Consider the following 144,179-nt stretch of genomic DNA (forward strand, 5'->3'; position numbering starts at 1 on the left):
CCATTCAAAGGCCAGTGTTGAATACATTCGTATGTAATACCATCTAAACCCGGAGACGTTTTCTTTCGTTTATGAACAACATATTCTAATTCATCCATAGTGAATAGCGATTCTAACGTGGATGTTTCTGGATATTTCATAGAGTTTAACAATTGACAAAGATTAGTTTCAACCGTATCTGGTGTCAACTTGCGGTGAAATTCTTTTATCCAGGCTGAATTGATATCTCCTCCAAAATAATGACAAGTATTATTATTGGACATACTTCTTATTATTTTCCAAGTCACTGAAATAGAAGAATCTTTAGTTAATGTAGAACAAAATGACTTCCAAAAGTATGATTTTGATTTCTTTAGTAAACCTCTGAGTTTTTGCTGCAATTTCTTTATATCTAATAAAATGATTGATGGTAGGATTCTCCTTATAATTTATGTATGCTTTTTGTCGTTCGTTTACCCATTTCTGGCAATCCGTTGTCCACCACGGAGTCACTTTTCTTCTAGATCCAAAATTAGATACTGTTGCATTTATTTGTTCTTGTCGAATGAGAGACACCAATGTGTCATACGATACTTCTTGTTTCAACAATTTATTCTTTATTGCATTGTTTACATTTCCGGAGAATTTCTGCCATTCAACCCTTCTTGTAATATATTGACTATTGTTTTGTTCAGAGCACATAGTAAACCACGTTATATTTTTATTATGTTGAAAGGTTATCATAATTGGCATGTGATTACTGTTGTAACACTTCTCTAATACACTCCAATGGATTTTTGAAGCTATATCATTTGAGGTAATAGTTATGTCTGGAGCACTCGGCTGTTCATTAGGTCTTGAGATTATTGTAGGTGTTCCGTCGTTGAGTAATACAGCTGAGGAATCTTGCAAGTAATTATACAAATCTTTACCTGATCGATCAGTTAGAGAACAGCCCCACATAGGGTGGTGTGCATTAATGTCCCCTGCCAGCACAAATGAGGTCTTTGGTGGAAGCTGCCCAACGATATTCTGCCACACTGTAACAGGGAGGTGCACTGTGGGAGGGCAGTAAATTGATACATAAGACGTATCAGCAATCCGAACACCTGTAATCTGAATTTGACTGTTTATATTTTGAAACAAAATAATGTCATACTGTATATTTCTTTTAACACCTATAGCTGAACCACCGTATCCATCTAAACGATCATCTCTTATCCAATTGTAACCTTTAAACTTCAATGTTGAGTCAGTTTTCAACCACGTTTCTTGTATAAGAAGGACATCTGCAGAAAAATAAGATAAAATATGTTGTAAATTATGTCTATTAGGAATTAAACTTCGTATATTCCATTGTAATATTTTCAATACTTTGTCTGGCATGCTGGTTGTTGAAATAAGTATTGCAAAATACTTGTAGCAATGCAAGTCCAGTCCTGGTTAACATTCAATGTCGAAGTCCCTGCTAGGCTACATAATTGTTCTACAAATAATGAAAAATTATTTAGGAATTTTGTAGAATTTTGTTCTTGTGCCCGATTTGGCTGGATAGCTTGAGCCGCCTCTGCAAGAACAAATAGTTTATTTTGTTGGCATGTTGTCGACAAATCCGGAGCATTGTCTTTTCGAGATCCTGACAAAGAATAATCAGGGTTTGTCATTCTCTTTTTATATTCATTTTGTCCAAATGGTTTCAATGTTTGAGAAGATTTCTGGCGTTTTCCTTGAGAAGACTCAGTCTCTTCCAAATACTTTCCAGCTTTCTTTGAACTGTACAATGGCCTTTTATTAGATACACTGTATTGATCTTGTATTATATTATTATGATATGAGGTGCTACTCGAATTGTTAGATATCGAAGCATATGTAAATGGCATTACTGTCTTTTCTATTTCCTGAACATGGCCAGTAGATATCTGTTCATATCCATACATATAGTTAATTTTTGGGACTTTCTTCATAGCTTCGTTAAACGTAACATTCTGAACTGTCATAATTTTGATTATTTCCTTTTGGCGTTGTTTTTCAGGACAGTTTTTGTCAATTGCAGTGTGCTCCTGATTACAATGGAAACACTTGATCTTATTTGTGCAAGAGGACGATTCGTGATTCTCACCACAGCGTTTGCATTTTAATTTACTTTTGCAATTAGCCCTAAAGTGCCCATAATAAAAACAATTAGTGCACTGTTTAATCAAGGGAATGTACCTATCAATATCAAACTTTTTGTAAAACAGTGTGACATATTGTGGTAACGATTGCGAGTCGAATGTTACAATTATCGTTCGAGTTGGAACAGCAACTCGAGTACCATCCTCGTACTTATACTTCACAATGCGTTTTACCTTTATTACTTTGGCTGTTGATGAATTTATATTTTGCAAAATTTCATCTTCACTTATTGACTGATGTACATCTTTCATAATTCCCATTCTTCGTACTCGGTGTGATGGAACAAAACCTTCCCAATTATTCTGTAACAGTAACGGATTCGAAAGGAAATCATTTGCATAATTAGATGTCGTAAATGTAAGTCTAGCTAGATTTTTCCCAAGGCTATCTATCTCTTTCAAACCTCTAATATTTTCTTTGCTGACTATTTGGCCTAATTTTAAAATGTGAAGTTGACCAATGTTTCCTTTGCCATTTCCACCTGAGGCATCCTGATGTTTAGATTTCACAAATATTTCATACGGACCTAAATGATTACTTCTGTACTTCAATACCTGTTGCTCATAAACTTTTTTGGAACTTGATTTACTAATTTGTTGGGTGTAATCTATATTATTACACTGAGAATTCAACTTATTAACTTCTTCTACAGAAGTTATGATTTCCACGTTGCTGGAAAGTTCCATGGCACTAATGTCCGTGTCCATGTTGGATTCAGCTGGTTTTGTACCAGCAAATTTGGCTTTACGGCCTTTAGATTTTTTCATGAATTAATGTTCACATTGTCGCACATATAGAACGACACTAATATTCAAACAGTAAACTATAAAGTCTCAACTTCTAACTTAGAACACAAAATTATCTTTGCAACAAATCACTTACACAATCACATCTGTCCACCGAAAGAGTTGAGTCTATTCTCAAGATCACGGCTTCGAACCTTGTGCCAATTATCTTCAAGCAACAAATGCTGCTTTTGTGACGAATGTCTGGTTTCAGGCACCAGTTTTGCTTAACTGCAGTTCCTGTCCTCTGTCGGAAGATATTTGAACTAAGGAAAGGTTACATGGACATATTAATTACACTTCCTTGTATGATATCTCCAGGTCATGCCGAATGATTGATGAAAGATAATTTACAATTGCCGAATTGCATATAAGGACACCTATATTGCATGTACATTGGTAGCCTCGACATTCACAATAATAAAGGATGCAGATCTTACTTGTTACAGCGTCTCTTCTGTGCTTTTCTGTTGTACTGGTATGTTTATTTTTATAGTATGATCAGCAGTGTTTGAGTAACTGAATCACAGTTACAGTTAGTTGGTTAAAAAGTAACTGAGTTACAGTTAAAGTTACTTGGTTCAATAAGTAACTGAGCCACAGTTAAAAGTTACTTGGTTGAAAAAGTAACGGAGTCACAGTTAAAGTTACTTAGTTCAAAAAGTAACTGAGTCACAGTTAAAGTTAGTTGGTTCAAAAAGTATCTGAGTCACAGTTAAAGTTAATTGGTTCGAAAAGTAACCGAGTCACAGTTACAGTTAGTTGGTTCAAAAAGTATCTGAGTCACAGTTAAAGTTAATTGGTTCAAAAAGTATCTGAGTCACAGTTAAAGTTAATTGGTTCAAAAAGTAACTGAGTCAGTTAAATTTACTTGACTCAAAAAGTAACCGAGTCACAGTTACAGTTAGTTGGTTCAAAAAGTATCTGAGTCACAGTTAAAGTTAATTGGTTCAAAAAGTAACCGAGTCACAGTTAAAGTTACTTGGTTCAAAAAGCAACTGAGTTACAGTTAAATTTACGTGGTTCAAAAAATAACCGAGTTACAGTTACAGTTAGTTGGTTCAAAAAGTAACTGAGTTACAGTTACAGTTAATTGGTTTAATATGTAACTGAGCCACAGTTAAAAGTTACTTGGTTGAAAAAGTAACGAAGTCACGGTTAAATTTAATTGGTTCAAAAAGTAACCGAGTCACAATTACAGTTAGTTGGTTCAAAAAGTAACCGAGTCACAGTTAAAGTTACTTGGTTCAAAAATTAACTGAGTCACAGTTAAATTTACGTGGTTCAAACAATAACAGAGTCACAGTTACAGTTAGTTGGTTCAAAAAGTATCTGAGTCACAGTTAAAGTTAATTGGTTCAAAAAGTAACCGAGTCACAGTTACAGTTAGTTGGTTCAAAAAGTATCTGAGTCACAGTTAAAGTTAATTGGTTCAAAAAGTAACCGAGTCACAGTTAAAGTTACTTGGTTCAAAAATTAACTGAGTCACAGTTAAATTTACGTGGTTCAAACAATAACAGAGTCACAGTTACAGTTAGTTGGTTCAAAAAGTATCTGAGTCACAGTTAAAGTTAATTGGTTCAAAAAGAAACTGAGTCACAGTTAAATTCACTTGGCTCAAAAAGTAACCGAGTCACAGTTACAGCTAGTTGGTTCAAAAAGTATCTGAGTCACAGTTAAAGTTAATTGGTTCAAAAAGTAACCGAGTCACAGTTAAAGTTAGTTGGTTCAAAAAAGTATCTGAGTCACAGTTAAAGTTAATTGGTTCGAAAAGTAACCGAGTTACAGTTAGTTGGTTCAAAAAGTATCTGAGTCACAGTTAAAGTTAATTGGTTCAAAAAGTGACTGAGTCACAATTACAGTTAGTTGGTTCAAAAAGTAAGCGAGTCACAGTTAAAGTTACTTGGTTCAAAAATTAACTGAGTCACAGTTAAATTTACGTGGTTCAAGAAATAACCGAGTCACAGTTACAGTTAGTTGGTTCAAAAAGTAACTGAGTTACAGTTATTCGTCTTAAAAAGCAGTATAGTAGTTACAGTTACTGCTTCTGAAAAGTAACTGTAAGTTATATTTACAGTTACTTTCTGCTGGAAATTTTATTGCAAACAATTACACACATTCAATGATCACTTAATTGTAATGCAATAACTACAGAGTTACATGTGTTGTATTTATGTTTCGGGTACATAATGTGTATCGTATATTTATATTATTACAGCAGTTAAATGATGGAACAATGGAACAGCTTTGCTCGAATGAGTTTACTTCAAAAAATCGTTCATATGCCGGATACGGTACTTTCGATGTGGTGTTATCAGTTTCACTTGTACCTGTTACTTTCTGTTCCATTCTAACATTAACAACATCCACTCCACAAAAATCCTTTCACTTTAGCATCCAGAGACTACACATTGTTAGATACAGATCTTCCGCAACTATAATTTTTAAAGTTAAGAATTTAAGTGTCATAAAGTTAAATGTTGATAACGTTATTTCTATTGCAATTACCGCTACTTTGTACAGTAGCTAGTTAAATTTAAAATTCCTAAGAAAACTGTTACTTGTAACACCGTTACAAGTAATTAGTGTGGGATACTTCTAAACACTGATTCTCAGCTAGTATTCAATTGATATTAGACTGGCTGTCAGCTGGAAATCGTTAGTCTTTTGTTTACGAAAATTGAATGGAAAGTCTTGTCTTAGGAGGCGAATAAGCGCATGCGTCGTCTGTTGTGTCAAGTTGCACCAGACACCAGAATATTTACAACACTCTTGTCACCGTCTCAGTGTTTAGTTGGAAAAGTGACGTATTTACGCTCAAATATCTGAAATCATATTTAGGTTTGAACCATTAGAAGTATTAACTTTTGATTCACAGCTATTCATAATTTCGCTTGTTACCGCAGAGAGTTTCAATAAGGTGTTTACGGGAGTGGTAGTGACCGTTCAAGTCAAATAGCGGGTCTATGGGGACAAATGTCAAGAGCCGGTTTTAATTTTCGGGTAGGCACTCCGGCTTTTTCGTTGATGTATGAGCTTAAGCAAAGTGTACAGAACCGAACAGGCCGCTCATAAAATGTTACTTTCCGTTTGATTTTATTTAAGTCAACATGCAGTGCCCAACTGTGACCCGTCAGTGATTTTTAATGGCGCATGCACAGGCAAGGCCGATCAGCAAAGCGGATCAAATGGATACATGTCGTTGTCTGCCTGTATCGACTGACCGCGCAGCATGTCGATTTCAAACCAACTGCTAGCGGTCTATTATGATGGCTCGTGTAGCGGAGACAGGATCGAAACAAGTACACTTCGCAACATCTTATTTGACCGCCCCGAAAGAATTCTAAGTCCCGAAATCGTAAACTTAGCAACATTGCACTTCAGCTCCAGGTGAGAGTAGCCAACTTTGAGTAGGTCCTTCCACTAGACGAAAAACGCTGCGGTGATAGGTTTTCAATTTAACACTTTCCATGAACAGCTATTATAATACACAATCAAACAGAAATAATATATTGGAAAAAGAACCTTGAAGGATATTTACGATTCTGCTTGCCCCACTTGAAATTTGGGGGGTTTGAAACACTGAATAGAGTTTTTCTCCACCTGGAGGAAATTGCCATTAAGTTTGTGCAGAAAGAAGCAAATTTGTGAGGAGTTTATGCGACATTTTATTTACAATACCTTGCATAATATCGATTAATTCTCAAAAACATATATTTTACACGACTTGTCGAGAAAATGTGCTTGAAACACAGAAAGGTGGGAGTCTTCATAAACATCAACATGTTTTTAAGGGTATTACGTCATGTCGTTAACATAGAGCAGTTGGTTAGGCGCTGCTATCCTTACTTTTCATCAAGAGTGAAAGGTCGCGGGTTCAAATCCACCCTCTTCTCTTTTTTTTTTTTTTTTTTTTTTGCTGAACAGATAACGTTGATATTAGAATAATTAAAAAATGAATCCGATGCACACTTGAGGGACGTCCCTTCTGCGCATATTTCCCCTTAGAAGTTGGAGATTTCCAGGATTTAAAGTCAAAACTTTTCTTTTTAGTTATTGTTCATATGTTGTGTTAACACACACATCATGATTATTTCACAAATCACATATATGTATTCAGGATGCAAAATGTAATGTTATTTAAGTTATGTATTGTTTGTTATTCACAGACACCTAAAATATTGATTATTTGATTTCGATATACTAAAAAAAGATATACAGTTATGTTAAGTAGTGATGTAGTGCAATACTGTAACGAAGGAGAGCGTTTAATTAGTTCGAATTGCTAAGATTGGTAATTTTTTGTCCGTTCCTTCGTAATGACTGTTGTCAATCCACTCACCACCATCTTGCCATGCGTCTAAAACTAATAGTAAATCGCTAATTAACATAAATAAATTGTTATTGTGACGAAGGCCAATTCGATAAGAAACTACTAATAAGTATTTATATAGTGAGTGCCAAACAAAAATTTCAAAACCTCATAATGATCGTTAATTCCTCACTGCTTTGTATCTAAAATGTTTGTCTTCTTTGAACAGAAAGTACGAGTATCAGATATAACAAACTTTCCGCACTAACTTTGCAATATTCGAAACCACCATAACAGACTTAGCTCTATGTAACTTGATTCTGCGCATTCCACGTGGCATGTGACTTCCTCCTATCATCGAAATAACTTTCTCTTACTATTTCCTTTCCTCTCGTGAAATACAGAGACCAATGTTAACGTCTTAGCACGATGGATAAACTTTACACCCAACGATATACTCCTGAAAAAAATCCTACCTAGGTGGAGAATCGAACCTACGACCTCCCTTGTAAGAATCAAGCACGCTACCTCTTCTCCAGGTAGCTCATGTTAAAATGTGCTACCAGTTTGAAGAAACCAATTCACACATAATGTCATATCTATAATTTCTTCATGGCAATTTTCATGAGGAAACGAATTCAGATAAAATCGAGAAACGCTGAAAGGGAAAAATGATGAACATATCTATTGGCGTTTTGTCATAAGGTAGGTGTGCGCAATTTCGCCACGTTAAGCTTTGAACGACCGTTACAAATTCCTGATAAGTATGATGATAACGTCTGTACTGGAAATTGATAGTATATATGTTACGGTATGTGTGGAAAAAAAATCACGTTCATGCGCTATTAATCAGGTACTTCAAAAGACAAAAGAAAAAAACCTTGCAACTGGCGAAATTGCATACACCCTGTACACAATTTTGCCACCCACTGTAAACAGAGGGTACAGGACAAACCGCGCTACAAAACAAACATATTTTCACCCCATGAATATAATGAAAAAAGTATAGATAGTAATGACATACATAATATACAGGGTGGGCCAAAAGTCCCTTACCACCCCTTGTAAAAATCGTTTTAGTGGAAATTGATGAATAACAACCATGTGTGACCACATTAGGTCTAGGGGGAAGTCATAAGGGGGGTGCCCTTGACGGCGGCCATCTTGAAAGCCGCCATCTTGGATACAAGTCCAGTTTTGTAAATAGGAAGGTAGGCATGCGATACATGGCGAAATTGCAAGCACTTCCAATGACTACACAAATGGGGTGAAAATATGACTCTCAGTGTATACGACACAACACTACACATATCATTGTAGGCAGGAAGCGTTCGTCTTCACAATACAATACTTGCTACATAGCTTCGAACCCTCCTTCCTGGACAAAAGGACCGCACTTTGTTGCTCTCGATCTTATAACAACGCTACGTCTCGCACACACAATGGCTGCCTGTCTTTTCCGTCTAGCTCCTCCCCATCAAAATGAGACAAAACACGATCAGCGTGCGCTACCTACCTATACACTAGCACCATCTGCCGACTTAGGCCGACGTGTTGGGAAATACAGGTATCTGGCAGAATTGAAAACATGGCGAAATTGCGCACACCCACCTTATTTTGTAAATTGTGTAAAAATTCCGTGTTTTAACAAGCAATCGTTTAGTTACGAAGTATTTTGTTGTTTGTTTAAAGTAGGAACAGGAGAGCGAAAAGAAGTAATTTGAACCAGAACCCGTTTGACAAGAAACTTCAGCTCTTTTCCAAAGACTGTATGAAAAGAGAAAGGAACGTATGAAATATAAAATATGTGTGAAATTAAAACAATTGAAACCTTGAAAGATAATACTAACGAACTTCAAACTATGAAAAACATATTTTCGTGGTGGAAAACTCCAAGTCATTTTCGAAATATGAACTTGACGTTTTTCTATATTATGAAGTGGAGATATGGGACGATACGATCCCTCAGCAAGAAAATTTTAAGTAAGCTACCTCCAACATTTTCAATGGTCATAATTACTAATTAGGATCCGGAAGTTGATGAAAAATCAACTTTTTTTCTGACCCTTAAAAACAATGCTAAACCTGATATCATGTCCGTTTCCCTTCAGTTAGAGCCAGAAAACACTTTCTATTTTACATTTTTGTTTGCATTTTTCGGCCTTTTTTGGCTTTTAGTTTATTTGTCAGTATTTTTAGGTTTTTTTTTGCATTTTTACTTATTTTCTGAGGTTTATTTTTCTCCTCCCCTGTTGTTTCGTGCATTTTAAATGCATTTACTAGTAAAACTTACATATTTAGATTTCTTGACATGGTCATTTTAGCAAATTCACCATGAATCGAAAATAGGGTCAATCGAAAAGCATAATATTATTCTTAACTGAAATGTTTGGCAATGGATTAAAATACTTTGTGTGAAGATCTACTTTGAGGTTCTTTTTCTGGACACTATTATCGATTTAATCTGTAGTTTTAAAGTAAAATTAGTCACAATATTAAATGCAATTATACTCTGGTGTAGGCGAAGCAGAACTGTATTTTCGGATGCTGGCCGACTACAGTATCATAGAAGGAGATGAATTGGTTGATTTGGTATTTTAAGTCAACTTTATGCATAGTAAGGCTAATCGGGACTGGACCTACAGTTTATAGTGGGATCCGAACCGAGTGCATAAAATAACGTGAACCGTGTGGTGTAGGGGGATCGTTTGCTTATGGTATGGAAGGTCATAGGTTCAAACCTACTTCTTTGCAAAATCTTTTTCGGGAAGTAAACGGCTTTGGACGAGAATGCTTATCTACGTTTCTTGGATATTTCCGTTGATATTTATGCGATTTATGTCCAGCATTTCCGGATGCAGAAAGTTGACATGTAAGTTCTTAATATGTGTTAACTTATAACAGCTGAATGAAATTAAAAGCATTTCCTAAAATCCTGCCAATCACTGAAAGATTAAAAACATTAGTAGAAGCATTACTTGAGGCATGCACAGTGGCGACAATTATGGAGTGTGGAGGGGCAGATGACCCAGCACTATGCTAAACATTATCTACCAAGGTAAAGAAACTGTCCATGCCCTCCCCCTCCCCCACCTTGCTCCATCAGTTTTGATACCCAATCGCCGCCACTGAGCATGCATCGCATAAATATTTACAGTAATATCATATAATATTATATTACGTTATTAGAACACTTCGTACAAAGTAAATAAAAAGGAAAAAATAATAAGGAAAGGGTGGGATTTGAACCTACGATGTTTCGATCTTGACGAAAACAGTAAAAAAAAAAAAAGCGAAAGTGCTGTCATCTAACCAACTACTCCAGGAGATTGCTAACAGATAGCTCAGTAAAACACGTTAATCTCAGTTGAAGCAACATTGTGCCGGAGTTTCGAACTATTTTTCGCCAAGAACCAAGGAAAAGACACACTTTGCAGAATCGTTTGGTGTTGTGCAAGGTATCTTTACTAAACATTTCGCATAAAATCATCATAAATTTGCCTTTTTGCATTCAAATGTGACCGCAATTCTTTCCAGGTGGATGAGAACCTGTTCAGTGTTTCACAATGCACATACATTTTCCTATTTTCAAATTCAGAACGAAGAATCTTGAAATATTTTCAACATTCGTATTTCTACTTAACATTTTTTGTCTACTCATATATTTTATTACTGCTTTAGGGTATCTTTACTTTATGGAATGTGAAAGAATGAAAAAAAAATTACAAGAGCGTTTTCATTCAGGAAGAAGAAATGTTGCAAAGTTGGCTACCCTTAGTTGGCTCTGAAGCGCTATGCTGCCAAATTTACGAATTCCTGAATTTGAAATTTTTCAGGACGGTCAAATAAGATGTTGCGAAGTGTACGTTCCTACCGTTATTAATGGGTTTTCTCCTTTTCATGAAACATCTAACTAACTCTCTAGCCTTCTTAAAACCGAAGGTTCAAGGCTGCAGCAACACAGGCCTTCCATCTGTTCCTATCCCGAGCAAGATCTATATACTCGTTTTCATCCCTACCGATTTCCTTTAGGTCAATCTCAACTTTGTCCCTCCATTTTCGTCCTGGTCTTCCTACTGGTCTCTTACCATCAGGTTTCCCAACAAGAATCCTGTAAACTCTTCTTTCCTCTCGCATTCGTACCGCATGACATGCCCACCTAAGTCTTCTTGATTTAATCATTCTAATAATATCTGGATATGAATACAAATTATGTAGTTCTAAATTATGTAATCTTCTCCACTCACCTGTCTCCTCATCCCTTTTAGGCCCAAATATTTTCCTAAGGATCTTATTTTCAAATACTCTCAATTTATGCTCCTCTTTCAATGTAAGGGACCAAGTTTCGCATCCATATAATATTACAGGCAAAATTACTGTTTTGAATATTTTAACTTTTAGTTTCTTAGATATTAAACTAGAAGATAAAAAGTTAATGAAGAGAAAAGTAATTTGCATTTCCTGAATTAAGCTTGCTTTTTATTTCCTCTTTAATATAATTTTCATTTGTTAGTTTTACTTCTAAGTACTTGAATTTGGAAACTGGTTCAAACGATTTGTTATCAATAATTACAATTTGATTATTACCTAACACTTGGTTTCGGCCTGTAAGCATATATTCAGTTTCCTCTTTGCTAACTTCCAAACCTATCTCATGCAATATTTAAATAAAATTATTAACGAATATTTCTGAATGTGGACATTTTAGTGAATGTACATATGACACCCTAACGGTTCTGGTGGTGGAAGTATTGACACTTCAAAATTATATTACTAATATTTGGCCTTCACTTGCTGGACGGTCTTACTGAGAAGGGATTAATTCATTTCTAACACGACAGTAATCGGTTATCGAAAATTTATCCTCATAAAATTTGGAAGTTTACTTTTAGAAGGCACATGAAATGACATATCTACATGGTAAGAAGTAAATAATATAAATCACTGAACGATAGTATTAAGTATGTTCATTCTGTCGAAACTTTTAAATTTTGCAAAATGGATATCCCTGGATTGTTAGCTTTTTAGGTAACCTTCCTATTTGTGCCATCTATAGAGTATTTTGGCTATTACTGAAGTGGATGAAGACTTTCCGCCATTTTGATGTGCACCTTGATATGAAATTTATAAAATGGAGTTGTCTATTTCAGGGGAAGCTTGATGATGGTCTAGCCTCAGCGACCAGGGCAATTTTGGAGACGTGCGCTAAGTCAGTCTTACTCCTGGTGAGTAGAAATGAATCATGCTACCACTAAAATTTGATATTCTAAACAGACCCAGAATTAGATACAGGTCCGAGGATAACATGATCGCGAGACAATTTCAGTTTTAACTTTTAGGGCTAATTATGCGCATCGCCGTCGACAGAATTCCGGGGATCTGGATCAATCTTGATTTTGGGGCTTTGTCTGTAGTTCCTGTAGTATTCTAATTATAAGAACATCCCTTAGCAACGGGAATTTCAATTTGCAAACATGATAGTTAACTTTAAACTGTGAGTGCATCAATTTTAAATTCAAGAAGTATAAATATTGTTCATTTTGATTGATCAGTGAATGGTGATGTGGTGGATAGTTCGTATGGAGAAGTACAAATTGATTTATGCCATTATATTTTATGCTTACGCAATTAGTATGGTAGTTCAGTGATTTCCGAAAAGGTCACCTCTATGTGCGCTGTAAGAACAAAGCCAATGTAAACAAAACCACGTGACTTCTGAGAAATCCTATTGGTGGTTGTTGTTCGAATGACAGCTGTGCAGGAATCTTCCAAGTAAGAATATAGTACATGTAATAAAGCCGTACTACCCGACGTAGCTGCTATATTATAGATGTGACCTTATAAACAGGGTTTCCTAAAAGAAACGCAGGATTGAATTTAGGAAAAAAAAGTTCCATATATTTATTAGTTGGCAAAGTTATTAATTACATTATATTATCGATAAGTCTTCGAATATCTACTTTCAATTCAGGAATCGTTCTTATTTTCGCAGCAGAAACTTTGGACTTAATGAATCCCCACAGGAAAAAATCGCACGGTGTGAGGTCGGACAGTTGTTTCATTTGGGGCGCTTCTCCTACCGAAAATGTCAGGTAATTTGCCCACAGTCTCCGTACTTGTAACGAATTTTAACTATCGTTATCTCTCCTCCGTAGTGTACTGCTCCACATTGACTAACAGCAACGTTTTTACTACAACACGTACCTCGCATAACGGTATAAACGAAAAGAACTAATATTCCTCCTAGAAATACTAGGAACAATACATAGGAAAGTAGTCAATCCTGCGGAAAAAAATGGTGCACAATGTAAATCCTGCGTTTCTTTTGCAACACCCTTTATTATCATGGACAAAGCAACATCAGAACTAACATATCTACAGTAAGGTCCATTTCTCAGAAATCACGATGTTGGTGTTTTAACTCCACTTTATGCACAGTAAGGCTAATCGGGACTGGACCTACAGTTTAAAGTGTGATCCGAACCACTATGTGCCTTCACCAGGTATCGAACCCGGGATCCCTTGTCTACAAGGCGACGACGCTACCAATGCGCCATCGGGTAGCGAAACGTTGTTTCGTTTATGTTAATTTGATTTATTTCACTTCGCTTTTTGTGGCACTTTTGGCTAATTTGCGAAGATGGAGATGAGTGATGACAGGATAAAATTGATGAATGTAGACTGACAAACATCCATGCCCAGCCCGGGATTCGAACCCGGGACCCCTGGTGTCGTAGCGCGATGTGCTAACCACTCCGCCACGGGGGCCGGCTTTGTTTTGTTAAAGCCGTGCTTGTGGTGCTTGGATTATTACTGTTTAGAGTAGTGTGCCATGCAATTTCAAGTTGAAATTTTCCTTACTCACAAGGAGTTTGAGTTAGTGTTTTAAGTCCACTTTATGCACAGTAAGGCTAATCGGGACTGGACCTACGGTTGAAAGAGGGATCCGAACCACTATGTGCGTCCACCGGGTATCGAACCCAGGACCCCTTGATTACAAGGCGACGACGCTACCACTGGGGAGGCCCAATACTCACAAGGAAAACAGTTTCAACTTTATTAGAAAAGTTTGCGCGTAAGTTATCTGTTTGAATGATTTTATTACATCAAGCAATTATAATACGTATGGCTTGTTTCGAGTATTTTCGAACGTGCAATATTTAGTGAAAATGCCTGAAGTTTAAAATTTACTTACGATTGAGAAGCATTTATCATTACTTTTATGCTTTTGTTCTAGACGACCTTGGTTCTCTGAAGGGAGCCTCTGTACCGGACAAGAGAAACGTTAAAGTATGTTAATTTTACCAACAAATTTCAATATTACCAAGGCGGAATCAAGTTGATTTCCAGTAAAAATGTTCCCAATGCAGACTCAAGCCAATGATTATACTTCAACGTCGAACTAGAAATTGACTCACAATAATAAATCTAATAAAGTGTGACTACTAAAACTAATAATTCAATGAACAGTAGATGCACCATAGAAAATTCCAAGAAGAATCCGTAACGTTGCACACAATTTAAATGTAAATGATCGTCTCTCTCCGTGTTATAACAACAATAACAAGTTACAATTTTCTAGACTCGAAGATTTATTGCCACACCAACAAATGTTTCCCGTGCCTGAGTGGTTAGCATAAAGCTGTACGAAACCAGATGTATCAGGTTCGAACCCTGATTAAGGCATCTGGTAATTGTGCTTGCCTCGTTATTCAATTTACAATTCATCCTCATCGTCACGAATAAAGCAAGATGTAGAAACAAACAGACAGAAATATACACAAAATTTGTGTCTTAGCAGACGTATGCAGTGGAAAGCAAAGTTTCTGACAATTTTTAAGAATATCTGATATTTTTATCTTCATAATTTTGATTAAGCGCGAAGAGGCCACGTTGGTGTTATTACAAGAATTGCCCGGAACTATACTGATAGCGTGGAGTCCTCAAAATCGGATCGGCCTGCAAACCGAATCGCCCTAAGGTTTACTGTCTCCAGCGCTGAATATATAGCGTGGTGATGTATTTTACTATTATCACTGAGTGACCCCAGACAGTAGCGGACGGGTTCGTACAGTGTTCAGTCTGTATTCATTGTGACAAAGCGATTCGAAACATACCGTTGACGTGAGCCATTGTGTGTGTTGACTGCTGTGAAATATTTATTCAGTACTTGGTTAATCTTAAAGGTAAACATTGTTGTAATATGTGTTGATGTTTGTGTGTTACAAATAGGAGGAATACTACACATATACGATGTCATTGACTTTTTCATGGTCATTGTTGCTGTAAATTGCAGTTCGTATACTAATCCTTTAAATCGGATCGTAAAAAGTAGTGCAAATCGGATCACCACAAAATAGCACAATATGTAAACAGAATGTATGAAGAGATGTTAGAAAACAGGAAAACATATAACACACACACACACACACACACACACACACACACACACTCACACACACACACAGATATATATATATATATATATATATATATATATATATATATATATATATATATATATATATATATATATACATATCATATCCTCACCAAAGAGAAAACAACAAGAGAAGAAATACACCCATGTCACATCGCCCAATAATGTGATAAAATTACGAGACCTTGCAGCAGCATCTAAAAGTCTAGAACCTCTGCTAAAATCTAAGCGGCGACAGAACATCACATTATAGAAAAAGAGAGACGGCATTTCTTCAACTGATAGCTCCACCAGTTCTGACGACGAATGGTTAGAGGAAAGTCAAGGTAATGACAAGTGTGGATTTTGTGAGCGGTTATACTCAGATTTAAATTACAGTTTTGTCGGCGATTGGATTTCTTGCATGCGGTGCTCAGCGTGGTACCATGAATAATGTGTTGGAGCACAAGGTAAAAATACATTCATTTGTGGGAAGTGTGTTGCGTAGGGAAAAGTGTTTTGTGTAGTGAAAGGTGTTAGTGAAGTTTTGGACAAATATGTTTGTCAGTTATATTACAGCTATTACCCTATGATCCGCTTTCAAGGACACATGATCCGGTTTGCAGTATATTTTTACCAAAAAAAATATTTTGTAGTTCCTTTAGTTTTCAATATGTAACTTTATTAATATGCAAATGTAAAAAATAGCGTTTCTGGAACATATGTAGCAATGATGTACCTGTCGGACGCTATTCAGTTCGTGTCGAAAAAATGACTACTTTCGATTTTATGTGTTTCATTTGAAAGTATTCCGATTTTGAGGACTCCACTCTATTTGTTAAATACAAATATTAACAAAAACATAAAAATAATATGTTTCATATTGTTCCTATATTTGTTTATAAACGAAACACAGACAGACACACACACACACATACATTATATGTTATATACGTATAACTAGTATCCACATTATATCGGTATGTAATGTACAAGTGTTTTCATGTCAGACAATGAATGTGCATTATTCTGAATCCTCATTCGCTACACAATTTTTTTTTCAATTAATATGGTTCTGCGTTAAATGAAACACAATACATTACAGATCAAGATCATGATTGCATTTGATAACAACATGATGTCTCAAATTTTCGAACTTGAAATTCCTTCTGTTTTCAGCTAGAATAGTCTTATATTCAGAAAACACACGTTCCACTTCGCAACATACAAGTGGACTGTATTTTAGGGCAACAAAGTCAGACACATCAAGTTCCAGATCATCCACACGTTGTCCATTTGTATGCAGAACTTTGCAAACTTTCACCATTGTTGCATACCCAATGTTCTCTTTAAATACTGCATCCAATTTCTGTACATACACAGGATCTTCAACCTGGGCGAGGGTCTCTTTAACGTCTTCTATAAGTTTGATGCTTGTTTGAAGTTGTAACCCTTTGTTTTCTAATCGACGAATGGAATCTACAGGCAAGACGTATTTGCCACATTTCATACAATCCAGGAAAAAGGAAAGAAGAAACACAGAGAAAAGATAACGAAAAGAGAAGAGAAGCGAGGATCAGAAAAATAAATACAGTAGATGCTCGGTGTTGGTTGTGGGTACAAAAATATGCACATCAACTTATTTTCATACAAATATGCTCCTGCATATGAAATATGCATTTTAGTTAAAAATCCTTAAATATGAATTTGCATAAGCAATATGCAAAATGCATAATTATCCGAGCCCTACTCATAATATTGTCAACAGTTACGTACGTAAGCTAAAATATATTACGATTCAAGTTTAGACTGGATCTGTTCTTCTTCTCTGTTTTTTCACTTTCGTCTGTTTTTAATATTCCTAATGTCTCTCTCCTGATTTTTCTTTTGTTTCTGTGCTCTTATATCTTTCTTGTAAGTATTCTTATCTTTCTCGTTCTCATTTTTTTGTAATTCTCCTGCATTGTGCACGTTTTTGTTTTCCTTTTTCAAATTTCAGCTCTCTCTGTCATTTTTCAATGTTCTTGGTTTGTTTCTCAAGGTTTGAATTATTTTATCCATTTTTAACAAATTCTCATCTCCCCTTTTTCTTTGACTTTCTCTCATGCTCGCAGCATCTATACTCTGTCCGTGGAATCTCTAGAGCAAGCGAACAAAGACAAGTCTCTTAGCAAGTATTGTCTCTAAAGGTCTCAGCCAATGAACGCGTGAGAGGGATCGCATGGAGGGCCAACGCGACTGCAGCTACCAGCCGTTCCAACTGCTTTGCTACGCCCACTCACTTTCTACCCTTCTCTACTATTATGCGCGACCTTGCTGCACAGATTCCCGAGAGACTGTGCACTTCTACAGTCTGTACCCGAAGTGTGTGGAGCAAGACCACGCATAACGGCAGAGTAGGGGATAAAGTAACTGGACGGAGCGAAAGCGTGCGCGTTGCTGCCTTCCCTGCTTTCATTGGTCGAGCCTTCTCAAGTCACTAGGACTTTTTTCCGTTCTCTTGCTGCACAGACTTCTGGAAGTCAAATTGTATGTACGTAACGAGACAATGCGGTTTCTACTCCTTCCTCTACTTCGCATCTTCCTTATACAAAATTACAAGCATGTCCTTTTTGTAAGCTCCATTTCTACTGTTCAAACAAGGAAAACTTTGAAGATGACGTGAAATTAATTTTACTTATCGAGAAACGACAACGACATGGTTCAAGAACAAACATTTCCAATTTCTGTGTTGTTCCTCGAGAAAATGGTTTCTACCAGTTGTTCTCATCCAGATATGCCCTTGCTACACATCAAGAGAGTCTGCTCATAGATGATCAAGTTCGAGCTTGATATAATCAGTTCCGTAATAGTGTTGTCCTCTAATAAGCCGTTAGCTTATTAGGTTCAGAGAGACACATGATATTAGTTGTTGACTATTGCTGCAGATGGAAACACTGATTTGATTAATTTACCTGGCTCTAGGATGTAGACTTAACTTCCACATGATCAGTCATTGGTTGTCAATAGGCCATATGATATTAAGTACTGACTCACCTTGATAACCACTTACTCCTATGAAGATAAATTATATAAGCTGGAACGAAGCAGCATTTGATAGGAAATTCTGACCACCGAGTTTTATCTTTCCATCTGCTTATGTGTCTATAATGTTTCTTATCGGCAATGGCGGCGGTTAGGGGGGCGTGGCGTGCAGTTGCCCCCAAATATTTGCCACTATGCTAAACCTTATATACAAAGGAAAGTAAACTGTCCTTGCCCTCCCAGTCTTGGCACCTTGTCGCCCCCCCCCCCAAGTTTTGGAACTCAATCGCCGCTACTGATTATCGTCACTCGCATCTTCTCAACAGTAACCAAATTTTTTGACGACACATTGCTCCAAATTTTGTAGAAATACCAAATTTATAATCGTGTTGAAGTTGATGCAAACTTATATTTACACTCCCACTAAGACCGTTACACCTTCAGTAAAACGATAACCGCGATGGTAGGGTGGTTGAGCTCAGATTTCGATATTTTTGCATATGTGGCTCAGGGGTTCACCTAGCCTCTCATCAATGGATACCTGTAGTAGATCGTTGATCCAACGATAGCCAGAGCATGGTAAAAATGTTTATTATCCGATAGTTCATCCGGGACAGGACCTACAGTTTAAATTAATGTCATAACCACTGTGAAATGTGCACTCAACAGAAATCGAATCCAAAAACATATTACCTCCAACGTGGCTGAGAGCTGGAATGTATGGAGCCTTACTTCTACAGCACCCTATTTGCCTTTGAGACACCGTTCAATACAGGGGGTAATTTAAACCTTTTCCATTTAAAATGAAAATTAATTTTTGTTTCTCTATTGGTGCTTTAAGGGTGCCTAGGGCGTCACTCGAATAATGAGTACAAATGTATGCCGTAAACAGAGCTTCAACTGCCTCAATTTGGATCCGAGTCTCTGAATTGTTTATTGGGTAGATGTATGCCTGGTTGTTTACAAGGAAAGATTAGTAATATTCTTTCCAATAACTATAAGTAAAAATTTGTATCGTCTGTGAGAAACAGAGGAACGTAACTCCAAAAATGTGGTTTTCAGTTTTGCTTCAATAAACTACTCTGAAGAGGGGTCCCAGGTTCGACTCCCGGCTTGCGCATGGGTGTTCTTTGTGAATGTTCCCTTCATCAATTTAATCATATCATCACTCATCCTCATCCTTAGCAGAAAAGCGATGTTAAAAGACTAAAATCAGGCTTCTTGCTTCTGCAGATGAAAGGAGGGAAGATTGACATCCCAACGGCCAAAGCGCTGATCGCTCAAACAACTCAAGATGAAGACGTAAGGAAAGGAATGCAACATATTATAGACACATGTGGTCCTATAAGTAAGTACCGTAAAGTGGGGCGACTTCGGACATGCGAGGTGACTTCGGACACGTGCATGAGCAAAACATTCCATTGTCAGACGTAGGCCTCCACCGATGGGAAATAATCTGAGCTAAACTTCTTACAATTTCATTATAATGGGTTCAAGGTCAAATATCTTGTGATCAGCGGAGAAATAACACATTATTGTAGCCAGTCGGCTTGTCAACTTTGCCTTGGCTCCTGCAAAACCTCTATGTGCAGACGTGTGTGTTTGATATTTGCACCTTATGAGTAACGAAACACTATCTTAATTTGTATAATTACTTGAAGCATACTTTGTGGGATTATAACCGTGTATCGTTTCTATTTTAGGTCCGTTTGTAGTGAATTTCAGTGTATTGTGAGGTGACTTCGGACATGCCAGGACAATAAGTTAGGAGGCCGTTCCTACCAAAACTATTTGATCGGCAGCAAGTTTTAAAGAGGGTTCCAGATTTCAGTCCCGGTCTCACAGAAAATGAGAATGAACAACGCTGGACTGATACATTTGTCGAAATGCTTCGAGATATTCGAAGTGACAAGGCTCCAGAGTCCCAGAGAAGAGAAACACGTATCAATATCGAACCCTGGAAAAGTGTTACGTGTAGCTTCCAGTCCTCATCACAACAGGATTAAGAGATACCAGACACTAGAGAATTGTCGTCAGCAGAGGAATCGTCTGAAACCAGTGATTCTGATGACACCGAGTGCCTTCATTGCGGAAGACTGTGGTCAACAAGCAAGAACGGAGAAGATTGGGTCCAATGCCATAGTTGCAAGAGAGGGCACATGACAAGTGTGCCAAATTTTACTAAGAAGCAGTATTAATGTGCTCAGTGTATGAAAAAAGTAAATTAAAAAGATGTCCAATTGTAATAGTTGTACTTTTTCTGTTTGAATAATTTTATGTAAACATTGATGTACATTTAAGTACTACAGTGTGTGTTAAGATGCAAGTAAGTGTAGTTCATGTAAAAATACACTGTTCAAAACATTGCTTATTTAAAAAAATCGTAAAATAGATCCGAAGACACCTCATACATTTAGCATACATCGGACTCTATGAAAACACAATGTGTCCGAAACACATTGAGTGGTGACTTTTGATTATTTTTTTTTTATTTGATTTAGTTTATTTTACTTCGCGTTTTGTGCCTCTTGGCTAATTTGCGAAGATGGGGATGAGTGATGAAATGATGAAATTGAGGAATGGACATTCACAAACAACCAAGTCCGACCGGGATTCGAACCCGGGACCCTTGGCGTCGCAGCGCGATGTGCTAACCACTCGGCCACAGGGTCGGGCACATTGAGTGGTGACTTCGGACAAAATAAACGTTTATTTTTTAAATATATTTTTGTGTGTAATATAGGTTTAACACTTCGTGATTGTTTCTAAAACTCTAATACATATTATTATTACATTTTGTGCAGTATAATTGTGAATATTACCGTACAAAACGTTCAAAAACTGTCCGAAGTTACCCCACTTTACGGTACATAAAACTATGAGTTAATATTTTTTAAATATTTTTGCGATTTATCTGTATAAATATCCTTTATTATAAGTGAAGAAATCATTCGAGTACTAACAATTTAGAAGGAAAAATGTACCATCACGCGTCAGAATTTGTAGTGTAACAACTTCACACAGAATAGTGATAGAAACTTTGTTTTTGCACCAAATTCAAGAGAATCGATTGCCAAGATATATATTAAGAAATATTGGAGAAAATTAGATTTTTTCATTATCTATTTTTAAGTTTTAGCTTAAATAACTCAATACTTATAAAGTAATATATTTATTTGAATGACAACTTTTTCTTGAGAAAATTCTGCTTACAGTCATGTCGATACCTGCTCTAGATATAAATTAAATTTTCAGAAGTTGTATTATAAGTAGCACTAATATGTATTTTCTCTTGATACAGTTGGAGCGATTGAGTGTGAAACAGCTTACGAATTTCTCTAGTGTACTATGAAAATGAACAAAAACTTGAATGTAAGTTGTTAATATTTATTAGGTCTATATATTCCATAAGTTTGCTTCCTAAAATAGGATCTTCCAAATTATTGACATTTTCGAATTATTATTTTAATGCACTGAAACATTTATTTCTAAGATAAAGATAAACTTGTCTATAACGGTAAATCTTAATATATTTTTCAACAAAGATAACAGAAAAACGAATTTCGTACTGGTTAGATCAGTGTTTCTCAACCGCCGGACCGCGAGACTTCAATTTGTCATTTTAGTTTGCCCAGCAATTTTCATTAACAAATATTTTATAGTGGAAACATTCTGATGAACTGGAATTGTTGATCTTCAAAATGCAACATGCCAATGCAAATCAGCATTTACGAAATTATTTTATGGATGTTGACCTGAGGAAGTTATAAGATCCAGTGGTTGACAAATAATTCAAACCGGATGTCAACAAGCCTATACATATACCTAATCGAACTAATGTATACAGCAGCTGTCAAGTTGTAAAGCAACGTGCGACGTAACACTCGTATGAATTGTGTATCAGAAACGCACAAAGAAAAAACCTGCACATACTTTTGAAAATGACAAGAAATGCCCAAAAGATGCCATCTACTAATGTAATACACACATCCACACACGTCCGCCACTTTACACTAACTTTTTATACATTGAACATTAATATACATATTATGCAAACTACGTATTATACAAACTCGTATTAAAACTGGCTTCTAAACCAGAATTTAAGTAAAGAGTGGCTTAAACAGCGTTGCTTGAAGAAAACTGCTTGCCGGGCAGAACAAGTGTTGCTACACGAAGGGAAATTTCCGTTGGTGCAGGGAAATCTAGATCAAATTTTAGGTAAAGGGTGGGGCAAAAAGAAGGTAACCGAAACATGGAAATGAGATATAACTTACCTTTTTTTTGCACCACCCTGTATAATGGGAGATTTTATGAAAAATATAGAAATTGCCGGAAACTTTGAAGTGGTCGGGCTTCTGTTTTTGTTTCACTTACATGCCTGCATTAGTGTTTTGTTTATAGTACCTCTAATTAATCTAGATGAGATGTATAATAAATAAGAATTCTTGCAGTAAATCGGGTCTAATTTTCAGAATACACCACTGCTCGGATGCATACATAAAGGCTTGTTTTCGAAAGAACGTAGCATTATAACGAGATCTTACCGAGCAAAGCGTTGCAAAGGTTAGGTATTGAACTTGCCCTCCACGCGCTGTGAAACTGTCCGTATTCAAGATTTTATTGGAAGAAGGGCCTGCCCCGTCTGAAACTCTATTCTGCCTTCTATTTGGATGTATTTATCCTTTATTGGGCCTATTTATTTTTCATTCTAGAAACATTCACGTGACATCACTTGTCAACCAATAACCGTTCACTACATCACTGTAAATATTGTATGGCAATTAATGCGAGGACCTATCTATTGAAAAAGTTTGTGTACACTGTGCGCAAGCAGTGTTTAAATAACAAAATGATCAACGACGGACGATTTATATCATCCGCGTTTTTGTTTGTATTTCGTTATTTAAAGTCGCGGATTTAAAATTGTAAACAAAATCTCAATTATCTTTCATCTGCTATCGGGTATGGAAACATAAGTAATTTAAACAGCATAAAAATTTTAGGTTTATTGTTTTTCTTGTTTTGTTTGTTCATATTTCGTGTAACTTATACGGCGTTTCAGACTGCAAAAGTGGTGTCTGTTTTTCGATTTTCTACATTGCATTTTTCTTCATATAGATGACCCAAAATAAGAATTGAGAAGCATTGATACGCATGTTTTTTAAATGACATTTCTCTACACTAAAATCAGCAATTGTTCTTTCATCAAGCTTTTAAATCTTAAAATAATACATTAGGCCTACTATTTGTTTTTATGAAATTGCATATCGTTGAAAGTTGTGCCAACAAAATTGTGGTTAACCCTTAAAAGCACAATATCGGCCCGTGAGGCCTGGTATTTTAAGAAACGTAATATTTTATATTTCGTATTCTTATAGAACATTTAAAGTTTCTGACATATTCAACTACGTAGATATTCGTTCACACTTCGAAGCCATTTTACAATATATTATTTGATTTTGTATATTCAGCTGTCTAATGTTCACCCTAAAAGCAGAATGGTTAGGGTAAAATGTACATATAAATAATATACACACAATGAAATAATAATTTAAAATTGTAAAGGGGTGACAATATATTCAGTTGAAGATTCAGAAAATTTTAATGTTCCACGAGAATATGAAACGTGTTATAGCTCTTTAGCATAACTGGCTTCATAGCCCCCTCATTATGTTTTAAGCGACACAATATTAATTAATCATTAACATGTTAAATATATAGTTTAATATCTTTATCAGGAGAAATAAAGACACAACCCAAAGGAACCATTCTAATGGATTTTAATGAAAACACGTTAGTGTTTTTTATAGTTTATTCAGTAATTGTCAACATGTGCTGTACAGATGTACACATCAAGGCTGTGGTCTGTTAAAACTCTGCCAGGGCACTAATTCCGAACTGAGTTCATGGAGCTCATGTTTGCTCTTGCTGCAAGAGACACACATACACAAAATTAATGTACTTTCAGGTTGAAACGTGTGAAAAGTAATGAAACACGGTTCCCTTATGATATTAAAACAGTTGCTTTAACAACTTGAAAACTTGCTTGACATTATCTTATAATTTTTAATAAAACACTCACAATGCTGACCAAGGCAGAATTTATTGTCAAATAAGCACAGTATAAACGTGACGTTTCAAGCTTATAGCAAGGTCTCTTTCAGACTGAACCAAATTCATTTTTCATTTCAATTAAATTTGAGCTTTGCCATCTACAAATATCTATATGGACCACCTTAGTTCGGCTTCCAACTCAGCTCACCTGAAAATGCAATAAGTAAACCTGATTTTATTATGCAACAGCAATATAATTGCTAATGGTTTCAAAGATAATCTAATTTAAAAATTAACATATCATCGTGTAACGTCATTAGTTTTCAAGAACTGTTAAGCTGTAAACTACCTGTTCAATTCCATATGCAAGGTGAATAAATATGAATACAAGAACTGATATAATATACGAAAAATGAAGGCTTACCTGTACTTATTACTGCTGCTTGTTCTGAAAAGGACAGAGAGAATAAATTAGTACAATAATAAGCCCAACATTCTAATTTTCATACTTTCTAAAATCGAAAATTGATCATAATGTGCATAAAATCTAAACTATGCACCACGTACCTGAACACATAGTGGTAAGAAAGAATTAATGATAGTAGTAATGATAGGGATATGTATAGTCATGCACATGTATAAATCGAACATTATATAAAGGGATGATATAAAAGTATAATTGATACAGACTGAAGGAAGAGTGTAACCATTATCATGTATTTCAATTTAGAATTTGTCAGTTTAACAGCTTCCTATTTGTATTTGCGACTATGAGAATGAGTGATGAGTATGGAATTGATGAAAGGATATTCACAAAGAACACGCATATCCAAGCTAGGACTTGACAACAGTTTTCCAATTTTTGTTCAAGATTGCACAAAGCAAATTCATAATCGTGAAATCAATTAGCCTGATTAAGGGAGAACAACTAAAGCTGAAACGTCACGGTTGAAGTCTAAATTTTGGCTTATATATTCTTCTGGAACGTGCCGATGTTAGTTTCCTAAGGTAGAGTTTTAAACTCTCGAACGATTTGTCATTTGTGTTGGGAGACGATGACAGAATTTTACGTAATGTTCTTAGTTTTTTAAGAAGTGTGGGCCTTTTACACTGTTTATGAGGAACTTTGTAGACTATCTTTGCCTTTTCTAATGTGTTGCTTGTCCTGTGCAAATCCTTTCACAACTTCCACTTTAACCTTTATCAAGGTGCTCTTTACACCCCTTTTTAATTTTAAGATAAGGGTTTTAGATAAATGGATATTTCCTCACATACTCAGAAGGGTGCAAAATGGTCATATGTGCCGAAGTACCCAAAAACTTTAACACAATCAGTAATTAGTTTGATTCCATTTTAGTGAGACTGGCACACAATACGCAACATAAACATGAATTGTTTAGGTATATCGACTGTAAAGCAAGGATGAAATCATTTTAGAGTTAGAAAAATATATATACTATTATACTGTGCATTCATTGTTTGGTTTTTTCTACCCCCTTCATTAATCGTAACGGTGAAGAGGAATGGTGAATTGATAAAACAAAATGTGTGGTCCATGCCTTATACAGAAATCGAACTTAAGCGCTTTGGGAACACAGCCACTGATGCTGATGAATAAATATCCAAGCATAAATTCTGCAGAAATTATGCAGAAAAACAGATGGTAAATAGTAAAAAATAAAATAGGATAGGGTGGTACATTTTCGATATAGGTACTGTTTCTATCACCCGTTCTAAAAAGTAGAATATTTTGCTTCCTGTTACTGGCAACGCTGATTTGAGGAGTGAGGGTTGTTGCGTGGGGTGTCAGGTGTGTTGTGCAGAAACATCGAGAAATTCTACGGAAAACCACTAGAACCAGACGTAATTTTGTATGGCAAGGTGAGTACGTTGTAGATAGAATTGGTGCTTTGTATATAAACGTCTGCCTGTTATTTTGCGTGCCCCGTTTTTATACTTGAACGTAGGACAGCGAAGTTCAGGTCAAACGTGGACAAGCATGTGGTGGCTGTAGCATGTGACATGTGTAACCATCTGATGAGAGATGAGGGAACTACAGAAATATTTGTTTCCATGCACAAAGTGGTACATATTCGATCGGCGGAAATGGTACAATTTCGATCAGCTTGGTATACAGTTGGAGTTCCATTACCGTAACGCGTGCAACACATTACTTCACAAAGTATGGAAGTAATGCTAGAAAGAGAATGAAAACATCTTCTACTCATTTAACAAGCAACAAAAACTTGTGCAAAACTGCAACCAATAGGCCGACTAAAAAGAGACTGTTCCCACCGACAGAGAAACAAAAGAGCAGAGAGACTTCGTCAGCACGGAGAAATAACGATGATGTGTGTGCATTTTGTAATATAAGTTATTGCAGTGTTGCCTCAGAATCTAAAGAAGACTGGATACGGTGTCAGAGCTGCAATCGTTGGCATCACGAGTAGTGTGTTGGCGCTAAAGGAAAGAAGCAATTCACCTGCGGCAAATGCCTGTAATGGCTGTAGACACAACGGACTTCCTTTCATGATAGTAACAGCAAATTAAGGAACACACGTCAATAAATCCTTGTGACTTTTTCATGTTAAAGATAGACCTATCTATAAATATTACGTAAAGATCTTCCTCTGTTTAAAATCTTTCTGCTTTGTATATTTTTAAACCATAGTACAAACATAAAATATTGTAATGTAGCAAAAAATTAAAAACTTATCTCCCTAATATAATATCCGAGTAGTACTTAAAAGGTAGCCTAATATTAAGAGAACGGAAAAAATACTTTAGGCATAGCTATACATACTTTTCCTATATTATGAATCATGTAACAATGAGTAGTCAAACAGAGTTATTAAACTAACAGAACATGCAGTTTGTTTTTATTTTGCTCCAGTAGGCCTACGCCATAGAAGTTGCACTTGTAGTATATATTAAGGATACTCTTTCGTCACTAAATGTTGATCCAAATTGTACCGCACGGTGATCCGATTTGTACCTACCCAGGTACAATTCTGATCAAATTTTATCCGACCGAAATTTCGTTCTGTTGTCTACAGTAGCAGAACTAAAAATGTCATGTTATGCGAGTGTCTTTAGTAAAAGTTTAGCATTTCATTGGCACAAAAACTGTAATTTTGCTGCCTATATTTTTCAAGTTATATTGAATTTAATTTCTTGTGATTGAAAATGTACCACCTTATCCTATGCTCTCTTTAGAAAGTCTGAAATGTAGCCTTGCAGTATGCAAGAATTCTCACCTACTACAACACAAGCCTTTTCTTGCTTTTGTTTTATTCATAATTTTAAAAATGCGTTTCAAAATCACTTGAAATCTGTGTACATTTTTCTTGCATATCGTAGAACCATAAGTTAATATCGCAAAAAACGTACCATGCCTGTATGTTTCATGAAACATTCCTTCATCTGGTAACACTGTTCGCAATCGTTGGCTGAAAATGAAAATAATTTTATCTTACTTCCAAAACAAAGCATTAAAGGAGACAACATGATAATCTCCAAAATTAGTCATTATACGTGATAAATAACTTTCGATGACAACATGAAACTTCACTAGCACTTTATTTACAATAATACTGGACAGAGTATTTAAAATTATAAAATAACGCGGGGTACTACTTTAGATTTGTATATCTGTTACATCTAATGTAACGTATCTGTTATAAATGATAAACATTTTTGATAGATGAACTCACATTTAATATGAAACGTTACATTTATTATTATTAGATGCAGTGGGATTAATTTACAAAAAAATAATATTATGTTTAAATGAAAATAAACTATTTGTGACATTATAAAACAAAAGAAATATATATTTATCAGCATTATAACTCAAGCTAAATTATCAATATAGAACTCTTTAAATTTTTTAATTTCAAGATGCACATTCCTTATTTACCTGGTAAGTTACCACACTCTGCAACTGCCTTCTCGAATTTGTTCTTTATTGTGTTACTTTTCAGTGCCTTTTGGAAGGTTTGTTCTGTTCCTTGACGATTGAAACTCCCGTCCTTTATCTTTAAAAAAAATAGAAGAAAATGTTCACATGATGCATTTGTATTCCCAAAGTTCGTGGCCGAGGACGATCCAAGTAGAACGTAGTTACGTTCACAGAACTTCTCTGCCTTTTAAGCGATTATGATATCTGAGAAACTAATATAGTCTGATTACCAACCAACCAACCGAACCAGCCGAATTTAACCCAGATTTTTCTTTCTCGTTTCTTTCTTAAACTATAATCTTACACTCCCTTCTTTATTCTCATTACTAAACATTCTGCAAACTTCTCTCACTGATTCTTGACAGTTCTCCAAATTTCCATTATCGAACATACTAAAGTACCCGATACTTCCCAGGAAATCCCTCCCTACCTCTTTCCTTCCTGATGATGTCCCGGGTACCAACCGTCGTACCGATGTTCATCCCAGTCCGACCAACTCTTGCTGGTCTCCCGAAATTCTCCCTGCATCAAGCACCGCTCGATCTTTCATATCCCTTCCTAGTATTAATACTTACATCTCAAAGCCAGTAATACTCTCACTATTCAAACATAACATACTAGAACATAGACCCTGCTTAACATTCAAAGAATCGTGTTAATGTCCATCCCTCATCTCATTCATCAACACTAATGCACACGACACACAATAAAACTTATCCTAACAAAACATTACCCACCTAATTACATACTTATGTAATTTCGTATCTGTGTTCATAAATAATATTAATGTTAAACACTAACACATATTTACTTCCTAGTATTACTAAGCTTTATCTTAATCTTCTTACCTTGTAGAATGACGTAAAACCAACTTTGTTCAGGAAAAAAAATGGTTCTTCACACTGGGGCATTCATGTCAATGTCACAGTGAATTATTGTAATGAAAAATGTAAAATTAAGGATGAATCAAAGAAAAGCGGGGGAATCCGTAAAAATTCGCGGAACTGACAACCTGGGTTAATTTTCAGGTACCAGGGCATAAGCGCATACCTCCGAAAGTAGTTTGACTTTTTTTTTTTGATCCATCCGTATACATAAAAATAATAATCTTTCTATGTAACCATATCTTGTATACTGTTTAGGAAAAATAAAATTCTTGTCTCTGTTTAAAAAAAAGTCTGATTACATTTCTTAACTTCTGACTACATTTCATGTGTTCCCATTATATTTCATAGGTTCAGATTACATTTTACTAGTTCTGTCTACATTTTATAGGCTCTGGTTAAATTTAATAGGTTCTAATTACATTACATAGGGTATAACTACATTTCATAACTTCTGACTGCATTTGAAGGCCTCGGGTGTAAAACATGGTAAGTGACATTTTGGCCATTTCTGAGTTCATTAAGAAAAAGGCTTTTAGAAGCTATACTGTAGATAAATTGTTTTCGTGTTGTGTTCACCAATTTCACAAGGCTTCACTGAGTTCAATGCAAATTGTATGACATGGCAATTTCACTCGAAAATTGAAGGATGGCACATTTTACTTCGTAGTTCCAAAATGACCAAAATGTCACTTACCATGTTCTGACTACATTTCATAAGTTTTTACTACAATTTACGAACCTACGCTTTTCAGTTTTTTGAAAAGTGGAATATTGCAAGTACAGGCGCGGACATTTCTGGGTTATAATGAGTCAAGTTGAAAGCCTATGGAATTTTTCCAACCCAGGAATGACCGTGTATTACATAGAATTGGGATTTTTAAGAAGTCAATAAATTTGGTGACATGCATATGCGGATATGCAGATGATACAGAATGACACAATAGATCAGAAAACAGCCCGTATTCAGCCCAGAGGCGTCCAACGAGCAAAATAAAAAAAATCTTGCTCGCTTCCCTAGTATTACAACCGTTTATGCCAGAACAGATATTACATACAATTTTTTATTTATTATGTAGTATTCAAGGAGTGCAGGAAAGTTTGGAAACTCGAAAACGGCCAAACTCGGGAAATTTGTGTAAGGCATTTTGAAAGTATATAATACAGTTGCATTAAAGGACATAAACCATTATCAGTATTTATTAATAACACTTATTCGTGGTGTTATATTTAAAGCAAATATACATAAGTTTTACAATAATATTTTGTACTTACCATATTGAATTTCTCCATCATACACTTAACAAGGCACTGAAAGAAGAAGAATGATACATATTACAAATAAATAGTGTAAATTGTTCGCTAATTCAAAATAACTTCTATGTACTTCCAGTTACTTTCTATCGGATGTAATTATTTTTATTTTTCTTACTTGGTGTCATATTTCTGCAATCTTTGGCTAATGGCTGGAATCAGGATGAGTGATGGTTAATGAAAACGGCACAGGCCGGGATTCGAACCTGGGAACTTCAGCGGCGAGATAGCGAATCGACTACTCAACATCAAGCTTTTACGTACATGAATCTTCTCCAAAGTAGTAGCCGGTCCCGAGGCGGAGTGGTTAGCACATCGCGCTACAAGGCCAGTGGTCCCGAGTCCGAATATCGGCCTGGGCATGGATGTTTGTGAATGTCCATTCATCAATTTCATTACTCATCCCCATCTTCGCAAATTAGCCAAAAGTGGTACACTTTGTAGATGGCAGTTGATAACTTGAAACAATGGGATGCATCTCTACACTGAATTCTTCTCTTGCGATATTATTTTCAAGAGCATATTATGAGTTTTGGAAATCATATTACATAGCAGCTATACATTTTGTCAAATACGAAGGTCGATGGTGTAGCATGCGCAGTAGTCTCGTGACTGCGACAGCCAATCCGCGTCAGTGATATTCAAGCAGGAACTCTGGCAACTTTGGTAGTTTGTCTCTCAGTGTTTCTCACTCTGTACGGCCAGCAACCATAATATGTGGCAACATTTAATGTTATTTTCGCATATATACACTAGCGGCAGAAAGTTTAGACTCACCTATGAAATGTATTGTTTAAATGAAAATAAAATGCTATTAGATGAAACCAACCATCATATTTGAACTTGTATGGGTATGTTACACACCAACTTACACATAACACTGTATAGAAAAGACCAATTTTTCACAAAAATTTAAAAATATTAAAAAAAGGCATCAAAATGCATTTTCATCACACTGCCTGTTCGTCAATGTGTCCTCCCTTCATTTGATGATAGCTTTACATATGCGTGGCATTCTTGCTGCGAATTTTTCTAATGTCTCTGTTTTCATACCTTCCCAGGCTTCCAGTATACACTGCCACAGCTCCTCCACAGAGCTTGGGGTCCTTGCTTTTGCCTTCCTGTCAAGTTCCTCCCACAATAGCTCAATTGGATGACAAATCAGGTGATTGGGAAGGCCAAATCATTGACTGCAATGCTTCTTCGGCTTCCTTTCCTGCGACATATTGCTTATACACTTTTGATGTGTGTTTAGGGTCATTATCCTGTTGTAGAACAAATCCTCGACCAATTAATCTTGTCCCGCATGGTATAGCATTGCGTGAAAGAATACGATGATACTGTTTCTGTCCCAGTGTTCCTTGCACTCTCACTAAATCACCAACCATATTGTTACCATAACATTCCCATATCATGACACTTCCTCCTCCATGTTTCACTGTTGGAATAATACAAGCTTCCAGAACTCATTATCCAGGGCGGCGACGAACGTATTGGCGGCGGTTAGAACCAAATTTTTCATATTTTGATTCATCCGTCCAAAGTACTTGCTTCCATTGTTCGATGGTCCAGTTAGCATGATCTTTGGCACACTTCAGCCTTTTACGCTTGTGTACGGCTTTCAACAATGGTTTACGAACTGCTACTCGACCAAATAATCCAGCCGCACGCAGACGACTTTTCACTGTTGTGACAGACACTGGTTGCTCTCTTGTTTTATTTATTTCTGCGCATATGTCCACTGCCGAACGCCTTCTGTCACGCTTACTGAGGATGACAATGTGGTTGTCCTCGACGATAGACGTCTTCCTTCGACGCCCACAGCGTGGCCGATCCTCATGACTGCCAGTTTCCTCTCTTCGTACAACTGCTCTACGGACACAGCATTCGGAAATGTGTAATTGTTTTGCTATTTGTCTGTTTGACCGTCCAATTTCCTTATATGCACATGCCTTGGCCCTAATTTCTTGGCTTATATTAGCCTTCTGTTGCCGGTAAATGCGAACTTGTTCCCGCCTTTACGTCCAATTGGTCACTAATACTTCACAAGGTTCAAATACACATAGCACGACAATAGCAGGTACTGTAGGTTAAAATTACACACAATCACTTCTGGTATAAGTACCACTGACCCCACAATAACTCGTCAGTAGGCTGATGCAACCAATCACAATCAGTAATATCATTGCAACGTTGATGATAGCGAGAATGTATTAAAAGACAGTGAGAACTTGTTAAGAGCATACCGATAACAGAGGAAAAAGTTTATATTGGGTTGGCGCGAATGAAATGTCCGCTTTGACGTCTGGTAGGAAACTCACCTCAACAACACAACACAGGGACTGACTGAGGTCACGGGTCTAACGTCGTAAACTCTCTATACGTCCAGCAAAGAGGCTGGAGCACCCAGACAGTCAGGAGGCAATGTGTTGCTGAACAGGGTCGTCTGAAAGTGCACCATGCAGAACACACAATTGCGAGTGATTTGTCTTTACGAATTCAAACTGGGACATTCTGCTCAGCAAGCCGCCAAAAACACTGACAGTGCATTTGGGTCACGAATGGCAATTGAACGCACCATTCACAGCTGGTTTGTCAAATTTCGTTCCGGTGACACAGCATTGCAAAATGAACCCAGTGGCCATCGACCAACATCATGTTCGGATGAGCTCCTCAGGAACGCCGTGGAAGCGGACCCTCGGAAAAGTGTTCGTGCCATTGCAGACGAGTTAGGCATACACCATACCACTGTCGTTCGGCGGCTCCGTGCGATCGGTAAAGCGAAAAAGTTGGACTCATGGGTACCACATGATTTGACACCGGTCAACAAGACTCGCTGTCTGGAGGTGTGCAGTTCTCTGAGAGTAAGGAATAACCGGGATGGTTTCCTGCATCGGATTGTCACTTCAGATGAAAAATGGATCTGCTATGACAATCGTAAACGATTAGGACAATTATTGGATCGTGATCAACGTCCAGGGCGGTTTCCGAAACCACCTCTCCACCCACGGAAAGTGTTGTTGCTGGTATGGTGGTCTATGGTGGGTGTGATCCATCATGTCTTTCTCAGGCGAGGTGAAACCATCAATGCAGATCGTTACAGTGCTGAACTCCATGAAATGCACCGCAAACTTCGTCGCAAGCATCCAGCAATGGTCCACATACATGGTGTCCTCATGTTGCACGACAATGCTCGCCCACATGTCGCACAAAGGACGGTGCAGGCTCTCCATGAGTTGCAATATGAAACCCTTCCTCATCCAGCATATTCTCCCGACCTCTCTTCCATTGACTACCATCTCTTCCGGCATCTCGATCACTTCCTGACAGGGAAGACCTTCGCTGATGATCGGACGGTGCAACATGCCGTTGAGGAGTTCTTTGCGTCGCAGTCTCCAGACTTCTTTCGCGATGGAATCCAATTGTTGGCTGAGCGATGACAAAAGTGTGTGGGTGCAGACGGCGACTATTTTGATTAACCAGGTATTGTAGTTTTGATTTTTTTGGCCTTTGGCAATGACGCACCTGGGCCGGACATTTCATTCGCACCAACCCAATAGAAGAAGACTGCACACTGATATTACATAAACATCATTCGATAATTAGATTAAAATTTCCAAGACATATCAAAACAGCTTTAAAAACAATGTATAAATATCAATAGTGAAATTCCAGCTGTATATATATATGTCCCAAACTTTTCATTTCCGGCGCCCTCAGTGTTTCAAGATTTTTCCGCTGCTCCTAAGTCAGAATATAGGCCTATCTTACGCTTGCAACGCTCGTTAGTGTGGTTAGGTTGCTAGCTTTAAGTTAAAAAATGAACACATATTTCAAATTTAGAAACATTTTACATGTAAAAGGTAGCAAATAAGCACATATTTGGAATAAGTGTCATTTTAGTAAAACTACTGGAACATTTCGCGGCGTTTCTGTAAGCCAGCCAAGGCGCACACTTTGGGAACCACTTATATATATATATATATATATACGAGGGTCGTTCAAGTCAATCGGGGACTTTCTTTTTTTTTTTTTTAAATAGAAGAACAAATTTCAAAGTGTGGTAACTGGATTTATTTTTCCACATAACCTCCTGCTACAGTTATACACTTATCCCAGCGTTTAACTAACGACTGGAATGTTTCGGCATAGAAAGATTTATCATTACGGCGGAACCATTGTAGGACAGCATTCTTCACTTCATCATCAGTGTTGAAATGTTTTCCTCTAAGGAATTCCTCCAGGGGTCCAAACAGGTGAAAATCACTTGGCGCTAAGTCAGGACTATAGGGGTGTGTGGTAATATCTCCCAGCCGATTTCCTGGAATGTTTGGAATGTACGTTGAGCGGTATGCTGTCGTGCATTGTCTTGCAAAAAGAGAACACCCTTTGTGATGAAACCCGGACGTTTCTTCCGTAAACTCTTATGCACATCACGCAGAACACTGCAGTAATACTCACTGTTGATAGTATAGTATTGATACTTGCAATTTCACGACAGGTTATGCGACGATTGTCCAGGATCAGCTGCTCCACGCGCTGAATATTCCCAGGAATGACTGGCGTGGGCTGTGATCCACCACGACCGGGATCGTCAGTAATAACGATACGGCCATCTTTGAAACGCTTACACCATTCAAATGTCTTACTGCGACAGAGTGTCTCATCACCGTACTGAGCTGAAGTCTTCTGTAAATTTCAGCAGGTTTTCTGTCCTCGTTCACTAAAAAACTTCATCACAACACGCTGTTCCATGTAGACGTCCACACTGTTGTCCGCCATCTTGAATAACGGTCTATGCAGAAGCGCGGCAAGTAAGCGCCGCCTACCAGTAACAGCACACAGTTGCCAGTTACTACTGCATACAAAACTTCCAGCCTAGGCGTCTATTTAAACCTGGAAAAAAATAAGTCCCCGATTGACTTGAACGCATAAAAAAAAACACATATTTACGTTCCTCACTTACCTTTACTGGTTCGGCAACTTCCCCACCTTCTTTAGCGGTTTTAATTTGTTCTGAAAAAGAAAAAAAATAGAATACATTTGTTACAGAACTCTCTTCTGAGATATACTCTGTCCCGGACACCTCTGAAGCTATAGCGAACGAAAGCATGTTTCTGTGCGAGTGGTAACTCGAGAGGGCTCGATCAATGAACGCGTGAGGGGAAACGGGATTGTGTGGAGGGGGAAAGGGACTGCAGTTACCACCTTATGCAACAGTGTGCTGTGCTTCTCCCACTCGCTTTTTACTCTTCTCTGACGTTATGCGCTGTCTTGCTACTGACGCCGGGATGTGGCGGTAGACCAAGAACAAAAAATAATCTCTTAATTTTTTTTTCTTGACGCTACGGTGGTTTATAATTTTGATACGGTATTTAAAACATTTTCAAATGCTAATTTGGAAGATTAGTAAAACACAATCTTAAATCATGAATATCGTGGTGTAATGATAAATGTTTAATGTAATAGACATGTAAAGAATTTACAAGTTAAACAAAACCTTTTCTTTTTTTAATTTTATTAAAAATATTTTTTAGTAACCTAGCATCAAAATATGAGGTTGTAGTTGCAGTTAAATTCTGTGTCCGTAGGAATGATAGAGGTATCCCTCTCACATCCGTTTTGAACGTGTCCTTTTTTTAACCGACAATAGAAAACACATAAAATATTTATAAGTACTTTCTTGAAACGAAGGGTAGCAGGTGCTATAAAACACTCATGCACCGTATTATATTTCAAGCTTATATGCATTGATTGATTGATTTGTTGTTTTAACTCCACTTTATGCACAGTAAGGTTAATCGGGACTGGACCTACAGTTTAAAGTGGGATCGAACCATTATGTGTCTCTACCGGGACCCCTTGATTACAAGGCGAGACGCTACCACTGCGCCATCGGAGAGGCCCTCAAGCTTATATGCATATGTATGCTTATATGCATGACGCTATCTGTCACCCAGCATCTAATGAATGGGTACTTAGGCACAATCCTGCACTCTAGATAAATATGCAACTAAATTGTCACCAAAAGTGGTGTAACACCCTATTTAGTGAAAGCAACACCTTGACTGTTAAAGACTTGTACACGTGCTGCTGATAGACTGACTGTCTGTCCTATTGCCGTCACTGTTGGAGGAAACTCAGTTGCATAGAGTGTAGAGGGAGGTGTGGTAAAGGCAGCCAGAGCATGGTGCTGATCACATCACCTCCACAAATGACGAAGATTGTCAATGCCTTCACGGCACGTCGCAATGTGCAGGGTGTAGGGGTTACCTTTCTTTCTTACCAATTTATATTTAGTTAAATACGTGCAATTTCTATACACTAGGAAGTTTGACATTAAATATGCTAATGATATCTCACCATCTGTAGCGCCGGTTGTCTTTTTGCATTCCTCCTTGTACTGTGACTTTTTGTCTCCACCCTACGAAAGAGACAATAAATATTAAGTTGTTTACTAGGAAGGTAGGTATTTTGTAGAAATACGAGGGTAATTCAAAAGTTATCATACGCTTACAACATTGGCATTCTATATTACGAGGGGCGATCAGGTTGCTCTGACCCTAACATAGAAAGAGCGGCAATAGGGTATCAATTTTTTTTTTATTTTTCAACATACTCCCCTGCAACTCCAATGCACTTTTCCCATCGGTGCTCCAACGCCTGGATACCTTGCAAAAAAAAATTTCCGACTGGTCCTCCAACCATGAGTCTACAGCGCTTATCACCTCAGAATCATCAGAAAATTTTTGTCCACGAATGTCATTCTTCAAATTTTTGAACAAATGGAAATTACTGGGGGCCAAATCTGAGGAATAGGGTGGGTGGGGCAGCAATTCGAACGATGCATCTGCGATAGCGGCTCTCGCAATGCGTGAGGTGTGGACAGGAGCATTGTCCTGGTGAAGGAGCACACTGCGAGTCAACATCCCACGCCTCTTTTTCTTGATGGAATCACATGATTTCTTGATTAGGGCACTGTAGTATGTGCCAGTGATGGTTTGGCCTCTTTGTAGATAGTCCACAAGAAGGACACCCGTGCAGTCCCAGAAAATTGAGGCCATCACCTTCTTGGCTGACGTTTGCACCTTGAACTTCTTCGTTGGTGGAGAATGTGAGTGTTTCCACTCCATGCTTTGTGATTTTGTTTCTGGGTCGACGTGATGGACCCATGTTTCATCCATAGTTACAAATCGGGCAAAGAAATAATCTATATCAGCACGAAAGTTGTCAAGAAATTCTTGACTGATGAGCACTCGGGTACGCTTCTGATCTGGGGTGAGGTTTCGAGGGACCCATCTTGCAGCAATTTTTTTCATTTGCAATTCCTGGGTAATTATGTTTTGCATAGTGCCATATGACAGGCCAAACATCTCAGCAACATGACGGATAGTGACTCGACGATCCTTCAGCACGACATCGTGGACTTTGTTAATGTTTTCGGTCGTCATGGCAGTTTTTAGTGCTCCACCTGCATGTTCATCCTCACAGGACTCTCTCCCACAATTAAACTCACGACACCATCTCTTCACCATACTGTATGAAGGACCAGGGTCCCCTAGTGTATCCACCAAGTCCTCATGAATTTTGGATACCGTCCACTTCTTCTTCACAAAATATTTGATCACCGCTCTCACCTCAGTTTTCTCCATTCTGGCACATTGACACAACTTCACTCAGTTAAACCCCTGTAAAAAGAAAACTGTACGCTACTCAGACTTGCAATTCAGAATGAAAGCATGTAAAGGATCACTAAACAATAACAAAATAAAAAATCAATCATAACGTCATTCCTTCTATGCTAGGGTCGGAGCAACCTGATCGCCCCTCGTATTACTCCTGTTTGAGTATGTTCCGCTCATGTCATGTTTTACAGCTACAAGTTTGTAGATTGGTTGCCAGCCTGCGTGATGAAGTGACTATGGCAGCGCGCTACGACGCCAGAGGTCTCGGGTTCGAATCCGAGACTTGGCATGGGCGTTCTTTAGTGCTTTATCAATTTCATCATATCGCCACTCATCCTAATCGTTGCGATTAATCAAGTCAATATCATAGCTAGTTAATGGCAATTACTTCCAAGAATGAACATTTGTTTGTGTGCATTATATTAATAAAAAAATAGTTATAAGTAGGGTTAGGATTTTCATGACTTATCATATTTTTTTGTGTAAGGGTGATGTGTTCCCTAAACATGTAGAAATTCATATTATAAAGAAACTAATTAAATTAAGGTGCGTTTTAAGGGCATATTTTGGCATATTTATGATAGAGCATATTTTGATGGATATTCGGTCATATTCAGCATATTTTTGCATTTTCAAGAAATATGCAGTCATTTTCGAAGTGGATCCGTTATTACTCAATTTTTACTCTAGAGTTTTTTGTTTTTTGCACTGCAGCAAAATCTTTTTTCATTTTCATTTGAAAATTTAGAGAAAGTGTTCATTGTGTATTGCAACTCAGCGCCCATAAAGTGAACTAAAAATAGTACGTATGTGAAAATATCTCAGCATTTAGATATCGATGTTTGAAATAGTCCAGTTTAAAGGGCATATTTTTCAAATTATAGGCCATATTTTGTAAAATTGTAAGTCATAAGAGCATATTTTATTTTGCATATTCTGGTGATTTTTCGGTCATAAAAATCCTAGTCCTAGTTATAAGTGTCCCAGAACTACATTTTAATTCAATTCAATTCAACTTTGAATCAACGTTTGCGATTGTACAGTCACCGGCAATAGAAATGGGACACCTAGATCCTGAAATTCTTGTTTACCTGCAAGGCGTTGTGTGTGTTGCCTAACTCTCCGGCGATAAGTGTATTTGAAATAGCAAATTTTCAATGGCAACTTCTGCCACCTCCGTAGAGTGAAGTGAATATTTCAGGATCTAGGTGTCAAATTTTTATTGACGGTGACTGTACATAATGTAAATGTAAGCATCCTGTTTCTCTATTTATATTTGTTTTAAGCGTGCCATTAAAAACATTGTATCCTGCTTCTGCAGTATAACGATTAAAGTCATGTTGAAACCAGCATGTTTCTCATAAAATTCTAGCCAACCTTTCACTTAAAAAATGAAATTGACTCCAAGGTTGCGGACTTCAAGATGGCCGCCATGTTGGTAACATACTACAAGTTTCCCCCTTCCTATATTATCAGGCTGCTTTATTGCAGTTTCACCATTCGTAATTTTGAATTGGTGTTTCCGTACTTATTGACCACTCTGTATTCTGTTCCACATTTACCTTATATTAGTTGATAAATTATACATTACAAATAACATTCTCTATTATTCATGGTAGGCCTCCCGGTAGCGTCGTCGCCTTGTAATCAAGGGGTCTCGGGTTCGATACCCTGTGGAGGCACAAGTGGTTCGGATCCAACTTTAAACTGTAGGTCCAGTCCCGATTAGCCTTACTGTGCATACAGTGGACTTAAAACACCAAATCAATCACCAAAATTAATTATCCCTGGTGATATTTGAAGGTGGATAAGTGGAATCCCCATCTCTCACTAGTTACTAATTTCGAAAATTTTGGAGACTGACTCTACATGTATAATTTACATAATATCACGATGTTTCCCGTGAAGTAAATGAAATTTTCTTCTCAGTGGATAGAGGAGACCAGGGTTCGTTGTGACAAAATTAGGATCTTTTTTTCTTTCGCTTAAAATTTTCATTATTTTCACATTTTTTGTCTTAAATGCAAGTGCATACATTTAGCTATTAAACAACCCCTTACTTTTGTCACACCTAGCCCCATATGTACTTTTTCACTTCTAACCCTTCAATCTCAACTTCAAGTTTAAATTTACTTGAATCAAAACCTCTCACTGACTATAAATAATAGAATTCTCAGCATATATTACTGCTGTTTGAGGCTATATTGAAAACTGTAGAGAAGATATAATATATTTACCACAGAAATTAGGTAAAAAAACACAAATAGAAAATACCCACCTAACTCTTCTCTGGGGAGAAGGACACAACTGGCAAACAATGGATAAGAAATGCGCGTGCCAATGAGCCACCACTGTCAACAACAAACGAATATCACTAATAGTTTCCACATAACAGTGCTTGTCACAACCAGCCCTCGTCACAACCAACCCCCCTCTCCTCTACTTTTTCAAACACCACACTTCTCTTAAGACACTTACCAATGTTTTGGATCAAGCTTGGGCAAGACACATGAAATAAAGACACATTATTTCATACTTAAAATTCTCACCTAAAAGATTTATTTTTGCAACACCTTCCTGTTGTAAATAAATATTGGAAAATTTAAAGAACTGACCTGTGCAACATTGCATGCTTCAAAGAACACGGCGGCTGCAACGAGAGCATAATGTAACTTCATGTCTGTTAAGTTTACCGTTCGAACAGCAAGAACGTATTAGAGTTTTGCGAACATATGTATATGATTATACACACTTCTTATCACAGATACTGATCAAGTATTTGATGGTGTACATGTCGACATACTTCATGAATACGGGTTTCGCGTGCATGATGATCAGATGAACTGCATTGTAATGCTTGCCATTCAGTCCGAGGTTTTACCAATGCTTCACGGATGTGAAAAAAACAGTGTATCCTGAATCTCGTTGCGAAAAAGGAACGCTTCAAGGATTTCCTTTTATTGTGTAAATGTATTGACATTTATATTGTCACGCACATCTACTTCCTGTGGAATTGCTGCTGTTTTACAGGAACGTTACACATTCCTAGTCTAAAATAGCTGAAGTATTTCTTTGCTAAGGTATTTCCTCTTGTGTACAATAACCTATTTTGCAAGTCCTATGTTAATGTTGGAAGAAACTGATTATGAAACATTCGTGATTCTAAACAGACTCATAACATGATTTCTAGAGTTTATAAATTACTGTAAAGGTTGCACTATACACTGGAAAAGCACTGAAAGCAACACGGGACATGTTCCCAGAAAATTCAGATCACATGTTAGTCAATGTGCAATTTCTCAGTGGTGGTAAAATAACATAGAAAAATTGTTGTAAATGACACTAATGTGGTTAAACTTTCAATATGACTGGAAATAAATGTTTTTTTGCCATGTTTAGGAGATTTAATTTTTTTTCTAAAGTTTTCTGATTTCTGTCTTATCTACACTTTCGAAGAATAAAACACGTGTCTTGCAGCAATTATATTATCATGTGACCTTGAAGTGAAAATTTCAATACTTTCATATAAAGATATTTTTTATGAAAACAATTTTCCCTTAGCTTTAAAACAAGTCCAAGATGAAAGTTATACCGTAATTGGAAGCAAAGTCATGAATTGTTTTATTTTACCTTGTAAGCACTTAAATTTTACATTGGTTATAAGGTTGGCAACCCTGCTGTATGAATACCGTGTAACACTGAGTGCTAAAATTTCACACATGTATACTTCATGTCTTCTACTACAATATCAAATTTCACGAAATTCTGAAATGGTCTGCTTCAAAAGTTCATTTTTTGTGATCATTTGGCCATATATCTAAATGTACATAAAATTTGTCTTAATGAAGATTTATTAATATAAACAGTTAGAAAGCCATTAATTTTATTTTTTAGCCTTTTAGAACATACAGTACTTTAAGCTTCAATTTAAAAGAAAATGGTATTTTGTATATAATATGTGACATTTCTTAAGGGTCATTTTCGTAATGAGAGCTTTTGAATATACAGGGTGACCTGTAATTAGATGTATTCCCTGAAAGGGGTTAAAGTTGAGGCAATTTGCAATAAATTTGACCATATGATACCCCGTCCGAAAATTAGTAGTTTTCGAGATAATCGAATTTCTATGTTTTTTTTTAAAATGACAGTTTTCCACATAAAAATACGAATTGAGAAAAAACAACTCATTGTATGGAACTTATTTCAGAGTTTTCTGATAACTAACAAATAAGTGGTTGGTTGGAAAAAAGTTTGTCGCAAATAACAATCACATGTAAATAACATGTGGGTCTAAACTTACAAGTGGTGATAAAAAAATGTACTCTTAGTTTACTTGGCAACATATTAATAACAAAAATGGCATGACTTAAATTACTTCCTTGCGTCATCTGCTATCCAACATGGTACAAATGTTGCTCACATTCACATTTGTGTACAAGAAATAATATTTCATTCATCTTCATGTTTCTGGAATCAATGAACAATACAATTAAAGAACATTACACGTCTTGCTCAAAGTGGGCACCTCCGTTACGAATGCAGGCACGCAGGTTTTTGCGGACATTTGGTCTCGTAACTCGTGTTGTGATGGTGAGCTTGATGTGTTGACCAGCTGTTAAGATCCTCTCCCTGAGCTCTTCTTGCGAGTTTACCGGTGTCTTGTAAACTAATTCTTTCATGTGGCTCCAAATGTAAAAGTCGCAAGGCGTCAAATCGGGGAATCGAGCCGGCCAGGGAATCGGGCCGCCTCGGCCGATCCATTTCTTTGGGTAATTTTTCATCGAGCCACTGTCGCACGCCCAGGCAGAAGTATGAATGGGCGTCATCGACAATCATTTGATCGAGCCATTTTTCATGCCCCAAATCTTAAATGGCATCACTTATGAACATTTCTTGAGGAACGGGATGGCAATGTTGTTGGAGGATGTGACTTTAGCTACAAGATGTAACATGATTTACCAGCATGATGGCTGCCCAGCTCGATCCCCCGATCGATTTGACGCCTTGCGACTTTTACATTCGAGGTATGGGCTTAAGTCCTGAGTAGTGTAAATTAGTGGTTTCAAAATAATACTTAGTAGGCATCGTCTTTTAGCCTCTTTTTTTATCAATTGAATATCAGTTTTTGACATATTTTGACATATTTTGACAATTTTTTGTCGATGATTTAGCGTTTAGCGATGTTTTAGTAAAATTTCCCTTTTTTCCCACTCATACTTGGTAGGTTTGCATTTGTATCCTCTTTTTTTATCAATTGAATATCAGTTTTTGACATATTTTGACAATTTTTTGTCGATGTTTTAGCGTTTAGCGATGTTTTAGTAAAATTTCCCTTTTTTCCCACCTCACACTTGTAGGTATATCACGATCTTACGTGATATAACTTAACCTATTTATTTTTTTTATTACGTGCTAAACTACACGAGAGCCTCTACGTGCTTTGACCTACTTTAGAGTAGACCCAAATAGACAGTTCAGCGCCATTAATTGAGGTTCAGTGTTGCCAACCCACCCCAAGAAAATTTCACCATGGTGATATTTTACAGGCGAAGCTAACCTACAATTAGGAGTTGGCAACACTGACTAGTTGCTTCACAAACCTCTTGTTTTTTAAACATATGATATTTCACAGGCGAGGCTAACCTACAAGTTACAAGTTGACGGCGTAGCCTTCTATAAGATGACAGGTATGCAGTAAGATGAAGAAGACGACGCCAACTGGCAATAGCGGTGTTAATGCTTCCTCCTCTCTACCCCCCAACCCTCTTCTTACCGGGCCTCCTCCCTTATGGCGGGAACCCAACGTGTTCTGGCGCGGTCCTTTTTTATTTTTTTATTTTACGACGTTTTACGGACTAAACTAACCTGCAATGAGAGAAAAGTGGACAGAAGAAAAGCTCTGGCATCACTTTTTAAGCTTTTTTTTTTACCTCCTGCTCTTATGCTAACCTCGCCCTTTGACCTATATTTTTGAAATGACTTTCCTATAAGTCTGCTGTCTCCTCTCACTGTAAAGGTCCCCTCAGTGTAATCTACTACGACCTTGTACTATCAGCGTAATCTACCACGATGTGTTTTTTTTTTTAAAACTCATGTGTGATCTTCTACAATGTGTGGTACAAATCTTTCAAGACGTTCAACTTGTTTTCCAGAACCGTATAATGCAGCACCAAGTAATTGATGTTGCAGTGTATGATGAAGAAGGTTGGGATGATGCAGCAGAATCGATAGATCAGACCCCAGCCGAGAAAGTAATGCGTGTGGAAACGATGCTGGGTCGTCCACGTGAATTCGTTCAGAATGTGGCTGTCGCAGACGGTGTTCGGAAAAATCGTTCGCAAGTACATGGCCGGATCCTTTCCGAAAACCTTCTCGAAAACGTGACGCTAAGCCAGAGCGTTGATGCAGTCGCTTTTGAAACTAGTCAGCTGGGAGCGGACAGATCGAGCTTCCTCCCCAAATCTAATTGAGTCGCGTGCCTCTCCACGAACTCCAAATAAGCCTTCGCCGTGGGCTACACGATGCTCGTGACGATCTGATCGACCGAGTCCGTCGTGCGATATCCCTTGTCGAAGTATTCGCCCCACGCTTTCTTCAGGATCGTGAGCAGAAAATTTCTCTCTCGCACGTCTATGGCTGTCCTCAGCCCTTTAAATTGCACCTCGTCGCTGTCGGCCAGCTGCACGACGTACTTTTTCTTGGTCAGCGCGAAAAAGTTTTTTAATACGAATTCGACCTTCACCCGCAGTTCGGGAACCAACCGCTCGTGCAGGTGATCGATCAAGCTAGCCTGATCGCGTTTATCCATGAGGATGAAAAGCGAATCCGTGTCCATGTACATCATGCGCGGTCGCTGGGGTTCGAGGGAAAATTTTCGACCACGTCGCGCGATTTCAGCAGGATGGTTCGTGACAGAAAAGTAACGATGGGGTTCTTCGAAACGAACGAGCTCCCAACGTTTTTTTCCGTACGTCCTTCGAACGTAAGGTTGGTTCAGGTGAGCGCGAATTTCTTCGGGAATGTCTTTCAGCTCGTACATCTGACCGTACATGCTGTTCATCATCAACTTCGCCGTATTCTGTTTCGCGTCCATTTCGAGCAATTTGCCCGGTGGCAAGGTCTTCTTGCAATTCTTGACTTCCTTGATTTTTTTACGCAAGGCCATGATCTTGCGGATGCACATGGCCTTGAGCGTGTGGGGCGAAAAATACACGTGGAGATCCGCTTCCGCGCAGCCGTTTGGGGATTCGTGTTGCCGCGATAAACGTCCACTTCCGTGCCTGTGCCTGGTGGAACGGACGTTCCGGTGTGGAATTCACGCCCTTCAACGTGAACTTGGAGTGGCGAGAGCCCCGTTGCGACCATGACACTCGGGTAGAGGGGACGTATGAACCCCGAGAAAATTCTATATAAAATAACATACCTGGAAATTGTATTCACAATAGATTGAATTTTGTTTTTTTTTTGTATTCGCACTCAAGAAATTCTATATAAAATAACATACCTGAAATTCTATTCACAGTATAGATTGATTTTTTTAGTTTTGCAATCACCCCCCAAGAAATTCTATATAAATAAAATTGTATCGCTATATACTAGACTTTTTTTGATTTCTGTGATTTTGGAGAAAGCATAATGGCATCCACCACCAGTTTTTCAATCTTAAAAAATAATAAAACTGAATGTGTTACTTGTGGGAAGCTAATCTCAAGGAACAATTTATCGGTACACAGGGCAAGATGTAGCGAAACAGGTTCGAGAATTAATCGTTCGTTACCTTCTAAGCCTTGTGCTCGATGCGGAAAAATGATCAGCATTACAAATTTAAGTAAACACCTGAAAATTTGCAAACCATCGACCGAACATGGAACATTGAAAAGAAAAATCGATAATTCAGAAACGGAAGCTTCCACTTCCAAACAAGTAAAATTATCCGATGAACGCAAACCAATTAGATCTGCATTTAACCGTCATATTCAGGATTTCTCTTTTACTTCGGAACCAGGCTGCGACATTCTTAGTTTCTTGCGTGAAACGAAAACATCCGTGATAAATATTCTAAAAAATAAATTGGAAAATAATTCCATAAAAGTATACGTTGATCTATTTTCCGAATACGAAAAAGTCGATGGTACAACAAGAGTTTTTTATCATCGAACAAAAAACCAGGCTCTTCATTTGGCGGACGTCGGTAATTTGGACGGATTTTATTCTGATCTTTCAAATGAACTGGTTAAGAAACACGACGATTTCGAGGCTAAAGGGTCGGGATGGTCTCTGTGTGGAAGTCCTCACACGTTAACCGTTTACGTGAACCAATTCTCGCCTCTTCGCGCTTCCAGCTACGTTCCTCTTCCACCGAACATTCAACACAAGAGGGCTGTGTTAAATATACAGAACAGCGATAACAAGTGTTTCCTTTGGTGTATATTGGCTGCACTGCATCCTGTTTATTGCAAAAATAATCCACAGTGGGTTGGACATTACAAACAATACGAGTCCGAGTTTGAAAGTGTAATGTCTGGCATCGAATACCCGGTGACATTGTCGGATATAACAAAGTTTGAAAATCGTGCAGGAAAACGCATCGCTATTAATGTATATTCCTTCACGTCAGATAAATATCTCGTGCATCCCGTCAGGATAAGCGATGTCGACGATGACGATGCTCGTGTGATTAATCTTCTTCTAATTTCAAACGACAGTGTTCACCATTACTGTCTCATTCGTTCTCTATCACGTTTGGTTAGAAGTCAAACTACCAAGTATGCAAACCACATCGAAGTTTGCCCGAGATGCCTAACCACGTTCGACGATCAAAAACAAGTCGATTATCGAAAATACACCGGACGTCAGATTGCTATCGATAAACTTGCCGAACATAAAATATATTGCGGCAACAACAGACCGGTTCGAATGTTGATGCCCGAAAAGAACGAAGTGGAAGAATTTAGGATGCACAAGGCGTTGTTGGAACATCCGGCCATCATCGTTGCTGATTTCGAGGCGTTCCTCAAACCACTCTCGTACTGCGATCCGGATCCCGAAGTTTCTTCCACCACACCTTACCAGCTTCACGAACCAAACAGTTTCGGTTACGTTGTCGTGCGACAGGATAAAATAGATGAACCGTACGTATACCGAGGACCCGATGCAATCGAACGCTTCTTCGAAAAGATGATCGAGGAGGTTGGGAAAATTGGATGCATGCTGCAAACATCGAAACCGATGCTTCCGTTATCTGCTATCGAACTTCAAAATTACTATGACACTGTCAAGTGTCCTGTGTGTGATAACCACTTCACAGACGACAATCGTAAAGTGTTTCACCATTCGCATACGGACGGTCGCTTCATAAGCGGAATCTGTAATGCATGCAACCTCAAAATCCAAAAACCAAAATTCGTCCCCATATTCTTTCACAATGGCTCTAATTACGACTTTCATCCCTTAATTAGGAAACTCGGATACGACGCTCAAAAAGTAGATATTCTTGCTCAAAACGAAGAACGATACATCTCTATAAGTAAGAAAGTTATGATTCCTGAGACTAAAAATACCATCGAGATGAGGTTTCTGGATTCATACAGATTTCTCTCTGCCAGCCTGGACGCTCTTGCCAGCAAACTTTTAGACGAACAATTCAAAATTACAAAAGCTAGTTTTCCCAACGTAGACATAGAACTCGTTAGACGTAAAGGGATTTATCCTTACGAATACGTTAGTGATAATTCTAAATTTAATGACGACGCCCTCCCACTTCCAAGAGAATTTTACAGCAGACTCAGAGAGAAAGGAATCACGGACGAAGAATACCAACCCGCGCAACTCATGTGGGAGAAATTAGAATGTAGGACACTCGGAGACTACCACGATGCCTACTTAAAATTAGACAAAACATACTAGCCGATGTTTTTCAAGCGTTCAGGAAAACGGCAACGAATATTTATAAATTAGATCCAGCGTATTTCTACAGCCTACCGGGATTAGCGTGGTCGGCAATGTTATTCCAGACAAAGGTCAAGCTGGAACTGATATCGGACGTGGACATGTTACTTTTCATCGAGAGGGGGATTCGGGGCGGGATGGTACAATGTGTGCAGAGATATGCAAAAGCCAACAACGTGCACATGAAATAAGTTTATGATTCAAATCGAGCATCGAATTACATCTTCTACGCCGACGTTAATAATCTCTACGGACATGCCATGGTACAGAAACTTCCTTACCGGGGATTCGAATGGGCATCAATAGACGTAGAAAATTTCGACGATAGCGAGTATGGCTTCTTCGCAGAGGTGGATATCGAATTACCCGACCATTTACACGATCTTTTCAGCGATTTACCACCGGCATCCGAGTTCAAACCTTCGCCTCATTCTAATCAATGCAAGCTTTTATTGACTCTGGAGGGGAAAAAGAGATACGTTGTTCATTACTCGAATCTCCGATTCTTGATCGGGAAGGGTGCTCAGGTAGCGAATATTAGAAGAGTCCTCAGGTTTAAACATTCCGAGTGGCTCAAACCGTACATTGAAACAAACACGCAACATAGGACGGTTGCCACTTCCGATTTAGACAAAGATTTTTTTTTAAAATTGATGAATAACGCGGTGTATGGCAAGACGATGGAAAACGTGCGGAATCACGTAGACGTGAAATTGGTTTCGGATAAAAATAAATGCATGAAGTGGGTGGCCGATCCTAGATTCAAGTCGAGAAAAATTTAGAATGAGAATTTGGCAATTTTCAATCTAGATATAAAATTGATGAAATTCAGAAAACCAATTTACGTTGGCGCAACGGTTCTCGACTTGTCGAAACTTTACATGTCCGAATTTCATTACGACGTGATGAAACCCTTCTTCAATGATAAGATATCACTTTTGTACACGGACACCGACAGCTTCATTTACAGCATACAAACACAGAAACAAAATCAACGACTTTCTAAACGTTGCAACGTTGTGAGAAACGTTTCTCGTTGATTTTGTTTCTGTATTTTCCGTCGTTGGGTTTCCTCGTCATGTCGATCGTCGCGAATCCGAAATCGTCACGGTTCCAGCAAGAAGAGCAGCGTTCCGAAAATTGATTGATCAACAGGCCGTTGAGTTTAGATAACATGGAAGGTAGGAATTCATGATCTGCCGTGCGGTGTACAGTCTCCATTGTTTGCTTTCGGAAACCAAAGAGATTCATTGTCCTTGCTAGTTATTTATTGTGTATGTGATAATTTGAGACAGTTAAAGTTTTTATTTTATTTTAGTTATAGTTATTTAAGTTTATTTTTTTCATTTGCATTGCCTACAATTTTTACTAATTTCTAAACGAAAGTGTCCTCAAGGCAACGTGTGGATTCCACAAGACAAAATACATCTTTTATCGTCATGCGGATCTAATGCTACTTTCCAAACTTTGTTTGTTGTAATCACATGGTCTACACTTTGGATTCTTTGTTCTATACTTAGTATCGTCGATTGTGAGTAAAGGCAATCGATGTAATCGTGGAAGGTGAGTTTGTTCTCCACCGTATTCTTGCTCACACCTTTTGCTTTCTTCGTGACGCTACTTTCTGTTCTCATGGCATACATTTTCGAACGCAAACCCGCGAACTCGACAATAATATCACCGTTACATTCATCTTTCAGTTTACCTAGGACTTTTTTGTTGAGGGAAGCAATCCCAAATCTGTTGGGTTGAGGATATGCAGAAGTATCGAAATACTCAAGCATGGAAGGATTTTTTATGTCTTCGTAGAGGTTAGGTGTTTGTATGCTGTAAATGAAGCTGTCGGTGTCCGTGTACAAAAGTGATATCTTATCATTGAAGAAGGGTTTCATCACGTCGTAATGAAATTCGAACATGTAAAGTTTCGACAAGTCGAGAACCGTTGCGCCAACGTAAATTGGTTTTCTGAATTTCATCAATTTTATATCTAGATTGAAAAGTGCCAAATTCTCATTCTAAATTTTTCTCGACTTGAATCTAGGATCGGCCACCCACTTCATGCATTTATTTTTATCCGAAACCAATTTCACGTCTACGTGATTCCGCACGTTTTCCATCGTCTTGCCATACACCGCGTTATTCATCAATTTAAAAAAAAAATCTTTGTCTAAATCGGAAGTGGCAACCGTCCTATGTTGCGTGTTTGTTTCAATGTACGGTTTGAGCCACTCGGAATGTTTAAACCTGAGGACTCTTCTAATATTCGCTACCTTAGCACCCTTCCCGATCAAGAATCGGAGATTCGAGTAATGAACAACGTATCTCTTTTTCCCCTCCAGAGTCAATAAAAGCTTGCATTGATTAGAATGAGGCGAAGGTTTGAACTCGGATGCCGGTGGTAAATCGCTGAAAAGATCGTGTAAATGGTCGGGTAATTCGATATCCACCTCTGCGAAGAAGCCATACTCGCTATCGTCGAAATTTTCTACGTCTATTGATGCCCATTCGAATCCCCGGTAAGGAAGTTTCTGTACCATGGCATGTCCGTAGAGATTATTAACGTCGGCGTAGAAGATGTAATTCGATGCTCGATTTGAATCATAAACTTATTTCATGTGCACGTTGTTGGCTTTTGCATATCTCTGCACACATTGTACCATCCCGCCCCGAATCCCCCTCTCGATGAAAAGTAACATGTCCACGTCCGATATCAGTTCCAGCTTGACCTTTGTCTGGAATAACATTGCCGACCACGCTAATCCCGGTAGGCTGTAGAAATACGCTGGATCTAATTTATAAATATTCGTTGCCGTTTTCCTGAACGCTTGAAAAACATCGGCTAGTATGTTTTGTCTAATTTTAAGTAGGCATCGTGGTAGTCTCCGAGTGTCCTACATTCTAATTTCTCCCACATGAGTTGCGCGGGTTGGTATTCTTCGTCCGTGATTCCTTTCTCTCTGAGTCTGCTGTAAAATTCTCTTGGAAGTGGGAGGGCGTCGTCATTAAATTTAGAATTATCACTAACGTATTCGTAAGGATAAATCCCTTTACGTCTAACGAGTTCTATGTCTACGTTGGGAAAACTAGCTTTTGTAATTTTGAATTGTTCGTCTAAAAGTTTGCTGGCAAGAGCGTCCAGGCTGGCAGAGAGAAATCTGTATGAATCCAGAAACCTCATCTCGATGGTATTTTTAGTCTCAGGAATCATAACTTTCTTACTTATAGAGATGTATCGTTCTTCGTTTTGAGCAAGAATATCTACTTTTTGAGCGTCGTATCCGAGTTTCCTAATTAAGGGATGAAAGTCGTAATTAGAGCCATTGTGAAAGAATATGGGGACGAATTTTGGTTTTTGGATTTTGAGGTTGCATGCATTACAGATTCCGCTTATGAAGCGACCGTCCGTATGCGAATGGTGAAACACTTTACGATTGTCGTCTGTGAAGTGGTTATCACACACAGGACACTTGACAGTGTCATAGTAATTTTGAAGTTCGATAGCAGATAACGGAAGCATCGGTTTCGATGTTTGCAGCATGCATCCAATTTTCCCAACCTCCTCGATCATCTTTTCGAAGAAGCGTTCGATTGCATCGGGTCCTCGGTATACGTACGGTTCATCTATTTTATCCTGTCGCACGACAACGTAACCGAAACTGTTTGGTTCGTGAAGCTGGTAAGGTGTGGTGGAAGAAACTTCGGGATCCGGATCGCAGTACGAGAGTGGTTTGAGGAACGCCTCGAAATCAGCAACGATGATGGCCGGATGTTCCAACAACGCCTTGTGCATCCTAAATTCTTCCACTTCGTTCTTTTCGGGCATCAACATTCGAACCGGTCTGTTGTTGCCGCAATATATTTTATGTTCGGCAAGTTTATCGATAGCAATCTGACGTCCGGTGTATTTTCGATAATCGACTTGTTTTTGATCGTCGAACGTGGTTAGGCATCTCGGGCAAACTTCGATGTGGTTTGCATACTTGGTAGTTTGACTTCTAACCAAACGTGATAGAGAACGAATGAGACAGTAATGGTGAACACTGTCGTTTGAAATTAGAAGAAGATTAATCACACGAGCATCGTCATCGTCGACATCGCTTATCCTGACGGGATGCACGAGATATTTATCTGACGTGAAGGAATATACATTAATAGCGATGCGTTTTCCTGCACGATTTTCAAACTTTGTTATATCCGACAATGTCACCGGGTATTCGATGCCAGACATTACACTTTCAAACTCGGACTCGTATTGTTTGTAATGTCCAACCCACTGTGGATTATTTTTGCAATAAACAGGATGCAGTGCAGCCAATATACACCAAAGGAAACACTTGTTATCGCTGTTCTGTATATTTAACACAGCCCTCTTGTGTTGAATGTTCGGTGGAAGAGGAACGTAGCTGGAAGCGCGAAGAGGCGAGAATTGGTTCACGTAAACGGTTAACGTGTGAGGACTTCCACACAGAGACCATCCCGACCCTTTAGCCTCGAAATCGTCGTGTTTCTTAACCAGTTCATTTGAAAGATCAGAATAAAATCCGTCCAAATTACCGACGTCCGCCAAATGAAGAGCCTGGTTTTTTGTTCGATGATAAAAAACTCTTGTTGTACCATCGACTTTTTCGTATTCGGAAAATAGATCAACGTATACTTTTATGGAATTATTTTCCAATTTATTTTTTAGAATATTTATCACGGATGTTTTCGTTTCACGCAAGAAACTAAGAATGTCGCAGCCTGGTTCCGAAGTAAAAGAGAAATCCTGAATATGACGGTTAAATGCAGATCTAATTGGTTTGCGTTCATCGGATAATTTTACTTGTTTGGAAGTGGAAGCTTCCGTTTCTGAATTATCGATTTTTCTTTTCAATGTTCCATGTTCGGTCGATGGTTTGCAAATTTTCAGGTGTTTACTTAAATTTGTAATGCTGATCATTTTTCCGCATCGAGCACAAGGCTTAGAAGGTAACGAACGATTAATTCTCGAACCTGTTTCGCTACATCTTGCCCTGTGTACCGATAAATTGTTCCTTGAGATTAGCTTCCCACAAGTAACACATTCAGTTTTATTATTTTTTAAGATTGAAAAACTGGTGGTGGATGCCATTATGCTTTCTCCAAAATCACAGAAATCAAAAAAAGTCTAGTATATAGCGATACAATTTTATTTATATAGAATTTCTTGGGGGGTGATTGCAAAACTAAAAAAATCAATCTATACTGTGAATAGAATTTCAGGTATGTTATTTTATATAGAATTTCTTGAGTGCGAATACAAAAAAAAAAAAAAAAATTCAATCTATTGTGAATACAATTTCCAGGTATGTTATTTTATATAGAATTTTCTCGGGGTTCATACGTCCCCTCTACCCGAGTGTCATGGTCGCAACGGGGCTCTCGCCACTCCAAGTTCACGTTGAAGGGCGTGAATTCCACACCGGAACGTCCGTTCCACCAGGCACAGGCACGGAAGTGGACGTTTATCGCGGCAACACGAATCCCCAAACGGCTGCGCGGAAGCGGATCTCCACGTGTATTTTTCGCCCCACACGCTCAAGGCCATGTGCATCCGCAAGATCATGGCCTTGCGTAAAAAAATCAAGGAAGTCAAGAATTGCAAGAAGACCTTGCCACCGGGCAAATTGCTCGAAATGGACGCGAAACAGAATACGGCGAAGTTGATGATGAACAGCATGTACGGTCAGATGTACGAGCTGAAAGACATTCCCGAAGAAATTCGCGCTCACCTGAACCAACCTTACGTTCGAAGGACGTACGGAAAAAAACGTTGGGAGCTCGTTCGTTTCGAAGAACCCCATCGTTACTTTTCTGTCACGAACCATCCTGCTGAAATCGCGCGACGTGGTCGAAAATTTTCCCTCGAACCCCAGCGACCGCGCATGATGTACATGGACACGGATTCGCTTTTCATCCTCATGGATAAACGCGATCAGGCTAGCTTGATCGATCACCTGCACGAGCGGTTGGTTCCCGAATTGCGGCTGAAGGTCGAATTCGTACTGAAAAACTTTTTCGCGTTGACCAAGAAAAAGTACGTCGTGCAGCTGGCCGATAGCGACGAGGTGAAATTCAAAGGGTTGAGGACCGCCATAGACGTGCGAGAGAGAAATTTTCTGCTCACGATCCTGAAGAAAGCGTGGGGCGAATACTTCGACAAGGGATATCGCACGACGGATTCGGTCGAACAGATCGTCACGAGCATCGTGTGGCCCACGGCGAAGTCTTATTTGGAGTTCGTGGAGAGGCACGCGACTCAATTAGATTTGGGGAGGAAGCTCGATCTGTCCGCCCCCAGCTGACTAGTTTCAAAAGCGACTGCATCAACGCTCTGGCTTAGCGTCACGTTTTCGAGAAGGTTTTCGGAAAGGATCCGGCCATGTACTTGCGAACGATTTTTCCGAACACCGTCTGCGACAGCCACATTCTGAACGAATTCACGTGGACGACCCAGCATCGTTTCCACACGCATTACTTTCTCGGCTGGGGTCTGATCTATCGATTCTGCTGCATCATCCCAACCTTCTTCATCATACACTGCAACATCAATTACTTGGTGCTGCATTATACGGTTCTGGAAAACAAGTTGAACGTCTTGAAAGATTTGTACCACACATTGTAGAAGATCACACATGAGTTTTAAAAAAAAAAACACATCGTGGTAGATTACGCTGATAGTACAAGGTCGTAGTAGATTACACTGAGGGGACCTTTACAGTGAGAGGAGACAGCAGACTTATAGGAAAGTCATTTCAAAAATATAGGTCAAAGGGCGAGGTTAGCATAAGAGCAGGAGGTAAAAAAAAGCTTAAAAAGTGATGCCAGAGCTTTTCTTCTGTCCACTTTTCTCTCATTGCAGGTTAGTTTAGTCCGTAAAACGTCGTAAAATAAAAAAATAAAAAAGGACCGCGCCAGAACACGTTGGGTTCCCGCCATAAGGGAGGAGGCCCGGTAAGAAGAGGGTTGGGGGGTAGAGAGGAGGAAGCATTAACACCGCTATTGCCAGTTGGCGTCGTCTTCTTCATCTTACTGCATACCTGTCATCTTATAGAAGGCTACGCCGTCAACTTGTAACTTGTAGGTTAGCCTCGCCTGTGAAATATCATATGTTTAAAAAACAAGAGGTTTGTGAAGCAACTAGTCAGTGTTGCCAACTCCTAATTGTAGGTTAGCTTCGCCTGTAAAATATCACCATGGTGAAATTTTCTTGGGGTGGGTTGGCAACACTGAACCTCAATTAATGGCGCTGAACTGTCTATTTGGGTCTACTCTAAAGTAGGTCAAAGCACGTAGAGGCTCTCGTGTAGTTTAGCACGTAATAAAAAAAATAAATAGGTTAAGTTATATCACGTAAGATCGTGATATACCTACAAGTGTGAGGTGGGAAAAAAGGGAAATTTTACTAAAACATCGCTAAACGCTAAAACATCGACAAAAAATTGTCAAAATATGTCAAAAACTGATATTCAATTGATAAAAAAGAGGATACAAATGCATACCTACCAAGTATGAGTGGGAAAAAAGGGAAATTTTACTAAAACATCGCTAAACGCTAAATCATCGACAAAAAATTGTCAAAATATGTCAAAAACTGATATTCAATTGATAAAAAAAGAGGCTAAAAGACGATACCTACTAAGTATTATTTTGAAACCACTAATTTACACTACTGTCCTGGTGGCTTAAATATAAACCAGGACGTATTTTGCTCCGAATATACCGGTTCCCCCGTTTTTCTTTTATGTGTACTTTATTTATGATATTACATCTTACATGTATTATAATAACTTTAAACATTGTTTGATTTATGTAATTTGATTACAAAACTTTAGATTATAAGACTTGTTCTGGCAGCCAGAACAGGCCTTATTTGCAGAAGTACACAAATAAAATAAGTTGCATTTTTTTATACCTGTAACTAAAAATCATTTTAATATTTGTGGTTGCTGATTTTTTGTTTTTTATGTACGTGGTATGTTTTTTATTTATATGGATTGGGGTGTATGTAAGAGGAACTGAAATGAAAATTCGAAAATTGAAATTTAAAGCAAAAACAAGAGTAAGTAATTGTATTGCAGTAATAATATCATGAAATATGATAGGGAAACGTGGTTGAGGTATAGTGTATTGGTTAGATAGATAAAGTAGATAAAGTTATTGGATCACAAAGCATTTACATATATACACAAAATGATAATGAAGTTATTACATTTAAGTACAGTATTGTTATTCTAAATTTATTGGAGGATTATATTTCAACTTGAACACTTTAGTAATGGTTATACAGGGTGATTGGTAATTCGACCTATTCCTGGAAAGGGGTAATACTAGAGCACATTTGCAACAAATTTGACCCTATGCACCGGGGGTCGGAAATCAATGGGTTTCGAGTTATTGCAGTTTGTAGATTTTCGTGACATATTCCGACTTGCGACCAAAAAAACTAATAATTGTGAAAAAACTACTACACCCTGGACACTTAATCGACACGTTGCTAACAGCTGACGAATGAGTGACTACTGGGGAAAAAATTCATGCCCAAAATTCCCATACCCACAGAAAGAGACAGTCATTGGTGCACAAGTCATGAATAAATTTGGAAATTATCGTTTAAATCAAACAATTGGTAACACACTTAGTGAAATAATAATGTTATTTACCATTCTCATGATTCCAGGTTGTCAGAATTATCTGTTACAAAAACTACAAATCCTGTTAAAATTGCAAGCACGCAGCCTGCGGCGTACTTCAGACACAGTCACTTGCGTTGACACTCTATCTCTTATGTATTGGGCGGCTGTCACAATTCTCTCTCTCAACTCTTCTTGGGAATCCACTGGTGTACTGTATACTAACTCTTTCATGTGACCCCAAATTCAAATCAGGACTCCTCGCCGGCCAGGGTTTCGGGCCGTCTCGACCAATCCATTGCATGGGATAATTGTCGTCCAGCCACTGTCGCACACCCCTGAAATAGTGGGCTGGGCAGCCATCATGTTGGTAAATCATACCCCATCTTGTGGCGAGCGGCACATCCTCCAGCAGCGATGTCAATTCTTCCCTTAAGAAGTTTTCGTAGGTAATGCCGTTTAGGTTTTGTGGCAGAAAGAATAGCCCGATCACATGATTGTGGATGATTCCCATCCACACATTTAGTGAGAATTTTCTCTGGTGAGCATTTTCTTTAGATTTTCTTGAGTTATGACCCTTAGAGGCCAAAAAATGCGCATTATGAAAATTCGTAATACCATCGCGGTCGAATTTGGATTCGTCCGTCCACAGAATTCTTATCAGGTGATGGGGGTCTTCAGTGTCGTTATGTAGTAAAAATCGACAAAAATCCATCCTTCTGACAGGATCTCCCTCCTCAATAGCATGCAACTTTTACATTTGGGGTCACATGAAAAAGTAAGTCTTCAGTACACCAGTGGATTCCCAAGAAGAGTTGAGAGGGAGAATTGAGACAGAGTGTCAACGCGAGTGGCTGTGTCTGAAGTAAGCTGCAGGTTGCGTGCTTGCATAAGTAACCGGAGGAGATAATTTTAACAGGATTTGTAGTTTTTGTAACAGTTCATTGTGACAACCTGGAATCATGAGAATGGTAAATAACATTATTATTTAACTCATTTTCGTTCCTTTATTTCTCACAACCGACAACTTCTTTTCACTTTACAAAAAGGTCTACAACGCGCATTCTCCGCTTTCTTTTCAGATTTTTTCCCCAACCCGTGTGCCAGTTGACGACATTTGTATCTTTTTGGAGAGCTTATGAAACGAGGAAGTTCTTTCCGTAATTTTTACGCTAAGTGTGTTACCAATTGTTTCATTTAAACGATAATTTCCAAATTTATTCATGACGTGTGCACCAATGACTGTCTCTTTCTGTGTGTATGGGAATTTTGGGCATGAATTGTTTCCCCAGTAGTCACTCATTCGTCAGCTGTTAGCAACGTGTCGATTAAGTGTCCAGGGTGTAGTAGTTTTTTCACAATTATTAGTTTTTTTGGTCGCAAGTCGGAATATGTCACGAAAATCTACAAACTGCAATAACTCGAAACCCATTGATTTCCGACCCCCGGTGCATAGGGTCAAATTTGTTGCAAATGTGCTCTAGTATTACCCCTTTCCAGGAATAGGTCGAATTACCAATCACCCTATGTGTATATATATATATATGTGCTTCGGTAGGATGCTTAGGCGAAGTTTGGAGCTTGGGGTACTAAAAAGAAGGACATAATTCTAAGATATGTTACCGGAGTTAGAAATGAAGTTGGTCTACTGGTTACCTGTGAACCAGGACAAATCCACCGGCGTCGACTTCGGTAGACAGTCCTGTTTCTCTGGGAAGCTTCAGGAAGGGAGTCTGTGATGATTAACCTCCTGGGATTTTTCAGGAAAGAAAGGGGAAAAAGGGGAAAAGAGCACCAGTTGAGTTTCTCTTGGTTGTACTGCTTCCTGAAGGTCGGGTTCTTTGTTGTGCTGTTTCCTGTCTACCATGTCTGCGATCCTTGGTGCTCCTTTCAGTTGATGATAATCCTATGCCATCACTATTGGGTATGTTCCTATTGGGGTGGTGCTCTTCTTCTTTCTTATCTTCTTAAAACTTGCGGGGTTTGGGGTTCTTGGTTATCTCGAAGTTGAATTGATGTGTGTGATATCTTTTGATAATTCTTCAATTCTTCTTGCGAGACGAGATACGCCAATTTATGGTTTCTAAATGGTGAGATCTTATGAGTTCATAGATGATTTTGTTTGGAAGTTTGTTTCTGTTGTTCACTATTTCAGGATTTTCACTTGGATACTCAAATACTTTGTGTTCCGGCGTATCTATTACATTTATGCATTTCAAACAGTTGTCACTATCTCTCTGTTTAATTTTTAGGAGATGTGTTCCATATGGGCCATGCCCCGTTAAGAAGTGTATAAGGCCTCTCGTTGGTTGGAAATTGTTGAGTTCCAGCCTTTCTCCAATATTTGGGAGGAAGTTGAAGAGTCTTCTTCCTTGTGGTGCAGTGCTCCATTCCTCTTGCCATTCGTCTCTTAATGTGTGTATGTCTCTCTTGGTTGGGGTGACTTCTTTAAGAATGCTTATTAATTTGTCTTCGTCCCCTTTCCGGAAATAGTAATTTGCTGCTCTCTTCTTGACAACCTTATCGATTGGCCACAAACCTGCAACTACCAGTAAGGCGAGTGTTGATGTAGTTCTAAATGCACCTGCCATTTTCAGTATTGCTTTCCTTTGTGATGATCTTAATTTTCGGACGTTGGTGATATTCTTGAGACCCTGCACCCAGAAAGATGCTCCGTACGAGATTATAGCATTGTATACTGATTCCAGATATGTTTTTATGTACGACATCGGAACTTTATATGTAGTAGATCCAATAGTAGCCAGTTTATGGATAACTAAGTCCGCTGTGTTTATGATTTTTTTATGTGGACTGTATTGTACATTCTTTCCTGAATTGTAATTCCCAAATATTTAGCATGAGGCTTATATTTTAGACTTTCACCTCTTAATTTTATTTGTGGGCGCCTATTAGAACTTAATGTTCCTTTTAGTAGTATAAAATGTGTCTTATTATGGGCTATATTGAGATTGGTTGACTCACACCAGTCAGTTGACTGCTTTTGTAGATTTAGTTTCTATTTCTCGTCTGGAGTTTCCATCTACGATTATTAGAATATCGTCTGCATATGCTATTGCCTTATTTATTTCTTCAATACTTTCTAACTGTTCAAGGGCTGGTTGTAGGTTAATGTTCCACAGGTCATAGTATGGTAGAAGTAGACAATTGAAATAATAAATGTATTTACTTAAGACTTATTCCTTTCGAATATGTACCTTTCAATAAAGTTTGTCAATAACACAGCCGAACAAAGTTTTCTTTTGTGGACGTACGATGTACAGAACGTTTACCTGACTAGTACATTTCAGATACATGACGAAACTTTCCCAGTTATGAACTGGTGAGAAATGTTTGGAAAAATGGTACAATTAGCTCTAGAGAGAAGCATGAGCCATGGTACTTCAGTTGCTAAATAGTCGTGCACAGACTCTGTGATTAGGGAGGGCAAAAGCACTTATAGAAGTTCATTCAAGAATGAAAAAAAAAAAAACATTTCATATATTTTATTGTATTTATACGTATGAAACAGGGTGTATATAGGGTGTGTGTGTCCGGCCCCAGGGGAAATTTTAGGCACACACACATGCACGCATGTATGTATGTAATGCATGCATTGTATTGTTTTTCGTTTTTTGCTAGTTTTATTTGGATAAATAAAGACGTGTTTTTGTGATTTCAATATTTATTTTGTATCCTAGGGTTAGCGATATTGTGAAATTCACCCCCACCTTCACTCTTCCTTGTTGTAAAGCTGACCAGCTTGTCAGAAAGGATGAAAGTGAGGACGCGCCATTGATTCTCTATTTCCTGAATTTCTTTCTGATCCAGCAGCTTTCATTGCACTTCCTCGACGAAAAATTGAACCAGATATAACTCAAAAGAAGGCGGCATTTTCTTGCATTGAAAAACATGAGGAAAAATAGTTGCCATCTTGCAACGACCGTTGCACCTTCTACCTGATAGTTTCCTTGTATTTATTTTTACCATGGAGACTATGCGAGACGACAAAGAGCCTATCAGACGAGCAGAGCCGGCCCTTACTTACTTACTTACTTACTTAATTCACAGCCCATGCAGAGCCTTAGCCTTAGTTGCCAACTCATCTCGGTTCTTTGCTCTAGTTCTCCATCCTCTTATGCCCATTCGTTTGATATCTTCTTGAGATCGCCTGGTCGAGCCTATCTCTTCCTGGGTCTGCCAACACTCCAATTTTGTCTTCTTGTTTCCCTTGGTAGATCTTATATACTGCTCTGTCTGGTTGCATCCTTTCTACGTGCCATAGCCAGCTCAGGCGTTTGGCTTTGATTTCACTTGTTATACTTGGGTTCTGGTAAAGTGTAGCTAGTTCTTTGTTTGTCCTAATTCTCCAGATGCCATGTTCATTAATTGGTACAGTCTTAGAAAAAAAAACCTGGGCCACGGGACGTAGAATTTCGTAACGTCTTAAAGCCTGTTGTTTATGCATCCCAAATAACAAAATATTCGCTTAAGTTTGCCTGGTGATTCTGACTTCTCGGGAAGGATTGAGCTTTGATAGCATGAGTCACATGACTCGTGCCCCAGCCACAACAAACAGCTGGGTGCTACGATGCCTCCAGAAGAAAATTTCAGGAACTGGTTTCTTGACAAGAGCTACTCGTAAGGAAATACTATTCTATCAAGTGATATTAGAGTCATTGTCAAGAAGGTTCGCTGAAATGATGGTTCTCATCACAGACCACATGCCACACGTTAATTGTTTAAGTCTAGTTCATGCACTGGACCTACAGATTAAAATGGGATTCGAACCAAATGCCTCTCTACTTGGTATTGAATTCGGAAGCCTTTCATTACATGGCGAAGACGTTACTACTACGACATCAGAGAGGCAATGGAACCCCTTGAGAAAGAGATAAGCGAAAATTGCTACCTGACAAACCATATTTGCCCGTAAATTTTAAAAATAAGACAATATTTTGTACTGACAGTTTCGAACCGTGGGAGAGGCATATATTTTTTTGTACCATCGTCCATTTCACGAGTTTATAATTCTTCCTCACCGACACGAGTAACGCGAGTGGTAGAAGAAAAGCGAAGTAAAATAACTGAAACAGAAATAAAAGGAAAAAGCGAAATAAATGTTATTCATAATATTCTGCAGTCACTTGAGTTGTATTCACGGGATGCTATCTTTAAAGAAAGCCGTGGTCTCTTCCTTGTCTTTTTCGCTTTCTTTGTGCTCTTGCTTCCCCCGTCACGATTGGTCTAAAACTAATTAATGCGACGTTAATTAAACAATCCAAACAACGAAACAATGCACAATCAACTGCACAAAACAACATTCCAAATGTTTTCGAATCGGAAAACAATTGAGATGCTGTAAAATGACTTAAGATGCAGTAATAAAGTGGGAATTCGGTACCGTATAGAATTAAATCGGTAGAGATGTTCGATTTGATTGGATGTTTGTTATTTAGATTTGCTATTCTTTCACTTTTGGCAAATAGCGACGATGAAGATGAGTGATGCTATGATGAAATTGATGAAGGGACACTTACCAAGGACACCCACGCCCTAGTCGAGATTCTAACCAGGGACCCATGGCATCGTAGGGCGCTGTGCTAACCACTCCTCCATGGAGTGGACATTATAGCATATTTTGTGTGCTCAATTGGGATCAATCAATGGAATGAATAGGCATATTATATGATTAATAAATTCATATCATAATACCACGTCATATTATTCGGCACGAAGTAACATCAGAGACATTCAATCTTGCATTTTTGCCTTTCAACTAATTCTTTGAATTCAGGTTAATCACAACAATAAGATAAATTATGAAGAAAATTATAGTGAATGTGGGATATTGACAGTTATTACGAATTTCCTGAGAGAAACAACATTAAGCAGGCTCGGTGGTCAAGCTCATTAAGTGATTGACATTCGATATCGTCGCCAAAGTTCCCGGGTTTGAGTACCGTCCTTGTCGGGGGTGTTTGACTATTTCGTCATCAATTTCATGTAATGGTCACTCGTCCTTATCGTCGCGATCATCGAACAGGGAATAAAAATTATAAAAATAAATACGATGGAAGAGTACTTATTTCATCTCTCACGAAATCTCCTACAAAACCGGAATATATAAAATACATGTATATTCATTCACATACATTTTCGATTTCTATATTTAACTAGTCGAGACCGAGAACGGGAGAGCAATTTTCAATTCGACAAACCGAGAGGCGGAGAAACTGTCAAGTCTCGTTTCTTCTTGGCACCTCCGTAATCGAGTTGTTCTGTTTGTCATTGGCTTTGTATTGGCAATTATTGTCATTATTCTTCCCCTGCAGGTAAACCATAACGATGAATTATGATGAAATGAAGCAGATAAAAGGGCAAGAACAAGAAAGTCATGCCTGTTCGGGACTCCAACCCAGAACCTTATGTAACGAGATTTGAAATTCTGGAGAAGGCGTCCGTGTTTCGCTTGGTTTTCTCTTTCCTCTACTTCTCTTATATTATCATACATGTATAATAAAAATGAATCTCATACGATATGTTGCGATTCATAATTGTGCTGATTAGATGCTACAGATGTGAACTCCAACCTGCAATATATTATTCCCTTTTGTTTCGTATCTGGTTGAACATGAAATTTTCTTACACTGTGACAATTTCTTTCTTAGTTTTGGTTTGGTGCACAGATATGCTAATCTGGACTCGACCTTCAGTTTAAAGTGGGATACTAACCACTATGTGCATCCATCGTGTATCAAACCCGGGATCCACTGATTACAAGGCGACGACGTTATCACTACGCCATCGAGGAGGCCCCATAACAAAATGTTATTCACTCGATCTCTACCATAATTTATTTCAGCATTTACATTTTCGTTTTCTTCTTCTTTTTCCTTTTGTTAACTACTCTTATACAACTCTTTTTGCGTCTTCGAATTTCTTCTTGTTTCAGGAAAAAATAATACATGCAGGCTGTATAAAAATCCCCCGTTCAAATAGATAAAACGTTCACTCTCGAGAACTAATTTACATGTTTATCATTAACGTAACCATTAGAAAACTATTGAAATGTTAACTGATATAACTGCAGATGAAACAATACTTACAGCCACTAACGAAATATCTATTCTTGTGTAGCCTCACAGACAAGTATCTGGTGAGTCATTCACTCTTGCTGACTACGGGCGAAGGTCACTGAACTAAAGGGTGGTGGCAAGCAAGCAGGCTTCTGCTCTACCAAAGACGAGGTCACGTGTTCCAGTTATCAATGGCGTACGAAATAAGGAGGAACACAGCTATCTGACGTATGTTTTGGTCCCGTCATTGCACGTAGACAGTGGCGTATGCTGGTTCTAACGAGTGTGTAAGCTCCGACCTTTTGATCCTCAAACTCCAAAAGTTTCCGTGCAATTTATGTCACGCTCCATATTGGATTTAGGAATATTGTGTCGGAATGTTTGTCTTATTGCTACGATCACAATCAATTAATTCTCGTTATTGCAGTTTACTATACGCGTAGAATTTCAAATAATAAAACAAGACAGTATTATAAAGCTATAAAAAAAAACAGCCTGTGAAATATAAAATGAAAGACGTGCACTAGTGAAACAAAAACCCGCAATATTAATTTAAGTGCAAAATTCAACTTACTCCAGGACCCGATTACTTGTGCCGTACTACATCCAAAGCACGCTGTTTGTCCAGTTGCACGTTAATACGTGTCTGTGCGAAAGATTGCAGCTTAACAAAGGAAGTTATGTGACTTTTGGATTTTTCATGTTTGGCACAAGTGTTGCAAAGATTACAGTCACGCGTCCATACATTCTTTTCAGCCCCGAAAAGTAAGCACGGCGAACAAAAATGCAAAGCTTATTAACACTTATACTTCCTGTCAACCATGGTGTTTTGTCATAATTTGCTTGTTAAAATGCCTCACATATTCCCGATTTTGTCTTTGTGTGTAGAAATAAGTTCAAGCGATGACACTGGCCTACCTGTATTAACAATTTGCAACTTGTCCTGAAAAGATCTTGTTCCAAAAGGTTTCACCAGCAAATCTTGTATCACATCCATTACCCTTTAACACAGCACTATCACGACAAACACTAACACCTAAATAAATAATAAACACGAAGCACAGCACGAAGCCAACGACTACACGCATTCAGTTTCACGCGCCAAACTTCTGTTGTTGTGTTCCTGGCTCAGAATGAAATTCCCTATGAATAATAAAACAAATCCCTTTCCGAGCTCGAAATGACAGGTTTTTAACAGTTCGAATCATTGCAGGTCAGAGTCAGAATTTTATTTCGGGATGGGGATCATCCCTTATTAGCAGCCGCCACATAAATGTGAAACAGTGGGGTTAGAAGTCCTGAAGATGAATCTCAGATTATTACAACGTATTAAGCAAAGTGTTTAATCCTGCTAATGAAGTAAAATGAATTACCACTATACACTTTTTAAATTAGATATTTGTAGGATTTCGGGGAGAGGGGTTTCCCTTTAAAAAAATATTCAGTTCCGTGAGAGAAGTATTCTCGCTGCTTTTGAAGATTAGAGAGGAGAAACAATCACTATTTTTGTAAATACAAGGATGGGGGGAGTCAGCAAATAGGTGCTTTAATTGCTTAAGCCATGAATTTTAATTCAGTTTGCTTCATCTTCAATATTTAAGCCTTTCCCTTTTGATAAATTTATGTTCAAGTAACAGAAATCAGCGAGACAGAAGCAAATGTAAAGTGAAAATTAGCGTAGAATTGGTTTGCCCATGTTATTCAGTTTTCCTGTTCTTCGCACTCTACCGGGTATGTTTTCCCTAGTTGAGCGGAGGGAACGGATAAGGCTCTCAAGGTTGAGAGTGCGACCGGTGGACTCTCACAAGAAGGAGCTTACCCTGGGCACGGAATCACCGCGCCTGAAAAGCAGTGTTTCCTCCCCCTCTTTCCTTTCTCCTCCCTCCTCGCCAAGGGTTGTAAGGAAAGCGGGAGGAATGACGTCAGGGTGAGATTCCCTGAAGTCATTCCACCGGCTGGAGAAAGGTTCCCGGACATTCGGTGGCAAACGATTGGAAGTATTCGCGCGCTGGAAGCAAGGAAATGTATGCATCGAAATTGGTTTGGAAGAATATTGCGAGGAAATGTATATATATATATATAATTAAAAAAAAGAAATACAGCCGGGTCATCTGCGATTACCTAGATGACCCAGAGTATACGCCGCTGCACGTAGAACACTTTATCGTCGTGGCCTTGAAGTTCCCTCAGGGCACTCCTACGTAAAGGCTTCTCAGCTAGAAGGATATCTTCCCCATTGAGTGGAGGAAAAGTGGGTGCGTATAGAGGTCCTTCAACTTTCGTATTCTGTTTCATTTCAGAACCCGTGCTGTATCGTCGACTTAATCCAATCTATCCGATGTAGGTTTTAGGTTCTGTTTCTGTTCGGTTATTTCACGTTGTCTTCCTGCTTATGTTATTCGCGACGAAGGCTCTGGATTCGATAATCTGGACAATAACGGGATTGTGTTGGTTGCTTGATTTGGTGTCTTAAGTCCACTTTATGTCCTGTTAGGCTAATCGTGAATGGACCTACAGTTTAAAGGGGGATCCGAACCACTATGTTCCTCCACCGAGTATCGAACCCGGGATCCCTTAATTACAAGGCGCCCACGATCCCACTGCGCCATCGGGGATTGTGTTCGAAACGAATGAATCAAATTTGAGTGATATGATATGCAACCATTGTAAGACTATTGAAAGAAAAGCTATGGGAACCTGCCAGTTTTTCTACTGCAGACAGGAAACCATAAACATGCAAGAGAAGCTTATATTCTATGAAACCTGACGCTATGTGCTCGAATACTGGCTAAATATAATCTATAGAGGCATAGCAACGTTAAACAACCTCTTATATGATACATATAGGTTTAAAAAGGTCGAAATACAAAGATTGTGTGCGCCTCACTGATCGCGTAGTGGTAAGGCCTTGTAATCAAGGGTCTCGGGTACGATACCAGGTGATCGCACATAGTGGTTCGGATCCCACTTTCAACTGTATGCAGTTCAGATTAGTCTATCTGTGCCGGTGACTCAGTCGGTAACGCGTCTGACTACCATGCTATAGGCCCCGGGTTCGATCCCCGGCCGGTTCAACCCCGGGAACTTTTCTAACGTTGGAAGCGGCCCCGGCGCCCACCCAGCGTCGAATGACATGGATACCTGGGGGAAACCCTGGGGGTAAAGGCGGTCAGGGGCGTGATGCTGATCACATCACCCCCACTCACGAACGAATCAAGAAAGTGTGGGGCGGCGTGATGCTGATCACATCACCCCCACTCACGAACGAATCAAGAAAGTGTGAGGCGTTACCCCCACAACCCCTATACGCCTTCATGGCGTAGCGCTAAGCACAGGTGAGAACTTTACCTTTTTTTTTTGCATAAAGTGGACTTACAACAAAATTTAAAATTGCGATAAAGATTATGATAAGGTATTAAAGAATTGGGTCTAACACATTTTTTTATTGTTTACCAATGACCTTGTTAACTAATATTCTTAATTTCAGTTTCAAGATGAAATCGGCTACGAAATAAAAGGAGTGGGTTCATATTTCTGTTACGAAATTCCACTTTTGTAGTAGACCTGTGCCACACTAAGATGTGACATAATAAACAAATCTGAGACACTTTCAAAGTATTAAATTGCTATCTACGTATTTGGGAACAATCTTTCAATATAATACTTTTTTTGGACGCGTCAAATCATAGTATTTAATTCCTGTTTTAGCAGCTTTAAGAAACCTGATTTTTGGGCGGGGGGGGGGGGGTTACAAATGCCCTTTCTGCTCCCGTCAAGTTACGCCTATGAAAAAACAGGAATTCAAAGTAAAAGACTGTCCCGACTAAATCGGGAGACACGTCTGATAGATTTACAATTGGGAAAATCATAATTAAGCGTGTAGTTGAAAACAACCTATTTTCATATATTGCATGCAGCTCTACTTTTTCTGCAATGTGGATCAAGAACTGGGGACGTGGAGAAGCACAACACTCCACGTAACCAATAGTCACGTGACCCTCTTTGCTTTCCTGTCATGTTGACCTTCGCGTGGAACACATTTCTCGGTGTTAAGACAGGCAAAATCACCCGATCATCGAAGGGTGCAATATGTGTTGCCTACCCTCCTGCATTACTTGCTCCTATTAAAGCCTTATGGGGAAGAACTTTTTTCCATGACTGTACATATAGGGTAAGCTTTCCTGTAATTGGCACTGCCCAGTGTTTTGGCACGTTGAGGAATATTTGTAGAAATTAAGATCTGTGTGAAACTGGCAACATTGGTCTTGTTCCCGCCTTGTTGCCCTGTCTTCCGTTGATGACATTTGCAAGCGGCGTCTATTTCGTTTGTTATTTCTTTGTGGAAAAAATCGTGAATATCTGGAAGTCTTTTGTGATTTTCAAGATTTCTGCTCAATTCTAAGCAGGTAGGTTAAGGAATATGTTTTCATGTTTCTCTTGTTATTTATTGTTTTAATGAAATTATTGCACATGGTTCTTGTTTAACGGTTATCTAGACCCTAAAGAAAGAGCATTGACGTTCCATTGCCAACAAATTGTTTAATCGCTGCACGCTTTCAAGAGTGCCAATACTTGGTATTACTAATGTGCATGATGCCCATTTACTTGGCACAAGGGCCAATAACTCGCAATTTGGAAGAAATAGGCCTTTCATGTTTTTAACACTGCTATTTAAAACATAAGAATGACGATGCGAGCATTCTGACTTTGATACCTTTATGTTAACCAGTAGTTGCCACCAGTGCCAAGTACAAGCATTTAGACTGCCAACTATTGGTACAGACTTTTGGTATTTAAACCATTTCACTGATTTACTTTTCTGAGTTCTTTCATAATTTTCATTAGGCATATTCATATTTCAATTGATTTATAACTATAATGTACGCTGAGCTACTACGTAGCCTACAAAAACTGTGAATGTTAGAGGCTTAGAACATTGTAAATATGGAGTGCCATTAACTGGGCACTAATGTGACAATAACTGGTCAGTGTATGCCAACAACTAGACATTATCAGGTTCTGAATATAAAATTAAAATATTAAATAATTGCTTTCGGTTTTTACTATGTCTCAATCGATTTCACTTCAGAACAGGTGTCAACATTTATGAAATACCGAAACCCAAGAAATGTACTGATACAATATGTGTAATTCATTTTTTTCCAACTAGTTCCTCTTAAAGTGCCAATAACTGGCATGCTTACCTTATCTTCCGTAAAGCCTTCCTCTCCCATATATCTAGCCTTTCTTCTTTCTTTCTTGTAAGGCACCAGGTTTCCGACCCATACATCAATGTTGGTCTCATTATGGTTCTATACAGTCTTAGTTTCAGCTTTCGGTTCACTTGTGAGGATTTTAAAATATTTCCAAATGCATGGTAGCATCTCTTGCCTACTGATATTCTTGCTTTTACCTCTTCTGCAATGTTATCATCTTCTGTTATTGTTGAACCTATATATTTGAAATTTCCCACTCGCTCGAACTTTAGACTGTGTGTCTCGAACTCATTTATAGTTTCATATCTGTTTTTTGTGCTTGTTGTTATGTATTTTGTTTTATCCTGGTATATTTCCAGTCAAATCTCATGTCCACCTTGTTGTAATTGTTTCAGGGAATCTTCTAGTGCTTTTGGTGTTCTGCTTAGTAAGGCAACGTTATCACCAAATGCAAGGTATTGTATTGTCCTATTTAAGATGGTTCCTCTAGGATTTATTTCAATCTTTCTAATTACATGTTCCAAACTTATGTTAAACGTGTGTGGAGAGGCTATACCCTTGTCGTAGTCCTTTTGCAATTTGAATTTCTTCGGATAGTTGGTTTTGTATTCTAATTTTGCATTTCGAATTTCTTAAGATCATTTCTGTCAATTTTAATAATTTTTCTGGGATATCCATCTCTCTCAAATACAGTGAAATGCTTGTTAAAAGTCAACATATAATTGATATATGTTAATATTGTGTTCAAAACTTTTTTCTAATATCATTCTTAATACAATGGTTTGGTCTATTGTTGATCGATTACTTCCAAATCCGCACTGGTCCTGTCAGTGCTTCTACGTACGATTCTAGCAGCCTTGCCAGAATTTTAGTAAATATTTTGTGTCACATTAAGGAGAGATATGCCCTATAATTCTTACATGTCTTGTCATTATTTCTGTGTATCGCGCATATTATTGCTACTGTTCACTCCTTTGGCATTTCAGCTTCTTTCCAGATCTGTTTAACAAGCTCAAAAATTTGTTTCTTTAGCTATGGCATTTCAGCAAATATTTGATCTTCTCCTAATGCTTTGTTATTATTAAAGCTTTGTATGGATTTTGTGACATCTCTTAATTCAGGCAAGTCTTGTTTTTCATCCCATTCGTGGTCATTTCTTACTTCTGATATCCTATTTTCATTGAAACCTAATAATTCTTTAAAATATTCTGCCCAACTACTTATTATTTTCTTTTTATCCATAATAAGATTTCCTTCTTTATCTCCGCACAAATTTGTTCACGGTTGATATCCTTTCTTATAGTTTGCTATTCTTTGATACATATTCCTTAATTATTTTTTATTATGTAGTTCATTTAGTTCTATTAGGTTTTATTTTTCCCTCTGCCGTGTTTTGCTGCTACATTCTCTTTTGGCTTCTGTCCTTTTCTCTATCCAATTCTCTACACTTGCTCTGGTCTTTCTTTGGATAACTTTTTTCTCGCTACGTTTCTATCATCTAATGCTTTCTGGCAACTCTCGTCAAACCATTACTTTCATGTAGTTTTCTTTTCCCATCCTATTGTCGCTTCTGCTGTTTTCTGAATGTTTTCCTTTATTCTTTTCCATTTTTCTTCTATTGTTACGGGATTTTGTATATTGTCAAAATTTTGTTTCAATCTGGTTTGATATTCTCTTCTTTTCTCTAGATTTTTATCAACAGTTTCACATCCTTTCTTTGTGTTTGAGATCCGCTGCCTATAGATGGTTACTAGGTAATGATCAGAGTCCACATCTGCTCCTTTGTAGCTTCGTAAATCTAATATTACTGCAATGTCTTCTGTCTATTACTATATGGTCTATCTGACTGTTTGTAATGCCATATGGAGACTGCCAGGTAGCTTTATGTATGTTTTCGTGTGAGAATGTCGTGCTACTCACAATCATATCTGGGGAGGCGCAACTAGGTCATTCGCCATGCTCCGCGATTTAGGGGCCTCAAGCCATATAAAAATAATTGTTTGTGTTCACATCTTCAGTGTCACTGTATTGAGATGACGCGTGTGTTCGCACAGGCACTTGTGGAATTGGTTTTCAACTGATAGAAGATTAATATGTTCCAGAACGAACTTAAAGAAATATCCTGATGACTTTGTTGAGGCGCATAATTGTTTGAAATGTTCTAGATCGGCATGCTTTGTAGGGAATATGAATTAACCTATTGCTCGTTTTGTAAGAGTGGCAGCGTCAAGGAGACGGATTCAGCTTGTAAAACACAATATTGGATATAATTTTATTTGTAGTTTAAAATCACTGCTACGTCTCATTCGTGGGTAAGATAAAGTAAGGCAAGGCTCCACGTTATGGGCGCCACTAATGCTACGCCCCTTGAGGGTACGTACTTATATATTATTTACCACGGCTACAGATATCTCAATCTCAGGGGGATAGGTTCTTATTTTGAGAATTCCGAATAAAAAAGCGTTTTATAGCCAAGAGGATATAGTAAAATGCGAATCTATATTCTGATAATCAATACAAAATACAAAGGAATATATATATATATATATATATATATATATATATATATAATCGAAAAGGTATTCTTTTCTTGTATCTATTTCTTCTATAGGAAACAGGCTTCTTCTTCTTTTAAAGGGCTTCTTCTTCTTTTATCAAGAATATTCTTCTTCCTTTAAAAGGCTTCTTCTTCTTTTATTATTTCTTCCATAATAAAAATATGTGAATGGCTTCTTCTTTCTTCAATTCCACTTCTTTTCCTTGGTAAAAGGATAATCTTCTTTTCTTTCTTCTACCTTTTATGACAATCTCTTTCTTCTATTTTACAAAAAATAGTCATTCCCTTTTATTCATCGCTGTTTCTTATTTCCTCTATTCATATCAATTCTTATTTCTCCTTTCAGCAGCAATTCTTATTATCTTCTATATTCCGACGAGATATTCTTATATTCTCGATAAATTGTTCTATTTATTCTTTCCACAGCAAATTCTTATTTCTTCTATTCTTCTTTGCCACTGGAAAAAGTCTTTTTTTCTCTCATTTATAGCAAATATTTATCTTTACCATATCTCTTCTCAATAATATAGACGAATCATTATGCTGCATTCCTTGTAGAGAATTGAACCAAAGCTATAGAGGATTTTTAGGAGCGTCTAATCTGACAATAGCGCCTCCTCCTAAAACAACAACCAAGGGAAATAACCAGGATCGCTAATAACAAGCGCTGCCAATGGCCCAGTGCGACTAATAAAGAGCGCAACCGTAAAGTGCTTCGGGGCGTCTAATTTGACAACAGCGCCACCGGGGACAGGCAACCAAAACATGGCGACGTTCTCCTCGCCAGAGAAAAAAAGAGATAGATTTCTGACATCGTTCGCTTACTTAATAACTTTCCTAAACTTTTCATGTGCGGCCATATTCTTAACTATTTTAATTTACTATATACAACATTCTATTTATTTCTTTTATAGTTTTTGAACTCTTCTTTTATATATTTCTCAATTTACTATAATATATATAATCCCTCTTCTCCGCTCTAAGTTTTTTATAATTTCCTTTGCTCCTCTTTATATAGCGTGCTGCCATCTCTCGTCGATTCCGAGAAACCATTCCTCCTTGCAATTTTCATTGTGTCATCGAAACTGGCACGTGACATCACTTTATTCATGGCATCATTGCATTACGATTATTGACATAGTGGTAAAGTTGTCACCTTTTAGCACAACGCGCTACGAAGCTAGGGGTCCCGGGTTCGAATCCAGGACTGGACATGGGTGTTCTTTGTGAGTTACCTTCATCATATCGTCATTCATCCACATCTTCGTGATAGCCAAAAGCGGCAGAAAAGCGAAGTAAAATAAACCAAATCATACAATCATCGTCTTTTAATCAAGGGGTCCCACGTTCGATACCCGAGTGGAGCCATATAGTGGTTCGAATCTCACTTTAAACTGCATGACCAGTCACGATGAGCCTTTATGTGCATAAATTGGACTTAGAAATAAACTGAACAGTAATATGGAATTTATTTCAATATATATTAAGTGAAAGTATCTATGGATCTTTTTATGCGAAAGAAAACTAGAAAAGCAATAAACAACAGACAAAACGGTTTACAAATCATTTTCGTTCACCTTTCAAATAAAAATTATGGCATACTGATTTAATTTTAATCAAAATCGGTCAAGTGTGAACAGAGATATGAGCAGTTTTGTGATCGAGTGGCCGCGATCTTTGATGACGTCATAGCGGGAAAATGTACCAGATGGTGGTTGTCCACCCAAGTCAAAAATACTTCTTAAGACATCTTAAGCATTGACGCAAAAAAAGAAAAATCTCTGTACTCAAACATTCCTGCATATGCGTTCTTTGTTAGTTATTGTGAAGTTACGAGTTCTACCGTGTTTACAGTTTATTGATATAAACACAAATACACTTAAATGATTTTCGATTGATTGGTTTTGAAAAACTAAATATGCTGACCAAGGCAGTTATTTATTTTATTAAAAACATAAACTAAACGTAACTTTTCAACCTTCTAGCAAGGTCTTCTTCAGACTCTGTATCAAGTATTGCTAGAAGGTTGAAACGTTACGTTTAGTTTATGTTTTTAATAAAATAAATTACTGCCTTGGTCAGCATATTTAGTTTTTCATAATCATGGAAACAAGGCTTAATGGTGTTATGATTGGTTTTGTTTTTAAGTCCACTTTATGCACAGTAAGGCCAATCGGGACTGGCCCTACAGTTTAAAGTGGGATCCGAACCACTTGGGGACTTGGCGTATTAAATGTACCCCTAGAGTTCCTTCATGAAATACATGTACATTGAGTGAAACGTATACCTTGAAATCAGTTATCCCATGGCATAGTCTTCTTATTCTTGCTGTCTTTCAACCACGGGACATAAAAATCGGTAACGATCTCCGATGGAGGCAAACTGTACTTTTTGCACTTTTTGCACTTTCAACTGTAAGTGCATTCCCGAATAGCCTATGGCAGTGGTTCCCAACTTTTTCGTTTCACGGCGCCCTGAGTGTTTGAAGACTTTTCCGCGGCGCCCAAGTCAGAATGTAGGCCTATCTAACACTTGCAACGCTCAGTTAGTGAGGTTAGGTTGCTTGCTTAAGTTAAAAAATAAACACATATTTCAAATTCAGAAACATTTTATTGTAAAAAGTACTAAATAAGCAAATATTTTGATTGATGACATGGTCCGTGTCACGTGCCAGTTCCGACGACACAATGAAAAATGCAAGGAAGAACTGTTTCCCGAGAGCAACGATAGATGGCAGCGCATCATATAAAGAAAAGCAGAGCTCATTGTATAAACTAGGAGCTGCGGAGAAGAGCGATTATATATATTATAGTAAATGCAAAATATATAAAGGAAGAGTATAAAAATTATAGAAGGAGTGAATAAAATATTGTAAATAGCCAATTAAGATAATTAAGAATATGCTCATATATGAAACAATTAGGAAAGAAGAAGAAGCATTTTCACAAATCATAGATAGGAAAGAAGAAGAAGCCTTTTCCCAAATCAAAGATAGGAAGGAAGAAGCCTTTTCAAAAATATAAGGATGAAAAGAAGAAGCCTTTTCCCCAAAATTTCGAGAAGAAAGAAGAAGAAGATTTCCTTTCAACTATTCATATATATATATATATATATATATATATATATATATATATATATATATATATATATATATATATATATGTATATATATATATATATATGTATGTATATATATATATATATATATATGTATGTATATATATATATATATATGTATGTATATATATATATATATATATATATATATATATATATATATATATATATATAACCTATCCCATGAGATTAAGATATCTGTAGCCGTGGTATAAGTTATTTTAAGAAGTGCACTAGAGGGACGTTGCATCCGATTCTAAAACCATGTGTAGACTAACAAAAAATGTCATTTCAGTGAAAATATTTGAACATTTCGCGGCGCCTCTGTAAGCCAGTCACGACGCACCAGGGCGCCGCGGCGCACACTTTGGGAACCACTGGCCTATGGGAACATTACGTGGGCTTGAAACAAAGTGAGACTCATTCTTATCTTCCACAGTATAGAAAATGAAAACACTCATGAAATAAAATTTTATATAATGCTTTAGCAGTATCTTTATTTACATACACCATTCAATAAGGTAAATAAAGAAGCAACAGTTGTTGTTAGAGTTCTTATCGACGCAACAGCCTGTAATCCAGTGACCTGAAAATTAAAAGATTTGGAATTTAGGATTGTTATTGCTTAAACTTTTGAGAAGGATTAATTTTCCCGGGTAGAACACCAGGCAAACTCAGGCACTTGAAAACACACGGGTGAGAAGAAGTTAAGGGAATATATTTAAGTAAACCTTCCTCATTTCACCAAATTGGAAATTGTATTAAAAAATGTTAACTGTAAAATATTATGGTAATTTCTTAGTATACGACTGATCATTCATATGACAGCAATCCCAAAGGAATTAATGTCTTCAATTGCTTTGAGGGAACTTGAGTTTTGAAAAAGTGTAGATGTTATCTAATGAAATTATGGTAATAATAATAATTTTACCCATATCGTCACCTTTTGAGCGCAAACGTATGAAATGTAAGACAAATTTTTGTGTGAAAACGTCATTCTTTCCCAGCTCAAACACAGGACACATATTACAACCACTTTTTGGTGACATTCCCAGTAATTTCTAAAGGGAAGAAATCTTTCGTATGACGGCCAATCTTTTATTCTGCCATTTTTCCTGGTTTTCAAGTTATTTTTCTAAGAGGTTGCATAACGGTTATAACCGTTAACAATCTCATATAGGACACGCCATAGAACATTTATTTTCTAAATAAAAATTGAAATATTGAATGTTATATTTATGTGAATTTTGAGATTTTGAATTTATAACTTTATTGTAAGCATTAAAATCTAATGAACATTCATTCCATATGTTGGTTGAAATTCCAACGCATGTAATCAATTACACAATATATATTACATTGTAAAGGAAATAATAATATTATATCTACATTAATTTTGAATGTATTAATGCACGTTCTATTGTATACCAAATGAAAATTTATGTCTGTGTTTTATTCGGTTATCAAGAAGTTCTGGCAATATATTTGACTTAAAGTGAGCATGTCAAAATATGGTTTGTTTCAGAATTGATGAATATCAACTGTTACACGATACTATCATCTATGAGTTGTTAGATATGACAAAAACACTTAATACACAATCAACCATATGACTTGTTTTAGGTTTTCTTTCCTTTCAAGCAACGTTAACGAATTTTGGAAGAATAATTTGATCGCGATGAAATTATCATATACAATAATCATAAACTTGAACCTAGCATATATTGTTATGTTGAGAAAGCTGTTAAATTACCTTCTTTCCTCTTTCTTATTGTAAGACGCCTAGAAGAAATAAATGAAGGAATATTAGTATGAATGCTAAATAAGTGCAAAATATTTCAGGTAATTATGTTACGAAACTAAATTGTATCACCAATATCATCTACCATCAAATCCATTTTTCTTGCAGATTAATATTAAAAACGTGACAGCAATTGGTTAAAAAAATATCTCTTTTTACTTAAAAAGTAGAATGATCCAACCAACACGTATTGAAGGAAATCTTAACAAAGGATTTGCTTTTTAGAAAAACAATAAAGAGGTCCTTAATAAATGATGTCTTATTGTAGAAAACAATGGGAGGGATTCAAGAGAAAGGATTTGCTTTAAAAAATAAACATAAGAGATTTTCAGCAAATGATTAAATTTTTAGAAAATCTGTGAAATGGGTCCTTACCGAACACTTTGCTTTTTAGAAAAATAGCGGAAGAAATTCTTAACAAAGTATTTGCCTTACAAAAAGCTATGGAATTGTTTCTTAAGAAAATATTTGCTTTATAAAGAAACAATGGAAGAGATTCTTAACAAAGGATTTTCTTTTTTAGAAAAATAATTGAAGGGATTTTCTTTCGTTTTACTCTCTCCCTATCTCTCTTTTGCGTCTTCATTTCTCTTTATTTCTCTTTGTCTTTCGTTTCTCTCTCTGTCTTGCTCCTTAATTGGTTTTCTTTCCTTTTCTCTTTCGTCTCTCTCTCTGTTGCTCCTTTATTTCTCCTCTTTCCCTTTCTCTATCGTTTTTCTCTCTATATATATATCTCTATTTTCTTCTCTTTGCCCTGTCCCTCTCCTCCTATTGCTTTTTATTCATTTTCTCCCTCTCTCCTTTATGATTGTTTATTCCTTCTCTCCCTCGGTATCTCGCTTCATTTATTCACTTCCTTTCTCTCTTTCTCTAATGTGTACTTTATGTATTATTTTCTCTCTCCTTTAAAACTACTTCTTTTCTGATTAAACAAACTTAGCGTCACTGTATCTTCCTTAAGGGTATAGAAATTTCCGATTTTGACCCCCACCCACTCTTTGGAAAGTTTTCTTTAGATGCCCATGATAGGACAGTCCGAAAGGAAACCCCTGTACCTAGGCCGGTAAATAAACCCGGAACCTTTGGAAATTAACAAATGTCAGGAAAACGATAAGCTAAGAAAAATACAATGTACTTACAAAGTCACATTTCTCATCCATGCAAGTCATCAGCTTGTATGTATTCTCGCAGTTGTCAGCTGAAACAGGTAGAAAGCATAACCATGTCAATTGTTAAAATTATAATAATAACATGGAAATTATTTTGTTTAATCTCGTACATGTTCACTGCCAGTGGCGACTCCAGACGAGGGAGCCCGTAATACCTGGAATGTATCAAGTCCCAACAAGGAAAAAATATAGGCATATCCTGTAGTACATAGAACATCACCCCCCCCCCCTAAAAAGGAGTAGGTGAGCAGCCAGTGGCGAATTCGGTGGATGGCCTAGGGTGAGGAGAAAACCTCACCGGAAATTGAAAAGTCTCCCCCCCTCGAAAATTTCAATAACCTGGCAGTGCATTCGGACAAAACCGAAGAAATTCGGCAACAATGTTCATTTCAACTTTCATTCGTTCACCTTAATTTAACATAGAACTTCTTTTTCGTAATAATAAACACTGATTCACTGCTAAAGTCAAAATATTGCACGAATTTGTTCTGATAACTGCTAAATAAAGTGCCATTTCATTGAAAATAAAGAAACGTATACATGTAGAGTGGTAGATATGGTGAAATGTTAACTTCTATTGTTGTAACGAATTAAAGTAAGCTTCTATTGTTGTATTAAGTTCTTGCAGCTATTTTAACGGTTAGGCAGTGAAAAGTATGCTGTGGAATGCTGGTGATGTGCTTGGGCAGTCTTATTGAAATTTACACTTAATTTAATCCAATTAGCTACGTATCAGAGACAAGGGACAATTTTAAAATATTAGTATTGTTTTTATTAGTATTATATTTTGATGCCTATGATATTCCCCCGTAAAGTTTGATATTCTCACACCCCGGAGGAAACTGGCTGGATTCAACACTGTGAGTAGGGGAGATTGCAGTGGAAGGTTCTGCCCCTATACTGATAGAGTGGCTGTTATGTTCTACGGCTGTGTACATTTCTTACCTGGCAGTTCTTTACATGTGTTGTATGCATCTTCAAGTTTTTTCTTGTCGTCTTCTTTATCCTTCCAGTCTGCCCCAAGTATCTCCTTGAATGTAGCCTCACATAACTTACCATCCTCAACCTGTAAAAAAAATGCATGTGAAACATTAACCCTTCGGGACGCTCGCCGTTGTAAATTTTACAACAGGGTCAATCCATATGAAATCATACAACCTGGTTGCTTGACCATTTTTTAAAAAGTTTTTTTTTTGAGTGGTGTGAGCCTCATATATTGACAGTTCAGAACCACTCTTATTTTATTTTTATTATCACCGATTTGAAGATGGCGGGCATTTTTTTATCATGGCGCGCGTCATTTTCTCCATTCGTAAGCATCAGCGGCAACTTTTTTGTCTCACCTCTGGTAAGTCCTACGACAATGAGACAAAATCTGTGATGTTAAGCACATTATAGGCTACAATTATATTTCTGTGTAATTTTCTAAATATTATTCCTTCATAATAAATTTTAAGGTCAAAATTGTGTATTTTAATCGCTCAAAATGACATTTTCGGACATTTTTTTGAGGGGGAAGGCAGTTTGCTTGACACTTGAATTTATTTGCGCAAGTACCTGTGTATCAATCAAGTACGTCAAAATTATTTGAAGCTTGAGACTTTAATATTTGTTTTTCTACAGGGTCATAAACATGTACTTTTTGTTAAAAAATTCCAAGTTCAGGGTTAAATATCTCTGGTGGGCAGTTGTTTAAAAATCTGAAATTTGTACACAATACAGTACTTCAGGATAAGTAACTTCAGTAAAAATTTTGAGTTTGAGATTTAATAGGTTTAGGAGATACAAAACCCGTGAAAAATTCAACATTTTGCATTAAATATGGCATGTCTAATTTCATTTCTTATTAACATTTTGTGTTGAAATTCTGCAAACTGTAAATGTAACAAAGGCATTTGTTATCGTTGTACAGTGGCGCCCGTGTCTATTCTTTGCTTTGACTCTCCTCCACCACTTCCATACCTTCAAGTAACTCCCCTAAAGGTTTGTCAGTGGCAAATAAGGTTTCTAACGATGAATGTCTGTGAATGTTGTACTTTTTACAACACGCGCCTTCTCGCGTAGTATTTTATTTTTAGTTGTCGTACTTTTTGCGAGCGATTTTGTTTCATTCAATATGTCACATGGATTACATAGAAGTGAAATAGAATGACTTGTTCAAGAACCTTCTGGCGATGAGAACGATGTAGGCGTAATTAGTGATTTTGATGAAAGTGAAAGTATTCTGAGTGAAGAAGCTATTGAGCGTAACATTCTCAAGGAGCAGCATGTCCAGAAACAAAACATTTGCTTACAGTGTGTGAATGGTAAATTCTTTTGTATTCTTGAAAAAAATCTTGTCGTCGATATAAAATAATAAGTAGAATTGGTGTTTTAAGTCCACGTTATGTTCACATAGGCTAATCGGGACTGGACCTATAGTTTAAAGTGAGATCAGAACCACTGTGTACTGTGCCTGTAAAATTAATAAAATAATCTCACCCAGCAAAATAAATTAATACATTTTATAATAAAAAATTAAATATAATATAAATGTAAAAACATTAAAAAAACATAGTCAAGAAATACAAGATAAATTAAACTTGCAAAAATAGCTAATTTGCATATGTTGTAAAAAGTACAACACCCGACTGAAAACGCGCGTCCCGGATTGTTTAAGACCAGTGCTGCTTTTGATTTTACTGTCGAATGTATTTTACTTGAACAAGGTATATGTATGTACGTTGGTCAGTCAAATATAAGCAGAAATTTTGTTCTAACTTTTAACTATATGAACATATTGCAAAGATACAAATGGATCATTTTTCTCTATTCGTAGCGTAGAAGAACGTTGATTAGTGACAATTGCACGAGAAGCGCTCGACAGCATAATATCTCTCGAAACGTTGACTTCCCAACACCAAAACAAATGATAATCACATGGCTAGTGGTCAGGGCTATAGGGAGTCGAGTGCATTTTCACAATTATTAGTTTAAGTTAAATCGGTCTGCTTTCAGACTTGTTTTGTGCCGCCGCGCATGGGTCGTATTCTGTACATCTTCTCGTTAGCTCGCAAACATTTTTATGCCATGTAGACATTTGGGTTCTCGATAATGTTTCACTACCGAACTGATGCTTTAATCTTTGCAAAATTTCCCTCGACTTTACGCCTTGTTTGCCGAGAAATTGAACGTTGTTGTTTCTACGTTGTGTATCTGAGACTGACACTGCTTGCTCACTCATTGTACTCGCTTTGAATGAATGTTTCATCGCCTTGTACTGAAGGGGTTCCGAGTTCTTGCCACATTTCACAGTGACTCGGATCTCACTTTAAACTGTAGGTCCATTCCTGGTTAGCCTATCTGTGCATGAAGTTGACTTAAAGAACAAAAAATGTAATGCATTTTATTTACCTCGGCGAGCTACTTGTTTAAATAAAATTTTTAAAAATTTAATTCCATATTTCAATTGCATATATATTTCCACATCAAAAATACTTTTTGGTACATATAAATCCGTTCCCTGATAGTAAAAATAAAGTAACAATTGTTATTGTAAACTAATAATAAACTATTATTATTGTTGTTATATCATTGGTGACACACTTCTTCCAGATGAATTATACATATTTCTATCAGCATTAATGTTTGTCTTCATTTTTTAGTATTTCATACACTGTTAATATGCGCTGGACCGCGAAGTTATTCTGTTTTTTTTTTACCTTGCTCAAAATTCTCTCAACCTCTCAATTTTGAACCCTCATGGCACTTCTTTGTTACGGATGAACGCAATTCATCAAATATAATTACTTTGACCAATTTTATAATATTAAAGTGTCATGTTTTGTTTGTTTATTATTAAAAGCCCCCGTGGAGCCCCCCGTCGCGCTATGATGTCAGGTATCGCGGGTAAGAATCCTGGCCTGGGCATGGATGTTTGTGAGTGTCCATTCATCAATTTGATCATGTCATCACTCATCCCCATCTTCGAAAATTTGCCAAAAGCGAAGTAAAATAAAGCAAATCATTCAATCAATGAATCAAAATACATAAGACTATAAAAAAGGTAAAGTAAAGGTAAAGTGCTCCCCTGCGCATAGCACCACGCCATGAAGGCGTATAGGGGGTGTGGGGGTAACGCCCCACACTTTCTTGATCCGGTCGTGAGTGGGGGTGATGTGATCAGCATCACGCCCCTGACCGCCTTTACCCCCCAGGGTTTCCCCCAGGTACCCATGTTATTCGACGCTGGGTAGGCGCCGGGGCCGCTTCCACCGTTAGAAAAGTTCCCGGATTTGAACCGGCCGGGGATCGAACCCGGGACCTTGAGCATGGTAGTCAGACGCGTTACCGACTGAGCCACCGCGGCCACTATTGGAAGACATAAGACATAAGACTATTGGAAATATTTTTAAATTCTGAAAACATGAAACTATTAAGTTTCTTTTATAGTTAGAGTTTTTAATAATAGGTTCCAAATTTGTATTACAAAATAAATTAGCGTAAATAATTTGTTAATCTTACTCAATAAATTGCAAAATTATCTCGTTTACCGAAAAACAATCGTTCATAGTATATTTTGCGTTATTTTCTTGTTATTTCGGCTGCCTACTACCTAGAAGTATAATTTTAGATACTTGATTGATTGATTAGGTTTATTTTATTTAGCTTCTCTGCTACTTTGATTAATCGCGAAGATAGTATGGTTTACTGATTCCATATCTTCTGACTGTACAGGAATGATGTGGTATGAGATCTATATGACATACCTAACTTGGGAGAATACATATATCTTTGAATGATTTAAAATCGATAAGAATACTTACCAAGCCGAAATCTTCCATCAGGCACATTCCGAAACACTGCAAGATAGAAGATGAATTGTTAGTTCCAAATAGTGCGGTATCTTGTTGTTTTTATGCATTTGTTTAGCATGTGACGTAGCCCTCCAGACTTGTGATGCTAGTTATCTTTCAAACGAACTGAAGTTGTGCTAATAAATTGTTGAAATGAAAATGTTCATCAAGTAAGTTATGTTTATCACTTTATAGACTTTTCTTATATTCCAATTCGATTTATTGTTGATTAAGCGACTTTCAAGCCTTTGTTTTCCAGTAAATAAGTATAACGTTAATAAAATAACAAATAAAATGCATATAGCTAAAACTGATATTATTTCGTACGCTTAATCACATTACGGCAGTGGCAGTGGCGTCGCCAGACATTTTTCTTGGGGAGGGCTCAAGGATGTAGGTGGCCTCTGGTTCGGTGGTCATGACATAGGATTTTTTCAAGGTTGAGCGACGTTTCATAAACGTTGTGCTGTACTGGAGCATTTTTGTTCATGGCTCAAATTCATACTTATAGTACAATTATTACAAATATTTTGTATGCAATTTTTATTAGTGTTAAGTATTCGGCATATACATTTCCTGTATTTTGTAAAAAAAATGAATATTATAAAAATAAAGGGAAATAAGCTTTCATGTATTAAAGATGAGCTTCTCTATGCTTTTACAAGACAAACGAAGTTTGTAAACGTAATAATGGAAAAAATATATTCAACTGACTCGCGCACTTTCGACTTGGCCTTTGGCCACGTCTCGTGCGCTCGCCGACGTAGTTCGCTTATTTGAAAAGTTTTGAACGTAACGTTATGTGTGTACTGGCTCTAATATGGTACAAATATTCAAAATTGTCAATTTCCTTAATGGAAAAACCGTTTCAAGATAGTTTTCAATAGCGACACTAAATTGGAAAAGCAATATACTATTACTTCTTTGGTCATTTTCACATTTTTAAACGTAATTGAAAAATAATTGTTTTCCGTCATTCCCCTCAAACTCCTACCTTGCCTCTGTAATAAATTATGACGCTCATATTTTGAAAGACGAAAATTCAAGTATAACTCAATTGCCGTCGTTTTCGGGGTGACGAAAATTAACTTTGTTTAAGTTCCCTAGCAATGTTCGTTTCCATGGACAACAACAAGCATGGCAAATTGTTTGTTATTATAGCTACCTCTAAACATTTAGTTAAAACAAGCACGGATGTAGATATTTTCACAATGAGTATACCAATATCTAATTGTATCTGGACTGAATCTCCTTATGCATACATGTCACTCTTGTTTGAAGCGACACCTTTTCTAACGAGGAGTTGATTCATCTGTAAGAAACATTATAGTAGCTAAACAATGAAGAATGAATCAAACAATGTGAGCAAAGAATGCGCCATGGAAACGGGTTCTAAGGACGTGAAGAAAGGGCATTTTCACTCTTAAAAAAGGGATAATTGAGCGATTTCATAATTTTCTCGTTCTTTTGGGACAATTTCATGGATGGTCGTAATCGGGCATTGTTTTACCTCCGGGGCTTCCTTCATGGAGAACATTTATGTCAGTGAATGGTGGGATTGGGGCTATATATATATATATATTAGATAACATTAAAAAAAGAAGGTTTAATTTACCAAAACGTATTTAGTCACAGTTACTGGAATACTAAAAATAATTCTAGAATAATCATTTTGATCAAATGTATTCAATAATTTTTCCCTATTTTTGTAGGTTTACTTATTATTTTCACATCTGTTAAAAGTTTAATTTCATCTTTATGGCGCACGTAATCATTTTTCGCACGTTAATGAAAGGAGACCAACTGAGATGGAGAATCTAGAAACGTTCTTCACTTTTGAAGTGAAACTGAGTTATGTTAGTCAATTGTTAAGGCCGCTTTGTGTGCTTTATACCATAATTATTTACTAACTTGTTACTTTGCGTTATCTAAATAATATATATCATGTATTCATTCTATTTGTGTGGCGACGCCCCTGTTTTTCTGTACCAAAATATTTAATATAACTCATACCTATTTTCTTATTTATGTCATCATGGGCGCTGTGTATCAAACTATATTATTATAATTTATTGTCTTAATAGGTTACAATTAAGCAGTGCAGTATTTACTTTAGAAATATCAATACAAGTAATGGTTTGATGTGTGAAAGTTTAAAAAAAATATATTTGGGCAACTCACAGCCCACGAAACTGTGTACTTTTTCCCACTAGGCGATTAGAATTGTATTATTATTATTATCCTATTATTGTTGTATTATTATCGTGACACATAATTTGTGAATCTTGGGTTCTCAAAAAGGATATGTAATTCGGTAACTGACTATTTTACAGTATATTTGAAAGGAAAGTGTACTGCGTCAGGAGGCATTTGTTTTAATGAAAGAAGTGAAGAGCTAAATATACTAAATATATAGCTAAGAACCTATGACATGTCAAAACTCAAAGGTTGAGGTGACTGGCCGACGTGGAAAGAATGTCACAGAAGAGAATAGTAAAGCAAATATGTAGTTGTAAAGTCATTGTAGCTATATTACAAGGATAACCTACGGATGGACTATGTTACAAAACGACATACTGTGAAGATGCAATATTGGAGTAGCGTACAGGATAGAATAATATAATTGAGCTGGCCAAGACACATGAAGAGTTGAAGAACCTCAAAGAAAAGGTTCTATTTCTTCTTCTTATTATTATTATTATTACTATACTGATGACTAAACCTCGGATTTTCGGTTTTTGACTTTTAACCTATTTTTTTCCTTTACAGTTATGTAAGAAATAATAAGTTATGTCAACGTTTCGTTAAAAAACGCAACAACTGATGAAGTTTTATAGTACCTAAAAAAACTATTTTGCTTCTTAGAACCTATTTTAGGTTTATGCATCTAAATCAAGCCTTTTTTTAGGTTTTTATATATTTTTAAAGGTTTTACAGGATTTTTATGCCACACAGAGGCATTTGCTTTGTTTGGTCACGAAAAAATTCATGACGAACGTGTTTGAAACGTACTCTCTGTCGATTTCCCTTCTTCCAAGTCCATGGTGATTTTTTCAAAGCTCTAAACAAAGTAAAATGTCTGGTGCCACTGTTACCTGTACAATCCAAAGTGGTCTGATCTGTGGGGTCTTGCTCACTTTCGCGTCAATTCCGTGCTTTGTGGCATTTACGCCTTGCAAACTAACATTTCAGCATTGAAGTTTGCACCACTGACTATGTTTTTGGTGAAATATTATTTTTAGCACATAAGATGATCCTCACAGACAAATTTGCAGAGTTTGACTGTTTCATTGACGGTGACTATACCTAATCAGTATTTTTCAGGAATTTTGAACTATTTTAAGTTTCATTGAACCTACTTCAGGATTGTTGGAGCCTAACAAGATTCTTAGGATCTATTTTAGGATTTTTAGAACATATTTTAGGATTTTTAGAACCTATTTTAGGATTTTTAGAACATATTTTAGGATTTTTAGAACCTATTTTAGGATTTTTAGAACATATTTTAGGATTTTTAGAACCTATTTTAGGATTTTAGAGCCTATTTTAGAATTTTTAGAACCTATTTTAGAATTTTTAGAGCCTATTTTAGGATTTTTAGAGCCTATTTTAGAATTTTTAGAACCTATTTTAGGATTTTTAGAACCTATTTTAGGATTTTTAGAGCCTATTTTAGGAACCTAAAAGCACACTTTTTAGAGCCTAAAAATTCGAGGTCTACTGATGACAGTAAATATGTAAGGTATCACACGCACGCGTAGGAGTGTTTTCTTACAATGAAACTGAAACCATATTGTCTTCATTTAAATAATTATTATGCTATCACTTATGACACCATTTCAGCATTTGCAACTATATATTTGTAGAGATTCAGTAGCAAAATTTATGTGGTAAAGCATTTGAACGACACATAAGACACTGGCGTATTCATGGGCGGGAGCTGATGGGGCTACAGCCCTCCGGAAATCTTGACAAAGTATAAATTTCCAAATGAAAACAGTAAAGAATTGGAAAGACCAAAATGTTAAATGCAAACTCCCCTTAAAAGAACCCTCTGTACCGTTTTTATCTTTGAACAATTTTAAAGACGAAGGTTAATTATGGAAATGAAATTAAGAAATATTTTATAACGTATCCCGCTTCTACCCCGAATTCAGCTGTGTGATATCTACTTTTACAATTCCAACCCCTTGCGAAAAGACCTCGTGGTCTAAGAACGATAATTTTGTGGGGGAAAAATACACTGCACTTTGGATTTGCATTAATAGGTAATAGAATCTACTTCCCATTTGAAATTCCCAATTAACCATTCCAATCTGAATTTTTAATTTACAATTTCGGTGTACGAGTAAATTTTATAAGTTTATATACAATGTGCGATTGCGGCTTGGTTCACAGTCATTGAAAACAACTGGTAATATCAACTTGTGTCGCTCCAGAACATTTTTCATATTTGATGAATCCTTGCTGATCTCAGTTCAACTTACCTTGACTTTTAATTCGGGTTCGATGTTGTTCTTTTCATCCTCCTCAGCTTTCTTCAAGTCGTCTGTAAGAAGAGAGAGAACATATTTCTGACGTCATACATAATAAAACTCGAAAAGCATCAAGACAAACTTTATGCACCATTTTTGCGAATTAATACGAGGCGTATTCGTAAAGTAAGTACCGTTTGCAAATATTGCCGCTGTAGCGCTGCAGTCGCGACCGTGTGAGTTCTCGCTGACGTCCTTCATCCGTTAGTTAGCCACAGGCACGCGTGGGAGCAGGTCATGCTTTTTCTTCGTAGTTTTCTGAAGGTTTGAAATGTTCAAGTAAATCAATCGGCCCGCCGACTGTGAAGTCCGGTCTGTGATTTGTTTCCTCAATGAAAGAATGGTTGAATTCTTGCCTAGAGGACAGACCACCAACAAAGATGCCTGCTGTGACACATTAATCCAGCTGCGTCGTGCAATTCAAAACCAAAGACGCGGAATGCTTAGCGAAGGCATTGTGTTGCTTCACGACAATGCTCGTCCGCATACGGCCCAACAAACTCAAAATTTCGTCACGTCATTCCGCTGGGAACAATTTGTTCATCCGCCAACAGCCCTGACTTGGCACCAAGTGACTACATACAATCTCTTTCTTCATCTGAAGAAGAAGTTTCTTGCTGGTCAGCGTTTCGACGAGGATGGCGACGTCGAAGCAGCAGTGCATGGATGGCTTTCGTCATAGGCGGGAACATTCTATGATGATGGGATACAAAAACAATGGTGGAAACTACGTAGAAAAGTAGTTTAAGGTCTGTAGAATGCAATGCAAATAAAAAGAGGTACGAAACAATTTTACTTTATTTTTCACACCTTTTCGGTACTTACTTTCCGAATACGTCAGATAAGGATAAGTACAGATACAGGGTGCTCGGAAATTCCCCTTACAAACTCCTAGGACAAGTAGAGGGGACTGAGTAGACAATATTTGGAATATGAACCCATGTCCGGAAACGTAACGTTTTCGTGCTACAACCATGACAATGTGTCGGATGTGCCTGTGTTGGTATGCAACCGGGTAGGCAGTACATGACGTCAGAAGATCACCTGATGACCTAAAGTGTAATCATGTATTACAACCATGACAAATGAAGTGTTACGTAAGGTACAGAAGTGAATGACGTGTGACTTAGTCCATAATACAAACAAAATTATTTGGTGACAATTCCAAGGGAACAAAAAAGATACGTACTATTCATTGATCAACACCACACCTGTGTCGACAGTGGAACGCGACAATTTGTACACGTCACGTGCCATCAGGTGATCTTTTGACATCAAGTACTGCCTACCCGGTTGCATACCAAGACAGGCACATCCGACACATTGTCATGGTTGTAGCACGGAAACGGTACCTTTCCGGACATGGGTTCCTATTCCAAATATTGTCTACTCAGTCCCCTCTACTTGCCCTAGGAGTTTGTAAGGGGAATTTCCGAGCACCCTGTATATATGAAATTTTGGTTTCTTCGAAATTGTCGTGTTTCATGCATTTTACTGCATCAATCTACGTAACGTGACATGGCTGTCCGCACAGGGACTGACAAAATCGAATTATCATGAACAGCGGCGTGTCTAAGAATTTCATAAAGGTGAGATGCCTACATTTTTGGCGCTCCATATTTTAACACATATTCCGCCATGCCATGTAACTTTCTTTTTACGAACGTTAGGTCACGGGGATATATTAACACCACCTACTATGTGAATAAGTGATGATGTGATGAAATTGATGAAGGGGCACTCACAAAGAACACTCTTGTCCAGACCTGAATTCGAACCCGGGACCCCTGGCCTCGTAGCGCGCTGTGCTTACCACTCCTCCACCCACGGAGGTTGGCAATTGTAGGATATAGCATTAGCTATATAGCTTACTTAAACGAAGAAGTTGAATTGCAAATTCAGAAATATTGAGAATATTTCATTGTGACATGTGCACGAACATTTTATACCAGTTTCGTCATTCACAATTCATTTATACATGCTATATGTTTACACTGACGTAAGCAGGAAGAATACTTATCTCCTGATTGACGATTTTGTTATTTATTCGCAAACGCCGCATCGTGCTAGACAGAGTGAGTGAACAGGAGTGAACAGAATAGCCATGTGCAGAAATGTTATCTTACCTTCGGTAACTTCGTTTTTCTCCATGCAGGCATTGTATATCTCTTTCACAGCTTCTTCCTAGGATGAGAAAGATCTTAAGTTTCCAAGCAATGGTAGTGAGTATGAGTTTGTACTTGTATGATACCCGGTCACATTGTAGGTGCATCGTTGTGTTAGTTTTTAGCGTATTTTTTCTATTCATCATTCATAATCATGCCGGAATTGAGATTTTAACCGAACGAATTTAGGTGAGTAGTTAAGGTGACATATCGATTTCCGATTTGTAAGGTTTAGATCCAGCGGTCCCATCGGCGGATTCAAGAGAAGTGGCTCTGAAAAGGGCCGCAAAATGAAGATAATGCCAATAATAAATAACGATCTGTGACGCATACACACACACACACGTATATGTATACATACACACACACATTCAGAGCTTTGGAATGACCTTAAGCGGGAAAAAATGTCAACGTTGCATCTTCATGCTGATTGGTGGAGGTTGTCCCGAAGGTGTCCAGAAGAAATAATAGTTCAATACATTGAATCATTCCCACTCTCCCCTCCAACTAAACCTTAACATTGACAATCATTGCGTACAAATGAAAATACTAACAAAAAAAGAAAAAAGAAGATCGTCATTCCCTCATGCCTGTTCGTAACTCCCAGAGCTATGACGAGAAAATTATGGTAGATTGTTACATCCTTCAAATCGTAGTTATTGATGATTCCCATAAAGTAGTAAATGTGAACATGATTTTTTTAAAGTTAAATATCTTGCAAATAGAAGTTAACGCAACGTATTGCTGTTTATTGCCCTGTCGGTCCGCCTAATCATGGAGGTAATGTCTGTTGCTCTGTATTTTTTCCTCAACAGCATTGTTTTGTAGGCGGGAGATCACTGACCACAAACGTAGTTGAAAAAACACATGCTGTTGCTGGTAGCTTCGATACCAGACAGCAAATATACGTTGTTTGCACAGACATGAGTAAAGCATTTGACAAATTGAATCATGCTATTCTTATACAAAGGCTACGTTCAGTTGGGAATATCGGGTCAGCCGTTGGACGTTAAGAGATATATATATTAGCATATGAAACTTTTAATCTACCCCTAGTGCCTCGCCATGTGTGGTCAAATGCGAGAAGTAGACCTAGTTCTATGGCACGAAAAATGTTCAGATCTCTGCAGTAGACCAAATACTTATTTCTCTTCTTTTAATAGGCTTAGATTTGTACAGGTGTCCTAATTCCCCGCCCCGTTAGAAACTTAACTTTTCTGAAGAAAATAGAACAATACAATAAATCAAAACTGTATGTGCTAGTTCTTTCTGTCTGTCTGTCAGTCCGAGTCAACTACAGGTACCTCAGAAAATACCAGAGCGACAAAAAAAGGACTAACAGATGCACAAAATAATACAAAAATTAACTCGATCAGTCTGAGCGTCAGAGGCAACATTTAATCAAAGGTGGTGGAAACTAGCAAATGTGAACATAAAAAATTTTATGCAGATGAATCATTTTCATCCGCAACCAACAAAAGTAGACATGTATTTGCAGGGTAAAATGTCGAAAAGGTAAAAATTTAATCAAACGTTAGTTATATCGATTTATGTACTTTGGAAACTATAAATACTACAAAGATGAAATTTTGTTAAATGAATTCGGATTCAAATTATAATTGATTATTATAAAAAATATAATAAAATCATATATTCGTTAAAAATCTACAAGCAAAATACCAAAGAATAAGTCCCTCTACTGATTATTACCAATGGGCATATTGCGGTTACATGATAAAATTAGCTCTTAACTTCTTCCTATTATTAATTGTACGTAATTTTCTTTTTAGTAGACGCATCCTCACACTTACACTGTTCAATTTGTTTCCACTACGGACCAGAACGCTCGACGATTTCATAAATAGCGGAGAGCATAATCGATTATGCTATCAGGCAAACCGCAAATTCCAACCATCACAGTGGTTTACTTACCATCTTGCTATTATCATCTTCTTCATCGTCACCTTCACAGTGTACTACAGCTAGGAGAGCACTTAGGAAGAAAACGAAGAGAAACTTGGAATCCATGTTGATTATCTGCGTGACTGTGGTGGACGTTTGGAGAATGATTGTTGGTTTGTGGAGGCCTTTATATGGTTTTTCAAACAGGAAACCAACTCACAGAACTATCGTCAGAATAATGGATGAAACACACAATGGAGTTGAAGGTCGTCAGAAAAGTGATGATTACATCAAACATACATTTCAATATGAAGTAAGCACCGAAAAAACACTTTTGTTAAAGCGTCACACACGGTGGTGCCAAGAAGTCCACACCACATTTTAGTCAAGGTTTAACTTCAGCAATGTTGATTGATTGATTTAGTTTATTTTACTTCGCGTGCTGTGTTTCTTGGCTATTGCGAAGATGGGGATGAGTGATGAAATGATGAATGGACATTCACAAAGAACCAAGTCCGAGCGGGATTCGAACCCGAGACCCTTGGCGTCGCAGCGCGATGTGCTAACCACTCAGCAATGTTGAAATGGTGGTACAAACCTGTGGTACTTTAGCTACAAGGTTCATGTGTGTGAACCTTCTGCGACCACTATCTGAATTGTGTGGCGGAGAATAACGTCTCACGTAGTTCTCTTGTATGTACAGTTTATTTACACATACCTCCCCTACTCCGTATATACATCTTGCCTTTACAGATCAAATAACACATGCTCTAAGTTGTCTTTTGCCATATCCCACAGAGAAATGCAGTTATCAAGACTTCACTCTACGACCGCACTATTTAGCAGTTTATCACGCGGAGGTCCCTACGCATACGGCGCTTACCCTCTGTGTGTCTCGATGTATCCATAAAACTTTCTTAATCATTGAGGGACGGCCACTTTCTAAGATCTGAGAGCCTGAGAATATGAGAGAGCGAAACAAGTCGGAACCAGGTATTTATACCTCCGACAAACGACTCGCCCCCAACCACCGGGCCACGGTCCTATTGTTACCTTTCAAACAGGTAAGCCGTGGAGGGAACGCAACCGTTGCCTTCCCCGGCTACTGGGCAAAAGGTAACCTATTTTTTTTAAATATATATATATATATATATATAGGCATGAGCATTTACAATATCCAAACTTTCACTACTTTCCATTTTGCAGCTGTGTGCGTAAAAACGACACAGCAATTGTTACAATATCATTTTTTTCCACAGTGAGATTTCTGTATCCATCAGTGGATGGTTGCTGGTTATGATGATGCGTCTAAGAGACAACTGAACATAAATGTATGATTTTCCCCTCCAGTTAGAATCGTAAAGCATTCTTTTCATTTGCATTTCCCCTCATTTTTGGCATTTTTTGCTTTATTGGCCATTTTCAGTAATTTCCTCTTGTCTTTATTGTATTTGGTGTAATTTTTTTTAAAGTTTATTAACTTCATTTTACTCCTTCACCATCATTGCGCTCATCTTAGTCGCTTTTCCCTCCTTTACCAAAAATTCTACAACTGAAATTTCATATTTATCTTTGGCTTAAGTGTAGAGAGAGGTGCTTATCGCAGGTAACGGAGAAAAGGTGGAATCGAAGGCCAACACTACAACTACAGTAGTTGCAAATAAGAAGTACAGTTGCACTATATAATTAATTTTAAATTTAGTAGGCTAAGCCTCCAAACATCCGAATTAGTCTAATAGTTCTTGTAGATGCACAAGAGCCATTTATAAAAAGCATACAAGGTTCATGAAAGATGAGATATTGCCTGTTTGTGTTGTGTTCGTTGCGAGACAAACAAGCCACATCACATCACCTAAAATGTGTCTCCCAATGGTATAGTAACGACAAAGAAACGTCGTTGCCTTGTACTCAAGAGGTACTGGGTTTGATACCCAGGGGAGGCACATAGTGGTTTGGATCTTACTTTAACTGTAGGTGCAATCCCAATTAGCTTTTTTGCGCATAAATTGGACTTAAAACTAAATATCACATCATCTAACGACTTTTCAAAAAGTTATGGAGCTAAAAATAATATGGTGACAGTCTTGGTCAAGGTTGTCAAAGGTCGAGGAATATTAAATAAATTTAATTCCGGTCCAGGAGAGAAAATCAGCAAGCGTAAATGGGTACTGAACCGTCAATATCCTTTTTATCTGTAAAATATTTCAATTAGGTTCAGAAATTTTCTTTCCGGATCAATTTAAATATGCTCCAGGAACATTTTTTTCCTGGATCATTTTAAGTAGGGTTCGAGTTCCATATTGAAATGGAACAATACGCAACTTGGACCGAATTTAAATTTTGCAAAAAAAAAGGTTCCGGAATCAAAGAGAACTCGTTGGAATGTATTGGTTCCCAGATCTTTAACAAACCCAGGGTTGTTAAAAGTACAGGAATTGTAAATAAATTAAATTCCCGTCCGGGCGAGAAACTCAGCAAGTGTAAATGAGTTATTGACCGTAGAGAACCTTTTTATGTTTACAGTATTTCAATTCGGTCGAGGAACCTTTTTTTCAGTATCAATTTAAATAAGGTCCAGGGACCTTTTTCAGGATCAATTTAAATAGGGTCCAAGTTCCGAATTGAAATGAAACAACTAATTGGACCGAATTTAAATTGTGCGAGAAAGAAAAAAGTTGCCCTTCCTGTTGCGGAACCCAATAATAATAATAATAATAATAATAATAATAATAATAATAATAATAATAATAATAATAATAATGTCTATATTGAGAGAGCGTGTTTCGGCCTCGCGGGCCGTTTTTACAACAAACCCTTAAAAAAACAACAATGAAACATATTACAATTCACACTTTACACTTCTAGAAAATCACTGTTGCACATGAAAAATAAAAATAAAACAAAAATAAAACATTCATACTTATAACGTAAACAATTAATGTACTGAAGGTACAGAGTTAAATCTAAAACTACAATTAGAATACAATTATTACAGCTAAAACTAAAACCAAAACCTCATTCCCATTCATTACAGAAAAGACAAATATGACACTATTGTTTGGACAGTATATTCTTCTTTAGGTTTATTTTGTGTGTTGCAGGGTGGAGCTCCCCTGAGATCAGTGGTGGGGGGGACGTCATTCCATTCTTTTATTGCGGTGACTATGAAAGAATTTCCATAGAGTGTTGTTCTGTGTGTGGGAATCGTAAATTGGTTTTTTTGGCGAAGGTTAATTTGTTTTCCCTTTTTCCTGTACGGGGCAATTTGATCGTATAAATATTTTGGTTCCTTATTGTTCAGGATCCTGTACAATAACGACAATGCCAAAAATGTTCTCCTATTTTTAACGTTTAACCAATTAAGTTCCTGTAAGTACGGGGAAATATGTTCTCTTCTTTTGAAATTCAGTATAAACTGTTTTGAAGTTTTTGTATCTTGTAATTTAGGGCACTGTTGATGTTTATAAATACCGGGGAAGCATAATCAATTTTTGGCATTACAAGTGTGTTGACTAGATGAGTTTTCGTTTCTTTGCTTAGCATATGTTTGAATGGAAAAAGTGATTTCAGTTTGGCTATCGAGTTTTTAATTATGTGTGTGACATGAGGACCCCAATGTAGATTCTCATCCAATATTATGCCTAGGTTGCGTGCTGTTTCTACTTTCTGTATTTTGGAATCATTCAGTGTAGGGAGGGGGAGTTTTAATTGTTCTAACTTTTTGAGGTTACTCGTTGTGCCTAAAGTTAAAATGTAAGACTTAGATGAATTCAATTTGAGTGCATTACATTCAGACCATTTAGATATTGAATTGAGGTCCTGTTGCAATGCTTCTAGGGCCATTGCACTGTTTCTTAATGGTGTTTGTGTATATATATTTGTGTGTCATCCGCATACTGGTGGTATTTGCAGTGTTTTAGTGCATCATTAAAATCTTTTATGTATAGGGAAAATAGATGGGTCCTAGAATACTTCCTTGTGGTACTCCTTGTTTGATACCAAGCCATTTAGACATGCACGATTTATTCTCATGTACTAATTTTACACATTGTTGCCTGTTCGTTAGATAAGACCGAAACCATAACAATTCCTTATTTCTTATGCCGATAGATGTCAATTTCTCTGCCAAGAGGTTGTGGTTTATGGAGTCAAATGCCTTGGTGTAATCAAGGAGTACCAGGAACGAAATTTTACCATTATCCATCCCCTTGGCTATGTCACCAACAACGCTGACTAAAGTAGTGCTGTGCTGTGCTGTTTCCTGAAGCCTAATTAATGTGGAGAATAGTGGTCATGCAACATCAGATGGTCTACTAATTGTTCTTTTACTATGCGTTCTATAACTTTAGACATAATTATTAGCACGCTTATTGGTCTTAGAACTTTAACATCAAGGGAAACAGTGGTTTTCGGTATTCTCATCAGTACGGCTTTTTTCCAATCTTCAAGAAATAACCCTTGAGATAGAGAACAGTTTAAGATGTGAGTTAGGCTCTTTAGGCAATGCGGGATGCAGAGTCTCGACATTTTTTGACTGATGCCATCATGACCCTTGGCATTGGAATGTAGTTTTTTGACCTCTTTCAATACGGTAGCCTCATTAACCTTCTTCAGTTTGAAGGTTCCGGTTGTCTGCCGTGTTTTGTATGACTCGATTAATTTCTCAACCTCGATCGTGTTGGCTTACTGACAAGCAGAATTTACAAAAAAAGTCATTTATTGCATCCGCATTGAGTAGACTTGAGGGTAAGTTTTGGTTGAACTTATTAGTAACACCCCCTTTTGTTTTAATGTCTGCCAAAATGCTCTAGCGTTTTTAACTTTTTCATTAAGAACCCGGTCGTAATGGTGGAATTTTGCGTTTCTCACGGCTTTTTTCGCACGATTTTTAAAATATTTATAAGAAAGAATTGCGTTTTGATCTCCAGTGTTAACATACTTCAGGTGAAAATAATCCCATATTTTCCAAAATTCTTTTACTTTTTCAGATATCCAAGGGGCTTGTTACTCGAAAAGTTTTTACTGGGAAGTGTTTGTCAGCCAACGCAATAATGTTGCTGTTCAAGAGAAAAACGGCTTCGTTTACGTCGTGTTTGCTGAATATTAAATCCCAATTAATATTTTCTGCGTCTTTGTTAAACTCACTTTCGTTAAAGTACTTAAACCAATTTGTTGTATTTTTTGGTGCAGTTGATTCCGAACACGATGGTTAAGTGATGGTCTGATATACTGGACATTATATTCTGATCGACGTGGGTCACCTTCAGGTTATCAGAGCAGATGATAACATCGATTAAAGTCCTTGACGTTGGCGTTACCCTCGTGGGCTTTGTGGTGATTTGCTTACCGTGAGCCTCGGCAATGATGTCGTTTAAGAATCGCATGTTGGGTTCATTAAAATTTATGGTTTCCTGGACCTTAACAACTCTGGTCTTAGTCGACAACAGATAACAATCAGGTCTCAATTATTGATAAAAATCAAATACAATTCTTTGACTTGAAAAACCACTTAGATACAACCTGATCATGATGTAATTTTTCTACATGATTTTTTCTTTATTGTTTTCATTTAAGGTTTTCCTCTCACTGAAAACGCCATTGCAATTTCGCATTCATAATGTTAAATTTAAATGAACAAGTCAACAGTAAGATCGAACTGCTTAGAATGAACTTCGCATTTTTGAGATTCCAAAATTTTTTAGCCTTCATTTATTCATTCCTTTCATTACACACAGTATTCTGCTGTGATAATAATCAAAAAAATGTTTATTTGCACTTCCCACGTTGACGTGTTCTTTGTCCCATTTCCGAACGGCATATGAAAGACGAAGGCCATGCACGAAACGTGTAACATGCTTTTACAAGGTGCCATTCCGGAGGTTATATAACCTTATTGCGTGAGATTATGTTATCTTACAAATATAAACGGAATATCCTCTCATTACACTTATTAAGAAATAAATCAGTTCAGCCCTTGAGATTGTGTTGTAGTAGTTCTTTTTTGTTGTTGTTTGTTTGTTTGTTTTGTGTGGTATTTGAATTTGATGTTTTGTGATATTAATAGAAATTCTATATTCTCTCCGATGCCGTAGTGAAACGTAGTCTTGTTGTAATCAAGGAGTTCCGGATTCGATACCAGATGGAGGCACTTAGTGGTTAAAACCGCGATTCATGCTCATTTCGCCCATTACCCTTTCGCCCAGTACCGAAGAACTTGTTTTATTGGCCCAAGTGATAACATGCGCCAGAACAGAAGTACCGTTTCGCCCAGAGGGAAATGTGATAGTAAAAATTTCCAATCGTGTAGAGCCACGTGTTCTATCTGTTTATAGGGCCTCCCCCATGGCGCAGTGGTAGCGTCATTGCCTTGTAATCAAGGGGTCCCGGGTTCGATACCCGGTAGAGGCACAAGTGGTTCGGATCCCACTTTAAACTGTAGGTCCAGTCCCGATTAGCCTTACTGTGCATAAAGTGGACTTAAAACACCAACTCAAGCTCTATCTGTTTACACCCCACCTACATAAACGTGGGTTTGAAATAGATCACCATCAAATACAACATGTAGGGAGACCGGGGCACTTTGTCACAATTTTCACATTTTATTTTTTTGTGGCTCTCACGTAAGGCCGAAAATTATAATTTTTTACATACAAATACTCAGTTATCTTGTGCACAACATATGTTCCTCTGTACAATGTAACTCATCCTGAACTGGACTTGTTAACTCTTCTTTATGATCACTACAGTTGTGACAATTTACCCCATATGCGGGGTAAGTCGTCACAAAATCTGGGGCGAGTTGTCACATGCTATTCTAGTGACAGTTTCATTAAATAGGTATATATTATTAATGCAACTCCTAGAAAAAGACTGGAAATGTTACTAGCACTAAATACGTAGCATGTAATAGAGATTTAAAAGCTAATTAAATTAAAAGGTAAATTATGCTAGTTAAATAGGAAATAAAGTAGGTGGGCCTGTATATTTTCTTCATCCCAAAAGATACATATATATTGTTACATCAATCTTTGTAGGTAAACCAGAACTTTCATGAAAACAACATTAGCTTACAGAGTAGCTAATGAATCAAAACTACAAACTTAAAGGTTACAGAAAACTGTATCAGTAAGAACGTTTGCAACAGATAGGGCCTACACTTCCAACACACGAAATTTGTCAGTGGCATTCAACTTTCTTGTGATTTTAGAGTTAATAAATTTCAAATTTTTTTATATGTCCGAAGCTTGTTTTAGGCATGATACTAGTAAGTCTTAGTGTTGCCCACGAGACGAGACTTTGGCCTGTCTCGTCTCGTGGAAATGCTGTGAAATGCTGTCTCGTCTCGAAAATATTCGTTTGTTAAAGGGACACATGATCAATCTCGTCTCGTCTCGAATTTTTAAAAGCCTGTCGCGTCTCGTCCCGTGGGCAACACTAGTAAGTCTTCCTCATGTTCCGCAAATACTCTGTTACATGTTGAGTTACCCAATGTGAATGAGCATTTCCCGGACTGTAGTTCACTATCTGTAACACGTGCACAAAATCTCGCCAATGTGCTGTAGTGGACATGAAATTGTTTGGCAACTTTACGTATTGATATGGGGTTGTCGTTTCTTTTCACGTTTCTTGCTGCAGCCAGTAGGTCTCCCATGGGCGGGGCATTCCTCTCAGTCTTTCTCTTGTATGTTCTCACCATCTGCGAAGCAACAGAACCACTTATTAAAAGAGGAATACGCCACTTGTATCATGACTAACACACAGTGGGGCACATTGTCACAGTGACAACATGCCCCGTCTTATTTGTGACAACTTGCCCCACGCGTCGTAGTTCCTCTTTTTTTAAAATATCTGTACCAAGCAATAAAATTAAGCGCATTCAGAGTACCACATTATGAAGCTCTATTTCTAACCTACATAACACACACGAAAATACTTACCGCTCACGCTTTCACGAACACACAGTAGGAAAATTCCAGGACTCAAAAAATTTACACTGAAGCACTGAAAACAGACAAAGCTCAACTGACTCAGCCACGTGTTTCCCGCGCACCTCTAAACGAGTACAGTTGGAAGTGATATCTAGTAGGTAAAAGAGAAAGCAGCACCAGGTCGCTGACGTTTAGGCTTTCCTCAGAATTGCTACTGTGACAACGTGCCCCTTGTGACAATGTGCCCCGGTCTCCGCCTATGTGTCATTTTAACGAAACGTGGTGGCAAGTTACTGTGTTTTGATGGTTACATATATCGAATTCACTCGCCATCTTCTAACAAATCGTACTGGAAATGCAACGAAGGATGTCGCGCAATTATTCTGTTAATTATCCTAACCTAACCTAACCTGATTATTTGGATTGATAGATTATGTTGATTCCGTATCATATTTTATTCCCCTCACTGGCTAATACTATTGTTGATATTGTGTTTGTACTGTGTATTCTTATGTACATGTATCTGTATTTATGTTATTAATGCATTAAACAATGCGACACCTGATTATTTAGCTTCTTACTTTCACATTTCCTTCCACATTCAAACCATCTTTTAAAAATTCCCTTTGTGCGAAACGGTACTTCCGTTCTGGTGCGTGTTATCACTTGGGTCAATAAAACGTTTTTCGGTACTGGGAGAAACAGGAAGACACGCAAAACCGTGAGATTATGATGCTCTGTGTACGTATTCAAATATATTGCTAAAATTAATGAATTAACAATTTATATTTGTAGTAATTCAAGACATACTAAGTTCATCCCTTTCTCCACTCCAATTTAATGCAATGATGCCTGCTCAAGTATCGAATGAATAGTTTTCAATATTAAATCGTCACCGGCCATACCCGGAAACTCTATCCTAATCATTTCCTAACTCCAGAGAGAACTATAAATGGGGTTAACAACCTGCCTCAAGACTAGAAGCCAACGACATGCCTTAGACCTGCCAGCGGGAAGTGCGCCCAACCGACCGTTCCAGCGTCCACGCTATCCGGAGATAAGTATCTGCCCCTTTATGGTGCTAATCCTTCTCCCATAACTTCTCCCTCTTAATAATCTATTGGAGTGCTTGCCAAAATAAACTCAGTCACTTAACTATTCAATTAGTGTTTCTTTAATTTAACTGCTCTACCTCTGACTCGTTGCTCATCGGTCAACTGGTCCTACCCTCTAAACAGAGGGTCAAATCCGGTACGACTAAGGTTTAACGCCCCCAATTGTGTCTCCAGGGACCCGCCCTGAGACAGAAACCTTAGCTCGTAACGAAATGTTTACGCTGATTCATACTATCTTTGTTTTATTTATTACAATAAAGTTTGCTTTACATAATTCATGTAGGAGGTGAGTTGCATCGACATTTGACACTGGTCAGCTCCTCCAACTCTTTTAAGCATTAATGGAAGGGTAGTGGATACCGTTCAGGATTTTCAACCTAATGTTCGTACCTTCAACTCTTTCCGGTGGCAGAAGTTTTAGACATAACCCATTGGCTTCACTGACCACGCCGGGTGAAATGGAATGATTATTTGTCATTAACGATGAAATATGAAGTGAGAAGTGGGAAAAGATGGATACTTCTTACCAACATGAAATTAAATTCATGTTTTTAGTGGTGTAAACGCAGGTAAAATCGAAAATTTCACACGCAAGATCTTTTCTTGCTCTGAACTCAGCCCACAAGGCCATTTTGACCCGATAATGTATTAGATCCATCGCAATTTTAAAATGTTATTGATTGTTCCATAATTTACTCAATGCATCAATTCTTGGCGCTCAGACGATATTTTCTGGAACTACCTCCCATCTCCTCTCGTTTCCACTCTCTTATCTTATCTTCTTCTCCTCTCCCCTCCTTCTGCTCTGCAGCTGTCTCATATCACCTCTCCTTTTCTTTCTTCTGTATTTCCCTCTTTCATTCTACTCTTCACTCCCCTCTTCTGTCTCATCCTCTCCTCTAATTATATTTCTTTTTCCACCTCTCTTCTCTTTCCACCTTTTTTTGCTCATCTTCTTTCCTTTGCTCTCATTACTTCTCCTTTACTCTTCTATCCTCTCTTTTCCGCTCCTCTGCATTTCATCTTCTCTCTGCGGTGGAGCCACATGGTGGTTTGGATCTTACTTTAGACTGTAGGTCCAGTCCCAATTAGCCTTACTGTGCATAAAGAGGACTTAAAACACCAACTCAATTAATCAATCATCTTCACTCTGCTCTAACTCTTCTTCTATAGTCTCCTCCATTTTCCACTCCTCTCCTCTTTTCTTTTCTGTTGACTTCTCAGAATAAAATCGATTTCCTTTAATTACTAGAACTTTATTTCTTTCACAATGTTTTTTTGTTATTTGCGATATAGTACTAAATTATGTGTACTTTTAAACACACAATACTTTGAATAATTTCATGTATTTCACACATGTATGTACAGGGTGTTTCATAAAGGACTTTACAACTTTGTAATTATATATAAAATTATTCACACGCGGTTTTGGTGTCATTGTGTAGCAAAATACATCAAGTTTTGACTCACGTAGTAGCTTAGTTCCGAATCACATCACCGCTAGTGCTAGCGACAGTTGTACCAAAACTGCTGCCTTCACTGTTTTCCAGTGAGTGTTTGCAGAGTTTGCAAATTCACTTCCAGCAAGATGACGCATCGCCGTACTACCTCAATTACGTCCGAGATTTCTTCAGTAACCGCTTTCCAAATCAGTGGATAGGTCGAGGTGGACCGATTGCATGGCCACCTCGTTCACCAGACCTGACACCTCTTTATTTTTACTTCTGGGGATTTATCAAGGATAAAGTTTACAGATCACCCATACCTGCTACACTCGCTGATCTCAAAGCAAGAATCTACGCTGCAGTTGAGGAAGTTAGCCTGACATGCTGTAGCGGGTTTGGCAAGAAATCGACTTCAGATTGGATGTCTGCCAAATTAGCAATGGAAGTCACATTGAACCTTACTGACTGATGGGGTAAAAACTTGATGTATTTTGCTATAAAATGACACCAAAACCAGCTCTGTAAGTTGTGTGAATAAATTTATATATCATTACAAAGTTGTAAAGTCCTTTATGAAACACCGTGTATATTATGCATGTGTTGTCTAGTTTAAAATGTTGCTGTCATAAGGCTTGGTGGACGCTGTATAATCCAATTCTTTCCTATTTCTGTCTCTTTTGCTCTTCTTCCTCCTCTGTCTCACTATCTCACATTTGTTTCTCTGTTTTCTATATTTTCATCTCTCCCTTTCTCTCTGACACACACACCCATTCACGCTACCTTAGCCGACCTCCGTGGCGGAGTGGTTAGCACAGAGCGTTACGAAACACAGAAACTGAAACGGAACCATTAATATTATTGCACTTATTTCTAACCTGTAAATGATTTGTTTTCATTTGATTACTCTGTGGCGGCGTTGGGTTTCAAAACTGGGGGGCGGGGGCAAGGTGTCAAAGCTTGGTAGTTAAGGTTAAGCAAGCATACTGCTAGCAAAAGTGGCAAGAAGTGGAGGGTAACTGCCCCCCACGCCCCCTAATTGCCGCCACTGATTAGTCTTTATTTGTGTTTTACAACATATTTATTTTCATTTTGTACTTGTCAAGGAGAGTAAATTACCAATAAGCTAAGACATGTGTTCGGGAAGTTCCGGTTGTGTTTGATTATTCTTAGTTAAACCTTACCAATTACAATGCAATATCCAATGCTCCTTTTATGACAACAGAATGTCAGGGAACATGAGTTTCAGGGAATATCAGAAATTTGTTACACAACACTTGCAAAATATATTTACTCGCATGCTTTCAAGAAAACAGTTTATAAAAAATTCAAACTGATGGTATCACTTCTATGCATATCACAAACATCAAAATGACGCCATCGCTATTGTTGCGGTTTACACGTGGAAATAATTGAAACGGAAGATTTGAATTTCATCATTTGCACGATCAGCAGCTGATATTGCGCAATAACAGAATATTTATTTCTTTTTCCTCTGTCTATTCACTCTTTTCCGGAAAGGACATATACGTCATCCACGGAAAACGATGTCACTCAGGATATTAACTTCCTAGCTTTTTTACAACATTTTTTGAATGAACTTTTCCATTTGTATGCAATATCGAATAAGATAAATATCTGTGCCTATAATTTGGATGCATTATTTATTATTACTTTTTCCGTTCAGAACGTTTTTTGCTTATATTCACAGTCCCACCTGCGTCCAGTCAATCCAAATGCAATGGGCCCATCTCGTCGAAGAAAAAAGTGAAGATTGTTTCCGTAGTAAACCACGGATGTTCTTTGCTCAGGGTATCCATATCCTTGTGATGCGCCGGTACACTTGCTTGAACAGACAAGGCGACTAAGTGTATAGGGTATATCACCCATGGGTCACTTTTACTTCCTGTATGTTCATATTATATTCCAACCAATAAATAATTACAGAAAAAAAACAAGAGTCTCACTTTCATTTGGGCAACCCTTATATTAATTGTATTGGAAGAAAATAATAACTAGCCGGTCCCCGTGGCGGAGTGGTTAGCACATCGCGCTACAACGCCAGTGGTCCCGGGTTCGAATCCCGGCCTGGGCATGGATGCTTGTGAGTGTCCATTCATTCATTTCATCACTCATCCCCATCTTCGCAATTAGCCAAAAGTGGCACAAAAGCGAAGTAAAATATGGCCAAGAAAAATATTAACTAGGTCAACATCCAGCACAAATGCACACCACTCTTCTCACACACACGCACACACAAAATTATGTTTAAATTTCCAAACGAATGTCCCATAAACATTTAATGGAATATGGGCTCATGTGAAGTAAATCGTGTATGCCGAAAAGATTCGGGATGTGGGTCACTTGGAGCAACGGATACTGAATGCCTGTGCACAAATTTCACCTGAGATATTGCTCCTTGTCGACAGAGCATGGGAGAACCGTCTCAACATGTGCATAGCACAAGAAGGACAGCATATTGAACACATTGCGTAACTTTCATATGACCATAACTTCCTTATCATTAAAATTTTCATAAATCTGACTTCACCACAGAATTCCTGGTGAAATTCTAGCCAAAAACCATACCCCACATGCCCCCATTCCCATTTAAAAAAATGAAGTTGGATCCAAGATGGCGGTCACCAAGATGGCAGACGTTGTCATGACATGCACCAAAAAGTTTCCCCTAGGCCTAACATATTACTGCCATGACCAATTCCTGCAATCTACACTCCCTTTCATTTTGAAAGGGGTGGTCAGGGACTTTTAACACCCTGTATTTGTAGAACACAGGATTTTTCATACTAAGAGTGCATCTGCCAAGATGATATTGTTCTTCAGGTATGGAGAATTTCTGAGGAACGAAATTGATTGACTTGATGATGGAGAATTTAATGTGGTTGGTAGAGTGTTGGTTAGGGTACAGACCTTTCATGAGCGAAACCTAGATTGGATCCCAATAAATTTTTCTTCTTTTCCATGAGTGAGAAAGTATGTACTATTGATTTCCAAGTATTTTGACACATAAAACTTGATCTGTTTTAGGTGGACAGTCCCTGTGGCACGAATTGGAGTGCAAAGAAAAGTTTACAGGATTGTTGTGGGGGAAAGCTGATGGTAAGAGACCTGTAGGAAGGCCAAGACGAAGATGAAGAGATAACGTTGAGATGGACCTAAAGGAAATCGGTAAGGATGGAAAAGATTGGACTGATATTGCCCAGGATAGGGACAGATGGAAGGTTTGTGCTGCTGCAGCCATAAACCTTCTAGACTGGAGAATTAATCTGTCCATTGGTTCCCCTAATAAGGCGTCTATCACAAAATAATACATATACTATATAGGTACTCTAGCAAAGAGAAGGATATTTTCTCCAGAGGTCCCATAGCTATAATCCTACTCTATCTTTCACCTGTCTCCTTTATTTGCTTTATCTATACACGAATCCATACTGTTACTTCATATCGTGGGAATTATCAGTATCAGCAGAGAATTTACGATAGATTGTTAGACGGACAGACACAAACAAACAGGCATGGAGAAAAGAGAGAAAGGGAGAATGCAACGTTAATACGTGAACATCTGACTAGGATATATTTATTACAAACCAATATCCGCATTATTTGATTGATTGAATTGGTTAATTTTACTTCGCTTTTCTTCCACTTATAGCTAATCGCGAAGATGAGCATGATATGATGAAATTGATGAAGGGACACTCACCAAGAACACTCATGCCCAGGCAGGGATTCGAACCTGGGATCCCTGACGTCGTAGAGCACTGATCTAACCATTCCGCCACGTAGGCCGGCAATATCCGCATTGAAATTATGATCAGAATAAGTGATGGTTACCCTCGACTCCTTGAAAATAATCTTTCGGGATGCAGACCACATTCAAATAAATGTCGTGATCTTATCACAGCTTTCAACTTGAAAAAACCACTGCAAATGAACTAAGGATGACGTCATGTTACTCAGAGAACCTTCGCGTTGACTACTTTCAAAAAACAACAATTTAATTGTACTATGCAAAACTTTTTTTTATGTTATGTTTCAACATAATTATAAATGGGAAGGAGCATATAAGAAGCTGAACAAGAGCGTTTAGTCCAATCATTATAGTAACTGACCACCACACAAAGGGTCACCGGTTCAAATCTCCTCTATAGCAGATATTTTAAAGGGTACTTTAGTATTATACGGGACTACCTCACAGGTTAGATTAGGTATTGTAAACTTTCAAATACAGTGTTCCTATTACGTCCATAAGTGCTTATTTTGCTTTCCCAGAAAACAGATGGTCTGAAATGAGGAAGTCCGTATAAAACGAAACTACCTTTTAAAGATTAAAATGCCACAAGATGTAACTGGGAATTATTTGTTACATATTCGAGCATAAAAGTTTAATTTTTAAAAATAACAATTACAATCAAGCTTGGAACTCTTCAACTCTTTGAGCACTTCGAGCCATGAATTGAGATATAGATATAAATATAACAAACAGGAAGTGTGTAACTTGAAGCTCATGTTGTTCACGGAATGGATGTCACTATATTATTTGCTTGGTGTATTATGGATTTACTGATGTAGATATGCGATAAAATCTTCCTCTAAATCCATACAGAGTCGCAAAAGTTAATATTCGAATTGTAAATATCTTTATTGCAAGCTGTCACTTCAATAAAAAACATTTTTGATCCAATTTATACTTGACATACAGGGCCGTACCGAGGGGAGGGGCCATGGGGGCCACATTTTCGGATCTGGTCACTCCCACTAAAAAATCCTGGGTACGGGCCTGCTGACATATCAATGTTGTAAAACACACACGCAGAAAATAGAGAAACAAATATCTCATTCTTATTTAATACAAGCTGTCAAAAATGAGAAGCTTCACATTTATAAATAAGATATTGTTTAAAGAATGTAGATTTGTGTATGAATAACATCCAATGGCGTAAAGAATATCACCTATCAGTATTATCCCGGACAATTTTGTAGTTTTTAGTGCAGATATACTGTTTTAAGAAAGTATAAATATTGTTTGGTTCCTACGTTCAGGATACCAGAATACCAGGTGTGCCGGTTAATAATTCTTAATTTCGTCGCTGGATGGCGCTGGAAGCAAGGGTTGGTGCACAGTCTCAACTGTTACATCAGTGTGTTGTCAGGACACTACCTGTCAAAACGCCGTGGATGTGCAACCGAGTGCGAGTGATTGTGATATTGGGTTTGTGTGGGAAACATGTTGACCTTCAAACCAAAAAAGGAGCATGTGCGGCACGTCCTGCTTTTCTTGTTCAATCAAAAGAAAACACGAGTGAAAGCCATCGTATCCTTGTGGAAACGTACGGTGACAATGTCCTAACGTAAGACGCGTGTGTGCGCTGGTTTCGACGATTCAAAACTAGTGATTTCGACTTGAAAGACAAAGATCGCCCGAGCCAGCCGAAAAAATTCCAAGACGCCGAATTGCAAGCACTGTTCGACGAAGACGATACACAAACGCAACAACAACTGGCAGAGAAGTTAAATGTTGGTCGCCAAACCATATCTGATCATCTTCATGCCATGGGAAAGATCCAGAAGACAGGAAAATGGGTCCCACATCATCTGAACGACAGACAAATGGAAAAGCAAAAAACGGTGTGTGAAGTGTTGCTTTCTCGGCATGAAAGAAAGTCTTTCTTGCATCGGATAGTGACTGGGGACGAGAAATGGATCCACTTCAAGAACCCAAAATGCAAAAAGTCATGGGTTGACCCAGGACAACCTTCAACATCGACCGCAAAACCGAATCGCTTCGGAAGGAAGACAATGCTGTGCATTTGGTGGGATCAGAAGGGTGTGGTGTACCATGAGCTTCTGAAACCAGGTGAAACAGTGAATTCCGTTCGCTACCGTCAACAACTCGCCAATTTGAACCATGCATTGATCGAAAAGCACCCAGATTGGGCGACAAGACACGGAAAAGTGATTTTGCAGCACGATAACGCCTCATCACACACAGCGAAAGGCGTCAGAGACACCATTTCTGCACTTGGCTGGGAATTCTTGCCCCGCCCGCCATACTCACCAGACTTAGCCCCTTCGGAATACCACTTGTTGTCATTGATGTCTCACTCACTTTCCCAGCAACACTTCAACAATTACGAAGATGTCGAACAATGGCTTGCTGACTGGATCACCTCAAAATGTGAACGATTATTCTGGAAGGGCATCCACAATTTGTAGGCCAGATGGTCACAATGTATAGCTAGCGATGGCGCATACTTTGAATAAAGAATTTGTTACCTTTCTCCCCAGATATACTTGTTTTCTTTCGGGTCAATTAAGAATTATTAACCGGCACACCTGGTATTGATTGATTGATTGATTTGCTTTATTCTACTTCCCTTTTTGTGTCACTTTTGGCTAATTTGCGAAGTTGGGGATGAGTGATGATATCCTAACCACTCTTTTTTTTTTATTGTCTCATTCTGATATACAAGTTATGGAATTACATTGTTTTTGACATAAGTGTATTATTGCTATTACAATTTGTATTTTTATCTGGTTAACTTTTACATTTTTGTTTGACCTAAATTAAGTATAAAGCACTAATAAGAAATTTGCATACCATTTCTTCCTTGCTTGGAGAGGAATTTTTTCATATTGTTCTTGCAAGAAGATACTGAATTGTTTCTGAAAACTGCTCTCGTCATTGTGAAATATATATAATAAGTATTCTGTTATCAACCATTGTACTGCTCGTTGTTTTGTTGGTGGAAAAAAATTGAAGTCAGGAAAAACTATATCTGTATACGTAAACTTTGTTACTGAGGTGCGGCATATACGACTGAGCATTGTTCGCAATTTGTTCCACGCAGTGGAGGAGTTGCGACACTTTGTTATCCTGTGGGCTCAAGAGTCAGGAACGTTGCATGATATACAGTTAGGAGAGTCACTGATTCCTTATTGGTATGTCCTATCTCTTGTCACTATAACACAATGAACCACTTTGTACCATATTGATTGGCCAGCTTTTGAAAGGTGTTTGGCGGAGACATTTTCCCATATTTGTGGCCAATTATGTGTATTGAAATCCTTGACTATTCGTGGTACTGTGTGCTTGAAACTATTGATTTCACTATACAACTTTTTTACAGATGGTGTAATTGTCTCATGTCGTAATAACTGGTAGCATACCTGTAAAGCGATGTCCTTATATAACAAAAACCTTTTGGGGATACTTTGGATATCGATGGGAGCTTCTAATGGAATGTTTCGTATTATCGTCTGTATACATGCTTGGGTCGTTGACTCGTGCAGTGAGAACGCTGTTTGAAGGCCAGTCTGTACAAACAATGCTCTTGCCTGTGTGTTCACGTGTATTAGTGCCAACCCACCTGTCTTCTCTGATAACGTGACCTCATTTATTGCCACCCGGAAAATTGTATCGTGCCACAAAAAGCAGCCAACAGCTTTGTTGACCTTGGCTAAGTGCTGTGTTTTGAAGGGCAGGATTTTTGCTACATACCAAAGTTTAGAGAGAGCAAAAACGTTGATAAATCTTACTCGTGCTTTTAAACTCAGAGAGCGCATCTTGTTCACTCTGAGGACGTAGATTGCCCTCTCGCACGTAAGCTTACTATTGGCTTCGATCGTTTCATCGACATTTGCATAGAAGTTTATACCTAAAAATTTATTTTCTTGTCTACAGGGATCTCCGTATTGTTTGTGACAGGATTCTCCTTGCCAAGGGGCATCAGGAATGACTTTCGATTGTTTAGTTTTGCTCCTGATGTGAGCTCAAAGGTATGTATTTGGCTTTTAACACTGTCCAGATCTCTTTCATCCTTGAGAAAAATCGTAACGTCGTCCATGAAACTGTCAACTTGTATTGTGGTGGAAGCCATAGAAATGCCCTGTAAATGATGCTGGATACTAAACAAAAAGGGGGCTATTGTGAGAACGTACAATGTGCTACTCAAGGGACTACCTTGTAGTACACCCCGTCGCATTTTAAAACTTGTTGTCAAGAAACCATTTATTTTGAGTTTTAGCAGCATATGATTATATAATATTTTTATCCAATTAAGAAAAGTGTCTCCGAAGCCATATGCTTCTAAGACTTTGTACAGATATTCGTGGGTCACTCTGTCATATGCTTGAGAAAAGTCTAAAGATAGAATTGCCTCTGATGCATTCTTATTTTGTTTGGTAATAATTACGTCTCTTATCGTTTGTAGCAAGTGATGTATACTTTGAGACGTATTACAAGCGAACTGTAAATTGGCAATAAGTTTAACCATATATTTTTTTAAACGCTGATTTATGCACCTACTTATAAGTTTGATGTCACTGCTCAATATGGAAATTGGCCTAAAATCTGTTACGAACTTTGGATTTGACATTTTGGGAACTAACACTATAACTCCCGTGCTACTGGTCTTCCCTATTGTCCCTGTTGTCAACACTTCGTTGACCCATTCCGTTAATTCGTCTCCTATTAGATCCCAGAAACATTGATAGAATTCTGATGGTAATCCATCTTCGGCTGTAGTTTTATTCCTCGGAGCTTTGAAGACTGCATCATGAACCTCCTTTTTACTAAACGGTTGTGTGAGCTCAGTTCTTTCATTTTCTGTCAGTGACGCAGGGAGGTAGTTCAAAAAATTGCATTGCGTTTTTGTTGGATTAAAGGCTTGACCAAGAAGATTTTTATAGTATTGCAAAAACCTGTCGTGTATACTATGAGGGCTGGTGACAACTTCACCGGAATCTAAAGTTAATTTATGAATAACGTGACTCCTGGCGTGTTTATGTTCTTGAAGAATGTGACTTAGTGTGGCTTGCTCGTCTGGGTCTATATGAAGAATCTTGCTCTTTATTATTGCTGCAGATTTTCGTTTCCTATGTATAGCAAGTAATTGCGCTTTTATTTCATTTGCATAGGGACGATCGAAATTACCTTGCAGTGCTAAACGATGGAGATCATTCAAGACTGCATACAAAAAATTATATTTGTTTCTTTGGTCTCTACTAACCTCTGCACTGAAGAATTTACTGACCTGACGAAATTTAGGCTTAACTCGAGTTTCCCACCACTCGATTAGGGTCTTTTGCACTGGCCGAGAGGCCTTGAGTTCGTTCTACGTTTCCCTGATTAGCTGGACATAACTGCCATTGCGTAATAATGCGCTATTTAAAAGCCAGTATCCGCTACCTTGTCGGGGTTAGATCAAATCTAAATTTATTTTGAGAATTGGAACACTATGGTCACTAAAGCATACTGGAAAATTTTGAACACTAATTACATATTCCTGAAATCTGGGTGCGACATAAAACCTATCAATCCTTGACGCACTATTGGAGGTGATATGTGTGTAACCTTGACTTTCGCCATTGGTGTGTATCCAAGCGTCACGCAGTTGTAACCCCTGCGTTAATTCATAGAGCGCACGTGAGAAGTTGTATCCTGGATTTTGATCTTGTGAACGAATTACGCAGTTAAAATCTCTCACTAGTATAGTGTCTAGTGTGTGGGATGTCAACTCGGGCCCTACAACTGTTGAAAAAAAATCTTCTCTTTCCCGTCTGTTTTGGCTTCCTGACGGAGCATACACATTACAGAGAAACACTGAGCCTAATTTGGCACTTATTTGTCTGTCCGTGGGATGGGAGCACTGCATTACGTAAATCCAAGTGTCGCCTACATGCTATGGCACCACTCCGCCACGGAGGCCAGGATACCAGAATGATTCCAATAGTATAATACGTATTTAGACCAGACAATTTTCCAGTCATTTCCTTACTTCTGCGCGGCTCTGAGGCTCACCCAGCCTCGTGAATGGGTTCCTGGAGGCAACCCTGGGTGGCCAAAGCGGCCGGGCACGATGCTGATCATGATGATAATCCATCATCCTAACTATGACCGGGATCAAGGATATGTGGAGCTCTATACCTCTACATCACCCCATATGCCTCCATGACATGTGTTCACACGCACAGTATCTTTGCCTTTTGCCTTCAGTTGGTCTGGAATTAGGCTTTGTCTTAGAGCGCTCGGATTTTTAATGAGTGATTGATTTGTTTTATTTTGGTTCAAGCAGCTCTCGGATTCCGCTCGGTAGATATACATAGGATGACAACCTAACAAGAAAGTTAAAATGTTTTACAAATTTCTGTATGCGAAATCATTGACTAAAGAAAATAACTCGTATAGCTTATGCAAAAGATATTCAAGAATCATTATCGTTACATAATATAGAAAGTTTTCGCTTTTCTGCTGCCAACAGAAATCTTTCTGGTACGTACAAAGGAAAAGCAATATAGGTATGATTCTCCACAACCTTGAAGTAGCAGTGTATGCAATCCATACGATTTGGTCCCAAAATTTTGCATATTTAAATTTTCATTCACAACGCCATTATCAACTGAGCATTTATTTTATGTATCTATAGTATTTCCCAATAACGTGTAAACACAGCAAACATGGCAAATGCTGTCTCAAGAGAGTCGATGTTGTTCCAAGGAAGCAGATACTGTCCCTAACAAGTTGTCTGAAAGAAACCGATCTTTTTCCTATAAAGTTGTCTGAAAGAACCTGTTATTGTTAGTAGTGTAATTGGAGCGTTTCAACGCCATACTTTGTAGGTATGCATTTGTAGCCTCTTTTTTTTATCAATTGAATATCAGTTTTTGACATATTTTGACAATTTTTTGTCGATGTTTTAGCGTTTAGCGATGTTTTAGTAAAATTTCCCTTTTTTCCCACTCATACTTGGTAGGTATATCACGATCTTACGTGATACAACTTAACCTATCTTTTTTTTTCTTACGATTTTTAATTTTTTTTACGATCCTAAGTGATATAACTTAACCTATCATTTTTTTTATTTACGCACCGAACTAACCTACAAGGGACTCTTTTTGTTTTAATATTTCAGTATTTTAAGGTTTTCACAAATTTTATATAACCTAAAATGTGTTGGATGTTGATTTTTTTTTTTAGTATGTGGCAATTTTTTTTTTTACGAATTTTTTAAAACTGCTCCGTCACCCTCTCGTTCTTCACGTCGTACGCGAAGGACTTCTCTGCAATCAGGATGACGCTGCACACGGTATCATCGGGCAGCGCGTCGTGGAACTCGCAAACGATCTTGATGTTGGTTCGATTGTTGATAGGGGTAAAAAGACAGTTCTACGCCAGAAAATGATGCGTTTTTTGCAACCTTAACGGAAAATATCGTAAAGGCAAACGCGAAAGTGATAAGATAACTCCGTTTCCGGTCGCCATTTTGGATTTCCGAACATAGGTTCTATTCATATTTTACTTACATATAGGCGTACGTGATGAATCCGCAAACAGATTTTTCCTAAGTCTTACCGTTTCCAAGATAACCCCACTTCCGGTCGCCATTTTGGATTTCCGAGCATAGGTTCTATTCATACTTTTTCTCACATATAGGTGTACATGACGAATCACCAAACAGATTTTTCCTAAGTTTTACCGTTTCCAAGATAACCCCACTTCCGGTCGCCATTTTGGATTTCCGAGCATAGGTTCTATTCATACTTTTTCTCACGTATAGGTGTACATGACGAATCCGCAAACAGATTTTTCCTAAGTCTTACCGTTTCCAAGATAACCTCACTTCCGATCGCCATTTTGGATTTCCGAGCATAGGTTCTATTCATACTTTTACTCACGTATAGGTGTACATGATGAATCAGCAAACAGAATTTTCCCAAGTCATGAATTGGAGGGTTCTATGACAACCTATATAAATTCGCGTAACAGAACAGAAAACACAAAAAAAATCAAATAACAATACTGTGGTTACTACAACAAATAGTCTTCTTCAACCCGAATCCAACAACCCAAAAATCATCATCCTAACTAGAACCATGTAACTATCTGCCATCTGTTAGAGGTTTTGTGAACTAAGTGGTGCTTTGTTTGTTGTAAGAAAAAAAGAAATGCAATGCTTTTTGCACTTGGTTATCATCAGCTAACATGTTATTAATTGTTTTTTTAAAATTAATTACAACTGAAAACTAATAATTAATATTATCTAAAGTTACTAATTAATATTATACAAGTAATTGATATATTTTTTTTGTTCTTGTTGCTAGTGTTGGGTAATTATAGTTGTTGCAAAATATATAGCTCTCGCGTATGACAGTTTCTGAGTTTTGTTGGGTATATAAGAACAATTTTACACGACCTCTCTCGGTCCTCCTCCGTAGCCGTGCGTGTTAAGGCGTTCACTCGTTCTTGTCATTGTTCGTTCTACGTGTGGCCTATAGGTTCGAACCCGGTCGTGGTCGAAAGTTTTTCAGCGTGTCTAGGAGTCTTGATCAGCGTGTATATTTACTTCTCAAGTGTTGAATCTACGGATTCTGATCGGGGTTGTGTAATGTATATGTTGTATATATAATGTAATGTATATATATATATATATATATATATATATATATGGTGTTCATGTATGTATCCAAAGCACATTGGAAACAATATTCGATCATTAGCTGCGTTCAACCACTGCTGCGGTGGAGTGACCACCCCCCGTCCCCGGGGGTCCCCCCCCTGTCCCTGGACCCCTGTCCCCGGGCTCGTGTTCCCGGTTAAGTAAGGTTAAGTTGTCTAATGTCTATGTCTATATGTAATGTCTATGTCCATGTCTTTGTAGGTTGTTTTTTTGTCCTAAGATTTTTTTTTTAACGCTGGACTTTCTAAACGTTGCAACGTCGTTGATTTTGTTTCTGTATTTTCCGTCGTTGGGTTTCCTCGTCATGTCGATCGTCGCGAATCCGAAATCGTCACTGTTCCAGCAAGAAGAGCAGCGTTCCGAAAATTGATTGATCAACAGGCCGTTGAGTTTAGATAACATGAAAGGTAGAAATTCATGATCTGCCGTGCGGTGTACAGTCTCCATTGTTTGCTTTCGGAAACCAAAGAGATTCATTGTCCTTGCTAGTTATTTATTGTGTATGTGATAATTTGAGACAGTTAAAGTTTTTTTATTTTAGTTATAGTTATTTAAGTTGTTTTTTTTTCAATTGCATTGCCTACAATTTTTACTAATTTCTAAACGATAGTGTCCCCAAGGCAACGTGTGGATTCCACAAGACAAAATACATCTCTTATCGTCATGCGGATCTAATGCTACTTTCCTAACTTTGTTTGTTGTAATCACATGGTCTACACTTTGGATTCTTTGTTCTATACTTAGTATTGTCGATTGTGAGTAAAGGCAATCGATGTAATCGTGGAAGGTGAGTTTGTTCTCCACCGTATTTTTGCCCACACCTTTTGCTTTCTTCGTGACGCTACTCTCTGTTCTCATGGCATACATCTTCGAACGCAAACCCGCGAACTCGACAATAATATCACCGTTACATTCATCTTTCAGTTTACCTAGGACTTTTTTGTTACGAGATGGAATTCCAAATCTGTTGGGTTGAGGATACGCAGAAGTATCGAAATACTCAAGCATGGAAGGATTTTTTATGTCTTCGTATAGGTTAGGTGTTTGTATGCTGTAAATAAAGCTGTCGGTGTCCGTGTACAAAAGTGATATCTTATCATTGTAGAAGGGTTTCATCACGTCATAATGAAATTCGAACATGTAAAGTTTCGACAAGTCGAGAACCGTTGCGCCAACGTAAATTGGTTTTCTGAATTTCATCAATTTTATATCTAGATTGAAAAGTGCCAAATTCTCGTTGTAAATTTTTCTCGACTTGAATCTAGGATCGGCTATCCACTTCCGACATTTATTCTTATCGGAAATTAATTTCACGTCTACGTGCTTTCTAACATTCTCCATGGTCTTTCCGTACACCGCATTGTTCATTAATTTAAAGAAGTCCTTGTCTAAATCGGAAGTGGCAGCTGTTCTATGTTGTGTGTTAGTTTCTATGTAAGGTCTTAACCACGTGGAATGTTTAAACTTTAGTATTCTTCTAACATTTACTATCTGAACACCCTTCCCAATCAAAAACCGGAGATTCTTGTAGTGGACGACGTATCTTTGTTTAGGGTCCAATGTTAACAAAAGCTTGTCTTGAACCGAGTCGGGTGGACATTTGATTTCGGGAGTCGGAGGCAAATCCGAAAACGTGTCGTGCAGGTGGTCGGAGAATTGGAGATCTACCTTTGCGAAGAAACCACACTCGCTATCGTCGAAATGAATAATGTCTATCGAAGTGTGATCTAACCATGTGATCAATACGCTGGATCTAATTTATAAATATTCGTTGCCGTTTTCCTGAACGCTTGAAAAACATCCGCGAGTATCGTCACGTCTAATTTTAAGTATGCGTCGTGGTAGTCTCCGAGTGTCCTACATTCTAATTTCTCCCACATGAGTTGCGCGTGTTGGTATTCTTCGTCCGTGATTCCTTTCTCTCTGAGTCTGCTGTAAAATTCTCTTGGAGGTGGGAGAGCGTCGTCGTTAAATTTAGAATTATCACTAACATATTCGTAAGGATAAACCCCTTTACGTCTAACGAGTTCTATGTCTACGTTGGGAAAACTAGCTCTAGTTATTTTAAATTGATCGTCGGTGACTTTGTTCGCTAAAGCATCCAGACTTGCAGAGAGAAATCTATACGAATCCAGGAAGCGCATCTCGATTGTATTTTTCTTTCCCGGAATCGACACTTGCTTGCTGAGACTAATGTAGCGTTCTTCATTCTCGGCCAAGACACCTATACGTTTCGGATCGTAGCCAAGATGTCTCACCAGGTGGTGAAAATCATATCCGCTTCCGTTGTGAAAGAATATGGGGATGAATTTAGGTTTCTGGATTTTAAGATTGCACGTGTTGCAAATTCCACCTATGTAGTTTCCGCTGAAATGATCGTGGTGGAATATTTTTTTGTTCTCATCAGTGAAACTTTGATCACATACCGGACACACCTCAGTGGAATTGTAATTTTGAAGTTCATTTTCAGTTAAAGGTGCCATCGGTTTTGATGTAAGCAGTACGCTACCAATTACCTCAACCTCCTCCACAATTTTTTCCAGGAAGTGTTCGATTACATTTGGCCCGCGGTATATATATGCTTCATTTATTTTATCACGTCGCACAACAACATAGCCGAAACTATTAGGTTGATGAAGCTGGTACGGCGTTGTGGAGGAAATTTCAGGATCCGGTTCGCAGTAGGAGAGTGGTTTCAGGAACGCCTCGAAATCAGCGACGATGATTGCGGGATGTTCTAACAATGCCTTGTGCATTTTGAATTCTTCGACTTCGTTCGTTTCGGGCATCAACATTCTAGCCGGTCTGTTGTTGCCGCAATATATTTTATGTTCAGCAAGTTTCTCGATAGCAATTTGACGACTATGAAGATTTTGATGATCACGTCGGTCACGATCGTCGAACGTGGTTAGGCATCTCGGGCAAACTTCGATGTAATGTTCATACTTGGTAGTTTGACTTCTGACCAAGCGTGATAGAGAATGAATAAGACAGTAATGGTGAACACTGTCGTTTGAAATTAGAAGAAGATTAATCACACGAGCATCGTCATCGTCGATATCGCTTATCCTGACGGGATGCACGAGATATTTATCTGACGTAAAGGAATATACATTAATAGCGATGCGTTTTCCTGCACGATTTTCGAACTTTGTTATATCCGACAATGTCACCGGGTATTCGATGCCAGACATTACACTTTCAAACTCGGACTCGTATTGTTTGTAATGATAAACCCGTTCTGGATGATTTGACCAATGAATCGGATGAAGTTCTGACAACACACACCAAAGGAAACACTTTTTATCGCAGTTCTGTATATTTAACACAGCCCTCTTGTGTTGAATGTTCGGTGGAAGAGGAACGTAGCTGGAAGCGCGAAGAGGCGAGAATTGGTTCACGTAAACGGTTAACGTGTGAGGACTTCCACATAGAGACCATCCCGACCCTTTAGCCTCGAAATCGTCGTGTTTCTTAACCAGCTCGTTGGAAACTTTATAATAGAAGTTGTCTAAATTTTCGACGTCAGCAAAATAAAGAGTCTGGTTTTTTGTACGATGATAAAAAATACTCGTTGTGCCATCAACTTTCTCGTATTCAGAAAACAGAACAACGTATACTTTTATAGAGTTGTTTTCAAGTTTATCTTTTAAAATATTTAGTACAGATGTTTTCGTTTCATCCAAGAAACTAAGGATGTCACGGCCTGGTTCTGACTTAATTGAAAAATCCTGGAGTTGGTCGTTGAATGCAGATCTAATTGGTTTGGGTTCATTGGATAATTTAATTTGCTTGGAAGTGGAAGCTTCCGTTTCTGGATCATCGATTTTCCTTTTCGATGCTTGTCCGGTCGATGGTTTGCAAATTTTCAGGTGTTTACTTAAATTTGCAATCCTGATCATTTTTCCGCATCGAGCACAGGGCTTAGAAGGTAACGAACGATTAATTCTCGAACCTGTTTCGCTACATCTTGCCCCGTGTACCGATAAATTGTTCCTTGAGATTAGCTTCCCACAAGTGACACATTCATTTTTATCATTTTTACGATTGAAACTGGTGGTGGATGCCATTGCTTTCTCCAAAATCACAGAAATCAAAAAGTCTAGTATATAGCGATACAATTTTCATGTATGTTATTTTATATAGAATTTCTTGGAGTGATTACAAAACTCAAAAAATCAATCTACTGTAAATAGAATTTCAGGTATGTTATTTATATAGAATTTCTTGTGTGCGAATACAAAAACTCAAGAATTCAATCTACTGTGAATACAATTTTCAGGTATGTTATTTTATATAGAATTGCTTGAGGTGATTACAAAACTCAAAAAAATCAATCTACTGTGAATATAATTTTAAGGTATGTTATTTTATATAGAATTTTCTCAGGGCGAATACAAAACTCAAAAATCCGAGACAGTTCAGTTTTAACGTGTTCATATTTGAAAAAAATAAATGCAAAATGCGACTTGGAGATTTCAACCAATCCACTTTACTAGATTGGGGAAACTCTAACTATTGTTATTTGGAACCTTTAATCTTTTTTGGTGACGTAGAGTACGCGTAGAGAGGTTGGGTTTAGTGTGTCGGTCGAGTCTCGGTGTCCTCTGTCCTCCCATACCAAAATAAACATAGGTCGTCATGGTACCAATTTTTTTCATCAATCGAAAATTTTTTAAGTCCAGCGTTAAAAAAAAAATCTTAGGACAAAAAAAAAACCTACAAAGACATGGACATAGACATTACATATAGACATTACATATAGACATAGACATTACACATAGACATAGACATTAGACAACTTAACCTAACTTAACCGGGAACACGAGCCCGGGGACAGGGATAGGACCCCGGGGACAGGGGTCCAGGGACAGGGGGGGACCCCCGGGGACGGGGGGTGGTCACTCCACCGCAGCAGTGGTTGAACGCAGCTAATGATCGAATATTGTTTCCAATGTGCTTTGGATACATACATGAACACCATATATATATATATATATATATACATTACATTATATATACAACATATACATTACACAACCCCGATCAGAATCCGTAGATTCAACACTTGAGAAGTAAATATACACGCTGATCAAGACTCCTAGACACGCTGAAAAACTTTCGACCACGACCGGGTTCGAACCTATAGGCCACACGTAGAACGAACAATGACAAGAACGAGAGAACGCCTTAACACGCACGGCTACGGAGGAGGACCGAGAGAGGTCGTGTAAAATTGTTCTTATATACCCAACAAAACTCAGAAACTGTCATACGCGAGAGCTATATATTTTGCAACAACTATAATTACCCAACACTAGCAACAAGAACAAAAAAAATATATCAATTACTTGTATAATATTAATTAGTAACTTTAGATAATATTAATTATTAGTTTTCAGTTGTAATTAATTTTAAAAAACAATTAATAACATGTTAGCTGATGATAACCAAGTGCAAAAAGCATTGCATTTCTTTTTTTCTTACAACAAACAAAGCACCACTTAGTTCACAAAACCTCTAACAGATGGCAGATAGTTACATGGTTCTAGTTAGGATGATGATTTTTGGGTTGTTGGATTCGGGTTGAAGAAGACTATTTGTTGTAGTAACCACAGTATTGTTATTTGATTTTTTTTGTGTTTTCTGTTCTGTTACGCGAATTTATATAGGTTGTCATAGAACCCTCCAATTCATGACTTGGGAAAATTCTGTTTGCTGATTCATCATGTACACCTATACGTGAGTAAAAGTATGAATAGAACCTATGCTCGGAAATCCAAAATGGCGATCGGAAGTGAGGTTATCTTGGAAACGGTAAGACTTAGGAAAAATCTGTTTGCGGATTCGTCATGTACACCTATACGTGAGAAAAAGTATGAATAGAACCTATGCTCGGAAATCCAAAATGGCGACCGGAAGTGGGGTTATCTTGGAAACGGTAAAACTTAGGAAAAATCTGTTTGGTGATTCGTCATGTACACCTATATGTGAGAAAAAGTATGAATAGAACCTATGCTCGGAAATCCAAAATGGCGACCGGAAGTGGGGTTATCTTGGAAACGGTAAGACTTAGGAAAAATCTGTTTGCGGATTCATCACGTACGCCTATATGTAAGTAAAATATGAATAGAACCTATGTTCGGAAATCCAAAATGGCGACCGGAAACGGAGTTATCTTATCACTTTCGCGTTTGCCTTTACGATATTTTCCGTTAAGGTTGCAAAAAACGCATCATTTTCTGGCGTAGAACTGTCTTTTTACCCCTATCAACAATCGAACCAACATCAAGATCGTTTGCGAGTTCCACGACGCGCTGCCCGATGATACCGTGTGCAGCGTCATCCTGATTGCAGAGAAGTCCTTCGCGTACGACGTGAAGAACGAGAGGGTGACGGAGCAGTTTTAAAAAATTCGTAAAAAAAAAAATGCCACATACTAAAAAAAAAAAATCAACATCCAACACATTTTAGGTTATATAAAATTTGTGAAAACCTTAAAATACTGAAATATTAAAACAAAAAGAGTCCCTTGTAGGTTAGTTCGGTGCGTAAATAAAAAAAATGATAGGTTAAGTTATATCACTTAGGATCGTAAACAAATTAAAAAATCGTAAGAAAAAAAGATAGGTTAAGTTGTATCACGTAAGATCGTGATATACCTACCAAGTATGAGTGGGAAAAAAGGGAAATTTTACTAAAACATCGCTAAACGCTAAAACATCGACAAAAAATTGTCAAAATATGTCAAAAACTGATATTCAATTGATAAAAAAAAGAGGCTACAAATGCATACCTACAAAGTATGGCGTTGAAACGCTCCAATTACACTACTATTGTTCATAGCAAGTTTTCTCAAAGGAGTCCATGTTGTTCCTAGCAAGTTGTCTCAACGCATCCGATATTGTTTTTAGAACGTTGTCCCAAGGGAGCCGATGTTGTTCCTAGAACTTTGTCTCAAGGGAGCTGATGTTCCTAGGACGGTGTCTCAAGGCAGTCGAGTTGTTCGTAGAATGTTGTCTCAAGGGAGCCGATGATGTTCCTAGCAAGTTGTCAGGTAGAAGCCGATGTTGTTCCTAGCAAGTTGTTTCAAGGTAGTCGAAGTTGTTCCTTGAACGTTGCCCCAAGAGAGCCGATGTTATTCCTAGAATGTTGTCTCAGTGGAGTCGACGTTGTTCCTAGAACGTTGTCTCAGGTGAGGCGATGTTGTTCCTAGAACGTTGTCTGAAGAAAGCCGATATTGTTCCTATCAAAGTGTCTGAAAGAAGCCGATGCTTTTCCTAGCAAGTTGTCTGAAGGATGCCGATATTGTTCCTAGCAAGTTGTCCCAAAGGAGTCCATGTTGTTACTAGAACGTTGTCACAAGGGAATCGATGTTGTTCCTAGAATATTGTCTCAATGAAGTTTATGTTGTTCCTGGAACATTGTCTAAAGAAAGCCAATGTTGTTCCTAGAACTTTGTCTCAAGGGAGCCGATATTTCTAGAACGTCCACGTTGCGAGTGAGACTGCCACTCGCTCCAGCACACACCCCTCGATGACGATTGGTTTATAGAATTAGCTCCCAAGGCCGCTGGCCAATAGATGTTTCTTTACAGAGACCTACTAATATCGGTAGTTTAAACAGGTATTTTATTAAACGAGAAGGTAGTTTCGAGTTACATATACTCATGAGGTTTGCAACAAGCTCCACGGACAATTTAAAACAAGTTTATAAAGTGAATATTAAAGCCATGCGGTACAATTCAGGTAACGTGAAAACAGTTTTCGCATTTGGTAATATATTATTTTTCCTTTTCTCTTTCTGCAATGTCGTTTTCTTAATTGGCCATTACTTACATGAAATGAAACCAAAGTTATGAAACAATACTTTATTGAATGCTTTAGTGTTGTCTGAATTTACATACAACATACAATAATGGAAAAATAATAAGAAAAGATACAATTGAGGGGTCTAGTGAGAGAGGGAGCTATGCCACAAATCTTGAAAATTTTATTTTTTTGCCATTTTCAGTCTTCTCCTACCATCTGTCATCTATCATGTGAACTACAACCATGTGGCATAGCTCCCGCTTTTTCTGCAGCAGATTTTCTGAGTTCTTGAATACATCCTCATCAGCCTTTTGAGTGAGAGAAGGAGCTATGCCACTTACTGATGGTGTCTGCAATAGGAGTGGCAGAGGTTGTGTTGCAGTAACCGGTGTTAGATTTAATATCAGCTCTGAAGGTTAAAGATCTCATGGTAATAATGTCTTATATTCCTCCAGTTCTTCATGGTGTTTACCAAGAACTAAAATCCACAGAAACAATGGACAGTGAAGATCCTGAAGAAAAGACGTATGAACTTGTCTTTATGTAGATCATATGTAACCCTGTGAACATGATTTACACTCATGCAAAAGTATTTAAGCCTTGTTCAAAGTATTTGATATGCTAGATTGATTTTTCCACAAGGGTATACTACAACAATATACCACACATGTTCATAATAAATGGTATTTTTATTGAAATTCATATTATTCCTTTTAAATAATATACCTAACAATATGTTCAGAAAAAAAATTACCCTTTGTTATACAAATTATGACTCAACGCAATGCTTTAGAAAACTCAATTTATTTCCATTTCTTGTCAAAGTGGCATAGCTCCCTCTCTCACTAGACCCCTCAATTGTTACTGTTGGCATTCTTATTGACGCAATTTCTCTCCCATCGAGCTGAAAATGTAAAATAAATAAATAAATAAATAAATAAATAAATGATAGAATTTTCAGATGTATTATTACTTAAACCTTCAGATACCTTCTTCGTTAAGCTATTAGCACAAGTCAGTTGACTGCCGACTCTTTGGGTGAGAATAAAACGACATTCCTACTACTTTCAAAATTAGCATATTGTTGTAAGCCCGTTTTACCTGGGCTCTGAGGTCACAGGGAAGTTTCATTTAAACATTTAGGTAGAGCTTAATAATGTTTGATGGCTGAACCTGCTCCGTAGGAGGGTAGAGATATGGAAAGTTGGTGTAAAAGGTTATTCACGCTTGTTCATACCTGGTAGATGTGTGTGTTGTCTTGTCCTAATGCTTCTCGCAGACCGAATCGTGACAGTTCCAAGGTTCTATCCAGCGACCCTCAGTTCACCAAGCCAAGCGATCCCTTGCGCCTTGTAGCATGCTAGGCAGCGGTAACTCCGTGTTCCATCGTCGTAGTTAGCAGTGTAACGTGTTGTAAAGTAATCGGACTAGTTATCCATGTAGCGTCGATGAGTGTCAGAATCAAAAGAGAGCTAGCTCCGGGTAGGAGCTTGCTTTTATCATTCTAGGCGTCGAAAGGTTGTTAAACCTTTCAAACGCGGTAGATCCTGTTTAGATCCACGCGTTTGCCTTTCCAGTTCCTGGTTTTTACGGAAGTTACAAGCTAGCGCATTCTTGGGATCACTCGCTGGTCGGACAAGTTCAGGAAATAAACAAGTGTGAATATTAACATGACGAGGTTTTCTCGGTTTAATGGTCTCCATATCTCTACATTCCCCTTGTTGAAATAATCGAACCACTCTGTGATGGTCGACTACCTCGCCCGGAGTAGGTTATATTTAAAATTTATGATTTATTAACATATCAAAACTCTTAGAAACCAATACAGTAAATCACTAGAAGAATCACATCACCGTAGAAAAAAAAATTGAAATCACCAGAATAGTCATATCATATCGTGGCACCAAACACCGTTGAGAAAAAAAAAAAAATAGAAAAACACGTAGAATAATAAAAAAATTAAATTGTAGGTCATAGCCTCTTATAAACTCAAAATGTACGAGCACAACAACTAAGTCTTGAGGCATGGATAAAATAATTGCTTAAGTGTAACACTGAACTAGTTTTGATTGAGTGATGACAGCACAATAATAATAAAAAAAAACAACACATGTCAGCACAGTGTGAGGAAATGCCGGGGACCGCAAGCGGTTGTATTTACTGTTTGCTGAGTTCAAAGTACACTCGGCGGAACATACACGATGCTGGGTGGAGCCTTGAGGTATGTTACCTATGGCAACTCTGTAAACTGCATGCCGCCATAGGCTGGACGTGCTGTGCAGCTGACGATAAAAAAAAACACAAAAGAAAGAGACGTATCTCTAATCCAATATGGGTAGCATTCATGGGCACAAACTTTGGCACTGTAAATGACATATGTTTGTACTAATAGCGTGTGCCTTACGGTACTTGAAGTAGCTGAGCACCGGAACACTTGTAGCCGATGTAAGATAACAATAAGTATCATGTGTCGTCAGTGAACAAGAGCAGGATGCACGGAGTGGGCGGGGCCTGTCGATGAAGATCGCCGTGACGCAGCGAAGTTGAGTCTGGAAGTCAAATGTGCGATGGCGCTTTGGGTCAAGAGACGTCCTGGGGAAAGCGCTCCACATCTGGGTCGCGGCGTGGGTGATGGAAAAATCAGCCATGGGTCCAGACGGGAACGGGTCCTGGTTGGTGCTGGAACTCCACAAGATCGTTGTTGTTCTCTGCGATGAGCCTAGGTCTGTCGCTCGATGGTACAAGCAGGTCTCGTCATGGGTCCAGTAACATCCGTGGCGATGAGATAATGAAACAAGCGCAAAAAAAAGGGAAAAATTAGGAAAAAGCAAAAGGTAGTGGAGCAGATTTTACAATAAGTGATGACGGGTTATAAAATCGATTGAAAAGGGACTTTCAGTTAAAACTGGTGAATTATTTTGGGGGGAAGGGGAGGTAATATCTAATTTGAATGACGGCGAAGGGGCGTTATTACTTGTATGGTGTAGAGTTTTTAAGGGGACCTGTTTTTGATTAACAGGTTTACCTGAAGAAAAGTTCGCCGGGGCAACGGGGGAGGGGGGGAATAAGTGGAATAATTCCATGTTGTAAGGAAAGTTCGCCGGGGGGGAATGGGGGGGATTTTCGAATAGTCGGCTTGGCCGGGAATGAAATGAGAAAAGAAAGGAGAATTCAGCGATAATAGAACGAACTAAGTGATTACGAGACATTGTGTAAATGTCGTTTATAAAAGCAATGGCAAGAATTTTACGTGTCTTGTGGACAAAGGTTTAAGCGCCTTCGATTCGCTGCTAATAAAAAAAAAATTGAAAAAGAAGTGAAAAAGAGTAAGTAATAGATTTGTGTAACAGTTCATTGAAAAATACAGTAGGTTTTAATTTCATGGGATATGAGCTATACCATGTTGTATGCTATCAATATTTGAACTATAAAATTAAAGAGAGAGTGGGAACATTTGCCTATTTTATTATATTATATGCTTTATTAACATATTTAGTGCATTGCAGCTTTCAAAGAAGCAGTTCGCGGTACACCTGAGCGTAAATAAAAAAAAATTGCTATGGCCAAAAAGCCAATTGTTCAAGCAAGTTCTACGCAGTTCATTTGTTCTTTAAATCATTGATCTTGTTCTATCTTAGTTCATTCGTTCTTTATTTATTTGTACTTTTTTCTTCATTTGAGCGTATATGTACCAGCAAATGGGGAAAAAAAAATATTTGCTAGTTAGAATCATAAACACACTAAGTACTTATTAGTCAAATCAGCTAAGTGATATGTTCTGACTATTACTATGCGTTTAAACGCAAAATATAAAATAACATTAAAATATCTGTAAAAATTAATTATTAGGCAATAGATGTATTATAAATGTTCCGACGATTGAGATAGCATTCTGTAATCCTGATCTTGTTAAAAATAAAAATAACCATGTTGTATTAAAAATAAAAATGAGTTCGTTCTAACGCAGAAATGAAGTGCGTGCACTGAAAGTGGAAAGAGGGGGGAGGGGAATCGATGAGCGTGAGAAAATGCTGGATCAGGGGATGCTAGCATGTGCAATGTACGCAACGACGAGCGAGGAGGCTAAAGCGAGTGACAACGGAATGGCGTGTTAATGAATGTTAGTGGGGTTATCATGGCACTAGTCGTAGCGGGCTTTGAGTCTAGAAATAGTGATAGTGTCAGTCTTTTGTTTATTCCTGCCGGCGATGTAAGTTACTTCGTAGGAATTCTCATTAACTTTACGAAGAATAGTTCCTTTGTACTTATAAGAGGACGCAAAGGCTTTTGACACGCCTGGAGTTGGAGTGGCATCTAGAATCCATACATGTTGTCCTGGTGAGTACTGTATTTGCCTAGAAGTGCGGTCTACGTACTTTTTCTGCTGTTCGTAACGCTTGTTCAAGTTGTCATGTGCGGTCTTACGTATGGAGGTCAGGAGTTCAAGTCTCTGTGCGTTCGTCTGGGAAACATTGTCGGGGTTCGAAGGAAGGACAGCGTCAGCTAAGATCCTTGGGTTGTAGCCAAATAAAGTAAAATACGGGCTCTGGAGGGATCCAGAATGGATTGTAACATTGTGGCTGAACGCTGCGCTAGCTAAATAGTCACACCATGAAGCTTTCTTTTCTAACACAAAGACTCTCATAACCTTCTTTAAGTAACTAAATGAACTTTCAACTAATCCATTCGTGAAATGGGCACAAGTATCTACATATTTTAGTTGTACGCCTGTAATATTGGCTAACTCTCGTAAGAGTAAACTTGAATTGGGTGTTGAACGATCTAAATAGATCGTTTCCGGGATGCCATGGACTAAAAAGACTTTCTCAACTAGGGCTGTTGCTATGTTTTGTGCATCGTGATTAGCCAAAGGAGCTGTAATTACATACCTTGTACAACTATCGACTACTGATAGGAAATATTTGTATTTGTGCGTTTTTGAAGAGACTAAAGGACCACATACGTCAATATGGATTCGTTGGAAAGAAATTTGGGCTGGTTGAAATGTTTGCAGCGTATGCGGTTTAGAACCTTGTGGTTTCTTTGAAATCTGACAAGGGATGCAATGTCTAACCTTATCGTACACAAATTTCTTCATATTAGGGAAGAAGTAGCGCATAAGCATTAAATTATATGTCTTTTGAGCACCTTGGTGACTTCCGTTCATTTTGTGTGCATGAATAAGGTCGAAAACTTGATTTCTTACTGCATGAGGAATACAAAGTCTATCCCTATTACCAGTTTTGATTTTATTAGTCCTGTATAAGACTCCATTTTTGAGTACATAAGAATACGAAAGCTTTTCTAGTTTAGGGTCACTAGCTTTATCTTTGTTTTCTAATACATCAATAATGTCTCTGAAATAGGGGTCTTTACGTTGTTCTGAACTAATATCAAAATCTGCTGCTTGTGCATGAAATACTTGATGAAAAAATAAGTCATCATCATCATCATCATCTTTCTTGTCTGGATTAGTCTTTTCTATAGGGTTGTCTTTGGGAATGACAGGTGACTGAGTGTTTACTGTATCATTGGGTTGGACTACTGGATGCTGGGTCATAAGGGAAGCAGATGGGGTAAAAAGTACAGGCTTAGCGGTGTCAGGTGTCGTAGTGGTAATATTCAAATTGATATAAGTTTCTGTTCGTGGACTTAACTGAACTGTGTTTGAAAGGGTAGCTTTTCCCTCATACACATTTACATTCTCAATTTGAGTAAATATGTCATGCGACAGCTGGTGAGTCTTGTACTTTGATCTTAAAATACTATAATTAGGAGTACGTCCTAAATGACAAAGAGTTATTGTGTTGTCTTTCAACGACATTTCGCACCTCTGCGTTCGTAAAAAGTCATTTCCTAAAAGGGGAGGGACGTTAGTTGAATCTACTATTCTAAATGGGTGCGAATATTTACGCTTTCCAATTATGATAGGAAGAACTACAATTTCAGACACACCCAGTTTCGATCCGGACACACCTTGGATTGTGGATTGTACTTTGTATGTTTTTCTTTCAGTAGGGAGAATATGGGAAGGATAAATTGAGATTTGGGAACCCACGTCAATAAGTAAATCTACCTGTTTTCCTTGTATACTACTATTAATAAAGTATAGGCCATTTCTCTCAATTATAGGAACTTTATCTAATCTGGTATTATCTTCGATTTCGTTCCTGCAAGTCGAAGACGATTTTAGTTTAAAACACTGTCTCGTTGTGGCTTGTAAAAGCAGTTGTCGCTCTCGTGATTATAACGACCACAAAACTTGCAGGCTGAGGTATTTGCATCCTCGCGATTAGCCTGATCTCGACGTTGAAACCTCTTGTTACCATTACTTCTGAACTGGCCTCTTGAGTTCGATCGAAAGTTACCTCTGTGATTAGCTCTAGAATTATTATTATTTCTGTAGGAAGAGGACTTATTATTCCCCTTGTTGAAACCTCTGTTATGTGCGTTTTGATTAGCCGTCTTCGCAAATTCCAGCACATTTGAGCAAAGATTGAAGAGAGAACTTGCATTCATCTCCTCGGTTGAGTGCAGAGCTAACGTCGAGATTTGTGACGAAAGTTTGTTTATTTCGTCACCAGAGGTAGCACTTCGAGCGTGTTCTACTCTGGGTACGGCTGGTGTCGCCGCGCAGCGGGCACTATCAGAACTCGGTATATGATACATTCCTTGATACACTGTGTGCGAACTATTTACGAGAGCCGGATTGGACTGTAGACTTTGGACTTGATGTGTCAATGGTGGGAGAGAAGGAGATGGACACTGGTTGTATGGTACAAAGTGCTGAGTCGGGTTGTGAGAATTACTGGGGAGGGGTGAATAGACCTGTGCATGCGAACAGCTGTGAAGTGGTGATGGGGTGAATGTCTGGGGTAAGCTTGCCTGAGCGATGGCCTGATCAATTTCCAATTTCTCTTCCAACATACGGGAATTAATTAATGACTGCTGGCGTTCGAAATTCTGTAGGTGGGCAATTAATTCTTCTGTTCTAGCAAAATGTTTGTTGGTTAAACAGCCAATGTATTTGGCTCGCAGTCCCGTGATGATATAAGAGAGAGTTTGTTCTTCAGTGGCGTTCGGGAAGTATTGCTGGACTAATGCCTTTTTAGCAATAACGTAGGTGTGAATGGGCTCGGTTACCACTTGTTTTCTCTGGAGTATTATCTGTACAGGATCTGCTGACAAGTATGATCCCTTAAATAACGTACTTAGCTCGTCTTTGATATGGGTGTATGTCAAGTCTACAAAATTGGGTCGTTTCTGTATGTCATGAAAATAAGTTAAAGCGGTGTCCGTCAAAAATAAAGGTAACATCTCTTTACGCTTAGCTTCCGACCATCCTGCGGCGTGTGCTACATTTTGGAACTTGAGGAAAAATGAGTCAATGTGCTTAGGGTCATTTCCGCTAAATGGTGCCGGGTATAACGCAGTTGGAATTGAGGTAGCCATGTTAGTCGTGGGAATTTCTACAGTTACGTTACCAGAATTATTAACAGTGTTAGAGGAAGTTGAAACGGGAGCCGGGGTACTCGCTAAGGGTTGGGGTTGGTTTTTGTTGGGTGTTTGTAGTCCAAGGACAAATTGAGGGTAATTTCTATTAGCAGACCTTAACCGTGTTAGTGGAGGGGAGGGAATTGGGGATAAAGGTCGTGAATTTATTGGATTTGCCGTGATTGCAGTTGCTAACTCTATGATTTGGTCGAGGGAGGAATCTAGGTGTTCGTGCAACGCTATCTGTGACGTATTCATAAACGAAGGTTCGTCGTGCTGACCAAAGAACAAATGAAAGTATGGGTATACAGTTATTTAGGTCATTAATATATCGCTGGTCAAAGAAGAATAAGCAAGTGTTCTCATTCCTGTGTGAATGATGCTTGAATACATGTTATGCAGAAGAACTAGATTTTTGTTGAAAAAGGGGGGGGGGACTCGGCATAAAAGAAAAAGAGGGGTTGTTTTCCATAGGGTAATACACAAAATTGTCACTGGGTCTGACGCATCTTAAGCGTACTGTGGGAGTATGAATTGGAATTACTAAAAAATTACTTTAAAAGTGCTCCCAAAGTGGGAGGGAGGGGTGGGAGGGAATAATTTAATGTAAAGCAATTCGTACAGGAGGGTACTTAATTGCAAAAAAGGCCTGAAGCAACTCCACCATGTTGTAAGCCCGTTTTACCTGGGCTCTGAGGTCACAGGGAAGTTTCATTTAAACATTTAGGTAGAGCTTAATAATGTTTGATGGCTGAACCTGCTCCGTAGGAGGGCAGAGATATGGAAAGTTGGTGTAAAAGGTTATTCACGCTTGTTCATACCTGGTAGATGTGTGTGTTGTCTTGTCCTAATGCTTCTCGCAGACCGAATCGTGACAGTTCCAAGGTTCTATCCAGCGACCCTCAGTTCACCAAGCCAAGCGATCCCTTGCGCCTTGTAGCATGCTAGGCAGCGGTAACTCCGTGTTCCATCGTCGTAGTTAGCAGTGTAACGTGTTGTAAAGTAATCGGACTAGTTATCCATGTAGCGTCGATGAGTGTCAGAATCAAAAGAGAGCTAGCTCCGGGTAGGAGCTTGCTTTTATCATTCTAGGCGTCGAAAGGTTGTTAAACCTTTCAAACGCGGTAGATCCTGTTTAGATCCACGCGTTTGCCTTTCCAGTTCCTGGTTTTTACGGAAGTTACAAGCTAGCGCATTCTTGGGATCACTCGCTGGTCGGACAAGTTCAGGAAATAAACAAGTGTGAATATTAACATGACGAGGTTTTCTCGGTTTAATGGTCTCCATATCTCTACAATATGTATTAGATTACACGTATCGACCACACCAAATGTATTGAATGAATGAATGAGTTGATGTTTTCAGTCCACATTATGCACAGAAAGGCTAATCGGGACTGGACCTACAGTTTAAGGTGGGATCCGAACCACCATGTCACACCAAATGTAGCTAATTTCCCAGGTTAAATATATATATATATATATATATATATATATATATATATATATATATATATATATATATATATATATATATAACAAATGCACCATACCTAATCACCTTGACAGCTTCTTTCACGATAGTTCTTCAAAGTTTGTCTGCTAAGATAAAATACCGCCCCCCCCCCCGCTCCCTCTTTATCAAGAACACGCTATACTTGAAAAGCTTGAAGTTTCGAAGTGGGTTCCTACTATATTAAATTATAAGATACGTCATTACAAACCAAATAGCCCAAACCCAAGTAATAATTGGTTGCTCGACCATTTTTTTTAAAAAATAAAATTTTAAACTTCGCTTGCATGTCTTAATCTTCTAAGACAAACCTCTCTGATTTTGGCACCTTTTCATTTATAATAGCTATTAACCGGCTTACTATGCCATTCGTGTGATATAATTAATAAATACAATACGTTTAATTAGATGATAGTTCGTTAAAAGTAAATATTTGTTTGTAACTAATAATGTAAATTTGCCTATTTTTGCCCAAATTCCCCCTGTTGTAACTTTGTTAGCCATGGAATCTAGAATTTTTTTACTACTTCTCATAGAGTGCTCTTTATGTTGCAAATATCAAATTTTACTAGATTCCTCACTAGAGATATTGGGGCCGAAATTTTGAAAGAAGATTTAAAACGAGCATTTTCAAAGAGCTATAACTAACTCAAAGAGCAAACCAGTAACAGGGCTCAAATATTTTCTGCTAAAACTTTGGATGTATATGTTTGCTTTGATAAAAATAATAGCTCTAACATTACATTACTTCCCTACTAAGAGACAAAAAACGATATTGCCACTTCACTTTGAATACTTTTCACTTTTCTAGCATTTTTCGTATCCTTGGTTTACTTCGCCCTTCCCTCTTCCCCTGGGATGACTGTAATGTGAATCTTGGATACTTCCGTTATTAGCACCACAATACTACAAATTGATATACAAACCTGTAGATATCAACCTAGCAACGAGATTTGCAATTATTTAACATGTAGCTGGATGCAAAGTGAAAAGTATTCAAAGTGAAGTGGCAATATCGTTTTTTGTCTCTTAGCCTACATGTATTCTGGCTGGTAGGCCGTGTTAATCTAGATGTTCGATCTACTGGACGCGTTCCTATCTTCTTGTTATACCTCATACTGTGGTTGGTAGCCTGTCATTTTCCCCAAAATTTGTTCGTTGCTTGCAACACTGCCGTGCATTGTTTTGCCGCAGGAAATGACGTCACCAAGGGTTGATTGATATGTTGTTTTAAGTCCACTTTATGCACAGTAAGGCTAATCGGGACTGGACCTACAGTTTAAAGTGGGATCCGAACCACTTGTGCCTCCACCGGGTATCGAACCCGGGACCCCTTGATTACAAGCCGACGACGCTACCACTGCGCCATTGGGGAGGCCCTAGGAAATGACGTCACAGTTGCGATCAAATGTTGTGTTGCTCTGCCATCATTCAGGCGGCAAAACGAGCTTTTTTGAACGACTGGAGCACCGAAACGACCTACCAACGAGAAAAATGTTACTGAGAAATGTTGTTTGTTTTGTCTCTGTGGCCCATGGGCGCCATTAAAATGACACCCTGTAAATGTATATAATATTCGCTATCCAAGGTTCGGGTTCCGATCTCGGTCTGAAGATAAATGTTCGTTGTGAGTCTCCTGTCATCAATTTCATCTAATGAATTATCCTCACGATTAGCCAAAAGTGAAAGAAAAGTGACGCAAAACAAAACATAAAAATAACATAGTTTATGGTAATATTCCGCGACAGAAGTTGAATACGACTAATATAATACTACAATAATACAACCTTGGTGACAATGAAGTTCGATCAGAAAGGAATACGTGATTAAATGCACAGAGGCATAGGCGGTGGAATGGGTGACCCGCAGAAGTGACGCATGTGTGATAGAGATGGCGTGTGAGCAGGCAAGAATCGTGATCCCAGCATGTTGCACCCAAGGTCACGTAAAGAACGAAAACGGGGAGCATTACGCGTGACATTGAACTTCGACCAGGCACCAGACCCATACGGAAATTCCAGATAGTGGCGCATTCGACGGAAGCATGACGTCACGGACACGATAAGGGAGTCCGCCGTATATAAGCACGTGTTGTGCACCGAGGAATCGCAGTGCATCATCACCATGGCCAGGGGCAAACCTATTGACAACACCGTGAGGAGAAGAGTGGTGGAGTTGCAACGGGATGGACTCAGTGAACGGGAAATAGGGCGCCAACTGAACTTACCCAAGTCCACTGCATCATCAAACACCACCAAAATACGGGTACTACAGAGCCAGGTAAGGCCCCGGTCGAAAACGCCTGCTGAGCGTGCGTGACCTACGGATATTTAGGCGCTATATCCAGACCAACGATCATGTTTCTGTGGCCGAATTACGACTGTGGACTCGAGAACGCTTTCACGTTGAAGTGTCAACCAGAACCATTCGCCGTTACCTACAGCGATGCGGTTACCGAGTGTACAAGGCGAAACGTAAACCCTTCCTTTCCATGTTGAACAAAGGCAATCGACTACGGTGGGCACAAATGTACCGGGGATGGACATTTCGGCAGTGGAACAGGGTTTTGTGAACGGACGAATCCATTTTCAATGTTGTGTACGGGAAAATACGGAAAACAGTCATTTGTCGGAAGGAGGAACAGAATGAAGCAAAATGTTATGCACGTCGGGTACAGAAACCTGCGTCAGTGATTGTATGGGGATGCATGACGTCATCTGGGGTTGGCCCACTACACGTCCGTGAGGGCATTGTGAATGCACACGCCTATACACGCATACTGGAGCGGCATCTTCCCACAGTGCGAAGGCACCTGTTCCACAGGCGGCGTCTCATCTTTCAACACGACAATGCCAGGCCTCATACAGCGCGGCTGTCAAGAGAATGATTGACTCGCCATCACGTGCGAACTCTGCCATGGCCACCATCGAGTCCCGACCTCTCGCCCATTGAGAATGTGTGGCGTGTTCTTAAGCGACGTGTGCAACAGAGGGAACCCACGACAGTGGCTTCTCTTATCGCCTGCCTGCAGGAGGAATGGCACCGCATCGATGTGGATGGAATACCTTGAACGACTCGTCCGCAGCATGCCCCAACACATTGCCACAGTTATTCGCCGACGGGGCGGCGTCACACCATGGTAAACAGGATCCCCTCTAACAGTGGTCGAACTTCAATGTCACGTGTAGATGGACGAAAATGTTTTATTTTGTGTGGACACCATACATTGCTGCGTTGCAGCGGAAATTTATGTTTTCCTTTGTTCCATGTAGCCTGCTGAATAAAATATGTTCAGCATATGCATGTGTTCTCCTTCCTTCACAACGCACTCCTATATTTGTGACTGGTCGAACTTCATTGTCACTAAGGTTGTAAAATTATATTCATTGGCTGCAACCAAACTTCGATTATAATATTCAAAAAGCAGTTAAATCACCTTTTCGAAATCTTCTCCAAAAGGTATTCTTGTTAGAAGAGAAGAAAATGCAGGAATATTAATATGACAATTAAATAAGTTGTTCGCTATTTTGAAAAATTAGCAATAATTAGTTATTAAATCACAGAGATATTCCAAGATACGGCACACTCCATATTTCAGAGTAAAATATTTCAAAGTAATTATTACAGGTAGAGTTATAGAAGGTGTTCTTAAAAAGAGATTCGTATTTTAGAAACATTTTGAACCAAATTTTGACAAGGCACTCCCCCTCTCCCAGCTGTCTCACTGCCACCATGTTGAACCATAGGAGCATCCCCAAGCTAAACCCAAGTCTCATCCCCCGGCTAAGAACTTTCACTTCAACCTCTGGGTATACAGAATAAAGTTATTGAACTAAAAAACACCCCAAATGATACTACTTCAGGAACCATTTCAATTTATGTTAGGTGCATTATGTTTCATATTATTTCATATTAATTGCTGAATATTAGTTTTCCATTCCAGATCTTAACGCAAATATTGAGAGAGTATTTTCATTATATCAGCACAATGGACTGGCGAGAGAAATAATTTCTCAGAGTTCGATCCTGGTTGAGTAAAATTTCAAAGGGTTCATCTGTTCAGAGTTTCATAAGAATATTTTGACTAATCATGAAATTTTGAGGAAAATCGTCTCCTCTAAGAAGTACTACTGACAACACGTGTAGTAAGAAGTGTTTTGTTTAGTAACCTACTGACTATAAGTTTGAAAAAATTGTATTATTTAAGAAATCATTTAAAAAGGATTTATTTTTTACAACAGAAAATGAGACAATTTTACATTATTTCCTAACATGTAATAGTTATGTGCATTATTTGCTGGGAGTGATTTGTGTCTTACATTTTAACTAAAAGTTCTACATTTTGGGACAGCATGTTCCCTTAATAAAACAATCAAAATGCTGACCAAGACATAAACTTTTACGCTTTATAACTTTTTCCGCATACTGAACGTTCATGTAGAGCATGATTTTCTTGTTTAATGTTTAAAACATATCCACATAGGCAAAGTAAATATCCAGTGTAAGTTTCATGTTTCTCTCGCTGTTTGTTCAAAAGTTACGTGCGTTCAAAATCTCGATTGAGTGACTTTCCGGACACCCTGCAGTATCTGACGAAATTGTGTAATTTCTCAAATCTGTTATAACCTGAAGATTTTCGTGTCTTGTATTATTTGGTTTTGTGGAATTTTGACAACTGTAGTCAAAAAAGGTTGTTCAATAATATTACTATTAATTCTTTTATCGTTTCTTTAAAGTGTGAAGTATGCAGAACGAATATTTTGTGGAAATAGTGAATAGAGCTGAATGAGAGAGACCATGTGCTGTGGTGTTGATACTTATGGTAATGGATTATGTGTACCATAGTTTTCTTCATGTCCGAGAAGGTCTCATGAGAGCAGAGTGAATAAAAATCATGATTTTTATTTAAAAAAGTCATTTTGGATGATCGGATTTTTTTAAAATCGATTTCTTTTTAGAAAACACTCTTAAAATTGCTTGCATGGTTTTTGGCACCATATATGTCTAACGCTGCGAAAATCTGTCACATATCTGTAAACCGCTCTATAAATACATTGTCATATGACTGTAACATTCAAAAATTGATTTAGTTGCTCAATTATCACCAAAAGAGAAGAAAATCACTTAAAAAAATCTGCACAATGTCAAAATGAGGAGAAAAGCCCATTGATCATATCAATAGTCAGTGGAAATAAATACTTCCTTATCACTTTTATGAAACTTCAGATCTGAAAATTTACTTCCGCTTCTAATTTCGTCAAGTGTGGCAAGAATATTTCAAGACGGATCGTAAAATCTGGTTATCGCACCAAGTTCTATACAGAAAAACTTACGTGATGGGCGTGGCGTGGTCGAAGGAACCCACGAGTTTCTATTGCTGTGAACTTAAAACGCAGTGAGTGAAGTGGCGTCGAGGGGGTTACGTGATATTCCAAAATATGAAGCTACCGAATAGGAGAGCCAAGTGCTTACTATTGCTTCCGAGCACGAGAGCGTTGTTTTCGGCCGCAGGTTCCAGGGACCACGCCACCTCAGTTACGGGCTATAGTTCTTTCCAGTTCTTACGGCGGGCGTTCTAGAAGCTGGCAGGGGAAGTGGGGAGCGGGAAAGCGACCAATCCAGCGCGATAAGAAACGCAGCAGCCAATAGAACGAGGTTCAAGTAGTAATTTTTTTCTGCCACGTCGTGTCTCTCGGCGCCACTGCTGTTGTTTGGTTGGTCTGCGGCGTAATCCCCGCTCCCCACTTCCCTTTGCCAGATTCTAGAGTGCCCGCCGTAAGAACTGAAAAGAGCTATAGTTCGATCCAATGACACACATTGTGCAATTGACCGGATTAACCTCTTAACTCTCCTAGGCCAAACAAGTTCTGCCCCCCCCCCATACAGTTTATCAAGAATGAAAAAAATCTGTATTACTATTTTTACTATTAACGGCATGCAGTAGTAATTAAATGATAGTTATATACAACTTTTCTAACGTTGGAAGCGGCCCCGGCGCCCACCCAGCGTCGAATAGCATGGGTACCTGGAGGAAACACTGGGGGGTAAAGACCGGATCAAGAAAGTGTGGGGCGTTACCCCCACACCCCCTATACGCCTTCATGGCGTGGTGCTATGTACAGGGGAGCAATTTACCTTTTTTATATACAAAAAATGTAACAAAGCGATATGACATAAATTATATAAATTACATTTTAATATTTACCTTGTTTTCAGAGAAGACTTATTTTTACTTCATTTAAGTGATAGGACAGAACATACACTGGACTCATCAACGTGATTACATTTCTGTTGTAACATGCACATTTTGCATGTACATAGATCCAGTGAACTTAGTCACCTTAGATGGATGCGGTTCACAACAGGAAGCATTGTGGATTGCATCATCGAAAGTCATCACTGTCTACCTGCATTCTATAGCCTTGCCAGAAGTAAGGTCAGTAACGACAGGAAGCTGTAGTCTCTACCGAAGGTTGTTGCAGCTGTTATCATGAGCGATGTGACTCCCTGTGGCCGTGAGCTCAGCTGTTACTATGAGTGATGTCACTCCCTGCAGCCCTGATCACTCAATGCCAAGGCCACCTGATACGATCGTCCAACCTTGACCTTCCAGACTTCCTGAGGCTGACCTTAGCCTCGACGAGTAAAATACCCAGACTGATGCAAGATGAGGACAGGAGCCCTGAACAAGGTTACAAAGACCACACCCGACGTATAAATACCCTAGTCCAAGACTAGGGGTGTGGAAGTAGAGTGATAGATCTAAGGTGTAGCAGGAGGCGCTGTCATTCTCCACACCTAGATGGCTAACCACCTAGCCGTGTCCAGGCTGTCTACACGCTAATGAAAGATGGAACTGCTCTACAACTTATAAGTATCGCTAATCTCTTATACCTTTCTTCCAAGTGATTCCTTGCCTTTAACTCTTAGGTTGAGATTTCCTCCATCATATCGTTACGTATCCCTCATTTTCATTTTCGAGTTACGTGTAGCTAGGCAGCCTGACAGGAAGTATAGGAAAGTGTTAACTTCAGCACCAGCTCAGCGAAAAGCATTCGCCAATATTTGCAAAGGAAAATTGATGACAGAGAAAAAGGGGAGGAGTTTTGATGAGGAGGAATGCAAGTTGGATCTGGCTCGAGAGAGACAGGGGAGTTGGTCTTGGGGTTTTGAAGAGAACAGGAGAGTGGTTCGGGAGGAAGAGAAGGGGATTTTGAGTTTTGGAGAGAGGAGAGTGAGTTTGATTTTGGAGGAGATTGAGGCTGGATGCAGACTTTGAGAAACTGGTTTGGAAGTGGAGTGCAGCGAAGCTGAGTGAGAATTTAAGAGGCGAACTTCAGCAAGCGAGTGAGAGGTAATTTAGAAACTCTTCGGTCCACGCTTCTAAAGAGAGACAGGTAATATGCTTTTCTAATGCCATCCTTTGCCAATGCAGACTTAAGGTCATTGTAACCCAAATCATGAGAGTTGCCATTTCATAAAGGGTTCTGTATATTTAAGTTTATTCACGTACCTCCTGCAGTTAGCAGATGCAGCCAAGCGAGAGCTTACGAGCTACCGCTAACCCCCAATAGAATAATTACTTTAATCTAAAAGGCTCCAGGTTTGATCCCCGAATCTTCCTTATGTTCAATCGTGTCTCAAGACGATATCAACTACGCTCTTTTATATTTATAAACCATTGTTATTATTTATAAAGTCTTTCATTGTATCTACGCCTTACAGGTATCACCACTTTAGAATTAAGGCTTTACCTTAGTACCTAATATGTTCTCTTACAGCAAAACCCCTTTCGTCTGAGCTACGTTACCCTAACGGTTGACTTGGGGGGCCTTCAAACCCCACCTGACCGTTACACTGTATAAAAAAGAACTGATTTTCGGAACCTTCTTCAGAAATGCTTCCTGCATTTGATCTTTCTCCGCTTTTCTCTTTTTGCATTGTGACCCACTGAGTCTCACTCTTTGATCACTAATAATGAGCGTAATGACGTTTTAAACTTACCCCAACAAACGCACGTCGGACAGTGACACAAGCGAGACGCGACACACCACCTACTTCTTGAATAATATTCTCGAGCAACTAACAGTAGAATAGTACAATGCGAAACCCCTTTAATAATGCTTGCCCAGACAGTTTAATTCTCAACAATTCAACGAGAATCACACGCTTTTGTTATGCGGCCAATGCCGGCAGTAACAAAGAACGGCGTTCCTGGAACGCAGCAAGCTGGTGTTGTCTTTCAAAAACAAGCGGCAGGCTCCACGTTCTTGCCGCAATCGCCGACCCGGCTCAGCACAATACTGTACATTCGAAACAACAACGTCGGCAATTAAAACAACAATTAGTAAACTAGTTCCGAGCCCTGCTAGCCTTTCTCTCTTAAGAAATATTCTTCGTTAACTTATATTTACACTACAACTACATTAAGTCATTCCATTCGTGTGTCCGGATAAAAAAAGAGGCACGAGAATTAGGTATTCCTTATAAATTTAAAACGAAGTGCCGCTCTAGGCCCGGGCCTATGAGTCCTATTGGAAAATCCGGGCCTGTGTGCAATTTGACTCCACTGGGAACCTAACGCCCTACGCTTTCATAACAAGGCAAACCTGCAATCTGGGAGACTGTAAGTTCCAACTACCACAGTGGTGAACTCACTGATTTCTTGCTGTCTTCGTCACAGTGTACTTACTACAGCTAGCAGTGCAGTGAGAAGGAAAACGAAGAATAGCTTGAAATCCATGTTGGCCTGACTCTGGTGGAAGTTTTGAGAACGATTGTTGGTTTGTGGATGCATTTATATAGTTGCTCATACAGGATGAAATCTAAAAGAACTATCTGAAGAATAATGGATGTGGTTGTTGCCAAAGCAATGTCGAACCACGCACACGAAATAACGATGTATTCCGTTTCTGCAGTCAACCTTGTCCCAGCTGCGTATTTACAAACCCTGTAGTGCTGCAGAAAAACGCTAGAGGGCAGGGTTCAGATTTACAGTGCACATTTCAGAGATCCATCCCAACAAGATAAGAGACCCTTTAAACTCAAGTTGATTTTTGAGCATATTTTTTATGTTTAATGTTTTGATAGACAGAATAGCAAAACTCTTCTTGAAGTGAATGAATGTCGCAATTACACCCATATTGTATATTTAACATATCACGTCCATAGTTTATTTAAACAGATAGTGACGTTTTTAGCATATTTCAAGATATTTCTTCTACTATCAGTGGTTGCCAAACTTTTTCGTTTATCGGCACCCTTAAAGTTTCAAGATTTTCGAGTGGCGCCCAAATCAGAATGAAGGCTTATCTAACACTTGCAACGCTCAGATAGTGTGGTTATGTTGCTTGCCTTAAGTTAAAAAATAACTAATATTTCAAATTTAGAAACATTTAATATGTAAAATGTATTAAATAAGCACATAAGCGACGGCCCACTTTTTGGGAACCACTGTACTATGCAATAATAACTTCACGTTCCAAGCACTTTCAGACATATTCAACTTATCATCATTCGATGGCTTCATATAGATTCTTGTCACCAGAAAACGATTGAATAGTATTTTTCATACAAAAAAATATTTCATCATATAATTTCAACAATTTGATTACAAATCTTATTACTAAATAATTACGAGTCCAATTTTTCTTATTTACCCTCTAAACAAACAAATAAGGAACGATGGACATGGAACATGAACGCTTCCGGCGTGCACAGCCAATAAGAGAGCGTTATATACCTCTGCTCCTGCAGCACTCTAGGGTTTGTATTCTCCACACGTTTACTTCGTTAACGTCTAAGAACTGAAGAACGTGGGTGGGCATAAATAGCGGGCGAGTTGTTTTCGTCCAATCACACTCAACCTTCAGCCAATGGCCGCAGCTGTCATTCTGCTCGTCTACTCCACGTGGAGTCTCGGTCACATGACTGCGGGTACGCTGTTGCCGTACTTTGCAACTTCAATGTGGAGACCGTGGGAAGGTGCTTGTGCGCGGAGGGACAAGGTGGCGTAGAGTAGATGTGTGGCAACACTGTGCGTTGAATGTGATCGTTGCAGCTGGTGGGAGCTCCGTGGACTTCAAAGCCGAGTGACGCGAGACGGAACCACAAATGAACACGTGAGAGGGACGGAATTACGTGAAGAGGGTGTGGGGGGAGTGCAGTTACCAGCCTTCGAGCATCGTGTACTGTTTCGCTCTGCCCAGTCGATTCCAGCCCTCCCCCCCCCCCCGTTTCCTCTGCCGCTATACGCGGCCTTGCTCCAGATATACCGGGTCAGGGTATAATGCTTACGTTAGGAATGCACGGGATCCCGAAAAGCAGTGCTGTACTCCGAAACTTTTCGCAGGGTATACGCTGTTTAGTGGCGACCATGTTTCCAATAACTTTAGAATATATTCCATTAAATATATGGATGAAGTCATTTACTTCTACCAAAAAATGTATTTCATGTTAGGATACTGATGACTAGGGCCAGGGATTTTATGTCCTATAAAATTGTAAAATATGTATGTAATTATGTCACATAAATTGAAAAATATGTCATGAAAAATTACAAATATGTCAGAAAAATGCAGAAATATTCCCAGTAAAGCCAAAAATATGCACAACAGTACTCTCGAATTTCTCCCATGCCCGATAGAGTCTGTAGAGTAGGGACTGTAATGTACCGAATGTTATTTTTACTTTTGACTGATTCTTGTGAAAAGCGAAAAAGTCAAACAAATGAGAACGAAACTTCTTCACTTCCCGTGCAACAATGAGAGAGAACATTTTTCCTCAATAATGTTTGCATGGCTATCAATTGTCGGCGGGATAAAAAAAGTGGGGTATTATAGTTCTGTACTAAGAAAAGACGGCATCTTTCTTCCAACGTAATTTCCAGATCCTGCCATCGACAACTATCGGTTGTGCTAAAGCTACGAAGAAAAAATTATGAAATAACCGATTATGTGCGAGAGAATTACGAAATTATGCAGAAATATGTCTTATTACAACAAAGTTGAAGAAATATGTTGTAAAAATGCAAAATTGGTGAAATATGTCAAAATATGCTTTGTCAAGTTTGTCTATTTCGGCTGATTTTCATCAGATATGTAAAAATCTCAACCCAATATTAGATCCCAACCCACATGAAAAATATGTTATAACATAAATTCCCGGGCCTTACACCCATAACAATAGGCATATCGCAATAGGGAAGGAATTTTTAAAATAAACAAATATGATTACATTTAAACATAAAGGCTACAGTAGTATTTTATAGGATACAGTCCTTCGTGTTATTGAATTTTATTCTATTGTTGATATTGTGCATTAACAGTTTGTATACTGTTAACAATTTCAATAATAGCCTATTGCTAATTACACTAAAAGTGAAAATATTGGAAAAATTATCGGATAAGCAACAATTATATTTTTCTTTGTTCTCTCAATGTTTAAAACAGACTTCAATTTACACGTTTAATAAGAACCTTTATAGTCCGCCGACAATTGTTTCGGGAAAAAGAAAGAATAAGATTATTTAGGAAGAAGTACTTCAAAGCGACACACGTCGGCATAAGCAATATTTTATATAGGTAAATATACATAAACTGTGTCCTTCTACATGAATTTTGGGGAGGGCAGAGAGTGCCTTGCCCCCCCAACATCGGCACCTACTTTGCTAACGAGTAAGAGCAACCAGAGGGTACCCTCGGCTACAGCTCTGCGGAAAAGTCGGTAATGGGAATGATTTTTTTTTTCAATATACCTTGGAGGGCGAGGGGCTCCTCTTTGGGTGCCCTTGAACTATACAGTCAGAAACGTGATGATTACATCAACGTAATTTCGAAGATTACAGTCCTTTATCTGTGTAATTGGTGTTTACTGTACAACACTGAGGTTGTGTCGTCCTCCAACATCCAGTGCCTGTGTCGCTTCAACACCAGCTTTTTCTTTTACGGCGAGAGATTATATTTTTATTGGTTGAATGTCATGTAGGTACTTCTTGACAAGGTGTCTTGGAGACCACTAAGCATAGTAGTAATTTGTCTCCTCCAGTTACAACTAGAATACATTGTTTTTTGTTTTTTTTGCATTATTTAACTTTTTTGGGAATTTTAATTTTATTAATCATCTTCAGTATCATCTTTCGTTCTCATATAGTGTTTTTTTTAAGTTTAAAGTTTTTTTAAAGTGTCTAAGTTTGTTAACTTAATTTTTGTCCTTCACCATCTTGGTTGTCTATTCTTGCTTTTCCCAAAATTCTGCAACTGAATATTGATGTTTTACTTTGTCCTAAGTGCAGAGAGAATTCTACTTTATCACCCCCCCCCCCAACCATTTATGTAGTTTCACAAGTTCTTCCAGTCTTCGCCATTCATAAAAAGAACTTCGTACTAACATGAAATATTGCGCTTTTTACAAAACACACGAAAACATTCGAACCAGCAACAAATAACTTTTCATTTGTGTGAATGAGTAAATTTGTTTTTATCTGTTTTAATAGTGTTAGTTACTGAAATATTTAGTAGGGGCGAGTAATTGAATACTTGTATGTATCAAAGTACTATTATACAGTGGCGTCTCGTGGCCTCAAATTTGGCCGGGGCTTATTTTTTAAAGAATTTAAAATATGATGACTAGAGCCCGGAAGTTTGGCAAAATGCCTCTTTTTATCTACTGCATATATTGATAAAATTTTTCGGGATATACATTTTTTATGTTGTTTCGAATGTTTTAGAAGCCTTTTTATTTTGCCTATTTTGCCTATTTGGGACCTCACTGCCTATTTTTAATTATAATGCCTTTCTTTGCCTTTTTCAATGAAATTTGACATTTTTTTTT

General features: G+C 38.2%; 2 protein-coding genes across 3 annotated transcripts; both read right to left on the reverse strand.

The window, feature by feature from the left end:
- Positions 1-24,502: 24,502 nt before the first annotated feature.
- On the reverse strand, positions 24,503-41,384 carry LOC145980767 (general odorant-binding protein 56h-like). Of its 2 annotated transcripts, none has more exons than XM_083113833.1 (8): positions 41,211-41,383; positions 37,274-37,334; positions 35,877-35,926; positions 30,872-30,907; positions 28,671-28,788; positions 28,142-28,200; positions 25,176-25,199; positions 24,503-24,625 (listed from the first exon to the last, which is right to left on the reverse strand). In XM_083113833.1, exons 1-7 carry the CDS (start codon positions 41,271-41,273, stop codon positions 25,185-25,187), a joined length of 402 nt encoding a protein of 133 aa, XP_082969959.1. In that variant the 5' UTR covers positions 41,274-41,383; the 3' UTR covers positions 24,503-24,625; positions 25,176-25,184. The 2 variants fall into 2 exon arrangements, with proteins under 2 accessions (XP_082969959.1, XP_082969960.1); XM_083113834.1 differs by lacking the exon at positions 24,503-24,625 and adding an exon at positions 24,806-24,959 and having other exon boundaries at positions 41,211-41,384.
- A 34,256-nt stretch (positions 41,385-75,640) lies between these two features.
- On the reverse strand, positions 75,641-91,727 carry LOC145980715 (general odorant-binding protein 56h-like). Its single transcript, XM_083113780.1, has 8 exons — positions 91,598-91,727; positions 89,627-89,684; positions 87,453-87,514; positions 82,936-82,971; positions 79,076-79,196; positions 78,101-78,159; positions 76,914-76,942; positions 75,641-75,746 (listed from the first exon to the last, which is right to left on the reverse strand). Exons 1-8 carry the CDS (start codon positions 91,691-91,693, stop codon positions 75,716-75,718), a joined length of 492 nt encoding a protein of 163 aa, XP_082969906.1. The 5' UTR covers positions 91,694-91,727; the 3' UTR covers positions 75,641-75,715.
- Positions 91,728-144,179: the final 52,452 nt, after the last annotated feature.

Source organism: Lepisma saccharinum, chromosome 28 (genome assembly GCF_977018435.1).
Source record: "Lepisma saccharinum chromosome 28, izLepSacc3.1, whole genome shotgun sequence".
In the NCBI taxonomy this organism is placed as follows: Eukaryota; Metazoa; Arthropoda; class Insecta; order Zygentoma; family Lepismatidae; genus Lepisma; species Lepisma saccharinum.

What these genes read in the sequence shown, in the direction of transcription:
- LOC145980715 (XM_083113780.1), bottom strand. Translation starts at nt 91,693, where the DNA reads ATGGATTCCAAGTTTCTCTTCGTTTTCTTCCTAAGTGCTCTCCTAGCT. An exon ending in AACCCGAATTAAAAGTCAAG is followed by an intron (nt 82,972 to 87,452) that starts GTAAGTTGAACT and finishes TCTATCTTGCAG; the next exon opens with TGTTTCGGAATGTGCCTGAT. An exon ending in CACATGTAAAGAACTGCCAG is followed by an intron (nt 78,160 to 79,075) that starts GTAAGAAATGTA and finishes TACCTGTTTCAG; the next exon opens with CTGACAACTGCGAGAATACA.
- LOC145980767 (XM_083113833.1), bottom strand. Translation starts at nt 41,273, where the DNA reads ATGAAGTTACATTATGCTCTCGTTGCAGCCGCCGTGTTCTTTGAAGCA. An exon ending in AAGCATGCAATGTTGCACAG is followed by an intron (nt 37,335 to 41,210) that starts GTCAGTTCTTTA and finishes TCTCTTTCGTAG; the next exon opens with GGTGGAGACAAAAAGTCACA. An exon ending in GACAACCGGCGCTACAGATG is followed by an intron (nt 35,927 to 37,273) that starts GTGAGATATCAT and finishes TTTCTTTTTCAG; the next exon opens with AACAAATTAAAACCGCTAAA.